This window comes from Malaclemys terrapin, chromosome 12, assembly GCF_027887155.1.
Source record: "Malaclemys terrapin pileata isolate rMalTer1 chromosome 12, rMalTer1.hap1, whole genome shotgun sequence".
NCBI classification, from domain to species: Eukaryota; Metazoa; Chordata; order Testudines; family Emydidae; genus Malaclemys; species Malaclemys terrapin.
This window is the reverse complement of record NC_071516.1, coordinates 44,481,451-44,623,742: the sequence shown is the minus strand read 5'-3', so window position 1 is coordinate 44,623,742 and position 142,292 is coordinate 44,481,451. Positions and strand designations below refer to the sequence as shown.

The 142,292-nt window shown below is 50.7% G+C and overlaps 4 protein-coding genes and 1 pseudogene across 5 annotated transcripts; 2 read left to right on the top strand and 3 right to left on the bottom strand.

Moving 5' to 3' along the window:
• Positions 1–14,838: 14,838 nt before the first annotated feature.
• On the bottom strand, positions 14,839–23,549 carry LOC128847031 (mast cell protease 3-like). Of its 2 annotated transcripts, XM_054046355.1 has the most exons (6): positions 23,467–23,549; positions 22,457–22,613; positions 22,092–22,227; positions 21,764–21,850; positions 18,747–19,007; positions 14,839–17,988 (listed from the first exon to the last, which is right to left on the bottom strand). In XM_054046355.1, exons 1-6 carry the CDS (start codon positions 23,519–23,521, stop codon positions 17,839–17,841), a joined length of 846 nt encoding a protein of 281 aa, XP_053902330.1. In that variant the 5' UTR covers positions 23,522–23,549; the 3' UTR covers positions 14,839–17,838. The 2 variants fall into 2 exon arrangements, with proteins under 2 accessions (XP_053902330.1, XP_053902331.1); XM_054046356.1 differs by lacking the exon at positions 21,764–21,850.
• A 15,534-nt stretch (positions 23,550–39,083) lies between these two features.
• On the bottom strand, positions 39,084–81,426 carry LOC128846123 (mast cell protease 1A-like). The gene is made up of 5 exons (XM_054045188.1): positions 81,417–81,426; positions 70,481–70,637; positions 56,112–56,240; positions 55,324–55,603; positions 39,084–39,347 (listed from the first exon to the last, which is right to left on the bottom strand). Exons 1-5 carry the CDS (start codon positions 81,424–81,426, stop codon positions 39,084–39,086), a joined length of 840 nt encoding a protein of 279 aa, XP_053901163.1.
• A 16,694-nt stretch (positions 81,427–98,120) lies between these two features.
• Positions 98,121–106,074, top strand: LOC128846122 (duodenase-1-like; annotated as a pseudogene).
• A 7,424-nt stretch (positions 106,075–113,498) lies between these two features.
• Positions 113,499–119,850, top strand: LOC128847032 (duodenase-1-like). The gene is made up of 5 exons (XM_054046357.1): positions 113,499–113,580; positions 114,770–114,914; positions 116,241–116,376; positions 116,579–116,833; positions 119,520–119,850. Exons 1-5 carry the CDS (start codon positions 113,505–113,507, stop codon positions 119,664–119,666), a joined length of 759 nt encoding a protein of 252 aa, XP_053902332.1. The 5' UTR covers positions 113,499–113,504; the 3' UTR covers positions 119,667–119,850.
• A 4,260-nt stretch (positions 119,851–124,110) lies between these two features.
• On the bottom strand, positions 124,111–129,128 carry LOC128846631 (mast cell protease 1A-like). The gene is made up of 5 exons (XM_054045864.1): positions 129,040–129,128; positions 127,208–127,355; positions 126,005–126,140; positions 125,660–125,923; positions 124,111–124,374 (listed from the first exon to the last, which is right to left on the bottom strand). The coding sequence occupies exons 1-5, from the start codon at positions 129,113–129,115 to the stop codon at positions 124,189–124,191; spliced, it is 810 nt and encodes a 269-aa protein (XP_053901839.1). The 5' UTR covers positions 129,116–129,128; the 3' UTR covers positions 124,111–124,188.
• Between the last annotated feature and the right edge of the window lie 13,164 nt (positions 129,129–142,292).

The following is a 142,292-nucleotide window of genomic DNA, read 5'->3' as shown; positions in this document are numbered from 1 at the left end:
AAGAAGGGCTAACAATGTTGTATATTTACAAAGAGATGGTTGCTAGTAACCCAGAGAAGGCACACTGGCTAACTTTTGAGCTCATTAGACTGATCCACAAAGGGTTAAAAGGTACACCAAAGTTTGCAAGAGCTCATGTGGTTAACACGACAATGTTTAGCAACACTTGGGAGTTGCATGGTCAAAACCGGAAAAGGATCTGGGGCCCACTTCCTCCACATTAGTCAGTGCCTAACACTCCTGCAGTAAACTAAGTGGGGAGGTGTGACACTCTGTACTTCAAAGTAGCACCTGGAACCTCCATATTCACCACTGTCAACAATTATGATAGTTTTGTACAAAGGGTGCCTTGCGAAGTATCATTTTAAGTCTTCATCTGCTAAACATTAATATTCTGTTGATTTGTACGTTGCGAAGGAGTCACAGGTCCGATGCTCTGGAACTGCTCTGTATGAAGCCAGCCAGGACTCTGGGTAGCGTGACTCCCTTTGGGGCAGGCTGTCCAGGGCAAAAAGCCTCCTTGGCTACAGCCTTCCTGGTCTGATCTTGGAGCATTCAGCATCCCTGTTCACACCTCACACTGCCCTTTGGCAGATCCACCTGGACAGGATCCCTGGGAGAGCCAGAGGGCTCTGCACCCCAACTCCGCAGTCAGTTGTAAAACAGAAGTTTTGTTAGTCGACAGGAACACACCGTAGAACAGAGCTTGTTAGCACAGAAATCAGTGACTTTTAGCAAAGTCCATCTTGGGGCGACCCCAGGCCGGATACCCTGGACTCCCCCCTCTGAGTCCCAAACAGGAGACTGCCCAGCTTCCAGTGACCCGACTTTCAACACGCCCATTGCCTCTCCTCCTGGTCTTTGTCTCACTTCCCAGGCAAAGTGTCACTTGGTTGCATCCCCCTCCTGTGTCTCAGGTTACGAAGGGCACTGGAGTCGTCTCACCTGCCCCTGAGGGTCTTAGCAAAATCACACAACCTTATTTCCACCACCTAGGCATTGGTGCAATACACAGGGGAACTGCGGCATTCACAGTATTCATGCATAACAATAAGACTCATATAGGCTCACATACAATATAATAAGGGGGGGAAATCCACTTTGTCACATATGTGCTAGTGTTGTATGTGGAGTTATGAAGTATTCTGTATGTGTTACTGAAATACCTTGTGAGGTTGGGAACACGCACAGTGAGCCTTTTCAGTCACAACAAAGGAGTAGTCATCAATAGCCAGATGGTGTTAATGGCTCATCAACACCCAATCCACTATCCCTGAGGCTTCTAGGAGAAGGCACATACACCATGGGGGCCGACTAACCCACATCACAGCAAAGATCTTTCCAGCACGCTGGAAATAAAGTATAAAAGAGGGGAAGTGACATCATGACTTGGCCTCTAGGCCCCAATCTCAACACCTGTAAGAACATCCGGAAAACAAAGACTTTGAACTGGGGACGGGTGGTCCTAGGCTGGAAAAGAGTCCCAGTCTGTGTATTGAGGATGTGTGACCTGTTTGTACCCTCTGTCAGGGTGTGACACGGCTTGATTCAAATCCTGTTTAGTTTGTACAACTCAGACTGTGAATTTATTTTTACTTCTTAAGGAACCAACTTTAAGCTCTACACTTGCTACTTATAAGCACTTAAAAACTGTCTTTCTGTAGCTAAAAATGTTATTTTAATGTTTTATCCTTACCAGTGAGTTTGTCTAAAGTGCTGGGGAAATCTGTTCAGGTTACAAAGGCTGGTACATGTCCACTTTCATTTGAAAAAGTGGCAAACTAGGTAATGAACTTACCCTGGCCAGGCTTCTGACCAGTGCAAGATAGTACAGTTCTAGGGTACAAGGCTGGGGAGCTGGGGGAATTGGCTGGAGCCTCCCTTTTGTTAGTTCATGAGTGGCTGGGAGAGCATCCATGTACCTCAGTTGGGTATGTCCCTGCCTGTGGATGGTTGTGTCAGTGCAGTGCTTGCCAGAGGCTTGTAGCTCGACATCAGCATCACAGTGTGAGAGGCAGCCCAGGCTGGTGGGACAGAGGGCTCAGTGGTCCCACAGTCGAGGTTGCACCCCGGGGATCCTGACACAGAAGGCATTTGCCAACCTGCCACACGACTTTCGGATTGAGAAACTGTAACATCAACATGGCCCATGTGAAATAGGTTAAAAACTGGTTTGCCAACTGAGCGCAAAATGCAATGTCTTGCCCACCTCCCGCCAGATTCACCTCTACTCTGGGTCTGCACTGACCAAGGAGAACAACTGTGAGTGGGATGCAGTGACTTGGGAGTTGCATGGTCAAAACCTAAAAAGGACTTTGGGCACACTTCCTCCGCATTATTCAGTTACTAACACTCTTGTAATAAACAAAGGGGAGAGGTGTGACACTCTGTACCTCAGAATAGCACCCTGGAACTCACATAATGTCCACTGGCTTGTAATTATGATATCTTTTGTTCAAAGTGTGCCTTGAGAGGTATCATTTTAAAAGTCTGGATCTGTTGAACATTAATATCCTGTTGGATTGTATGTGCTGTCATTGTATGTGAAGTTATGAAATATTTCTGTTACTGAAATATGTTGTGATGTTGGGAACAATCAGTCTTTCAGTTACAACAGAGGAGTAGCCGTCACTGGCCAGATGCTGTTAATGGCTCATCAACACACAATCCACTGTCACAGAAGTTTTTCTGAGAAGACATGTATGCCATGGGGGTGGACTGACCCACATTGCAGTGTAGACCTTTCCAGCAAGCTGGAAAGAATGTATCAAAGAGGATAAGTGACATTGTCGCTTGCCGTCCCCCACCATCCAAACACCTGGAAAGACGTCTGAAAAACAAAGACTTTGAACTGGGTAATGGTGGTCCCAGGCTGCAAAAGAGACTCAGCCTGTGTATTGAGGACTGTAACCTGCTTGTACCATCTGTCAGGATGAGAAACTGCTTGATTCAAATCCTATTTAGTTTCCATACCAGTGAATTTGTCTAAAGTGCTTGGGGGATTTCAGCTCAGTTACAAAGGTTGGTGCATGTCCACTTTCCTACGAAGAAGTGGGGAACTAGGTAATGAACTTACCCTGGCCAGGCTTCTGACCAGTTCAAGATAGTACAGTTCTGGGGTGCAAGGCTGGAGAGCTGTAGGATAGCAACACTGTACCTCGCAACATGAGACCGCTACATCCCCTTCGCATGGTCACAGACTCACCAGGGATCTTCCTGGGCTATACTACACAGTTAGCTTGCTTACGTTGACCTAATTGTGTCAGTGAACACACTCCAACCTTGTTGTGCTGATGTTAAATGCCCTACTATGCCAACATAACTCAACCTCTATAAGAGGTATAGGGCTTATGTCGGTGTAGTTAGGGTGACACAGTGTTTGTGTAGACACTGCATTCCTTACAGTGGCTGTTGGCTCTCTTGTGAATTTCATAGCTCCACTGGATCCATGAAATGGACAAGAAAGCCTGGCTCCTGGCTCCCCACTCCCCAGAGAGGTTGCTGCCAGGTTTCTGCTCCAAGCCAGGTTTTCACAGAGGCTCCCAGCTTGGGCTACCACCTGGGCTCCCTGCTACTGGCAGGGAACAAAGCTGCACAGAGGTTCCCAGCTCCACACTCCCAGCTGGGAACCTAGCTACCCCTTCAGGATCTTGGCTCCTTGATGGGAGCATGGCAGCTGGCCAGAGGATCTCCCCACTGGAGGTGAGAATCCCTGATCCCAGCTGGCAGCAGGAATGCGAGAAGCCCAGGGAGCAGCTGGACTCCTGGTGGGGAGCTTCATGGAGCTGAGATCTCTGGCTTTCAGACTCCTCCCCCCACCCCACTGCCCCTCTTCAATCAGTGGAAGTGCTCCTGGTGTACCACCAACAGAAGGAGGGTAGTGTGGACATCAACCACCACAGTAATTACTGCAGTGGCTGTAAGTCACTTGATGGACATGTCTACACTACAATCTTAACTCAAACTAATCTAGTTTGACTTAAGATTGTAGTGTAGACATGTCCATCAAGAAACCCTCCTGCCACTGTCTCGGTGATCGGGGCCGACAGCTGGTCTGCCCAACCTGAACCTGCTCACGACTGGGTAATCATGAGAAAGATCAAAGGGCCATGTTTCCACTTGCCACTGAGATCAGCCAGCCCCCACCACAGAGACAAGGGCAGGGAGCTGGGCCTGGCTGAGTAAGAGCCCCAGATGTGCCAGCTGCCCATATGTGAACCGGCACCCTGGATCCTGATAGACACATCCCCATTGGGGTTTTCTCAGTCCAGTGGTGTGTCATCCATCCAGCTGTGCAGGGACTCAGACATGCAGTATCCAGCCACCTTTGGAGGATCCCCAGCTGTCCCGCACCTGAGCCAGATGCCTGACTGGGTGACCCTGAGGTTTTCTCCCCCTGCTACCCCCCACAAGCAGATACAGATGCACTGACTCCAAATGTGCAGGTACAGATCTTGCTCCTGCTCCCTGCAGCCTTTCTCCTGCCTCCTGGGGCTTGGGCTGGTGAGTACAGCAGGGATCAGGGCCTCCTGGATTTGGGGTGAATGGGGGGTCTCAGAGCTTGGGTTCAGTGGGTGGTATCAAGGGGCCTGTGACTGTCTGAACCCCTATCTTCACCCCTTTTACAGGGCTATGATACATTTCGTACAAAGTAGACCTTGTGAGGTTGTGACAGGATTCCCAAGGGTGCAGCCTGGGACTGTGGGACCACTGTGCCCCCCTGAACTCTCTCCAGCCTGGGCTTTCTCTCACAGGGCCTTGCTAGTGACCAGCAGCAACCCCTTCAGGTGCTGTGATCACTCAGCACAGCTACACACGGAGACCCCACACCCAGCTAGATTGCATGAGGCCAAGGGGGCTGTAGTGAACCCTGCAGCCTCTCGAGTGTGCCTGGGGCTCTCAGAGGAGCCCCCACAGGCTTCTTTGGGACCCCGCTGCCAATCTGTACCCCATACAGGGAGGCTAGCCATGGGGCTAAGGCACCCAGGCTGGGACCCAAGAAATCTGGGATCATTTCCCAGCTCAGCCCAGGCTCCCTGTGGGGACATCGGGCCTCTCCCTAGGGCTGGGATTTTCATGCAGTGCTGATGGGAACTGAGCACCCAAATCCCTTAGGAACAATCTTCCCAGGCCTCACTCTGCCCATTTGTATAATGAGAAAAATGAGTCTGCCTGTGTCTGTTTGAACTGGATGCTCTTTGGGGCAGTGATTGTGGGTCTGTGCAGTGCCTGGCACAGTGGGTACCCTGATCTCAGTCTAGGTGCCACCCTAATGTAAATGCAGTAGAAGCTCAGAGTTGCGAACACCTTGGGAACGGAGGCTGTTCATCACTTTGAAATGTTCATCACTCTGAACAAAACATGCTGGTTCTTTCAAAAGTTTACAGCTAAACATTGATGTAATACAACTTTGAAACTTCACTATGCAGAAGAAAAATGTTGCATTTAACCATCCTAATTTAAATGAAACCAGCACAGAAACAGTTTCCTTGCTTTGTCATATCTTTTTTTTTAAAAAAACTTTCCTTTTATTTTTTAGTGGTTTACATTTAACGCAGCACTGTGCTGTATTTGCTTCTTTTTTTCTTTTTTCTTTTGTTCTCTGCTGATGCCTGACTGCATTCTGCCTGTTCCAAATGAGGTGTGTGGTACACGGGTCAGTTTGTAATTCTGGTGGTTATAACGCTGCGGCATTACTGTAGCAGCAATTTGTTAAAGGTGGGAGTCTCCAACACATAGATTCATAGATTATAGGACTGGAAGGGACCTCGACAGGTCATCGAGTCCAGTCCCCTGCCCGCATGGCAGGACCAAATACTGCCTAGACCATCCCTGATAGACATTTATCTAACCTACTCTTAAATATCTCCAGAGAAGGAGATTCCACAACCTCCCTAGGCAATTTGTTCCAGTGTTTAACCACCCTGACAGTTAGGAACTTTTTCCTAATGTCCAATCTAGACCTCCCTTGCTGCAGTTTAAACCCATTGTTTCTGGTTCTATCCTTAGAGGCTAAGGTGAACAAGTTCTCTCCCTCCTCCTTATGACACCCTTTTATATACCTGAAAACTGCTATCATGTCCCCTCTCAGTCTTCTCTTTTCCAAACTAAACAAACCCAATTCTTTCAGCCTTCCTTCATAGGTCATGTTCTCAAGACCTTTAATCATTCTTGTTGCTCTTCTTTGGACCCTTTCCAGTTTCTCCACATCTTTTTTAAAATGCGGCGCCCAGAACTGGACACAATACTCCAGCTGAGGCCTAACCAGAGCAGAGTAGAGCGGAAGAATGACTTCTCGTGTCTTGCTCACAACACACCTGTTAATGCATCCCAGAATCATGTTTGCTTTTTTTGCAACAGCATCACACTGTTGACTCATATTTAACTTGTGGTCCACTATAACCCCTAGATCCCTTTCTGCCGTACTCCTTCCTAGACAGTCTTTTCCCATTCTGTATGTGTGAAATTGATTTTTCCTTCCTAAGTGGAGCACTTTGCATTTGTCTTTGTTAAACTTCATCCTGTTTACCTCAGCCCATTTCTCCAATTTGTCCAGATCATTTTGAATTATGACCCTGTCCTCCAAAGCAGTTGTAATCCCTCCCAGTTTGGTATCATCCGCAAACTTAATAAGCGTACTTTCTATGCCAATATCTAAGTCGTTGATGAAGATATTGAACAGAGCCGGTCCCAAAACAGACCCCTGCGGTACCCCACTCGTTACGCCTTTCCAGCAGGATTGGGAACCATTAATAACAACTCTCTGAGTACGATTATCCAGCCAGTTATGCACCCACCTTATAGTAGCCCCATCTAATTTGTATTTGCCTAGTTTATCGATAAGAATATCATGCGAGACCGTATCAAATGCCTTACTAAAGTCTAGGTATACCACATCCACCGCTTCACCCTTATCCACAAGGCTCGTTATCCTATCAAAGAAAGCTATCAGATTGGTTTGACATGATTTGTTCTTCACAAATCCATGCTGGCTATTCCCTATCACCTTACCACCTTCCAAGTGTTGGCAGACGATTTCCTTAATTACTTGCTCCATTATCTTCCCTGGCACAGAAGTTAAACTAACTGGTCTGTAGTTACCTGGGTTGTTTTTATTTCCCTTTTTATAGATGGGCACTATATTTGCCCTTTTCCAGTCTTCTGGAATCTCTCCCGTCTCCCATGACTTTCCAAAGATAATAGCTAGAGGCTCAGATACCTCCTCTATTAGCTCCTTGAGTATTCTAGGATGCATTTCATCAGGCCCGGGTGACTTGCAGGCATCTAACTTTTCTAAGTGATGTTTAACTTGTTCTTTTTTTATTTTATCCGCTAAACCTACCCCCTTCCCATTAGCATTCACTATGTTAGGCATTCCTTCAGACTTCTCGGTGAAGACCGAAACAAAGAAGTCATTAAGCATCTCTGCCATTTCCAAGTTTCCTGTTACTGTTTCTCCCTCTTCACTAAGCAGTGGGCCTACCCTGTCTTTGGTCTTCCTCTTGCTTCTAATGTATTGATAAAAAGTCTTCTTGTTTCCTTTTATTCCCGTAGCTAGTTTGAGCTCATTTTGTGCCTTTGCCTTTCTAATCTTGCCCCTGCATTCCTGTGTTGTTTGCCTATATTCATCCTTTGTAATCTGTCCTAGTTTCCATTTTTTATATGACTCCTTTTTATTTTTTAGATCGTGCAAGATCTCGTGGTTAAGCCAAGGTGGTCTTTTGCCACATTTTCTATCTTTCCTAACCAGCGGAATAGCTTGCTTTTGGGCCCTTAATAGTGTCCCTTTGAAAAACTGCCAACTCTCCTCAGTTGTTTTTCCCCTCAGTCTTGATTCCCATGGGACCTTACCTATCAGCTCTCTGAGCTTCCCAAAATCTGCCTTCCTGAAATCCATTGTCTCTATTTTGCTGTTCTCCCTTCTACCCTTCCTTAGAATTGCAAAGTCTATGATTTCATGATCACTTTCACCCAGGCTGCCTTCTACTTTCACATTCTCAACGAGTTCCTCCCTATTTGTTAAAATCAAGTCTAGAACAGCTTCCCCCCAGTAGCTTTTTCAACCTTCTGAAATAAAAAGTTGTCTCCAATGCAGTCCAAGAATTTGTTGGATAGTCTGTTCCCCGCTGTGTTATTTTCCCAACATATATCCGGATAGTTGAAGTCCCCCATCACCACCAAATCTTGGGCTTTGGATGATTTTGTTAGTTGCTTGAAAAAAGCCTCATCCACCTCTTCCACCTGGTTAGGTGGCCTGTAGTAGACGCCTAGCATGACATCTCCCTTGTTTTTTGCCCCTTTAAGCCTAACCCAGAGACTCTCAACACTTCCGTCTCCTATGTCCATCTCTACCTCAGTCCAAGTGTGTACATTTTTAATATATAAGGCCACACCTCCTCCCTTTTTCCCCTGTCTATCCTTCCTGAGCAAGCTGTACCCATCCACACCAACATTCCAATCATGTGTATTATCCCACCAAGTTTCAGTGATGCCAACAATGTCATAGTTGTATTTATTTATTAGCACTTCCAGTTCTTCCTGCTTATTCCCCATACTTCTCGCATTTGTATATAGGCATCTAAGATACTGGTTTGATCTTTCCTCCCAGTTTTTTCCTGACTCTCCTTTCTCTCTGCCAATATAGCCCACACTCCCTCTTGTTTCCGACTCATTTCCCCGGTCTCCATGTTCCCCACTTACCTGTGGGCTTTGCTCACCTGTCCCTGTCGAACCTAGTTTAAAGCCCTCCTCACTAGGTTAGCCAGTCTGTGTCCGAATAGGGTCTTCCCTCTCCTCGAAAGGTGAACGCCATCTCTGCCTAGCAGTCCTTCCTCGAATAGCATCCCGTGGTCTAGGAAGCCAAAGCCCTCCTGGCGACACCATCTTCGCAGCCAGGCATTCACCTCCATGATGCATCTGTCTCTGCCCGGGCCCCTACCTTTAACAGGAAGAATTGAAGAGAATACCACCTGTGCTCCAAACTCCTTCACCCGTGCTCCCAGAGCCCTGTAGTCACTCTTGATCCGCTCAGTGTCACACCGCGCAGTATCATTTGTGCCCACATGGATGAGTAGCATGGGGTAGTAGTCAGAGGGCCGGATAATCCTCGACAATGCCTCCGTAACGTCTCGGATACGGGCCCCCGGCAGGCAGCATACCTCCCGAGATGAAATGTCAGGGCGACAGATGGGCGCCTCCGTCCCCCTCAGCAGAGAGTCTCCGACCACCACTACCCTACGTTTCCTATTCGCAGTGGTGGCAGCAGACTCTCCAGCCTTAGGGGTACGAGGCTTCTCCTCCTTTACTGTAGGGAGTGATTCCTTCTTTCCTGTATCAAGAAGAGCATAACGGTTACCTATAACCACGGCAGGAGGGTTCGGAGCAAGGGTGGAGCACTGCCTGCTGCCAGAAGTAACCAGCTGCCAGCGTCCACCCTGAGCCATCTCCTCCTCCACCAGTGGTGTATCAGCAGTCCTGTGTACTGGGACAGCTACCTCAGCTGTCTCCACATGGACACTGTCGAGGAATTGCTCATGGATACGGATGCTCCTCAACCTAGCCACCTCCTCCTGTAGCTCTCCCACCTGCTGCCTGAGAGATTCCACCAGCAGGCACCTTTCACATTGGATGGTCCCCCCAGCCTGGATATCAGTAAGTGGAAATTGCAAGTTACAGTCTTTGCAAAACCACACCAGGATCTGGGTAGAAGCATCCATGCTTAGGCACTCTGTCTGGCTACAGGCACAGGTGGAGGAGACAGCAGCAGTGCTGGCACAGGTGTTGCGGGTCTTCCTAACCATCGTAAGCCTCCCTCTGTCAAACTCCCGTCTGCAGCCCCCTGTCAGCTGAAAGGGTTGTTTAAGCAAACAGTTAGAATGTAGTTGCTTTATAGGTATTAAGGGGAATCAAGAGAAAACAGATGGAACCGGCAAGGGACCCTCGCCCCCTTCCTGCTCCCTTCTAAACTCCCTTGCGAAACTCCCTGTTAGCAGCCCCTGGTCGCAAAGCTGGGTGGAGACTTGTTGAGAGCTGATCATAAAAGGTTTATTATTTTTCCATGGGAAACCCCCCCAAAAAAGTTTCTTTTACAGTGAACAAAATCTGAAAATTTTCCCTTAAAAATTACCAAAACCTGGAGGGGAGAGGGCTGAGGGGGAATCAGTTTCACCACAATAATTCAGACAGGTTCAAGATGAGGTTTTCTGGGGGGAAAATGTCTTTAGTAAAAACCACAATTTTCCACCAGACCAAATGTTTGGCAGGTCATGCTTGGAGCAGCTCTTGCTGGTCACTGTGGGTTGATGAAGAAGGAGAAGCCTCCACATTGCACCTGTCAGTACCCTTCTGGGGGCTGTCTGGCCTAATCTGGGGTCACTTTGGCCCCCAAAGCTGTTAACTCAAGGCAGTGCAATTACTGACCCCCCTCCTGGTGCAATGGCATCAATTCTCCACCCAACAATGTCTGAGCTTTAGATTTACCCTCTGGCCCCATGGGGTGTCCAGCCTGGGGCAGAGCTGAGGAGGGGCAGGGTTCCAGGCACAGGGATCCCCCAGGGAGAGCATCACAGAGGGTTGGTTTTGACTGTGGGGACTCCTCTTTGGGATGGGGAGCTCGGTCCCAGCCTGGCCCAGGGAGACGATGGACCTCTTTGTATGAACTTGGTCTCTCCCCAGGTGAGATCATCGGGGGCCGGGAAGCCCAGCCCCACTCCAGACCCTACATGGCCTATCTGGATATACAACGCAGAAACAAGAATTACAGCTGCGGAGGGTTCCTGGTGGCGGAGAACTTCGTGCCGACGGCCGCTCACTCCAATGGAGAGTAAGCCCCTCTGTGCTGGGGATGTCGGGGTAGGTCGGGGTTAGCAGGTGATGGGGGAGTCAGGAATTCTGACGCCATCATAGGTTGCAGGGAAGGAGCCGTTAGTAGGACAGGCTGGGAGAGCAGAGCCCAGGAGTCTGATCTGCTCCAGGGGTGTCGGCGTGTTCTCTAAGGGCCTCTGCAAACCATGGTCCAGATCCAACGCTGGGTAAATCAATGGAGCTATGGCTGTTAACAGCAGCTGGGGTCTGGCCCATTACCCAGATCGGAGAGGGAGGGGCTCACAGCCCCAGGACAGCTCTACAGGACTCTGGGCTGAGGAGAGCTGGGCATAGAAACCTGTCTGGATCTAGCCAGGGAAGGGCCACTGGAGTGGAGAGGAGCTGAGACCCGGGGGGGGGAAGCAGCTCAAGGGAACAGCACAAGGGGTGGTGATGACACAGGCTGGGACCCCAATGCCACTGGGCAGGTGCTATGTGGTGCAGCCAGTGCCCCCGAGAGGGAAAAGGTCCCTTGTGTCATTTCCCACCCTCCTGAGCCAGCCAGGCCCCAGCCCTGGTGCTCGATGGGAGCTGGCAATGTGTACAGTGGTTTCTATGTTTTTCTGAGCCAGAAGCTGAGTTGTCTCTCCCCCATATCACTGTTCATGAGTCAGACTCACATGTGCCCATCCCCGACCTCATGTATGCTCCTGCCCCCAATGCCCCATGGATTGCATTTGGCTCTTACAGCGAGATCATTGTCACACTGGGAGCCCATATCATTAGAGAAGAGAGACAACAGACAATCTCCATGCGCCACCGGATCCCCCACCCACAATACAACAATGAGACCTGTAACAATGACATCATGCTGCTGCAGGTACCACCCCCACCCCATGACTCCACCCCCACTGAACTCACACTGCTGCAGGTACCATCCCATCCCATCACCCAACCCCCAGTGACCTCACACTGCTGCAGGTACTACCCCATCCCATCACCCCATCCCCAGTGACCTCACACTGCTGCAGGTACCGCCCCCATCCCATCACCCCGCCCCCACTGATGTCACACTGCTGGAGGCAGTGCTTCAGGTGGCACATAGCATGACAGTGTTGCACGGTTGTCATGAGGATTCCCCATTTGGTCTCATCTGGCCCCCTCCCTCCAGGGCTTATCTATCCCTCAAGAGGAGTTTGATTTCCCTTCTCTCTCTCCCCCATCACAGCTGAGTCACAAGACCAGGCTGACCCATGATGTGGGCACCATTCACCTGCCCAAGTGAGAGGTGAAGTAGGGGGCTGTGTGCAGCGTGGCCAGCTGGGGCCAAACTAATACCAAGGCAAACACCCGGCCCTCCCTGACACTGCAGGAGGTGGAACTGAAGGTAATGGGCAAGGACGTCTGTCTATCTCAGCCCTATATGCACTGCAGCCCATCTAGGATACTGTGCATGGGGGAATCCTAGGAGAGGAAGGCATCATTCCAGGTGAGTGTGGAACAGGGGCACGCAGTGCCTGGGGCAAGGTGCTGCTAGAACAGGAGACTGGCAGGGCTGGGCAGAATGGGGAGAGTCAGGATTCATGGTGAGCCAGGCAGATCCTGGAAAACAGGGACCAGAACCTCTGGACTTTCTCTTCTTTTCATGTCCTGCTAACCTTTAATCTCTGTATCTGGGTGTTCTCCTGTTGACTCTGCTCTCGGCCTAGTTGGACCTCAAGGATTTTAACTAAGTCAGGCTCTATGAGTGTTTCTCCTTCGTCCATCTAAATCAAGGGCCTAAGAGAACCTCCAACGATAACTTGAGGTGACTGCTTTTGATCCTTTAATATAGTGCTCCCCCAAACTAGAATTAGTAGAGACCACATGCGTAGCACACCTTAAGGGAAAGTACATCTTAGTGCCCAGAGAATTAATGATGTGCAGTGTGAGAAATGTACTAAAGACCTGAAATAATTGATGGTTCATGAACATAAATGAACATAGTAGGACATCCGGGGGACTGGATCATTCTCTGGTGGAACAGCTGAGCCCCAGCCCTTATCTATGTCAATTACTGACAAAGTTGTTCTGTTCAGTAAGGTTCAGATCACCAAAGGCAATTAGGGGATTTCTTGATTGGTTAAGAAGAACTTAGCGTCTGGGTTTGTGAGGTGACGGCCATGGGAAAAGACCTGAGAAGAAGCTAGGGGGCCCAATGCATATTCGGTGCTTGTGAAAATCTCCCCACATCCCTCCACTGGGAGATGCTGGGTGCTGAACTTCCATGGAATTGAACCCCAGTACTTGGCAGGATGGGTTGAGAATTTCAAAGGGGTGTTAGGGGCCCAATACCCACTGAAAGTCAATGGGATTTTGGCTACGACTATACTACCCGCCGGATCGGCAGGTAGTGATCGATCTATCGGGGATCGATTTATCACGTCTAGTGTAGATGCGATCAAATCGATCCCCAATCGCTCTGCCATCGACTCCGGAACTCCACCTCCACCGCAGCGAGAGGCGGAAGCGGACTCGACGGGGGAGCGGCAGCAGTCGACTCGCCGCTGTCCTCATGGCCAGGTAAATCGACTTAAGATACCCTCTCTTCTGGACTTCAGCATCTTATCTGATGCACTCAGCAACTTCATATATCCCAAATACTGACCTTTGTCTCCAGGGTCATTTGCCAGGGCAGATCTGAGCTTCCTGCTATTTCCATCCGTACCCAGTAAATGTTGTCGGTGCATAAAAAACTCTTTAACCCTTTTCTTATTTGTATGTTTCATTCATTCCAGCAACCTTTTTTCTGTCTCAGCCCAGCCTAGGCACCTGGGATTCCCCCTTTTCAGCAAATTCTTATAATATTTCAAAGTTACGCCCTAGATAGGGCCTTACCCCTTTCCGTGGGTGTTTTCCTCCCTCTGCTGTACAGCACAATGATTCATAGATAGATTCCAAGATCATTGTGATCTTGTGTGACCTCCTGTATAACACAGGCCAGAGAATGTCCCCCAGATAATTCCTTCTGATCTACAGCAAAACTTTTAAAAATCCAGTCTTGATTAAAAATGGCCAGTGATGGAGAATCCACTGTGACCTTTGGTAAATGATTACACTGGTTAACACTGGTTAGTTACAGTCCCTGTTAAAAACTCATACCATGAAACACTCATTAAGAAAGAAAAACAAACAGAATCCTTTATAGTCCCTCTGAATTTGAAACCAGTTGATCTTGAGCAGTGGTTCTCAAACTTTCGTAGTGGTGACCCCTTTCACACAGCAAGCCTCTGAGTGTGACTCCCTTATAACTGAAAAAAACTTTTTAATATATTTAATACCATTATAAATTCTGGAGGCAAAGCAGGATTTGGGGTGGAGGCTGACAGCTCGCAATCCCCCATGTAATAACCTCATGACCCCCTGAGGGGTCCCGACGCCCAGTTTGAGAACCCTGATCTTGATTTTCTCAGTGTAAGGGGGGGTTCTCCAAAATATTTTGATAATTCCTGTGGCTCTTCTCTGACCCCTCTCCAGTTTATCAACGTCTTTCTTGAACCATGCACACAAGAGCTGGACAATGGGTCACCCTGCATAGGAGAGCAGTGCGTTGGTCAGTCTTTTGGTGACTCTTTAGCTAACCAGAGGGGAGAAGGAGGAAGTCCATTCATATGTAGGTGCATAAGATGATCTCTGTGTTACTCAGAGTTCTTGCACAACTGTAAGAAAAAATCTAAACAGGCTAGGAGCAGGGCTGGTGTCCCTTCCCGAGGGGCTGTGATGGCCCCATCCCACTATCCAAAAGGCACTAATGCCCCCATATTCTCCCCTTGACTCAGGGATAATCCGTGCCTGTGTTTTCTTTAGCAGGGGTCCTTTAATATTTTTTCTAAATCACGCCATTACACTCCCTCTGGAGAGAGCTTGGAAAAACCCAGCTGTTGATATTAGCTGAACATGAAACTTCAATTTCTTAATTCTTCTTAGTAGCTGGTTGTGCGATCTTAAACACATTCACACAGAACCTCCACCTTCTAGGACACAGGAGTTAGATCATGATCTTAAAAGAGTGATTTTTATTAAACGAAAAGAAAACAGGTCTGGCAGAACATTGCTTGGTTGCTAGGTGTTATAGAGCAACTAAAAAAAGGGTTTAAAACCACAGAGCACAGCTTCCCCAGCCAATAGGAAAGAGGAAGGGCTGCTGTTCCCAATTCAAAAGCCCACACTCTGTTTTCATTGGCTCTCCTGCCAACTCACTTCCTGCTTCCCTAAGCATTCCTGGGACTGGGATAGAGTCCCTCTCTTCCTGGGATCTCTCTCTGATTCACTGTCTATGGTTTTAACCCTTGTAGGCAAGGCAATTAGGGTTAGGTTAAAGAGTTAACACTACTGAGAAAAGATTTTAGCTAGCTGAATGGCTGGAATGTCCAGAGAAATGGTGTCCTCCCACCTCATTCACCACATAAGGTATTATTGAAAAAGTTATAATCTACTGAATAAACAACAGGAGTACTTGTGGCACCTTAGAGACTAACAAATTTATTTGAGCATAAGCTTTCGTGGGCTACAGCCCACTTCATCAGATGCATAGAATTGAACATATAGTACGGAGATATGTATACACATACAGAGAACATAAAAGCTTATGCTCAAATAAATTTGTTAGTCTCTAAGGTGCCACAAGTACTCCTGTTCTTTTTGCGGATACAGACTAACATGGCTGCTACTCTGAAATCTACTGACTGTGTTCATCCTATTTGTATGCATGTATCATTCTTATATTTAAAGTTAGGAATATGAAGTATAAACTTGTGTTACTGATGTAGTCATACTAGGTGAGGGTCATTAGTACGTTAGCAACTTGATTGCCCCATTTACCAAAACAATAGGCTGTGGATGGTTTTGTTTTCCTGTACGTCTATGGAATGCCTGTAAGAAGGGGCCGGGGGGGGGGGGGGCTGCAAAGACCTCTGTCTGTGTCGCCTGATGCTGGAATCCATCTTGGATGTGGTATTTTGCCACCAGAGACATGGAAAAGGTTTAAACTCAAACAAAGAATTCCCACCTTCTGCAAAAGCTGTATAAGGGAGGGAAACCTAACAAGAAGGCGGCCAGTCATGAAGATGCCCCTGCTTATCACTTAAGATGTCTGCTGGAACTAAGAGAGACTGAACAGGAGGAAGGATTGGACCTGGGTTAGAAGTGACTCTAGTCTGTGAAAGAAGCTTATTGGAACATCTTGGAGGCTGAGATATTACATGTAACGAGTTTCTTAGTGTGTTAAGCTTAGCCTCACGTGTTTGTTTTATTTTGCTTAGTAACTTACTTTGTTCTGTGTTATCTCTTATGACCACTTAAATCCTCTCTTTTATACTTAATAAAATCACTTCTGTTTATTAATAAACCCAGTGTAAGTAATTGCTACCTGGAGGGCAAAACAGTCTGTGTATATCTCTCCTTACTTCGAAAAAGAGGGCGAACAATACGAACTTAGACTGTATTAAACTTTATACAGTGTAAGGCAGATCTTTCTGGGGTGCAGGGCCCATTGGGGCTGTACAATTGGGTGCTGAGAAAAGTCCCTATTAACTGAACCTTCCCAGAGCTGAGCTAAACTTAGTATCTGTATTCTGCAGAGGGGTGTGGCCCAGTCTCTGTGTCTGTGCTGGAGGAGGCCTGGAGTGTCTGGCTCAGCAAGACAGAGACAAGGGGTGCCCAGCCTGGGAGAAAAGTTAGACTCAGTGATATCTCAGCGCATCAAGTGACAGTCCCAAGCGGGTCCTGATGAGGGAACCCATCACAGTGTTTAACTTTTATTGGGGTGTTCAGGCACGATCCTTCTGGAATGTGTTTGTGTGAATACTTATTGCCTAGGTGTGCTTGTGTTTTTGCCAAGCCAGCCCTGTCCTTGGCAAGTTCATGTATCCGATAGTGATCCTGAAGCAGGCATCTGCTTAGTCACAGGGCTTCCCTTTTGCTTGTAGCCTGAATCTTGCTAAATTTACTTTGTATCAGCAGAGTCTGATTTTATTTCAGGCCTTAGACTTTACTCCAGGCCTCTTATAGCAGTGTGTCTCAGGATTTAGTTGGGGATTGGTTCTGCTTTGAGCAGGGGGTTGGACTAGATGACCTCCTGAGGTCCCTTCTAACCCTGATATTCTATGATTCTAGATCTCTGTTTCTCCTACATCCTCCATGTCCATTCACCCCTTCTATCTATCCATCCTGCCTTCTATCCCTCCTGCTCTCCCTACATATATGCAAGTCTCCATCATTCCCTCCTTCCCCACCTATCCCCTCCTTCCCTCCACCCATCCCCTGACTGTGTTACCCATTGCTGTAGTATCTCAGCTCTGTTGGCGCCTTCATCTCCGCCATGTTTGCTTGTTAATTTCACTCCCTGTCCTCTAGCTGCCGGCATCAATGGAGGGGTGGCTCCTGCTGGGGTATCCAATAGGGAGCTCAGTTTTCCTAATCTGGGCACCCTCTTTTTATAACGCGATTCCAACTATTCCTCATTAGCATTTCCACACATAGTACACCTTGCGGTTAGGACATGCGGTAGAAAGATCCGACTATTGGATATTTTATAAGCAAAAACTACTCTTACTGTTAATTTTTACAATATCCCCCATGGGTACATCTTTTCCCATTATCTTGGGGCATAGGGTCATTCTTTGGTCACTTACTGATGTCAAGCATTGCTTAAGCCTATGGCCTAATATGGCTAAGCTAAAATCTTACAGGCCTCAGCATGTAGGCCTTGCGTTTGAGACCTCCTTATTTAGATACCTAATACCTAATTATCACTTCGACGACTGATCAATCTTATACTTCTATAATGCTACAACTTAACTCTACTGAGCATAGAAAGATTATGTACGGCATAACACGTTAATTAATCATAACATCACACAAGAAATGAGCAAAAAACTAAAATCATTGGCTACACATCTATCCATCCATCCATCCATCTGCAATAGGCAGCCAGCCAGCCATCGCTCTGCAATACCCATCTATCTCTCCACTCACACTAGAGAGGGACACTCCCCTCTAAGGCTTCAGCTTGCGCAGAGTTTTCTTGATCCAGCATACGTATTTGGAGAGCTTGGTAAACACACTGGGAGTTGACCCGTCACCAGTGCCATGGGAGACAATACCAGTAGCCTTCCCATTACAGACAAGCGGGCCCCCGGAGTCACCCTGAAAAGCAAACACCAGGTGCAGGGTTACCGATGACCAAGCAAAGGGCCAGCTGCATTCTGTATCCAGGGTCCTGAAATTCAGCTCTGTATCCCCTTTCCTGGGGACTCACAATCAAGTTACTCCCAGGACCCACCTAAGGCTTCCACCCCAGGGAGCCAGCCAGCCCCATACCTGATTTCTAGGATCTGGCCAGTTCCGGTGTCTGATTTCTAGAATCCATCCCCAATGTCTTTAACCTGCTCAGTTCCCTCCCCTGATTCCAAATCTTGATATCCAGCATCTGGCTGACTCCTGCCCTTGATTTCTGTATTTTCTGCTGATTTCTCAGATCGAATCCTGGGTTCTTTATTCAGCAATTCCCCTCTCTGACTCCTAGGATCCATCTGATTCCCAACCCTGATTTCTGGGATCTATCTCTCACCATTAAGATCCATCCCTGATTTCTAGGATGTGGTTGATTCTTGTCCTTGATTTCTAGAACCTGTTGAACATCAGATGATTTCTGTCCCTGATTTCTGGGATCTAGCCAGTTCCCAAATTATTAGGATACATTCCTCATTTGAAAGATCTGCCTGGTTCTTGTCCCTGATTTCTAGCCTCCATTCCTGATTCCTAGATCTGGCCAATTCTGACTCTTGGTTCTCAGGATCTGCCTGGCTCACCATGGATCCTGACTCTCCCCATTCTGCTGAGCCCTGTCGGTCTCCTGTTCTAGCAGCACCTTGGGGCACCACGTGTCCCTGTCCCACACTCACCAGGAATGGTGCCTTTCTCTCCTGGGGGTCCCCCACGCACAGCATTCTGGACGGGACATAGTGCAGATAGGGCCGAGACAGACACATACATTTCCCCATGACCATCAGTTCCACTTCTTGCAGGGTTCGCGAGGGCTGGGCATTTGTCTTCATACTGGTCTGGCCCCAGCCAGCCACGCTGCACACTGTCCCCTTCTTCACCGTCTCCTGGGACAGGGAGATGGTGCCCACAGTCTGGGTCATCTTGGCCTTATTCCTCAGCTGTGATGCAGGGGAGAGACAGAAGGGAAAGCAAACTCCTGTTTGGGGATCGATCAGTCATGGGGGGATGGGGTTAGATGGGACCGGGTGGGGCATCCCTGTGAGAACTGTGCAAATCTGTGATGCCCACTCGGAGCTTGGTGCTGGAATGGGGGAGGTACCTGCAGCAGTGTGAGGTCACTGGGGGTGAGGTGATGGGATATGGGTGGTACATGCAGCAGTGGGAATTCACTGGGGGTGGGGGTGGCATTATGCCCCATATTATTCATAGTAATATTATGATATTAGTATGGCACAATTATGAAGTATCTTGTGCAAGATAAGGCATGTGAGATATCATTGGAAAGGTTATGATTTACTAAACATGGTTATCATATTTGTATGCAGGTATCATTTTTGTATCTGAAGTTAGAAATATTGTCTATGCACCTATTACAAATGCGTTTACACCTGGGGAACACCCATTAGACAGAATGCAATCAGTCTACATTGCTGGCTGGTAAATTCTTAGAAGAAGCTAATCTCTCACCAGGAAGCCTTCCTAGGCAAGCCTTCCTGGGAACACTGCAAAGAGTCTTTATGTTATGGCTGCAGGATCATGTGATCAAGCCACCTGGTACTGGACTCCATGATAATATCAGTATTTTTCCACTGTCCAGGGGTGGGAATCACACTGGAAGACAAAGGATTCCCGCCATATGTAAAACCTATTGAACGTAGGGAAGTGACGTAATCATGGTTCTTTCTTCACTGAATCCCCGTCCAGGATGACTGCTGTAAACATCTGAGAAACATAGACTGCATGAGGACTGAGCTCAGGCTGGAAGTCTGTGTAGCCTCTGAATGAAATATCTGAAGTTTTAAGCTGCAGGCAAATGCAACTGGCCTTCAAGAATCTCTGCAATATGCCTAAAACAACATTTAGGCTTGGAATTTGCTACTTGTAACCAGTTTCTTTAGTATATTAAGCTTAGATTGTGTATTTGTCTTATTTGCTAGATAATCTTCTTTGATCTGTTTGCTATACCTTATAATCACCTAAAATCTATCTTTTGTATTTTATAAATTAGTTTTGTTTTGTCTAAAACCAGTGTGTGTGGGGAAATTATAACTTGGGTCCGAAAGCCGTGCATGTCCCGCTCCACATTGAGGGAGGGGGTGGATTTCATGAGCTCACATCAGTGTTCTTCACTGCAAGGCCCTGCAAGCCAGTGGCCACTCCCATGGATCCAAAGTGTGGCTCCCTGATCTCTGGCGGGCGGGGTTGCCACTAAGGCACTGGCAGGATCTCTGCCTGCCCCAGCCCCACGCCACTCCCAGAAGCAGCCAGCACCCCCCTGCGGCCCCGCTGGGGGGAGAAGAGGTCCTCATACGCTGCTACTGTCTGCAAGCACCGCCCTCGAGCTCCCATTGGCCGGGAATGGGGAACTGTGGCCAATGGGAGTTGCGGGAATGAGGCTTTGCAGAGAGGGGCATCTGGGTTGCATTGGCCCCTTCTGGAAGTGGCGCTGGGCCGGGGGGCCCTGAAGTAAGTGCTGCCCCCTCCTGGCCCCAACACGTCATATCCCCTCCTGCACCCCAAACCCATGCCCCAGCACTTAGTCTGTACCCCATACCCCTCCTGGAGCCAGCTCCTCATACCCCATCCTGCACCCCGTCCCCCCCCGAGCCAGCACCCCATACCCCCTCTTGCACCCCAACACTGTCCCCTAGTCTGGAGTTTCCTCCTGCACCTAAACTTCCTCCAGAGCTTGAACCCTCCCCCTCCTCCACCCCAACCCCCTGCCCCAGCTCAACCCAGAGCCCCCTCCCACATTGTGAACCCCTCAGCCCCAGCCAAAGCCCACATCCCCTCCTACATCCTAATACACTGCCCCAGCCTTGAGCCCGCTCCTGCACTCCAACCTTCTTGGCTTCAGCTCAAAGCTCCCTCCTGCACCCCAAAGCCCTCAGCCCTGGCCCCACCCTGGAACCCTGCTCCCATACCCCATACCCCTGCCCCAGCCCAGTGAAAGTGAGTGAGGGTGGGGGAGCGGGAGGGAGTGGGTGGAGTGAGCTGGGTGGGGCTTTGGTGGTGGCTCTCACATTGAAGGTTTTTTGCTAAAGTGGCCCCCTTCCCATACTGGGGCTGATCTCAGCATCGGTGTCAAGCTGCAGCTGGATGGGTCCCTACCAGTATCTATGATGGAGGGGGCGTGAGAGCCGGTTGCAGCAGTACAGTGTAAAGGGAGCCCAGGCTGGTGGTCAGGAAGGCTCAGTGGTAACCCAGATCGAAGTAGGGATGAAAATATCAGTTAGAAAAGTTAACCAGTTAAATGATTAAAATTATATCGGTTAACCGGTTAACCATTAACCTAAGTCAATGAATGGGCTGGGGTCCTGCTGGAGCTGTGGGGCTGGGGTCCTGCCGGCATGGTCGGAGCTCCTCCAACCCGCCCAGGCCACTGCAGACGGAGTCCCACCGGCCAGCTCGCCAGGGCTGGGGCCACTCCAGCCCGAGCGGCCCGAGGTCCCACCAGCCCACCCGCCCTGCCCGGGGGATTGCTCTGACCCACCATGGCTGGGGGCTGGCCAGGGTCCCACCTGCCTGCGAGGGCTGGGGTCCTGCCTGCTGGCTGGGGTCCCACCCACTGTGGCCGGGACCTCTCCGGCCTGTCATGGCCGGGGATGCTCAAGCCCAGCCACCCAGCTTGGCCAAAATTGGAGTTGCTGTCCTGCCCACCCGCCTGCCGCAGTCGGGGTCCCATAGCTGGTACCGTGCCGGGGCTGAGGTCTTCTGTCTGGCCCACCCACTGTGGCCTGGGCTCCACCTGCCCAGCAGGGCTGCAGTCCTTCTGGCCAGCCTGCCAAATATGACAAATATGACAGGGGCTGCTAGGGGTTAATGATTAAGGTCTGGTTAACCAGTAAGCCTAATGCTAATGTTAACTGATTAACGAGTTAACCGATTAACCAGTTAACCTTTTACATCCCTAGTTTCAAGCGGCATCCCAGGAGGAACCCATCACAGTGGGCTGATGGGATGGGGGCAGTACCTGCAGCAGTGTGAGGTCAGTGGGGGTCGGGGTGAGATGAGGGCAGTACCTGCAGCAGCATGATGTCATTTTCAAATGTCTCGTCATTGAATTCAGGGTGGGGGATTCGGCGACGTACCGAAATCTTCTGCCTCCCCAGTTCATCTATTGCAAAGTTGTGGGCCCCCAGCAGCACAGAGATGTTACTGTGAAATACAAGGGGATGCAGGTGCTCAGACAGGACAATACTCTGGATTCAGTCATGGGTCACTAACTGTGTTAAAGTCGGTGTGTGTAGATGCTGCCTGGCACTCAGGTCAATGTTCAGAAGCCAGCACTCCAGGGCCTTTCCCCTACTGGGTGGGGGGCAGCTTTGATGTGGCCCAAGGTTAGGAGAGTGGCTGGCTCCTGGACAGGGGATCTTGTATTTCTTACCCCAGGTTGCAGTTACAATGAGCTGCCGTCACCACCACGTCCTCCCTGATCAGGAACCCTCCACACATGCTTCCTCCTTTTCCTTCTCTCTCTATTTTCACAAAGGCCATGTAGGGTCTGGAGTGAGGCCGGGCTTCCTGTCCCCCAATGATCTCCCCTGGCAGAGATACCAAGAGAAGGAGTTAGTTCAGGCCCCCAGCCAGCCAGCTGGTGTACCCGTCTGCTAACTGAGATCAGGGCCTCGATTGTCCTCAGCGTGCACAGACCCCATTGAGATCAGGGCCCCTGTTGTGCCGAGTGTTGTGCAAAAACCAACTGAGATCAGGCCCCCATCCTGCCCAGGCACTGTAGAGAAACAGAGTGAGAATCCCTGCTCCAGAGAGTTTACGCAGACACAGGACGGATCCTCATCCCCATTTCACACACTGGGAAATCCAGGCACAATGAGGAAAAGCGACTCACTCCAGATAACTGGTGCAGTGTGCAGTAGAATTGGAAAAAGAACCCAGGAGTCCCGGCTCCCAACCACCTCTGCTCTAACCACACAGGCTGCACACAGCTCTACATTTCCTGTCTAGGAGCTGACCGTCCACATCCGCCCTTATTGAGTTTCTGTGTGCCAACTCCCTTTCAGGGGATTTATTACGGTAGCGTCAACCCCCCCCCTCCCTCTCCCCCTCCTCCTTTAGCTCCATGCCCATCTGTTCCCAGACCCCACAGCCCCCCAGCTGGGTCCTGGGCACCAATACCAGGTCTGGGGCACCTCAGCTTTGTCCTGGACACACGCAAACTGATAACTGCCCCCAGACCCCACAATCCTGAGGCTCACCAATTGGGCCCTGGGCAAACACTGATAGCCCCCCCAGATCCCACAACACTCCCGCTGGGTGCTGGGGACTCACTGATGGAAGCATCTGACTCTGGGGAGGAGCCTGGGTTTGCAGACAGCTCCGATAGCACCAGGCTCTGCTCCCTATTAGGCTGAATGGCCTATCCCCTCCTGTACTCACCAGCCTGAGCCCCAGGGGGCAAGAAAAAGGCCATGGGGAACAGCAGCAGCAGCATCCTCAGAGGGAGTCTGGGGAAGGAGACGGATGCGTCTGCCTCTGGGGTCACTTATAAGACTGGCCAGGAGAAAAGGAGAGGGAGGGGCTGGGCTCCCCCAAGTGACATTTGGCTCAGAGCAAACCGCAACCTCTGGATCCTGCCAGGGAGGAGTTCATACTTAGGGTAAGGCAGTCACCAGCCACCCTGCAGAGCTAGCAGACAGCCACCCTTGGAATGTGCATATCTGGGGCCTTGCACCCCTTTGGGCTGCGCACATGTGGCCCTGCACACCCTGGCGGCTGAGTAGATATAGGGTCTTGCATCCCTGGGGGGCTGTGCACACCTGGGGCCCTTCAGCCCTTGGGGCTGTGCACATGTGACTTTCTGCTCTCCTGGGACTGTTCACATCTGGGGCCCTGCACCCTCAGGCTATTCATACCTGGGGCCCTGCACCCCTGAGGCTGTGCACATCTGGGCCCCTTACCCCTCGGGCTATTCATATCTGGGGCCCTGCACCCCTGGAGGCTGTGCACATCTGGGGCCCCTTACCCCTCGGGCTATTCATATCTGGGGCCCTGCACCCCTGAGGCTCTGCACATCTGGGGCCCCTTACCCCTCGGGCTATTCATATCTGGGGCCCTGCACCCCTGGAGGCTGTGCACATCTGGGGCCCCTTACCCCTCAGGCTATTCATATCTGGGGCCCTGCACCCCTGGAGGCTGTGCACATCTGGGCCCCTTACCCCTCGAGCTATTCATATCTGGGGCCCTGCACCCCTGGAGGCTGTGCACATCTGGGGCCCCTTACCCCTTGGACTATTCATACCTGGGGCCCTGCACCCCTGAGGCTGTGCACATCTGGGCCCCTTACCCCTCGAGCTATTCATATCTGGGGCCCTGCACCCCTGGAGGCTGTGCACATCTGGGGCCCCTTACCCCTTGGACTATTCATACCTGGGGCCCTGCACCCCTGAGGCTGTGCACATCTGGGCCCCTTACCCCTCAGGCTATTCATACCTGGGGCCCTGCACCCCTGGAGGCTGTGCACATCTGGGGCCCCTTACCCCTCAGGCTATTCATATCTGGGGCCCTGCACCCCTGGAGGCTGTGCACATCTGGGCCCCTTACCCCTCGAGCTATTCATATCTGGGGCCCTGCACCCCTGGAGGCTGTGCACATCTGGGGCCCCTTACCCCTTGGACTATTCATACCTGGGGCCCTGCACCCCTGAGGCTGTGCACATCTGGGCCCCTTACCCCTCGGGCTATTCATACCTGGGGCCCTGCACCCCTGGAGGCTGTGCACATCTGGGGCCCCTTACCCCTCAGGCTATTCATACCTGGGGCCCTGCACCCCTGAGGCTGTGCACATCTGGGCCCCTTACCCCTCAGGCTATTCATACCTGGGGCCCTGCACCCCTGGAGGCTGTGCACATCTGGGGCCCCTTACCCCTCAGGCTATTCATACCTGGGGTCCTGCACCCCTGGAGGCTGTGCACATCTGGGCCCCTTACCCCGCGGGCTATTCATACCTGGGGCTCTGCACCCCTGGAGGCTGTGCACATCTGGGCCCCTTACCCCTCGAGCTATTCATACCTGGGGCCCTGCACCCCTGGAGGCTGTGCACATCTGGGGCCCCTTACCCCTCAGGCTATTCATACCTGGGGCCCTGCACCCCTGGAGGCTGTGCACATCTGGGGCCCCTTACCCCTCAGGCTATTCATACCTGGGGCCCTGCACCCCTGAGGCTGTGCACATCTGGGGCCCCTTACCCCTCGGGCTATTCATATCTGGGGCCCTGCACCCCTGGAGGCTGTGCACATCTGGGGCCCCTTACCCCTCAGGCTATTCATACCTGGGGCCCTGCACCCCTGGAGGCTGTGCACATCTGGGGCCCCTTACCCCTCGGGCTATTCATATCTGGGGCCCTGCACCCCTGGAGGCTGTGCACATCTGGGGCCCCTTACCCCTCAGGCTATTCATATCTGTGGCCCTGCACCCCTGGAGGCTGTGCACATCTGGGCCCCTTACCCCTCGAGCTATTCATATCTGGGGCCCTGCACCCCTGGAGGCTGTGCACATCTGGGGCCCCTTACTCCTTGGACTATTCATACCTGGGGCCCTGCACCCCTGAGGCTGTGCACATCTGGGCCCCTTACCCCTCGGGCTATTCATACCTGGGGCCCTGCACCCCTGGAGGCTGTGCACATCTGGGGCCCCTTACCCCTTGGACTATTCATACCTGGGGCCCTGCACCCCTGAGGCTGTGCACATCTGGGCCCCTTACCCCTCAGGCTATTCATACCTGGGGCCCTGCACCCCTGGAGGCTGTGCACATCTGGGGCCCCTTACCCCTCAGGCTATTCATATCTGGGGCCCTGCACCCCTGGAGGCTGTGCACATCTGGGGCCCCTTACCCCTCGAGCTATTCATATCTGGGGCCCTGCACCCCTGGAGGCTGTGCACATCTGGGGCCCCTTACCCCTTGGACTATTCATACCTGGGGCCCTGCACCCCTGAGGCTGTGCACATCTGGGCCCCTTACCCCTCGGGCTATTCATACCTGGGGCCCTGCACCCCTGGAGGCTGTTCACATGTGGGGTCCCTTACCCCTCGGGCTATTCATATCTGGGGCCCTGCACCCCTGGAGGCTGTGCACATCTGGGTCCCTTACCCCTCGGGCTATTCATATCTGGGGCCCTGCACCTCTGGAGGCTGTGCACATCTGGGGCCACTATGCCCCCTCCCCTCATCAACTTGAGCCCTGTGAAGCAGGAGTAGGAGCAGCACTATCATGGCCCAGTTTGGGAGGGGGCATCTGCCTGGGAGGTGGGTTATAGGCCTGGAGGGGCAGCGCGGATGCAAGACAGGGAACTTCAGGGCCATGCGCTCCAGGTGTGGGTGGGGGACCTGCTGTCTTAGCGCTTGGACTAAGGATGTAAAAATTGCTGTAAAAAGTTAACCAGTCAAACGATTAAAATTATATCGTTTAACTGGTTAATCGTTAACTGAGGTGGGCTGGGGAGAAAGGGAATGGGGACCCACCGGGGTGGCTGGAACTGGAGCTGCTCCAGCCCGCCGGGGTCAGGGCTGGGGTCCCGCCAGGGCTGCTCCAGCCCCCTGCCGCGGCTGGGACCGGGGTCCCACTGGCCCAGTGTGGCTGGAGCTGCAGCCGCTCCAGACCTCTGCAGTAAAGGTCCCGCTGGCCCACCCTGCCTCAGCCAGAGCTGCTCCAAGCAGACCATCCCACCGCGGCCGAGCCTGGTCTCCCACTGGCCCAGTGCAGCTGAGGACGCTCCAGCCTGCTGGGGTCCCACTGGCCTGGCAAGGTCCACTCCAGTCCACCGGGGTCCTGCTGGCCCAGCTGGGCCTGCTCCAGCCCGCTGCAGCCGGGACTCGGGTTCCCTGGCTCAATGCAGCTGGATCTGAGGCTGCTCCAGCCCGCCGCAGCCAGGGTCCCGTCGGCCTGGCCGGTGCCGCTCCAGCCTGCCATGGCTGGAGTCCTGCTGGCCCGTCCTGCTGCGGTGCCCCACCCCACCCGGCCTGCTGGGGCTGGCGTCCTGTAAACGGTTACAGTCCCGGTTAATGGTAAGCCTAATGCTTACCAGTTAACCGGTTACATCCCTAGCTTGGACCCCCCACCACAGCAACTGGGGTGGGGAGGGTGGAAAAGGGGAGGTGAGTCCATTCTGGTGGGGCAATGGGTATTGCAGGGCTGCGCACACCCTGGGCAGTGCCCTGCAGCCCTGCTGAGCAGGAGGGAAGTGGCTCAGCTGCTAAGAGGAAAGGCCTAGTCCGAGGCCGAATGTTGTGGTTAACCCAGCATCATCTCTGTAAAAAGAACAGGAGTACTTGTGGCACCTTAGAGACTAACACATTTATTTGAGCATAAGCTTTCGTGGGCTACAGCCCACTTCTTCGGTGTCTCTCTGCAACAGGAAGGCAAACTCATAGCCTCACTTGCCTGCTGTCTTGCAAAGCAACACCACCCGCTCCCTCCTTGCGTCCCGGTGAAGGAGCTGGAGGAAGGTTCCTCAGCGGCCTGGTGCCCTCCACAACTGGAGATGCGGCACATCTGGGCACTGGATCAGCCTGGAGCCATACACATCTGGGGCGGAGCTGAGTCCTGATGCAGCTTGCACTGACACCCTCCCTCCCCTGGTCTGTGCATGCTCCGAGTGGGGCATGTGGCGAGGGCTGAGACATCCACAGACACAGCTTTTCTGGCCTCTTCCTCCAGGTGCCTGCGTCGGCGCAGAGATGTGTGTGGGGGGAACACCTCAGGGTCAGGTTTCCACCTGCCCGGCCTCAGCCATCTCCATTCCTGGAAATGCCACCACACATGCTGCAGGAAAGATCAGGCCCAGCTGGGTCACACCCCCTCCTCATAGCTGAGCCCTTGGAGCTGGGGGCTGCCCGTCCTGGTGCCAGGCACAGCTGTGGTCACACCTAGCCGTGCCCCCGACCCCCAGCAGCCGTGCACCACTGGAAACTGTGCACATCTGCAGCGGAGCTGGGGGAGGTGCTCAGCAGCTAACAGCAGAGTCTGAGCTCTCACCCCGGCTCAGTGCTACTGTGGTGGGAGCCGCTGTTTGACCAAGACTCAGCTCAGCTTCTGGTGGAAATCCGACCCCTTGATCCTGCCCAGCTGCCCCCTCCCCTGCAGAGGAGATGTGAGTTGGGGGGAGGGCCGTGAGTCAGAGAGACCAGATATTTCCGTCTGTCACAGCACCACTTCTCAGTAAACACCTGGATTGGGGTCAGGGAGCGAAATGGTGAATCTGATTCTCCACCCCCTCTCAAGTCAGCACTGGATGGGAGTTGGTGCACCCAGGATGGGAAAGGCCTTGTGTTCCATTTCCCATCCCCCGGAGTCACCCATTCCCTGTCCTGGGGCTGGATTGGAGCCAAAGCCCCCTGGAGAGGAAAGGCCCCATGTCCATTCCCACCCACCCTCACATGAAGGGTCGCTGTGCAGTGTGAGGCTGGATCCCATAAGGACCTGCTCCCATTGCACTGGGGGAGGGGCTGAGTGGACTCCAGTATGTACCTGCTTCTGGCCATACGTATTACAGGGGCTCATTGCATGTTTGGTGCTTCTGAAAATCTCCCCATATCCCCCACTGGGAGATGCTGGGCGCTGAGCTTCCATGGGATTGATCCCCAGCACTTGATAGGATGGACTGGGGTTTGTAAAAGGGGGTCCGGGTGTTAGGGGCCCAACTTCCACTGAAAGTCAATGGGATTTTGATACCTCACTCTGCAGAAGGCTTTGAACATCCCAGCCTGGCTGTGTGTGATAGCCGTTCTTTCAGGTAAAATGGGACCAGGTGGGGCATCCCCATGAGTACTGTGCAATTCTCTGATGACATATGCCCACTAGGGCAGGATGATGGGAATGATGCTGTACCTGGAACAATGTGAGGTTTGGGTGGGGATATGGAGTGGGGATGGTACCTGCAGCAGTGTGAGATCACTGGGGGCAGGGTGATGGGATGGGAGCAGTACCTGTAGCAGTGTGAGATCACTGGGGGCAGGGTGATGGGATGGGAGCAGTACCTGTAGCAGTGTGAGATCACTGGGGGCAGGGTGATGGGATGGGAGCAGTACCTGTAGCAGTGTGAGATCACTGGGGGCAGGGTGATGGGATGGGAGCAGTACCTGTAGCAGTGTGATGTCACTAGGGGCTGGGTGATATGGTGGGGGTGGTACCTACAGCAGTGTGAGGTCACAGGGGATGGGGGGGATGGGAGGGGGCGGTACCTGCAGCAGTGTGAGGTCAGTGGGGGTGGGGTAATGAGATAAGAGTGGTACCTGCTATAGTGTGAGGTCACAGGGGCAGGGTGATGGGACGGGGAGTGGTACCTGCAGCAGCATGATGTCATTTTCATTTGTCTTGTCATTGTATTCTGGGTGGGGGATTCAGCGATGTACCCAGATCTTCTGCATCCCCGGTTCATCTATTTCTATGTTGTGGTCCCCCAGTAGCTCGCTGATGTTGCTGTGAAATACAAGGGGATGCAGGTGCAGCAGACAGTCTATGGATTCAATTCAGGGTTGTTAACCTTGTTAAAGTGGGTGTGTGTAGACGCTGCCTTGGATTCAGGATGAATGTACAGAAGCCAGTGCTCAGAGGGAGTCGGGGGAGGCAGCTTTGAAATGGCCCAGGACAGGGACTGGCTGGCTCAGAGACAGGGGATCTTGCATTTCTTACCGCAGGTTGCAGTTACAATGAGCTGTCGCCACCACCACATCCTCCCAGATCAGGAATCCCCCACAACCTTTTGCTCTTTTTCCTTTTGTCTCTGTCTTCATGAAGGCCATGTAGCGTCTGGAGTGAGGCCGACCTTCCTGTCCCCCAATGATCTCCCCTGGCAGAGCCCCCAAAAGAAAAAGTTAGTTCAGGCCCCGAATTCTGCAAGCTGGTGACCCCCTCCCCTGACTGAGACCAGGGCTCTGTTGTGCCAGGCACTGCAGAGACTCTGACTGAGATCAGGGCCCCCACTGTGCCAAGCGCCACGAGGGCGATCAGGGCCCCATTGCATCAGGTGCTGCACAGAATCCCTGCCCCAGGGCATTTAAAGGAAGCAGCTTTATCCCCATTTCACAGACTGGGAAGTCCAGGCACAAAGAGATAAAGTGACTCACTCCAAATGACTGCCATCGTGTGCGGTGGAACTACAAAATGAACTCAGGAGTCCCCCCCTGCTCTAACCACAGGCTGTACAGATCTTCCTTTCCTGTCCTGGCACTGGCTTTCACACACTGATACCACCCTGAGACCTTATGGTCCTGGGGCTCTCCAGTTGTGTCCTGGGCATCCCCCTCCTCCCAATCCCCTAGCACCCCAGCTGGGTGCTGGGGACACACTAATGGCTCTGGGGGAAGCATCTGACTCTGGGGAGGAGACAGGCTTTGTAGACAGATCCGATAGCATCAGCACCTATGAAGCTGGGGATCTTATTCCCCATGTATTCACCAGCCTCAGCCTCAGCCCCAGGGCAGTAGGGAACAGGAGCCCTGGGAAACAGGAGGAGCAGCAGCATTGTCAGAGGGAGTCCGGGGAAAGGGGCGATGCCTCTGCCTGTGGGGTCAGTTATAGACCTGGCTGGGGGAGAAGGAAAGGGAGGGTGTCATAAACAGATAGTTAAGGGTTAATGCCTCTTTTACCTGTAAAGGGTTAAGAAGTTCACCTAGCCTAGCTGACACCTGACCAGAGGAAGCAATGGGAGGACAAGATGGTTCAAAGGGAAGGAGGAAAGTTCCCTTTGTCTGTTGAGTTTCACTTTTGAGCAGAGCAGGAAAGCTCCAGAATTCAGCCCCTTATCAAGTAGTGAGTATTAGTGAAGGGAATAAATAGGTTTATGTTTATTTCTTTGTAACTTGTCTTGTGCAATTAGAGGAATCATCAAATTGGGTATTTTTTGTTTACTAAGTTTTTGCCCAGGGGAACATTCTCTGTGTTTGGAATGGGAATCGGTTGTCTGTGAGAGTAGCTGGTATGCTAATCTCTCCAAGAGGGTTTTCTTTTACCTTTCTTTTCTTTAATTAAAAGCCTTTTTTTATATACCTGATTGATTTTCCCTTGTTTTTTAGATCCAAGGGGGTTGGATCTGGATCCACCAGGAGTTGGTGGGAGAAAGGAGGGGGATGGTTAATTTCTCCTTGTTTTAAGATCTAAGGGGTTTGGATTTGTGTTCACCAGGAAATTGGTGAAGAGTCTCTCAAGGCTACCCAGGGAAGGGAATTAGTGCTTGGGAGTGGTGGCAGCCAGACCAGATCTAAGCTGTTAATTGAGCTTAGAGCTTCTCATGCAGGTCCCCTACATCTGTACCCTAAAGTTCAGAGCGGGGAAGGAACCTTGACAGAGGGGCTGCCCCCTCAGGTGATGTTTGACTCAGGGCAAACCACAGCCCCTGGGAGGGGTTCACATGTTGGGTAAGTCAATCAGCAGCTGCCCTGCAGAGCTAGCATAAAGCATCTGGCCAGGGGGGTGCATATCTGGGCTGGAAACATCTAGGACCCTGCATCCCTGGGGGCTGTGCATATCTGGGACCCTGTACCCAGTACCGGATTAACGCAGGGGCTTTAGGTGCTGCAGCCCAGGCTCTGGGCGAAGGGGGGACCTGGGAACATATATCTAGGCCGCCAAAAGTCCAGAACTTTTTGCAGGGCTCTCCTTAGCCCGGGCCCTGGGCTGCAACCACTGAAGTCTCTGCTGCATTATCAGGCCCTGCCTGACAGGGGAAGGGGAGGTGGCTCTGTGCGCTGCCATTCCTCCCCGCTGGGCTGCGATCAGGGACGGTCCGTCCACACATTGCCCTCACCTACAGGCGCTGCCCCTGCAGCTCCCATTGGCCGTGATTCCTGGCCAATGGGAGCTGCAGGATCGGTGCCTGGAGGCGAGGACAGTGCGCGGAGCCACCTGTCCCACCACCGGGCCTCAGCCAAGGACATGCCAGTAGCTTCCGGCAGTGGCGTGGGGCCAGGGCAGGCAAGGAGACTGCCTGAGCCCAGCTGTACCCCTAATGGGAGCTGTCCCAGGTAAGCTCCCCACACCCCAGCCCTGAGCCCCCTCTCGCACCCTAACTCTCACCCAAACCCTGCATCATAGCCATGAGCCCCCTCCTGCACCCCAAATCCCTCATCCCCAGGCCCATCCCAAAACCTGCACCCCTAGTCGGAGCCTTCACACCCTCCTGCACTCCAACCCTTGGCCCAGCCTGGAGCCCCCTCCTGCACTCTGAACCCCTGATTTTTGGCCCCACCCCAGAGCTTAGGGGAAGCCCCGAGCCTCTGCCCCCCCATGTGATCATTTTGTTTTAAATTAGGAAAAATACTTTTATACAGGGGCCCCACCAAATCTAATAGCCCCGGACCCACAGAAGAATTAATCTGGCCCTGCCTGTACGCCTTGGAGGAGGTGCACATCTGGCGCCCTGATGCCCCCCCCCCCACCAACCTGAGCCCCAGGGAGCAGCCATAGGAGCAGCACTGTCCAGTGGGGGGGCATCTGCATGGGAGGTGTGTTCTCTGGCTGAATGGATGCAAGGCAGGAAACCTCATGGTCATGTGATAAGGGCCTTGAGTGGGAGTCTTGCTGTCTCTGCGCTTGAATCCCCTATCACTCCAACTGGGGAATCCCCCTCTGCAGCCACTCAGCTGCTGAGTTCATTCTGGTGGGGCCATGGGCATTGCAGGCTGCGCTTACCCTGGGCAGTGCCCTGCAGCCCTGCTGAGCTGGGGGAGGGGCGAGGGAAGTGGTTCAGTTGCTAAGAAGAGGGGCCCAGTTTGAGGTGCAGGCTGTGGTTAACCCGGCCTGATCTCAGCATCTCTGTGCACCAGGAAAGCTCCTGTGTCTGTCTGGGACCTTTAGAAGCTGCAGGCTCACAGACTCGCTGGCCTGGTGACTTGCAAAGCAGCCCCCCTCCACCCCCCCACCCCCCACCTCTGCTCCATGCATGCACCGAGTGGGGCATGTGGCGAGGGCTGAGACATCCGCTGACACGGCTTTGCTGGCCTCTTCCTCCAGGCGCCCGGGTCGGAGCAGAGATGTGGGGGAGGGGGAGACCCCAGTGTGATGTTTCCACCTACCGGGGGGGCCTTGGCTGTCTCTGTTCCCGGAAACCCCACCACACAGGCTGGGGGGAAGATCAGACCCAGCTGGGTCACACCCCCACATAGCTGAGCACGTGGAGTCCTGCCCAGTGGGGGCTGCCTGTTCCGGTGCCAGGCACAGCTGGAGCCACACCTAGTTAGGACCCCGCTCTGCCCCCCAGTAGCCGTGCACCACTGGGTACTGTGCACATCTGGAGCGGAGCTGGGGGAGGTGACTTAGCAGCTAATAACAGCATCTGAGCTCTCGCCCCGGCTTGGTGCTACTGCAGTGGGAGCCGTGGTTTTATCAAGATGCAGCTCAGCTTCCGGTGGGGGCCCCTTGATCCTTCTTAACAGCCCCCCTCCCCTGCAGAGGGGATGTGAGCTGGGGGGAGGGTCATCGGTCAAGGAGACGAAATCCCCTCCTCTGTAACAGCGCTGCCTCCAGATTTGGGGGAGGAGGACCTTCAATACTGAATCTGATTCTCAACCTCGCTAAGCCAGCCAGTCTTCGATGGGAGCTGGTGCCCCCTAGAAGAGAGAGGCTCCATGTCCCACCCCCTGAGCCAGCCAGTCCCCACTCTGGAGCTGGATTGGAGCCAGCACTCCCTGGAGCAGAAAGGCTCCTGTCCCATTCCCCACCCACCCTCACCTGAAGGGTCGCTGTGTAGAGAGAGGCTGGATCCCAAGAGAAGCTGTTCCCATTTGCACTGAGTGAGGGGCTGAGTGGACTCCAGTGTGTACCTGCTCCTGGCCATATGTTCTAGGAAGCCCATTGCATGTTCGGTCCTTGTAAAAATCTCCCCATATCCCCTCAATGGGAGATGCTGGGCACTGAGCTTCCATGGGGTTGAGCCCCAGCATGTGACAGGATGGGCTGGGGCTTGTAAAGAAGAATCAGGATGTTGGGGCCCAGGGCCCACCGAAGGTTAATGGGATTTCGACACCTCACTCCTGCAGGTGGCTTTGAACATCCCAGCCTGGCTGTGTGTGATAGCGGTGGTCAGCTGTAAAGGTCCTGGAAGGAATTAAACACTCACGAAGGCATGTAATGAACATTTCCAGAGGCAGGTATAAATATGCATGAAACCTGTCTCTGGAAATTTCCATTACATGCGTCTGACGAAGTGGGCATTCACCCACGAAAGCTTATGCTCCAATACATCTATTAGTCTTAAAGGTGCCACAGGACTCTCTGTTGCTTTTTACAGATCCAGACTAACACGGCTACCCCTCTGATACAAGACAGGAAGTGAAATTAAGAAGTAATATGGTGAAGGAGCTGAGGGACTGGGGGCTAGGATCACCTGACTGAGGTGCTATGAGTTGGGGAGCAGTGTGGCCTAGTAGCTAGAACAGCAGCCTGCACCTCACAACACATGGGTTCTGTTCTCAGCTCTGCAGTTGGGTGACCTTCTGCAAGTCATGGTCCCTCTCTGTGCCTCAGTTTCCCCATCTGAAGCTAATGATCTCAACTGCCTTGTAGATCTGCTGAAGAGAAGAGCTAGAGGCCCAGATCCCCAAAGGTATCTAGGCTCCCAGTGATTTCAATGGGAGTTTTGCACCCAAACACTTCTGGGGATCTGGGACTAGACATTCTGATTCTGCACTAATTTTGTTCATGACTCAACCCAGCTTCCCTTCACCCCACCCGCACCCCAATATCCTCCCACAACGCTGGATCATTTGCACATGCAGCATCCTCTCAACAGATCAGTGAAGGAAAAGGAAGCGCACATTGTTTAAACAAGATGGTTTTTGTTCAAGAAATGGCTCCCCCCCCCAAGTTACATTTGTTTTTCAAACAGGTGTCCGTTTTCAATATTTTCCAAATATCTGGAAATACACAATTCTTCATTTTGTCCCAGTATATCTCAGCGATGCTTTCCAGGTTTCTTTCATTTGGGTTTTTCTGACCACCAGTCAGTATCAAAATAATAACTAATAAATAACACATAATTAAATACTTGTGGGTGAGGAAAGGAAAGAGGAAAAGAAAAGAAAAGAAAATACTGAAAACAAACAAAAGTTGAGTCCAGTTCAAAAAAGAAAATATTCAAAATTTCGATGTTCGTTACACAATCATTTCAGTTTTCAATGTGCTGTTGTCATGGGCTGTTTAATTCGACTAGCCACACTATATGGTGATAGGTTGGGCATCTGAGCCACATGACCCCATTCCTGCTCTCTGATTTGGTGAAGGATCTTTTTTTTAAGACAGCCATTGAAACTCTGGAGCTAGGAATTTTAATGGTAGCAAACCCTCGAAGAAGGTAATGGACATAAAATGATCCACATTTGTAGCAGGCCTATGGAATTCCAGAGAAAATTCTATGCTTGTGTAAGAGGGAGAGTGATCCTGCTCTGACATTCTGTACCTTGGGGGAGTGCCCTGTAACCCCCATATCTCTCATTTACATATAATTGTGATCTTGCATATAAAGCATGTCATGTGAGATATCAGGGGAAAGGTTATGATCTGGTGAAAGTCCTTTTTCTCTCTAATTATGTATATCATTAATGCGTATGAAGTTATGAGATTGTGTAGTATGACTTTCAGTAAAACATGCTGTAACTTGGGGTATCGGCCAGATATTAGCTCCCCAGAGACATCAGCAAGGAAAGTAGCCAATGCCTGGGCGGGATGTCAAACAACCCATCAACAGCCATTGTCCAGCAAGGAAGCAACAATGCAATGATTCACCTGCATGGGGCCACATCAGGGGAACTGTTCAACCTTGCCTGGGAACTCAGCAAGGCCCCCAGACATGCCTGGACTTGTGCTCCCCAAGCACATGGGACTGAGGGTATAAAATAGAACAGCTAGCTCCAGCCAGCTCCAGTGGGGAGAGATTTAGCTCCTGGGCTGAGGCTAGAACTCAATGGGATCGGGGGGGGGGGGGTTCTCTGACATGTTCTACGCAGGCTCAGACTGGTCATACTAGTTCCTTCTGGCCGTAACATCTGTGCATCTATCACAGACACTCAGGGTCTAGTCCATGTCCCAGCCTGTTCCCTGTCTCCTAGCAGTGACTCCCTGAGCGTGCTGGACCTCAAGGACCCATCCAACTTCACAGGGGCAAGCCTGTGGCCTCCACAACTCTGAGATTGGCCTTGGGGAAGCAGTGACCCATGTCTCTCTCCATAGCTCCCTGCCGTGAGGGCAGCCAAGCCAGATTCCTAAGGGAGTCGTTATTCCCCCCATAGGGTACAGTTCTCTGCTGTGACATCTGGCTGCCTGTTCAAAACAAGGGAACCATCAATCAGGCACAGAGCATCTGCAAGTGCTTGGGTCAGCACAGAGAGACAAAACCCACGCCGTCCTGTTCCTTCTTGCTCCCTGTCCCTTCATCTCTCTGTCCCCACATGGGCTCCCCTGTGTCTGTGAATCCTGCTTATCTTAGCACAGACCCCAGACCCCTCTGCTCTTTGTTGTCTTGACACAATCCCATGCTCAGCTGCCTCTTCTTGGTGGTATTCTGTCTCAGCAGGGTTGGCCATTCCTGGCCAGACAGTCTTAGTGGCTCTATGTCTCGAATACCTGGCCTGATCACCCATGTCCCATGGAGCAAATCAGTTCCACCCGCAAGGGGGAGTGATGTCAAGGGGACTGGGTCACGCAGAGACAGACCGTCCAACAGTTCCACAGCTCCTGTCCTCCGGGGCTGGCTGGGCTTGGATCCCCACTCTTGGCATAGCCTCCTGGCACATGGGGTCACAGCGCCACGCACTCAAATTTGGCCTGGTCCTCCCCATCAGCAATGCAGCAGCTACTCTGGATTTCGAGGCTTGGGGAGTTCATTCATTTCCCAGGAAGGCAACCCTTGGAGTTTGTTACCTTCATTTTTATTCATTGCAGGGTGTGGTAAATGAGGGGGTGGGGGTGGGGAAGGTAGCACCCTTTTATGGACACCCAACCAGTCAGTTAGCTATAAAAATCCTTCTTAGCAGCTGTTCTCTACTTGCCCTACCTGTAAAGGGTTAAGAAGTCTCACTGACATGCTTAGGTAAGAGGAAGTGAGTTGGCACTTGGCCAAAAGAGCCAATGGGAAGACTAGAAACTTTTAAAATTGGGAAAAAAACTTCCCCTCTGGGGCTGTTTGTTGTTCTCTCGGCTGGAGAGACAGAGCAGCAGCTATGCTGTAAGAAGCTTGGGCCTGGTATGAAAATTCATCAATATTCATACCTAAAATTACTCATTTGGAACTGCAGATATATAAGTAGAACAGGAAATGGTTAGTTAGACGCGATCTGGTTTATCTCTTTATTTTGGGTTTGTGGATTCCTCTTTGCTAAAACAGGTACTTTTGTTTTCTTTTGTAACCTTTATGCAGGACCCCAAGAAAGTCATTCTTGGCGTTTTATCCTTTTCAGTTGCTCTTTTAATATCTAGCAACAGCCTGATTTTCCCGATGTGTTTTCTTTCTTTTTTTAATAAAATTTACCTTTTTTAAGAACATGATTGGATTCCTGAGCCTTAGGAGTTAAGAGGTCTGTGCATGTTATTCATTAGCTACTAAGAGGAACAAAGTGTTCCAGGGTAAGCTGGTGGCAACAGCTGATTTCTTTTTCTTTTCCTTTTCTCGGCTCTTCCCCGGAGGGGGGGTGAAAGGTCTTGAGGGTACCCACAGGAAGGAATTCCCAAGGGTGGCTTCCTGGGCTCTCAAATGCGTTCTGCACGTGGGTGATGGCAGCACTACGACCCAAGGCCAGGGGCATATGTACCCTTGGGAGTATAACAGAAGCCCGGAGTGGCAAGTATTATTTTTTAAGTCCTTGTGGGCCCCCACCTTCTGCACTCAAAGTGCCAGAGCGGGGAATCAGCCCAGACACCAGGGGTACAAAGCAAAGAGCAAAAAGAACCAGCAGGCATAGTGTGGTGGGGGAGGGGATGGAAAGAACGAGGGCCTAGTGATCGATCATTTCACTTTCAGGTGGTTCGGGGGCAAACACGCTCCCCAGCTCAATATGAGTTAAACTAAGATCTTTGGGGCAGGGAGAGTCTTTCTGTTCTATGCATGTACAGTGCCTGCTGCACTGGGGTCCTGGGATAAGACTCAGGCTCCCACAACAGAAATAACCAATGCTAGTAATAATAACACAGCCCCACATCAGTTTAAAAGTGGTGTAATTGGTCTATACAGCACTCGGGAGGCCTTCTCTACATGGGAAAGTGGCCACAACTTGACTTTAATCAGTTTTAAACCCACGGTGCGGGTGCTTGCATGCTGGGGAAGTTGTGTGTGGGGGCCGGGGGGAGGAGGATCAGCAAGTCAGACTGAATGAGGACAACAGTCCCTTCATGGAGTTCATGGAGGATAGTTCCATCAATGGCTATTAGCCAAGATGGCCAAGGTTGCAACCCCATGCTGTGGGAGTCCCTAAACCTCTCACTATCAGAAACTGGAATGGATAACTGGGGATGGATCACTTGATAATTGTCCTGTTCTGTTCATTTGCTCTGAAGCATCTGGCACTGTTGGAAGGCAGTACACTGGGCTAGATGGACCACTGGTCTGACCCAGTTTGGCCACTGTTATGTTCTGGCTTTAAAAGCTATGGATCTGTGAATTTTGGTTTCCAAGTGGCTTCTTTTGGTTTAGCTGAAACCTGTTTGCTAATCATTTAGCTAAACCAAAATCAGAATGTCCACATGAGGATCTGCACCAATTTAACGAAACCAGCTTAAATTCACACCTTAGGTTACACAGAAGCAACTTGCTCATTTGGACAGCACAAAGTAAATGGAGACAAATCAATGGTCCATCTACATGGGATTTTGCACTGGTTTAACTAATTGACAGAAAAAGATGATTTAACCAATGCTGCCAATCCCAAGTATCCAGAAATCATGAAACTATGAGATTTTCTTTAAAAAGGTTGAGTTATAATCTATTTACCTTCGGGTGGAGGAGCTTTTGGGATTCATCATTTGAAGATTTTCTCGTGCACCAGTGCAAGAGGATGTCAATAGCCACTAAAGGTCTAAATCATCTTTATCCTGGAGCCAACCACAGCATGAGGGGCAGGCCAATGGGGAATGGAGCCCAGTGTCCCTGAAAAGTAGCAGAAGTTGTAGAGGAGCTGGGAAGCTCTCCTTGAATGCGATAGCTTTTTCATCACTTTCTCTATCCAGGGGACGAAGTGGGAGACACTTGTGTAGACTTCAGGAGGGGACATAGCATGAAAATTCCAAGAGGAAATGCCTTGGGCCACCCCATCACACACCAGGGGCCCCCCATAATCATCCTTCAAAAGAAAACAAGGAACAGGGTGAGGAACATCTGACGGAGCACTTTCCCCATGTCTTTATAGTGAGACACAATGGAGGTGACTCCCCTGGGCCGAGCTATTAGGAGATGTGCCCACTCACTCCCATTATGTACTTCTCCAGCAAATGTCCCCCCAGGCCCAGGCCCAAACCCAGCCCCATCACAGCTCCCTGAGAATTAGAACCATCCAAGGCCAAAGGAGATTTACCTCTAAGGTTCCTTCAAGGACTCCCATATCCCCAGGACAGAGCATTGACTTATAGTTATACTCCCTGCCAAAGTAAAGCCTACAGAAGTTGTCCCCCTTCACTGGCAACTCCACCTCCATCAGCACATCTGAAGCCTTCTCAGTATCTGAGCTAGTAAGTCCTTGTGCCTGTCTCGACTTTCTGGTTTGCCTTTGGCAGCTTAATGGGTCTCACCCAGCCATTCATCTGTGCCAGGTGTTCAAGCTTCTAAGGGGAAAGTGGGAAAGGACACAAGGATCAGGGGAGGGGGAAAGAGAGAGAGGAGTGATGAGGAGGCCATAGAGGGTATGGCCGTGTGACAGCTGCAGCCCTCAAAGCAGTGTGAGGTCACTGAGGGTTGGATGATGGGAGGGGGCGGTACCTGCAGCAGTGTGAGGTCACTGGAGGCAGGGTGATAGGGGCAGTGCCTGCAGCAGTGTGAAGTCATTGGGGATAGGGAGATGGGATGGGGGTGGTACCTGCAACAGCATGATGTCATTTTCACCTGTCTCCTCTTTGTATTTTGGGTGGAGGATTCATTGACATACTTGGATATGCTTCCTCCCTGGTTCATCTATTGAAATGTTGTGGGCCCCCAGCAGCATGGTGATGATGCTGTGAAATAGAAGGGGATGCAGGTGCTGCAGACAGGCCAATACTGTGGGTACAGTCATGGGTCATTAACATCGTTAAAGTGGGTGGGTGGAGATACTGCCTGGCCCTCAGGATGAAGGTACACAAGCCAGTAGTCCAGGGCTTTTCCCCTGCTGTGTGTGTGGGGGGGCGCAGTTTTGAACTGGCCCCCGGGCAGGGGACTGGCTGGCTCAGAGTGAGGGATCTTATATTTCTTACCCAGGGTTGCAGTTACAAAGAGCTGCCGTCACCACCACGTCCTCCCGGAGCAGGAACCCTCCACACCTGTTTACTTCTTTTCCTCCTATCTATATCTTCACGAAGGCCGTGTAGGGTTTGGAGTGAGGCCAGGCTTCCCATCCCCCGATGATCTGCCCTGGTAGAGATGCCAAGAGAGGGAATTAGTTCAGGCCCCCAATCCAGCCAACTGGTGTACCTCTCCCCTGACCGAGATCAGAGTCCCCATTGTGGTGGGCGCTGCACAGACCCCAACTCATATCAGGGCCCCCATTGTGCCAGGCACTACAGAGAAATCCTGATCCACAGAGTTTTCCTAGACACAGGATGGATCCTCATCCCCGTTTCACACACACGGCTATCCAGGCACAATGGGAAAATGACTCAATCCAGATCACTGGTGCAGAGTGGGGCAGAATTGGAAAAAGAACCCAGGAGTCCTGATGCTCAGCCCCTGTCCCCACCCTCTAACCACTAGAACCCACTCCCTTCCCAGAGCCAGAAACTGAATCCAGGCGTCCTGGCTCCCAGCTGCTCCTGCTCTAACCACGCAGGTTGCACAAGTCTGCTTTTCCTGTCTAGGAGTTAAGAACATAAGAGCGTCCATACGAGGTTAGAACAATGATTCCATCTAGCCCAGTATCTTGTCTTCCAACAATGGCCAATACCAGGTGCTTCAGAGGGAATGAACAGAACAGGTAATCATCAAGTGATCCATCCCCTGTCACCCATTTCCAGTTCCTGGCAAACAGAGACTAGGGACACCATCCCTGCCCATCCTGGCTAACAGCCATTGATGAACCTATACTTCATGAATTTATCTAGTTATTTTTTGACCCCCCCTTTGTAGTCTTGGTCTTCACAACATCCTCTGACAAAGAGTTCCACAGGTTGACTGTATGGTGTGTGAAGAAATACTTCCTTTTGTTTGTTTTAAATCTGCTGCCTATTAATTTCATTTGGTGACCCCTAGTTCTTTATTTACTTTCTCTACACTACTCATGATTTTATAGACCTCACATCTATCATATCCCCCATTAGTCATTTCTTTTCCAAACTGAAATGATGCAGTCTTATTAATCTCTCCTCTTATGAAAGCAGTTCCATACCCCAATCATTTTTCTTGCCCTTTTCTGTACCTTTTCCAATTCCGATATATCTTTTTTGAGATGGGGTGACCACATCTGCATGCAGTATTGAAGATGTGGGTGTACCATGGATTTATATAGAAGTAATATGATATTTTCTATCTTATTATCTATCCCTTTCCTAATGATTTCCAGTATTCTGTTAGCTTTTTTGTCTGCCACTGCACATTGAGTGGATGTTTTCAGAGTTATCCACAATGACTCCAAGATCTCTTTCTTAAGTTGACTGTTCACATCAGCCCTTATTGAGTTTCTGTGTGTCAGTTCCCTCTCAGAGGATTTATTATAGTAGCATCAACCCCCCCTCACCCTCACCCTTTAGCTCCCTGCCCCCAGGCCCCACAATTCCCCAGCTGTGTCCTGGGCACAAACCGATGCCCCCAAACCCTATGGCTTTGGGGCATCTCAGCTTTGTCCTGGGCACACAATGATAAACACCTGCAGACCGCACAGCCCTGAGGCTCGCCAGTTGCATCCTGGGCAAACACTGATAGCCCCCCAGGTCCCATGGCACCCCGTCTGGGTGATGGGGACACACTGATAGCGCTGGTGGAAGTATTTGACTCTGGGGAGGAGCCTGGGTTTGCAGACAGCTCCGATAGTGCCAGGCTCTGCTCCCTATGGGGCTGGGGAGCCTATTCCCCATATACTCCACAGCCTGAGCCCGGGGGGGGGGGGGGGTGTTGGAGGAGGGAAACACCATGGGGAACAGGAGCAGCAGCAGCATCCTCAGAGGGAGTCTGGGGAAGGAGACAATGCGTCTGCCTCTGGGGTCACGTATAGACCTGGCCAAGGGAGAAGGAAGGGGAGGGGCTGGGTCCCCCCAGGTGACGCTCTGCTCAGGGTAAACCCAGGGCTGGTTCCAGCATTTCTGCCGCCCCAAACAAAAACAAACAAACAAAAAAAGCCGCGATCACGATCGGAGGCGGCACTTCGAAGAAAAGAAAAAAAAGCCACAATCGCGATCAGCGGCGGCAGGTCCTTCACTGCTAGAGGGAGCGAGAGACCTGCCGCCGCCGAATTGCCGCACGTGCCGCCCTTCTCCCTTGGCCGCCCCAAGCACCTGCTTGTTAAGCTGGTGCCTGGAGCCAGCTCTGGGTAAACCACAGCCCCTGGATCCTTCCAGGGAGGAGTTCACACGTGGATTGTCTCTCACCAGCCACTCTGCAGAGCTAGCAGAGAGCAACCTGCTGGGGCTGTGCAGATCTGGGGCCCTGAACCCCAAGTGCTCTGCACATGGGGGCCACTATGCCCCCCCCCCACTCACCAGCCGGAGCCTCAGGGAACAGGAGGAGGAGCAGCATTGTCAGGGCCCAGCTGGGGCGCATCTACCTGGGAGATGGGTTACAGGCCTGGCTGAGCAGCAGGGATGCAAGGCAGGAAACCTCAAGACCATGTGCTCTGGGGGTGTTAGTGGGTCTCAGCGTTTGGACATCACCCCCCCCCCCAAACACACCAGCTGGGGTGCAGAAGGTGGAAAAGGGGAGTCACTATCTGGGGTGTCTCAGCCTGAGTCCATTGCGGTGGGGCCATGGGCATTGCAGGGCTGCGCTCACCCTGGGCAGTGCCCTGCAGCCCTGCTGAGCGGGGGGAAGTAGCTCTGCAGCTAGGAGGAGGGGCCAGGCTGTGGTTAACCTGGCCTTATCTCAGCCTCTCTCTGCACCAGGCAGGCTGCTGTGTCCAGCTGGGACCAACACAAGCTGCAAGCTCACAGACTCGCTTGCCTGGTGTCTTACAAAGCAACGCCCCACCCCCAGCCCCCAACCAGCATCCAGGTGAAGGAGTTGGAGGAAGGTTCCTCTGCGGCCTGGTGCCTTCCACATTTGGGCACTGGCCCAGCCTGGAACCTTGCACATCTGGGGTGGAGCTGAGCCTTGATGCACCTTGCACAGGAAGCCCTCCCTCCCCCGCCCTAGGCTCTGTGCATGTGCCTGGTAGAGTATGTGGCTAGGGCTGAGACATTCATTGACACAGCTTTGCTGGCCTCTCCCTCCACGTGCCTGGATCAGAGCAGAGATGGGAGTCGGGGGGACACCTAAGGATGATGTTATCAACTGCCAGATGGGGCCTCGGCCGTCTCCATTCCTAGAAACTGCACCACACAGGCTTGGGTTGAGGTGAGATCAGGCCCAACTGCGCCATCCTCTCCCCCCTCAGCTCTGCCCCAAAAGCCCTGCCCAGCTGGGGGCTGCCTGTCCTTGTGCTAGGCTCAGCTGTGGCCACACCTAGCTGGGACCCTGCTCTGCCCCTTGGCAGCTGTGTACCACGGGGTACCGCGCACATCTGGAGCGGAGCTGGGGCAGGTGGCTCAGCAGTTAATAACGGCGTCTGAGCTTTCACCCCGACTTGTTGCTATTGTGGTGGGAGCTGTGTTTGACCAAGACTCAGCTCAGCTTCTGACGCAAACCTGGCCCCTTGATCTGGCTCAGCTCCTCACCCTCCCTCGCAGCGTGGGTGTGAGCTGGGGAGAGAGACGTGGGTCAGGGAGATCAGATCCCTCCCGTCTGTGACAGCACCACTTCCCACAGACACCCGAATTGGGGATGGGGACAGAAACAATGAAGCTGATTCTCAGCCCACCTGAGCCAGCCAGTCTTGGATGGGAGCTAGAGGAGAAAGGCCCATGTCCCATCCCCCACCCCCTGAGCCAGTCCCTCACCATGGGTCTAGGTTGCAGCCAGTGCCCCCTAGAGGGGAAAGGCCTCGTGTTTAATCCCTCCCCTCCACCCGGAGCCAGCCATTCCTCGTCCTGGGGCTGGTTTGGAGCCAACACCCCAAGAGGGGAAAGACCCAGCATTTCCCACCCACCCTCATATCAAGGGTCGCTATGTAGTGTGAGGCTGGATCCCATGAGGAGCTGCTCCCATTGCACTGAGAGAGGAGCCGAGTGGACTCCAGTATTTACCTGCTCCTGGCCATACGTCCTGGGGGGGCCCATTGCTTGTTCAGTGCATCTGAAAATATCCCCATATCCCCCCATTGGGAGATGCTGAGCGCTGAGCTTCCATGTGATTGAGCCCCAGCACTTGACAGGATGGGCTGAGGATTGTAACAGGGGGGTCAGGTGGTTAGGGGCCCAACTCCCACTGAAAGTCCATGGGATTTAGACACCTCACTCTGCAGGTGGCTTTGAACATCCCAGCCTGGCTGTGTGCGATAGGGGTGGATGGACATGGAGGGTGTAATAGAAGGAAGGATCCTGAGACATGAGACCTACTATAAGGGGCCTGGTATAAGGCCTAAGGCCTGAGCGAGAGTCAGGCCCTGCTGAGGTAAATATAAAGTTAGCATGAGTCAGGCTACAGGCAAAAGTGAAGCCCTGTAACCAAGCAGATGTCTGCTTGCAGTTTCCCTATCTGATACGTGAACTTGCCAAGCACAGGGCTGGCATGTCAAAAACACAAACACTCCTAGGCACTAATATCCACATAAATACATTCCAGAAGGATCATGCCGGAACATCCCAAATACAAGGTAAACACCCCCAATACATGTTAAACACACTCCCTGAAGATGATACACGGACACAGCAATCTCTCCTATAGATAAGGTCAGGATGACAGGGTGATGGATAGAGATGTTTTGAGCAAACCAACAGGGACACAACAAAGGGGGGTAACTAACCACAGCAGAGGGGCAATACGTAACTTGTTTGTATCAGTGTATAAAAGAGGGGTCACAGAGGGGGTGTCCTTGTTCAGCTGAGGGGGGAGCAGAAAGTTCCTCACTGATCTGAGTCCTTTGTCTCGGGCATACACGTGTTAGTGTACATGTAACACATATACGGCATTAATCCGTGCTTTGTCGGCAATAAACCTGGCTGAGCGCCTTCGCCACTGAACCGAGTCTGTGATCTTCTTGGACAGTTTGATAGAAGTCTGCTGTATGGACTACTTGTCTAGAGCTGATGCAGGACACACAAAAAACACACACACAGCCAACAACTGACAACACTGGTGACCCCGACTGCTGATCTGGTAAGTAGGTGAGCTGCCCTCTGTAGGAATTGTGATAAAACATGGTAGAAAGTTACGAACTAGGGAACCCCCTTATCCGCTCCATGCAAATCCTCACAGAGTTTGATGCCTTTGTTTCCTGGGGGTCCCCCACGCACAGCATTCTGGGTGGGGTGTACTGCAGATATGGCTGAGACAAACACACACCCTTGCTCATGACCCTCAGTTTCACCTCCTGCAGTGTCGGGTATGATCGGGTATTTGTCTTGCTACTAATCTGGCCACAGCAGGCCACGCTGCAAACAGCCTCCTCCTTCACCTCTCGCTGTGGCAGGGGGGTGGTGACCACAGTCTGGGTCAGCCTGGCCTTGTGCCTCAACTGTGATGGGGGAGAGAGAGACGGGAAATCAAACTCCTCTTGTGGGATGGATCCTGTCTTAGAGGGATGGGGCTAGATGGAACCAGGTGGGGCATCCCCATGACAACTGTGCAACACTGTGATGTCATGTGCCCACTGGGGGTGTGGTGATAGGATGGGGCAGTACCTGCAGCAGTGTGAGGTCACTGGGGGTCAGCTGATGGGATGGGGATAGTACCTGCAGCAGTGTGAGGCCACTGGAGTCGGGGTGATGTGATGGGGGTGGTACCTGCAGCAACATGATGTCATTTTCATATGTCTCATGGGAGATTCGGTGACATTCCCAGATCTTCTGCCTCCCCAGTTCATCTATTTCAACATTGTGGGCTCCCAGCAGCACAGTGATGGTACTGTGAAATACAAGGGGATGCAGGTGCTGCAGATAGGCCAATACTTGGAGTCCTATGCTCCCCAAAATATCCCCCCAAGCCCCTTCACCCCCTTTCCTGGGGAGGCTTGAGAATAATATACCAACCAATAGGTTAATAAAATGAGCACAGACCAATCCCTGGTTTTTAGGACACTGAAAATCAATCAGGTTCTTAAAAGAAGAATTTTATTTAAAAAATGTAAAAGAATCACACCTGCAAAATAAGGATGGAAGGTAACTTTACAGGGAAAATAAAAATATTTAAACACAGAGGATTCCCCTCTGACTCTGCTTCCCAGTTGCAAAACAGGAATAAAATTACCTCTTAGCATAGGGAAAATTCACAAGCTAAAACAAAAGATAATCTAACGCATTTCCTTGCTATTACTTACAATTTCTGTAATTTTAGATGTATCATTTCAGGATCTTTTTAGGAGCTGGTTTACCTGCTTGGTCTCTCTCTTTGTCCCGAGAGGGAACCAACAAAGAGAGCACAAACAAAACCTTTCCCCATTGGTCCTTCTGGTCAGGTGACAACTAGGTTAATTGTACTGATTAACCCCTTTCACGTAAGTGATTCTGTACCCCCTGGCCAGGAGGGATTTTAGGTTACTGCATACATAAGGGTTGTTACCCTTCCCTTTATATTTAGGTCAGCTCCCCTCTTGGGGTAGTGGAGCATGGGAGTGGCATGGCCGTGGTGGTTTCCACCACCTTCTTCCCCTGGAAAAATGGGTTGTACCCCCGGCAGCTGCGGGCAGGGGGAAATTTACCTGGAACACTGATTTCTTCGTGTGAATGCTGTCAGCGCACAGAGGTGGGGTCATAATGCTGGTACCGCTCTTTGCAGAGGCCATTTGACACCACCTCCTGCTCCACCTCCTGCAGCGTGTCAGTGGTGGTGTTTACTCCGGTCCGACCCCACCCAGCCACGCTGGACTCGGAGCCTGGGCTGACATGGTGACCAGTCTCTGGCAGGTGGACAGATTCAAACCCACACGGTCAGCTCCGTGCTGTGTGACAGCTTCCATGGGCAAGAGAGAGAGAGAATGGACCCAGATCAATGCAGGTATCAGAGCTGGAAAGGGGCAACACTACCCTGCTAGACCATGGATGTGAGTCCAGGAGGTGAGTGTGAGGTCACTGGGGTGGGGTGATGGGATGAGGGCAGAACCTGCAGCAGTGTGAGGGCATTGGGGTTGTGGTGATGAGAAGGGGTGTTACCTGCAGAAGTGTGAGGTCACTGGGGGTGGGGTGATGGGGTGGGGGCGGTACCTGCAGCAGCATGATGTCATTGTCAAAGTTCTCATTGTTGAAGTTGAGATGCTGGACCCAGAAACGGGCCCAGATCCATTGCCAGTTCTGTCCCAGCTCCATAAAGTCTTGGACTCCAAGGTAGACAAAGTTGTTGCTGGAAAAGCCACGGGGAGAATATGGGGGCGTTAGTGGCCATTGGACAGTCGGGTGGGTCCGTCACACCCCCTCAGGAAGAGACACAAGCCCTGCTCCTGGTCTGTGCAGATTTCTACCTAAAATTGTGAGACTGAGCAATACAGAGACCATCTTATGCATCCATGTATTGGTGGACTTTCTCCTTCTCCCCTCTGGTTGGCTTAAGAGACACCAAAAGACTGACTCCGTTAACATCTGGTGCTGAGCTGGGGGACATGAGTTCCCTGCTAACACTAGAGACACTACAGTCTCTTCCCGCTTATTGTAGTGGGGGCTGTGGTTAACCTGAACTCATCTCAGCTGCAGATGGTAACCCAGCCCTTTGATCCTTCTCACGTCCCACCACCACCATGAGAGAGACAGGGGGAGGGGCTGAGGTCAGAGAGACCAAACACTGCACTTCAAGGCATCGGTGATAGCAGGGCCTCTCCCACGTACTGTGCTAAGGCTGGGAAAATACAGCCCACTGAGCCAGCCTGTTCTCTTCCCTGCGGTCAGATGGGAGCTGGTGGCCTCGAGAGGGGAAAGGCCCTATCTTCCATTCCCTGCCCCTTCACCAAGCTAGGGCCAAAGGGCCATAGCTTCATTGGTGTCAATGGGGCCAGATCCCCAGCTGGGGTGAATGGGGCATAGCAGAGCAATAACCCGCAGTGTAATGGTCAGCCGTTAGGGGTCTCCCCTCCCAAGCGGTGGGAGAACCCCACGACGCTTGTTAAGTGGCTGGAAGCAGATGAGTTGGGGGGAAGTGGTGTGGGTTAGTGGTGCGATCACAGGCCTGCACCTCAGGATGGCTGGGTTCTGTTCCCAGCTCTGCTGCTGGGTGACCTTGGAGAAGTCATGGCCCCTCTCCATGCCTCCATTTCCCTATCGGGGGCTAATGATTCTAACTACCTTTGTAAACAGGGCCGGCTCTAGGTTTTTTGCCACCGCAAGCAAAGAATTTTTGGCCGCCCCCACCCACCCTCCTTTTTTTTTTGGCTTTTACACATGTTTGCACAGCCCCTGATTTGCGTTGTTTTCCACTCTGCTCACCAATGGCTGATGATGGCTCTTTAACCTCATTCCAAGAGCATCTCTTCGAGTCAAAAGAAAGATGGGGCTTATATTCCTTACTTGGCTTACTGGGGGCAACTTGTCTTATGAAAGGAGAATCTCTTCTGCATTTGCTCTTCTTTCAGCGCATGCCCCTCCAACTTCACTTCCCACCCAGACTGGAAGCAAGATCAGAGAGTTTCACTCCTTAAAGTCTAAAACCCACGAGTGTTTCTTTCCCCCGCTTCTCTCTCCTTCCGGTAAAAGGCTCCAGGTGTCTTTCCCTTTCACCTTAATTGGAAGGAAGGTCCCCTGACCCTCCCCAGTTCCCGGTTTCCCATCACCACCCTCCTTCCAGTGACCTGCTCCTGTAGCGAATGCCTCACATGTCTAGGGTTGGAAAACATCCTACAAATCGAAAGAGAAGTGGTGGGGTTGGACAACAGGGTCTGGGGGTGCCACTGTGGAGGTTCGATTAGATGTTCACAATGATCCATTCTGGCCTTGGAATCCATGAATCCATGATTCAATGAGCAACCAGTCATCTGGATATTGGTGCTGACCTCCCTGTAAAGCCCATTCCCCCGACTCCCCCAATCGGGCCCCTCGCCTAAGAGGGCCCTGAGCCCAGCCAGAGTGTGGCAAGCCCTGCGGACCCGCAACTCCGGCCGGAGCATGGCAAGTCCCATGGCCCTGCTACCACGGGCGGAGCACAGCAAGTCCCGTGGCCCCGCTACTCCGGGTGGAGTGCGGCACGTCCCACGGCCCTGCTACCCCAGCCGGAGCGCGTCAAGTCCTGCAGCACCGCTACCCCGGCCGGAGCATGGCAAGTCCCATGGCTCTGCTACCGCGGGCAGAGCACAGCAAGTCCCGGGGCCCCGCTACCCCTGGCAGGAGCGTGGCAAGTCCCATGGCCCCGCTACCCCAGCAGGAGGCAGCCTGGTCTATGTGATAGGATGCTACTGAAGCAGAACATCATCGTGCACAAGTCCATGGGGCCGGATGCGCTGCATCCGAGGGTGCTAAAGGAGTTGGCGGGTGAGATTGCAGAGCCATTAGCCATTATTTTTGAAAACTCATGGCAATCGGGGGAGGTCCCAGATGACTGGAAAAAGGCTAATGTAGTGCCCATCTTTAAAAAAGGGAAGAAGGAGGATCCGGGGAACTACAGGCCAGTCAGCCTCACCTCAGTCCCTGGAAAAATCATGGAGCAGGTCCTCAAGGAATCAATTATGAAACATTTAGAGGCGAGGAAAGTGATCAGGAACAGTCAGCATGGATTCACGAAGGGGAAGTCGTGCCTGACTAACCTAATTGCCTTCTATGATGAGATAACTGGCTCTGTGGATGAGGGGAAAGCAGTGGATGTGTTATTTCTTGACTTTAGCAAAGCTTTTGATACTGTCTCCCACAGTATTCTTGCCACCAAGTTAAAGAAGTATGGGCTGGATGAATGGACTGTAAGGTGGATAGAAAGCTGGCTAGATCATCGGGCTCAACGGGGAGTGATCAATGGCTCCATGTCTAGTTGGCAGCCGGTTTCAAGTGGAGTGCCCCAAGGGTCGGTCCTGGGGCCGGTTTTGTTTAATATCTTTATTAATGATCTGGAGGATGGTGTGGACTGCACTCTCAGCAAGTTTGCAGATGACACTAAACTACGAGGCGTGGTAGATACACTAGAGGGTAGGGATCGGATACAGAGGGACCTAGACAAATTAGAGGATTGGGCAGAAAAAAACCTGATGAGGTTCAACAAGGACAAGTGCAGAGTCCTGCACTTAGGACGGAAGAATCCCATGCACTGCTACAGACTAGGGACCGAATGGCTAGGTAGCAGTTCTGCTGAAAAGGACCTAGGGGTCACAGTGGACGAGAAGCTGGATATGAGTCAACAGTGTGCTCTTGTTGCCAAGAAGGCTAACGGCATTTTGGGCTGTATAAGTAGGGGCATTGCCAGCAGATCGAGGAACGTGATCGTTCCCCTTTATTCGACATTGGTGAGGCCTCATCTGGAATACTGTGTCCAGTTTTGGGCCCCACACTACAAGAAGGATGTGGAAAAATTGGAAAGAGTCCAGCGGAGGGCAACAAAAATGATTAGGGGTCTGGAGCACATGACTTATGAGGAGAGGCTGAGAGAACTGGGATTGTTTAGTCTCCAGAAGAGAAGAATGAGGGGGGATTTGATAGCAGCCTTCAACTACCTGAAGGGGGGTTCCAAAGAGGATGGAGCTCGGCTGTTCTCAGTGGTGGCAGATGACAGAACAAGGAGCAATGGTCTCAAGTTGCAGTGGGGGAGGTCCAGGTTGGATATCAGGAAAAACTATTTCACTAGGAGGGTGGTGAAACACTGGAATGTGTTACCTAGGGAGGTGGTGGAGTCTCCTTCCTTGGAGGTTTTTAAGGCCCGGCTTGACAAAGCCCTGGCTGGGATGATTTAGCTGGGAATTGGTCCTGCTTTGAGCAGGGGGTTGGACTAGATGACCTCTTGAGGTCCCTTCCAACTCTGATATTCTATGATTCTATGATTCTATGATCATCGCATTTCTCCTTTGAGGGGTGGAGGGGGGCTGATGGGGTGCAACAGTGTGTCGGGAAGTGGAGGTGGAAGGAGTGTTTATAAACCTATTAATGTCTGTGATTAAACATCTGGATTCTTATTTGGCCTGCTGGGCAATTCACCGTGAGAAAGAACATGACATTAAACCCCTGATTTCTTTGTTCACTTTCCTTTGTCCTCACCGGGCTCATTGTAACTCGCAGACCTTGAGTGCCACCAAGAGCACCAGCCACATGCCATTGCTGAGGAAGGGTTTTTGTGTCAGCTCAGACTGGTTTTCACTCACTGTGACGCTGCACAGTAATACCGGGCGGTGTCCTCTGGCTCCAGGCTGCTCATGTCTAAATAGGCCAGGTTTGGGGAGTTGTCCCTGGAGGTGGGGAATCGCCCTTTGACAGAAGCGGTGTAATATTCCTTACTCCCATGAAAGAAAATCACAGAGACCCACTCCAGTCCCTTCCCGGGAGCTTGTCGGAACCAGTGTAAACCAGCCTGGCTGAAATCAAATCTGGAGCCTTTAGAGGTGAGGCGCAGAGATTGTCTCGGCTTCTTAACGTCTCCTCCGGACTCCACCAGCCGAGCTGAGCCCCAGCCCCTGAGGATAGAAAAGCTCATTAACAGTCCAGATAACAGTGCTGATGCCAAAAATAATATTTACTAACTGTGCTGCTGCTAATAAAATTGTTGCTTCTTTTACGATTGCTGCTGGTAATAATTCTGATTCGAATACTACCACAGAGCATTTAAAACCAAGGCTATCTCTGTTTTCCCCCCAAAGAAATACATACCTTGGAAATCTATCATAATGAAAAGGAAATGCAGCCAAAACGTCCTGTGTATTTGCAGGCAAAAGATCTCTAGTGGGTTGGGCCGGTCACTCACAGGCACTGGGAGCTGCAGGTTCTCCACACAAAGGGGAACCGCAGGGTTTAAGCAGGGAATGCAAATACTCAATTTGCATATCCGTGCTCTTAAAATGGAGCCCCGGGGGCTGGGATTTCATTTCTCGCTGAGGTCCCTTGTCCGGCCCATGGGAGATAGCATGATATGCTGTGAGACCCTGAGTGAGCAGAAGCATATCCAAACTAATCTAAAACACTGCACTGATCCATGCTGTCAGTGTTCTAGCCACCGCACTACACTGTCTGACACCGATTAATGCAGCATTTAAATAATTATTCGAGCACAGGGATTTGAAGATGGGCCTCCCTTGATCCCAGAAGAATACCCTGAACACCGGGCTATTGCTCTCTTGTCACAGGACTCTTTAAGTATCTGTACGAAGTGGAACAACTTCAAATGCAGCTCTGTGGAGATGAGTCCCCCGGAAAACCTTCTAGCCTGGTCCCTGGGCCCTCTCCTGGGAGGTACAAATTCTACCTTGAAGTCCAGTCTCTGGCTCAGGCAGAGTGGGGTAGAGAGTCAGGGTGCTTCATTCGAGGCTGTAATTTCCACTGGGAGCCAGGCAACTATAGGCAGGTGTTATAATAATGAGCCTTAGACCCTTATATGATGCGTAGCCCCAGGACTCCCTAGCTTATTGATCCAGCCAGTGGCCCCAGTGGAGCGGGTCTGGTGTTTAAATGTTGTCTGTCTCTCTTCCCATATTTCCACAGACGTTCAAACCTCGAGCGCCCCAACCAGCCAACTCCAGAGCATGGCTATAAGACAGAGCTTGGTTTATGTCCTAGGTCCCTGGCGGTTTGTGTCCTCTGCTCTCAGGCTGCTGATTTGCAAATGCTCCAGGCTGTTGGTGTTGTCTTTGGAGATGGTGAATCGCCCTTGTCTCTGAGACTGGTTGTTTTGGGCATCATGGGACTCACATGAATCAGTGCATTTTGGGAGATGTAGGCCAGGCAGGGGCTATGTAAGGGAAAATAGAGGCCTGAACTAAGCTCCCAGAAGGCAATGTGCTGATAAAGAACAGCTTAATGTTGAACTGGCTTGAAATGAAGCATTTTGGGCGAGCTTAACAACCAAAATCCTAGATTCATAGAAATGTTGGGCTGGAAGGAACCTCCAGATGCCATCTAGTCTCACCCTCCGCTTGGAAGCCAAATCAAATAAATCTAGACCATCCCTGACAGGTGTTTGTCCAACCTGGTCTTAAAAACCACCAATGACGGGAATTCCTTAATCTCCCCAGTTAACCTGCTCCAGAGCTTAAGGACCCTCAGAGTTAGAGAGTTTTTTTCTGATATTCAACATGAATCTCCCTTGCTGCAGATTAAGTCCATTACTTCTTGTCCTATCTTCAGTGGACATGGAGAACATTTGGCCACTGTCCTCTTTATAGCAGCCCTTTACATATTTGAAGATATGTTATCACATCCCCTCCCCCTCTCCTGCCTGATCTTCTCCTGCCTAAACATGCCCAATTCTTTCAGCCTTTCCTCCTAGGCCAGCTGTTCTAAACCTTGGATCATTTTTTATTGTTGTTTCTTTCTTCTGGACTCTCTCCATTTTGTACTCATGGAAGGAAGCATTTCAATCTGTTCACATCTCAGCATATTGCATTTCGATTGAAAATGTTGCAATAAAACATTTCAATATTTCTGAGTCAACATTTCTCCTTTTGGAATTTCCACTCTGCCAACTTTTCTTGGAAAACAAAGATTGGAATGTTGCCATTTCCTGTGAGATGGGAACACTGATTCTCCCTCGGCTCCAATGCCAACCTGGCCCTATGGACATCAACGGCAAAGCTCCCATCCACATCCATGGGACTAGGATTTCACCCAGTTTCCTGTCTGTTGAGTAGCCTCAGGGTTGAGTTCACGGTAGCCCCCCAAGTGATGGTGAAGACTAGAGAGGGTCAGAACATGTGGTGGGAATGCGGGGGAAGGAGGGAGAAGGGGGGCTTTTCATCAGCATTTTTCCTGGAATATTTTGCTAAAAAATGGAAGCCCAAAAATGTATAATCATGGTGAATCATGGGAGTTGTATTTCAGGTGCCTCATGCCCTTATGGGAACACAGGACTGTGTCATGGAGTCAAGTCCCCACTATCCCAGACAGCCCCATTGTATCATCCCATCCATAAACATGTCAAGGTCCATTGGCATCCTGGTTAGGCTGTTCCCCCCCAACTGCTCCCTTTGGAGGTTGTTCCAGAACCTTCCCCCTCTGATGGTTAGAAACTTCTCCTCACCTCCAGCCTCCATTGATCCCCACCCCTGATTTGTCCTTTAGCTTCAATGGTCATCTCGCTCCTTTGTGTTCCCCCCATCCCGATGTATTTATAGAGCAATCAGACCCCACTCAACCTGTGTTTTAGGCTAATTTGCCCAGGTACTTTATTCTCCTCTTCTCAGACAGTCTCTGCATTCCCCTGATCATCCCACCAGCCCTTCTCGGCACCTGCTCCAGCCGGGATCCCTCTCACTCCGACAGGGCTGCCCAGAATTGGGCACTAGATTCCAGCTGAGCTCTGCCCAGAGCCTTCTCCACTGGCATTAAACCCTCCCTCTCTACTGGAGACACCTCGGCTGCTCCATCCCAGGATCGCATTTGCCTTTCTCCTGCCCGTGGCCTGATGGTGCCCCATAGTCATCCTGCGATTGACCGACACACCCAGGATTCCCTCCCCCTCTGTTGCTTCCAGCTGATGAGCCCCTGGCTCAGAACAGCAATTCTTGTTACTTGTCCCTAAGTGCGTGAGCCCATGTTAAATTTAAGCCTGTTTCCACCAGCACCTTGCACAAGGACACTATACTGAAGATACATCCCTGGAGATGTCCTAGGGGCTTGGCTCCCTACCTGGGCTGCGTCTCCCATGATGCATCATGGACTCCCCTTTTGGGGCAGTGGAGAAAGGGGGATACGGACATATAGGTTTCCACCAGCTCCTTGCCCTGGAGCAGCTTGCTGCACCTCCATTGTCTCTGGGCGGGTGTGTGTGTGTGGGGGGGGAATATTTACCTGAAACGGTGATTTCTTAACATCTGGGCTGCCGGCGCAGAGCATGGTGGTGGGGTCATAATGACGATACTGCTCTTTGCACAGGCCGCGCAACACCACCTCCTGCTCCGGCTCCTGCAGCCTGTCGGTGGTGGTGTTCACTTCAGTCTGACCCCACCTGGCCATGCTGCACTCGGGGCCTGGGCTGACATGGTGATTGGTCTCTGGCAGGGGGATGGGCACCACCCACTCCGTCAGCTCTGCGCTGTGTGACAGCTGCCAGGGGCGAGAGAGAGAGAGACTGGACCCGAATCAGCGCAGGGATCGGAACTGCTGTGGGGCAGCACCACCCAGCCAGAGCACAGATGTGTATCCAGGGAGTGAGTGTGAGGTCACTGGCAGCAGGGTGATGGGATGGAGGCAGTACACTAGCAGTGTGAGGTCACTGGGGCAGGGTGATGGGATGGAGATAGTACACTAGCAGTGTGAGGTCACTGGGGCAGGGTGATGGGATGGAGACAGTACACTAGCAGTGTGAGGTCACTGGGGCGGGGTGATGGGATGGAGGCAGTACACTAGCAGTGTGAGGTCACTGGGGCAGGGTGATGGGATGGAGGTAGTACACTAGCAGTGTGAGGTCACTGGGGGCAGGGTGATGGGATGGAGGCAGTACACTAGCAGTGTGAGGTCACTGGGGGCAGGGTGATGGGATGGAGACAGTACACTAGCAGTGTGAGGTCACTGGGGCGGGGTGATGGGATGGAGGCAGTACACTAGCAGTGTGAGGTCACTGGGGGCAGTACCTTCACAGCATTATGTCATTGTGAAAATCCTCATCGTTGAAGCCAGGGTGCTGGACCCAGTGATGGGCCTGGATCTGTTGCCAGTTCTGTCCTGGCTTCATGAAGTCTTGGACTCGCAGGTAGACAAAGATGTTGCTGGAAAAGCCAAGGGGAGAATATGAAGGCATTAAACGGTGGGGTGGTATTATCACAGCTGTGCTCCTGGCCCATGCAGATTTCTACCTAAACTTGTGCGACTGAGTAACACAGAGATCATCTTATGCACCTACATATGGATGAACTTCCTCCTTCACCTTTTGGTTGGCCAAAGAGACCCCAAAGACTGACCAATGGACTGGTGTCCTATTCAGGGTGACCTATCATCTAGTTCTGGTGTCCATGGTTCCAGAAAGACGTTGATAAATTAGAGCGGGGTCAGAGAAGAGCCATGAGAATGATCAAAAGATTGGAAAACACACCTTATACTGAGAAAGTCAAAATCAATTGTTTTCAAATTCAAATTCAGAGGGACATTAAAGGATTTTGTTTGTTTTTCTTTCTAAAGAATTATTTCATGGTATGAATTTTTAACAGGGTAATGGTGGATTCTGCATTACTGGCAATTTTTAATGAAGATTGCATTTGGTAAAAGATCTGCTATAGATCAAAAGGAATTATCTGGGGGATGTTCTCTGGCCTGTCTTATACAGGAGGTCACACAAGATGATCGCAATGATCTTGGAATTTCTGAATCATTGAACTGCACGACAGAAGAAGGAAAACACAAAACACACATGGAAAGGTGTAAAGCCCTAACCTGAGTGTAACTTTGAAATATGAAAAGAAATTGTTTAAAGCGGGGGAATCCCAGATGCCTAGGCTGGGCCGACACAGAAATAAGGTGGCTGGAGTGAATGAAACATACCTAAAAGAAAAGGATCAAAGAGCTTTTTATGCAGCATCGCCATCTACTGGGTAGAATTGGAAGTAGCAAGAAGCCCATATCTGCCTGTGCAAATGACCCTGGAGACAGAGGTCAGTATGTGGGATAAGAGAGCTTGCTGATTGCATCAGAGAATGTTGAATTCCAGAAGGGTTCCCGGTTGCTTGGTCCAGCACCTATGCACAGACCCTTCCCTCCTTCAGGGTTAGAAGGACAAGAGGAGAAGTGGTGAGACTTCATGGCAGAGATTGTATCTCCTTGTCTTTCTTTAATCTCAGTATCCAGGTGTTTCCATGTTGACTCTGTTCTCAGTCTAGTGAGACCTCAAGGAACCATAACTTAGATTTTAACTAAGCCAGGCTCTCTGCTCTCTCCTTCATCAGGATTGAAAGAAGCACCTGAAAGCAAATGAAAAAGAAAAAAAAAATGGGTTGAGGATCAACTTTTTGCTTCAGACTTGTATTTTGGTTCAAAACTCAGCTAATTAAAGAAAATAAAAGGGAAAAACACTTGAACAGGCCCCAAAATGAAACCCAAAACAAAAAAAGAAAATTTTGTTTCAGGTCAAAGGTAACTCTCCAAAGAAAATGGAAAAAATGAAAAAAATATTTGCTTTGAAGTAATGTCTTATTAGGATTTTCATTTTAGTGAGAAAAAAATCAATTTGGGGAGGAACCCCACTTTTGCCTGGATATTGGGCCCCTGAACCAAAAACTCAGCGTTTCACTCAGCCCCACTCTGACTGTGAGCCCCCTGGGGCTGGGACGTAAACTAGTTTCTCACCTCCACTCACTCCTATGAGGTCTCGGGGGCAGGACAAAGGCTGCGGTGAGTGGGAGAAAGGCCATGGAGAGCAGCAGCAGCACCCTTGATGCAAATCCAGGGGCTAGGGCTGGTGGGTCTGTCTCAGCCCCAGGATTTACATAGAGTGGAGGCAGGGAGGGGACCTTGGAAGAGGTGATCCGGGGAGCTCAGGGTCATGTTCCCACCCACCAAGAAATTCCCCAGCAGCGATGTTTCAGGGGTGGAGATTCCCGGAGAGGAAGCCTCATGCCATGTCCCGCCGGCATCGTGGGGGTTTCCTTCCTGCGCTGGTGCCCTCTGTGCCGCCGGCAGGGGACATGGCCAGCGCTGAGGCCTCCCAGCTGTAGATGGAAGAATCCCTCATGTCTGTTCTGCCCCTGTGTAAGGGGACTGTTGCCCCCTTACTAACACTCAGTGGGGTGTTTTGGTTGCTAGCTCCCAGCACTAAAAGGGGAAGGGTCGATGGGAAATCAGGACCCTGAGACTGACTGTCCCCAGGAACAATGGAGAGAGGCCAATGCTCCAGGTCAGCCTGATTGACAGGCGGGCAGGTTAATCAGGGAGTCAGGAGGCCAGGGGGGGTCCCGTTCTCCCTGTGAACTGGAATTGCCTGGGTCAGACTGAGTGGGGCCGAGCTAAGGAGAGAGCAGGGGCCCAAGCTGAGCTGGAGAGCAGAACCGGGCCAGATCCAGAGCCAGAGACGCAGCCCAGGGGGAGCAGATCCTGTGCTGGGAGCAGAGCTGCAGCCACAGAGCCAGAGACGCAGCCCAGGGGGAGCAGATCCTGTGCTAGGAGCAGAGGTGCAGCCACAGAGTCAGAGATGCAGCCCAGGGAGAGCAGATCCTGTGCTGGGAGCAGAGCTGCAGCCACAGAGCCAGGTGTGGTGAGCAAGTGGGGCCAGCCAAGGGGGGACCTGGGCAAAGGGCCCAGCACAGAAAGACACCCCCAGACAAGGGCCCTTGCAGGCCAGACTGGGAGGGGGATCTTAACCCGACTGGGGGCTGACGCTGGGAAGAAGGGTCCCACCACTCAAAGCCTGGAGGTGTGTGGCCACCACCATTGCAAGTGTCCAACCCGCAGCGTCTCTGCAGCACGGCCAGGGCCTGAGAAGGAGGCCTGGGACCTACAAGGAGCAGACTGTGACCTGCCCTGACGTTCCAGAGACACTGTTTGTGATGTTCCCTGCCACAGAGCGGGGTGATGTGTTTTCCTTTAACCTTTCCCATTTTTCCTTGTTCTTTTCTTTAGATTAATTGTTAATTAAACAACTTGTATTTGCTTTAAATTGTATGGAATAATCAGTGGGTCAGGGAGGTGCCAAGTGCAGAGAGAGTACCCTGGAGTGGGGACACCCTAGCCCCTGTCCTAGGTGACCACAGCAGGGTTGGGGGTCGAGCCCCCCAGGAATCCTGGGCCCAGCCTTGTCAGGGTTACGAGGACTCAGCCAGACAGGAGAGTGGAAGGGGAGCCCTCAAGGGCAGGGAGGCCTCTGGGTAAAGGAAGTGGGAGCGGGGACTCAGATCCTTTCGCTAGCCCACCTCACCGGGGTAGTGCAGAAGTCATGAAAGTTCCCCACAATAGCGGGACCATTCCCCCGCTTACACCTGCATACCTGGATCCCCAGATGTTCAGTCCAGCAGGGTCCGTTCAACCGACCCGTCTGCCCTGAGTGACCCTGGCTGGAGAACCTCACCCAGCTCCCCCGGACTGAGCCCGGTCACTGGAGTTCTGTGAACGCCTCTTCCAGCAAGGCAGCCAGGCTGGATCTGACACCAGCCAGAGACGGAGAAACCCCCCTGCCCAGGGAGCTGGTTCCCTGGTTAATCCCCCTCCCTGTCCCACACTGGGGCCTCCCTTCCCGTTGGATTTGGTCAGGCTTCAGTTTCCCCCATGGATCTTGCTCTGCCTTTCCCTACTGGACTGAAGAGCCCCCAGCACCTGGCTCTGTCTCCCTGTGAAGGTCCTCGTACCCATGTGTAGAGATGCCTTCCCCATGATGTGTGAAGAAGCCAAACAGAGCGAGCGCTTTCAGTCTCTCCCTGCCAGGAGCTTTCTCCAGCCCCCCAGTCATTGCCCTGGCCCCATCCTGCCCCCGTGTGCTGGGGCGGCAAGCCGTGGGGGGTGGCCTGCCGGTCGCTGTGAGGGCGGCAGTCAGGCAGCCTTCGGTGGCATGCCTGCGGAAGGTCCACTGGTCCCGCGACTTTGGCGGCAATTCGGAGGCAGGTACGCGGAAGGTGCGGGACCGGCAGATCACCCGCAGAAACCCCGCAGAATCCGCGTGACCAGCGGACCGCCTGCAGGCGTGCAGCCAAAGGCCACCTCACATCCGTGCTTGAGGCGGCAAAAAACATAGAGCCGCCCCGTCTCCAGTTTGTCACCATTCCCGTTCAAGTGCGCACCCCAGAACTGGTGCAGGATCCCAGTATCCCCAGGGAAACAGCACTCCCTGCTCCTGCTCACCACGGCCCTGTTTACATGGCCAAGGAGGGCACTAGCCCTTTTGCCGCTGCCTCGCACGGGGAGCTCATGGGGCTTGCCAGGTCGAAATAATGTTTTGCTGGAGAATTCCGCACCAGCTGGGATGGGAGAGAAGCTGCTTTAGGAAGGATCTTGGTTCTCTTTGGTTTGGGTGTGGGGCACCCCGGGGTTGCAGAAGGCAGCATTAAAATCCCTCAGCAATCTCTGCATCCGAGAGAAACGGTAAATACAGGGCTTAAATTATGCTTAGCTCCCAAAGGCCGACAGGGATCTCAGCAGCAGTGCAAGTCCACAGTCAGTCTATCTATCTATCTATCTATCTATCTATCTATCTATCTATCTATCCATCCCCATAAACCCCATCTCTCTCTCTCTGTCTCTCTCTCTTTCAGCCATTAGTGATTATCTTTGAGAACTCTTGGATGACAGGAGGGATCCCAGAAGACTGGAAAAGGGCAAAGACAGTACCTGTCTATAAAAAAGGGAATAAGGGAACCCAGGTAACGAAAGACCAGTCATCTTTATTTTGGTACTTGGAAAGAGAATGGAGCAAATAATCCAACACTCAGATTGTAAGCAACCTAGCATCCTTTGACAGGGTAACAAGCCTAGTGGATGGGGAGGAAGCAGTAGATGGGATTTATCTCAACATTAGTATAGCTTTTGATACTGTCTCGTATGACCTTCTTATACATAAACTAGAGAAATATAGCCTAGATGAACCTACTATAAGGGGGCTGAACAACTGGTTAGAAAACTGTTCCCAGAGAGTTGTTGTCAGTGGTTCACAGCCAAGCAGGAAGGGCATATCGAGTGGGGTCCCACAGGAATCTGTCCCGGGTCAGGTTCTATTCAATAATTTCATAAATGATTTAGATAATGGCATAGTGAGTACACTTAAAAAGTTTGTGGATGATATCAAGCTGGGAGGGGTTGGGAGTGCTTTTGAGGACAGGATTAGAATTCAAAGTGATCTTAAACTGGAGAGATGGTATGAAATAAACATGGCACAATTCAATAAGGGGAAATGCAAATCTCTGTATTTAGGAAGGAACAATCCGTTGCACACATGCAAAATGGGATATGACTGCCTGGGAAGGAGTACTGCAGAAAAGTATCTGGGGGTCATAGTGGACCACAAACTAAATATGAGCCAACAATGGAATCCTGTTGCAAAACAAGCAAACATCATTCTGGGATGTATTAGCAGGAGTGTTGTAAACAAGACATAAGAAGTAATGCTTCCGCTCTACTCAGCACTGATTAGGCCTCAACTGGAATGTTGTGTCCAGTTGAGGGCACCGCACTTCAGGAAAGATGTGGAGAAATTGTAGAAATTCCAGAGAAGAGCAACAAAAATGATTACCAGACTAGAAAACATCATCTATGAGGAAAGATTGAAAAAAATGGGTTTGTTTAGTCTGGAGAAGAGAAGGCTGAGAGGGGACAGACATGATAACAGTCTTCAAATACCTAAATGACTGCTATGAATAGGAGGGTGATAAATTGTTCTCCTTAATCACTGAGGACAGGACAGGAAGTAATTGGCTTAAATTGCAGCAAAGAAGATTTAGGCTGGACATTAGGAAAAAAAATTCCTGACTTTTAGGGTGGTTAAGCACTGGAATAAATTGCCCAGGGAGGTTGTGGAATCTCCATCATTGGAGTTTATTAAGAGCAGATTAGACAAACTCATGGCAGATCAATCACAAACGCTGATCGCTTCCTTCCCACCTCCTCTCCCTGCCCTGCTGCGTGGCCTGTTGCATTTCTCTCACTGCTTTGTAGCCAGCAATGAATAAAAATAAAGTTACCAAAAAAGTGATTCTGGGAATGAGGGATCAACCCGAGCTGTGAAATCCAGAGCAGCTGCTGCATCTGCCAGAGCTGAGGAGGGAATTAGCCGCTATGGGGAAGTCTGGGCTTGTGGTTAATGCAGGAGGCTGGGACCTAGGACAGATCACATGGATTTTTTCCTACACATTATAGACAGGTGCTCAAGTAGCCAGGCATCCTCCTCTTAAGTGTTATGTGCTAGTCTATAGCTAACACCAATTTATACCCTCTCTTGTGCTTTACCTGGGAGCACATTGCTCCATAAGCATCCAGGATCATTTTCTTCTGAGTTATTAGTGACTTGGCAACAGGTGGTGCCATTTTTGACTCTGAGTGCACGTCCCCTCCCCTTTTGTTGACTTGACCCTTCCTGACTAGGTGGTAATCATGGATTTTAATCATCCATTCAGGAGAATCATCCCACCAGCTTCCAGTCATACCAACTAGAGCAAAATAATGCTCCTAGAGGAGCAGTTCCAATTCCTCATGTTTGTTCCCCAGACTCCTCGCTCTGGTGAGAGGCAAGTCAAGAATTTCTTCTCTTCACATCTTTTGGTTTCTTGATTAATTTATTTCTCAGTTTTGTGCTGAGAGCCCATGTCTTCCCTCTTTTTACCCTCCCCTTTGGTTATTAGTTTAACCCCCTGCTCACTCCTCTAGCCAGCCTGTCCCCATGGAGATTGGTCCCCCTTCTCCTGAGGTGAAGGCCATCCAAACTCTACAGCCTCTTTTCCCCATAGAAGGTGGAATGATATTCCACACACATCCCACCCTCCACACGACTAATGTCGAGATTAATCAGACCCCAACTCAGCCTGCGTCTTAGGCTAATCCAGACCAGCTTTTTCACTCTCCTCTCCTCAGTCCTCCTCTTCTGTCAGGGCAGATCAGGCATTAGCATGTGATGGGGGAGCCAGGAGCTCTGACGCCATCCTAGGTTACAGGGAAAGAGCAATTCGGGGGTCTGATCTGCCCAAGAGCATCAGCGTGTCTCTAGGGGCCTGTGCAAACCATGGTCGAGGTCCAGCACTGGGTAAACAAATGGAGTTACGGCCATTGACAGCAACTGGGAGTCTGGCCCCATTGACCTCATGGAGCTACGGCCATTCACAGAAGCTGGGGATCTGGCCCAGTGCCCAAATCAGGGCAGGGAGGGGCTCAAAGTCCCAGGGATGGGGGGAGCTGGGCACAGACCCCTGTCTGGATCTAGCTGGGGAGAGATTACTGGAGTGCAGGGGAGCTGAGCGCCAGGGTCTGGGAGGACAATGGGGAGTGAAGCAGCTCAGGGGAACTGCACCAGGGGCTGGTGGAGACACCAGCTGGGACCCTAAAGCCTCTGGACAAGTGTTTTGTGCTGCAGCCAGCGCTGCCTGGAGGGGAAAGGCCCTTTATGCCATTTCCCACCCTCCACCCCCAGCCAGCCAGTCTCCAGCCCTGGGGCGGGATTGGAGTCGGCAACGTGCACAGAGGTATATACATTTTTGCAGATCAGAAGTTGAATCCGAGATCTCAGCCTGAGAGCCCGAGGCTGCCCTGTCCCCTCCATATCACGCCAATGCTCCTGAGCAGACCAGAGCCCTTGGCTCTCTTCTCCCGGCCTCTCGTACTAACGGCTCCTTCCCTGTAACCTACGACGGCGCCAGAGCTCCTGGCTCCCCCATCACCCGCTAACCCCGACCTGCACTGACAGAAGAAGAAAATGTTCCTGGATGCTTATGGAGCAATGTGCTACCAGATAAAGCTCAAGGGAGGGTATTAATTGGTGTCTGCTATAGACCATCACATCACACTTGGGAAGAGGATGCCTGGCTCCTTGCGCACCTATCTATAATGTGTAGGAAATAATTCCTATGATCTGTCCTAGGTGCCAGCCCACTGAATTGACTACAAGGGGCTTGGTGATGGGATGGAGTGATACCCGCAGTAGTGTGATGGCACTGGGGGCAGGGTGATGGGATGGGGTGGTATCTGCCGCAGTGTGTGGTAACTTGGGGTGGTCGGATGGAATGAAAGTGGTACCTGCAGCAGTGTGAGGTCACTGGGGGCGGGGCGATGTGATGGGGGCAGTTCCTGAAGCAGTGTGAGGTCACTGGGAGTGGGGTGATGGGATGGGGGCAGTACCTGCAGCAGTGGGAATTCACAGGGGGTGGGGTGGCATTACGCCCCATATTCTTCATAATAGTATTATGATATGAGTATGGCATAATTAGAATATATTTTGTGCAAGATAAGGTATGTGAGATATCATTGGAAAGGTTATGATTTACTGAACATGATTATTATATTTGTATGCATGTATCATTTTTGTATCTGAAGCTAGAAATATTGTCTATGCACCTATTACAATTGTGTTTACACCTGGGGAACACCCACAAGACAGAATGCAATCAGTCTAGATTGCTGGTGGGTAGGGGCCATTAGGAAGAACACTAGATCTTAGAAGATATTAATCTCTCCCTGAGGAGCATTCCAAGTGAAGCCTTCCTGGGGATGCTGCAAACAGCCTTTATGTTATGACTGCAGGATCATGTGATCAAGCCACCTGCTACTGGACTCCATGATAATATCAGTATTTTCCCACTGTCCAGGGGTGGGAATCACACTGGAAGACAAAGGATTCCCGCCATATGTAAAACCTACTTAAGGCAGGTGACATAGTCATAGTTTGTTCTTCACTGAATCCCCTCCCAGGATGACTGCTGTAAACATCTAAGAAACAAAGACTGAATGGGGGAATGGGGGAGAGGAGGATTGAGCCCAGGAAAGAAGTTGTCTAGCCGGTGAATGAAATATCTGAAGGTTTAAGCTGCAGGCAAGTGCAACTGGCCTTCAAGAATCTCTGCAATCTGTCTAAAACATTTACAGTGGGAATTTTCTACTTGTAACCAGTTTCTTAAGTATATTAAGCATAGATTGCATATTTGTCTTACTTGCTAGGTAATCTGCTTTGATCTGTTTGCTATCCCCTATAATCAATTCAAATCTATCTTTTGTAGTTAATAAGCGTGTTTTGTTTTGTCTAAAACCAGTGTGTGTGTGTGGAAATTATAACTTGGGGCAGAAAGCTGTGCATATCCCTCTCCACATTGAGGGAGGGGGTGAATTTCATGAGCTTACGCTGTAGAGTTTTCTGGACAGCGCAAGACGGTACAATTTTGGGTTTAGCCTCTAGAGGGGAAGGTACACTTGAGTATGGGGAAATTCCTTAGCTGAGCCTTCCCATGCAGAGCTGATCTCAGCATGTGTGTGTAGCTGTAGCTGGGTGTGTCACTACCTGTATGTGTGCTGGAGGGGGCTTGGGAGCAGTACAGTACAGTATAAAGGGAGCCCAGGCTGGTGGGTCAGGCTGGCTCAGTGGTACCCCAGTTCGAAGTGGCACCCGGGGGGAAGCTGTCACAGTGGGGTGATGGGATGGGGGTGGTACCTGCAGCAACATGAGGTCACTGGGGGTGGGGTGATGCAAATGGGGCTTTACCTGCAGCAGCATCAGGTGATTGAATTCTGGGTGGGGGATTCGGTGATGTACCCAAATCTTCTGCCTCCCCAGTTCATCTATTGCAACTTTGTGGGCCCCCAGCAGCATGCTGATGTTGCTGTGAAATACAAGGGGATGCAGGTGCTGGAGACAGGCCAATACTGTAGATACCGTCTTGGGTCAATAACCTCGCTCACATGGGTGTGTATAGATGCTGCCTTGCACTCAGGCTCAATGTTCAGAAGTCAGCGCTCCAGGGCCTCTCCCCAGCAGGGGCGCCGGCTTTGATCTGGCCACTGGGAAGGGTACTGGGTTGCTCAGGGGCTCTTGCATTCCTTACCCCAGGTGGCAGTTACAATGAGCCGCCATCACCACCACGTCCTCCCAGATGAGGAACCCTCCACACAGGATTTCTCCTTTTCCTTCTCTCTCTGTTTCACAAAGGCCATGTAGGGTCTGGAGTGAGGCCGGGCTTCCTGTCCTCCAATGATCTCCCCTGGCAGAGATGCCAAGAGGAGTTAGTTCAGGCCCCCAGCCAGCTGTTATAACCCTCCAGTAATTGAGATCAGGGTCTCAATTGTCTTCAGCGTGCACAGACCCCATCGAGATCAGGGCCCCTGTTGTGCCGAGTGCTGTGCTGACACCGACTGAGATCAGGCCCCCATTGTGCTAGGCGCTGCAGAGAAATAGAGTGAGAATCCCTGCTCCAGAGAGTTTATGCAGACACAGGACGGATCTTCATCCTCATTTCAAACACTGGGAAATCCAGGTACAATGAGGAAAAGTGACTCACTCCAGATAACTGGTGCAGTGTGCAGTGGAATTGGAAAAAGAACCCAGGAGTCCCAGCTCCCAACCCCACTGCTCTAACCACACAGCCTGCACAAATGCAGGCTGCATTTCCTGGCTAGGAGTTCACCGTTCATATCAGCCCTTATTGAGTTTCTGTGTGCCAACTCCCTCTCAGGGGATTTATTAAGGTAGCATCAACCCCCTCCTCTTCCCCTCCCCCTTTAGGTCCCTGCTCATCTGTTCCCAGACCCTCCAGCTAGGTCCTGGGCACATACCTTTTCCCCTAGATCCTATGGCTGTGGGGCACTTCAGCTTTCTCCTGGACACACACACACCGATAACCGTACCCAGACAACATGGCCCTGAAGGTAGCCAGTTGGGTCCTTGGCAAAAACCAAGAGCCCCCCAGGCTCTAGGGCACTCCAGCTGGGTGCTGGGGACACACCAATGGCCCTGGTGGAAGCATCTGACTCTGGGGAGGAGCCTGACTTTGCAGACACATCCGATACTCCCTATGAGGCTGGCGTGGTCTAGCCTCTCCTGTACTCACAAGCCTGAGCCCCTGGGAGGGGGCAGGGGAAAGACTAGGGGGGCAGCAGCAGAATCTTCAGAGGCTGTCTGCGGAAAGAGATGATATGTCTGCCTCTGGGTTCACTTATAGAACTGGCCAGGGGAAAAGGAAAGGGAGGGGCTGGGCCCCCAGAGGTGGTGTTTGACTCAGATTAAACCAGAGCCCTGGATCCTGCCGGGGAGAAGTTCTCATGTAGTGTAAGGAACTCACCAGCCACCCTGCAGAGCTGGCAGAGAGCAAACACTTTGGATGTGCACATCTGTGGCCCTGTACCCCTGGGGCTGTGCACATCTGGAGCCCTGCAACCCCTGGGAGTTGTGCATATCTAGCACCCTGCTCCCCAGAACTGTGCTCTTCTGGAGTCCTACATCCCTTGGAGCTCTGCACTTGTCCTTGTTGAACCTCATCAGATTTCTTTTGGCCCAATCCTCCAATTTGTCTAGGTCCCTCTGTATCCTGTCCCTACCCTCCAGCATATCTACCACTCCTCCCAGTTTAGTATCATCTGTGAACTTGCTAATTGTGCAGTCCACGCCATTCTCCAGATCATTAATGAAGATACTGAACAAAATCGGCCCCAGGACCGACCCTTGGGGCACTCCACTTGATACCGCCTGCCAACTAGACATGGAGCCATTAATCACTACCCGTTGAGCTCGTCAATCTAGCCAGTTTTCTATCCACCTTGTAGTCCATTCATCCAGCCCATACTTCTTTAACGTGCCGGCAAGAATATTGTGGGAGACTATAACAAAAGCTTTGTTAAAGTCAAGAAATAACACATCCACCGCTTTTCCCTCATCCATTGAGCCAGTTATCTCCTCATAGACAGCAATTAGGTTAGTCAGGCATGACTTCCCCTTCGTGAACCCATGTTGACTATTTCTGATCACCTTCCTCTCCTCCAAGTGTTTCAAAATGGATTCCTTGAGGGCCTGCTCTATGATTTTTCCAGGGACTTAGGTGATGCTGACTGGCCTTTAGTTCTCCAGATCTTTCTTCTTCCCTTTTTTAGAGATAGGCACTACATTAGCCTTTTTCCAGTCATCCGGGACCTTCCCCAATCGCCATGAGTTTTCAAAGATAATGGCCAATGGTTCTGCAATCACATCCACCAACTACTTTAGCACCCTCGGATGCAGTGCATCCGGCCCCATGAACTTGTGCTCGTCCAGCTTTTCTAAATAGTCCTGAACCACTTCTTTCTCTTTCTGGTCACCTCCTCCCCATGCTGTGCTGCCCAGTGCAGTAGTCTGGGAGCTGGCCTTCTTCATGAAGACAGAAGCAAAAAAAGCATTGAGTACATTAGCTTTTTCCACATCCTCTGTCGCTAGGTTGTCTCCCCCATTCAGTAAGGGGGCCACACTTTCCTTGACCTTCTTTTTTTTTCTAACATACCTGTAGAAACCCTTCTTGTTACTCTTAACATCCTTTGCTAGCTGCAACTCCAGCTGATAGTCAACTGACAATCATTTGGCTAGGCAGCCATCACAGTACCCTGCATTTGCACTGGGGGCTGGGCTGATGCTGGGCTGATACAGGCTTATAAGAAGGCCAGGGCAGCCAGAAGCTGAGCAGCCTCGCTCTGACTGGAAAGAGAGACAGGCCTGGCTGCTGGGGAAGTCACCCAGGGGACCTAGAGTGAGGCAGGGCTGGAGAAAGGCCTTAGGGGCTGGGAAGCCCTAGGCCAGCAACTCCCCAGGCTGCAGGGCCTGGTCCTAGGCCCACATAGGTATTGGGGTTGCAGAGGGGCAGCCTGAGGGTGGGTAAAAGCAGACAGTCTAAACCCCTTGTTGCCTGTTATGATTGACTGATAGACTGCAGGGTGCGGGGGCTAGATGGTGACTGGCAGTAGCCATGACTGAGGTGATGTGGGAATGGGGGTTCCCCTGGGTGGGGAGACTCAGAGAGAGTGGGGTACTGTCAGGGGGGCAGCACCAAGACAAGGGCATCAAGGTCTGGGAGGAACAAAGGGGCCAGCGACAGGCAGGACACCGGCCTGCAGAGGGCACTCTGATGGCTGGTGAGCTAATTCCTGAAACGACCAGCAGGAGGCACCGCAGGGGTGATTCATAGAATATCAGGGTTGGAAGGGACCTCAGGAGGTAATCTAGTCCAACCCCCTGCTCAAAGCAGGACCAATCCCCAGACATATTTTTGCCCCAGATCCCTAAGTGGCCCCCTCAAGGATTGAACTCACAACCCTGGGTTTAGCAGGCCAATGCTCAAACCACTGAGCTATCCCTCCCCCATGCTTACACATGGGTAGCCTGACCCTGTGCTAAGCCTGGGGAAAGAGCTTTTGGGCAGAGTGCTGGCTGAAATAGGCTTGGGACTGGGAGTAAAGAAACAGTCACTTGTTGGTTCTGTGAGGAAAAAGAACTGTGGGGCCTTCCTTTTAATGACCAAAGTGACACCGAAGGCCCAAAATCAGACCCTCTGACAGAGGTCTGTTATGCTGACTGCCCTTACAAAAGGCAGTACAGGCCAGGGCCTGAACAAGACTAAACCGCACAGTTCTCTGCCAAATTCAGTCAAGGGTTGTGGCCAGAGGAGGGAGGGGGAGTAAACAATGAAAGAGACCTCTGCACATAATAACCGCTTTAGCAACATAATAACCGCTTGTTTATGAAATATAATAACTGCTTAATATGAAGAAATTGCTTTACAAAGGCCAACTCCTCCTGTAGTTCCAGCTATCTGCAAAGTCAGCCAATCATGTATCTTCTTTGGGCGTCCTGTGTTAACCCTCTATGCCCATAACCGTAAAAACCCGGAAAAATGATATGTGCTTTGATGAGAAATACCCCTAAATTGATGCCAAGTAACACCCATTAAGGAAAAACACCAAGAGACCCCTTACCTATATGTACCCAATTCTCGTAAATAATAAGGAAGGTGCCAGGAATAAGGGGGCTGACCCCAACTTTAATTTCTCGCAAATGATGTATGATTTGTACTGTGCTTGCGGTTTAACGAAATAAAGGCAGTCTGCGCGCTGACCTAGGGGTGGTAATCTTCGGATTGCTACCACCAAGGCGTTGGTATGTATTGCAATAAAGGCCTCAGGCTTGAGTCTGTGAACTAAAATCAATGTGTGGGTGTCTTTGACCACGACAGTGCATTCTGATTGCATTCAGAGAAACAGGACTTTGAACATGCTTTGTAAATAAACAAGGAATAATAGACCTAACACCACCATCCATTTCTTCTCCTAAGGGAACACCCTGCAACACCCCATTCGCTACTCAGGCCAAGGGGTCAACAACACTATTCCTGGAGCAGCAGATCAGGGATCTGTTACTGATGCCTTCTGTACCCAGCACAATATTAGTGGCCCAAAAGGATAAGGGGCAAGCCTCAGGAGAGGGGCTGGCTGGCTGGCTCAGGGGAAGGGAATGGGACATGGCACCTTTCCCCTCTAGGAGAACTGGCTCTGATCTGGCCCCAGAACAGGGGCTGGCTGGGTCAGGGACGGCAGATGGTATGTTTCTTACCCCGGGTTGCAATTACAATAAGCCGCTGTCACTAAAACGTCCTCCCAGATCAGTAACCCTCCACAGCATCCTTTCCCATCTCCTCCTGTCTCTATATTCAAGAAGGCCACGTAGGGTCTGGAGTGACACCCAGCTTCCCATCCCCCAATGATCTCCCCTGGCAGAGAGATGGAGAGGGGTAAAACTCACTTGCTTTGGGACCACATGAGGTTGGACAGTTTAACTAAGAACCCCAGTCCCATCCCCACCATCATCCTCAACCTCTGCTGCCCCAGATCGGGCCCTCAACCCAGCCAGACCAGTTTCCCTGCCCCCTCCTCCTAGATCGTCCCCTTGACCCAGATAACTTGGAGATCACTGACAATCCCTTCCCACCACATTGAGTTCACTAGAGAATCCCTTTGAGGCTGGTGGTTGTGGAGCACTGTGCAAACCATGCCCCAGTTGTCCCAAGTCAGATCTGCCCCCCTGCCATGGGGGTTTTGGTTTTTCCAGACCCACCATGCCCTTGCAACACCCGCCCCATAAATCAGCTGTAATGCCTCTGGCAGACCCCCGGCAGCCTAGAACTTGGAGGAGCAGATCTATGCCAGTCCATGGAGGTGCCCAGCTCTGCCAAGCTACCAGAATAGCCCCTTGGGGCACAGACAGGTTAGGGCAGCCCCAAGGTCGCTGTGCCCTGCACAGATGGCCAGAGGAGTCAGCTGCATTCGGAGCACTCCTGTGCTGGCTATTGGTGCAGGAAGAGCTGGTCTCCACCCGGGGCTGGAAATCTGGGTGGGCTCCCAAAGGTGCTGATGCAATGGCCTCCCAGCTCTGTGGTTGACCCCAGCCCTGGAGCACAGTCCTTGAGTTAAGGGGGCAAGGCTGTTAGCTGGCAGCACTAGGAGGTTGTTACCCTGTGTGTGGCCTCCAGGGCATGTCACACCCACAATCAATGGCTGATGTTCTTTGGTGGGAAGCTTCCCTAACGCAGACAGGATCCCCACGGATCTGTGGAAACAGCTTCTCTCCCTCTGCTCCCCATCCTACTGGCCCGCAGATTCCTCGGCTATGGGGCACCCCACACGGGGGCAGGGGAGATGGTGAGGAGAAGCTGCCTCCTTTCAGAGCTCCCCAAGATTCCAGTATTGGGGAAGCAGCCTCAGGGGAAGGCTCTGCTCCTTATGCCCCCCCCGCCCATACTCAGCAGCTCGAGCCCTGGGGGGAGGAGAATGGCCATGGGGAGCAGGAGTAGCAGCAACCCCTCTCCACCAGTGCAGGGAAGGAGAAGGTATTTCACACACAGCCCCGGAGGTTTTATAGAAACAGCTGGAGGGAACAGGAAACTTCAGCGTAAAATTCTCTGCCATGTGGCTCTCTGGAGAAGTCCCCGCGTGGGCTGGGGGGAGGGTCATGCCCTGCTGAGTCTGCACAGCTAGGCATCTTCTGGGGATGCTCAGTGCCTGGAGCCCTGCACATCTGGGGCTGAGCCATGCCCCTTTGTGCCCAGCTGGGGCCCTGTAGCCTCTGTCTCCATGCACATCTGGTGCTGAGCTGGGGGACGTGAATTTGTTGCTAACACTGGAGACACTAGAGTCTCTCCCCGCTTACTGTAGTGGGGGCTGTGGTTAACCTGATCTCATCTCAGCTGCAGATGGGAACCCGGTCGTTTGATCTTTCTCACGTCTCTCCCCACCCTGAGAGAGACGGGGGAGCGGCTGAGGTCAGAGAGACCAAACGCTGCATTTCAAGGCGTCAGTGATAGCAGGGCCTCTGACATGTACCGTGCTGAGGCCGGGAAAATACAACCCACTGAGCCAGCTAGTTCTCTTCCCTGGGACCACATGGGAGCCAGTGTCCCCTAGAGGGGAAAGGCCCTATGTCCCATTCCCTACCCACTCACTGCAGCTACACTGGAGTAAATGGGGCAGATCATAGAATCATAGAATATCAGGGTTGGAAGGGACCTCAGGAGATCATCTAGTCCAACCCCCTGCTCAAAGCAGGACCAAATCCATCCCCGATTAAATCATTCCAGCCAGGGCTTTGTCAAGCCTGATCTTAAAAACCTCTAAGGAAGGAGATTCCACCATCTCCCTAGGTAACCCATTCCAGTGCCTCACCACCCTCTTAGTGAAAAAGTTTTTCCTAATATCCAACCTAAACCACCCCGACCAACTTGAGACCATTACTCCTTGTCCTATCATCTGCCATCATTAAGAACAGACTAGATCCATCCTCTTTGGAACACCCTTTCAGGTAGTTGAAAGCAGCTATCAAATCCCTCCTTATTCTTCTCTTCTGCAGACTAAGGTACATCTATACTTACCTGCTGGTTCGGCGGGAAGCAATCGATCTTCTGGGATCAATTTATCGCGTCTTGTCTAAGGGATAAATCGATCCCGGAAGTGCTCACCGTTGACGCCGGTACTCCTGCTCCACGAGAGGAGTAGGCGGAGTCGACGGCGGAGCCTGCTTGCCGCATGTGGACCCGCGGTAAGTACCTTTAAGTTCCAACTAAGATACTTGGACTTCAGCTATGTTATACACATAGCTGAAGTTGCGTATCTTAGTTCGAACTGGGGGCTTAGTGTGGACCAGCCCTAAATAATCCCAGTTCCCTCAGCCTCTCCTCAAACTTCATGTGCTCCAGCCCCCTACTCATTTTTGTTGCCCTCTGCTGGACTCTATCCAATTTTTCCACATCCTTCTTGTAGTGTGGGGCCCAAAACTGGACACAGTACTCCAGATGAGGCCTCACCAATGCCAAATAGAGGGGAATGATCACTTCCCTCGATCTGCTGGCAATGCCCCTACTTATACAGCCCAAAATGCCATTAGCCTTCTTGGCAACAGGGGCACACTGTTAACTCATATCCAGCTTCTCATCCACTCTAACCTCTAGGTCCTTTTCTGCAGAGCTGCTGCCTAGACACTCGGTCCCTAATCTGTAGCAGTGCATGGGATTCTTCTGTCCTAAGTGCAGGACTCTGCACTTGTCCTTGTTGATCCTCATTAGATTTCTTTTGGCCCAATCCTCCAATTTGTCTAGGTCCCTCTGCATCCTATCTCTACCCTCGAGCATATCTATCACTCCTCCTACCACAGTTTAGTGTCATCTGCAAAGTTGCTGAGGGTGCAGTCCACGCCATCCTCCAGATCATTAATGAAGATATTGAAGAAAACCGGCCCCAGGACCGACCCTTGGGGCACTCCGCTTTATTCCGCCTGCCAACTAGACGTGGAGCCATTGATCACTACCCGTTGAGCCCGATGAGCTAACCAGATTGCTATCCACTTTATAGTCCATTCATCCAGCCCATACTTCTATAACTTGCCTGCAAGAATACTGTGGGAGACCGTATCAAAAGCTTTGCTAAAGTCAAGGAATAACACATCCACTGCTTTCCCCTCATCCACAGAGCCAGTTATCTCATCATAGAACGTAATTAGGTTAGTCACGCATGACTTGCCCTTGGTGAATCTATGCTGACTGTTCCTGATCACTTTCCTCTCCTTGGAGTACTTCAACAAGGATCTGCTCCATGATTTTTCCAGGGAATGAGGTGAGGCTGACTGGCCTATAATTCCCTGGATCCTCCTTCTTCCTTTTTTTAAAGATGGGCACTGCATTAGCCTTTCTTCCAGTCATCCAGAACCTCCCCTGATCACCATGAGTTTTCAAAGATAATGGCCAATGGCTCTGCAATCTCACCCGCCAACTCCTTTAGCACCCTCGGATGCATTGCATCCGGCCCCATGAACTTGTGCTCGTCCGGCTTTTCTAAATAGTTCTGAATCACTTCTTTCTCGACAGAGGGCTGGTCACCTCCCCATGCTGTGCTGCCAAGTGCAGGTGTCTGGGAGCTGAGCTTGTTCGTGAAGACAGAGGCAAACAAAGCATTGAGTATGTAACCCTTCTGCCCATCTAAGTTGGCAGCAACAAGGGCCGGGTTCTGTATCTAGGGGTTCCGTTTCAATAACGCAATGCAAAACCGGCTCGAGCCCCCACCCAGTGACCTGGGACAATTACATACCACCTCTTGGGTGCCTCTAAGAGGCAATCCTTCCCCTCTCACAAGCACGGAGTCTGAGTGTAGCAGAAAATGTTTAATAACATGAGGTAAACGACATCAGCATTAAATTGGAAAAAACACCACAAACAGCAAATTGGGCTGTGTCCTTTCCCTTTGGTTCTTGAATCCAGCAACCCAAAAATCACCCAGAGTCCCCAAAGTCCAACACCCCCAAAGTCTCTTGGATCCAGCAACCACCCAAAGTCCCAAAAGTCCAACAACCCCCAAAATCTCTGTCCCTGGTCAGTGCAGCCCCAGAGTAAAAGGGGGGCACTCAGGGTGTTAAGGGGCACCTTACGTGATCCAAGGCCTACCAGCTGTTTCTCCGTGGGATTCCGCCGCAGCCTTCACCACGAGCCAGTCCACTTCCTGCCATCCCACAAACTGCTCTGCTGTACGAGCTGCTCCGCTCCGCTCCGCTCACCAACCTGTTAGCCGCTCCAGCCGTCCCCACAAACGGCTCCGCTCGCCGTTCCTTGGGCCGCTCCAACTGTCCCCACAAGGCTCCACGCTGCTCGCTGCTCCTCCAGCCGTCCCCACAAACTGCTCCGCCAGTCACTTAGCAAATATAGCTTCAGGCTCCCCCACTAGTTAACACAGCACTCAGTGATCTCAGCTCTTAATAACTTTAGCTCTTTTGTGATTTCAGCTCATAGTAGGGGAGCCCCAGTGCTGGTGCACCATTGGCCCAAAGTGAATTCAGCTCAGCGGCCTGTAACTAGACTCTTAATAAAATCAAAGTTAGCTCTGACATTCAACAGTGGAGAGAGATGGTACAATTAGTGTTTCAATCCCCCAAAGGGGGCCCATACCATCACATACAAATACCTGTCCCTGTCATCGTCATCATCTCTCTCAATTCACTGGGTTGTGGAACCCATGTCCCTTGTCTAGCGAGTGCTACTTAGGTGATGGTGAGACACTCTGTCATAAAACAGTTTCATTGTCCCTGATTCACATAATCAGGGTAACAACACTTTATTCCTCCTGCCCCAATAACAGAGAAACTGGGGATTCCACCCCATCCAAAGTAACCACTATCAGTTGCTGTTGTCTCATGCCAGGCGGGTGAGTGTGCCTATGCAAACAAGATCAGCCCCTGGAGTTCTTGTCCACACTCGCCATAATTCACCACCAGATGTCAGGGTAGAGCTCATCCTGACTGCTTACAAGTACATTAGCTTTTTCCACATCCTCTGTCACTAGGTTGCCCCCCCCCCCCCATTCAGCCCCCAAATAGTTAACTGCAGCAAAAAAAAGGCACTCCTGTAATCCCTTTGGCATGCACATAAAAGGAGCATGCGCTGGGAAACTAATTCAGGTTTTACAAGAGCAGGTAATGTCTCCTCTCAGAGCCAGGATAAAACCCAGGGGTGGGGGTTCCCAACTGCTTTAGCCCACAGAGCCACACTCCTCGCTCAGAACTAAAACTAGAACCTTCTTCCTCAAATATTTTTACATGCCAGTTAAGTTTTCCTTTATATCCTTTGTCAGTTTGCTAAACTTGCTGCTCCTGCCTGTACTTTAGGATATATTGATACAGTTAATCTCTGTTGGCTCAGATCTTCCTGTATTCCTAGGTTGTTCTTCCCCCACCTTTTCCTTTGCCTCTCCACACTTCTGCTCTCTCTCTTTGTTTTAAAAGTTAAAAGTTTATAAAAAATTACAGAAACCTCCAAAAGATAAAGCAACTGAAAACAAAACAAGGTAAAAACTTTACTTTAACTAAATCCACTAAATTAATTATTTTAACCCTTCAGGAATACAACAGCTGGAATTACTCCTAGGTGTCTTGAAGATATGGTTGCCAAGCAACAGAAATGGAGATTCTGCTTCTAATCCTAACCACTGGATTACTTGAAACATAGGGTTTCCTTTTTTCCATATAGCAGAGTTTTAAAATAAAGTTAATACGAAGTAATGGAAAATGCCTTACATTATTAAATTAATACAACAAATTTGACAAATAATTTAATATTAATATGAATTTTTATATTTTTATTTATCATTTATGTATTTTGTTGCAACAAAAGTCAATTTTATACCTTTTAAATATAAGTAGTCCCACACTATTTTAATATCATTGTTGGTGTAACTATCATAATATTATTAATACCAATTTTTTGGAACGTTCAAAAAAGTCTTAGTAATAAATATGTGAACATATGTTTCTGCCTCAAAAAATAATGCAACTTTTCTCTTTTACTAATCACAGTTTTGTTGTTTTTAATTTTTTATTCAAAGAAAAAAATATAAGGGGAAACCTCATCATTAAGGTAAAGGTAATATTAATACAATGTCAGTTTCTTGTTTGGGCTTTTATAAACTTGTTTATACCTTTATTAAGTATTAAATATATAATTATAAGAATGTCATAGCAAAAATGTTTAACGATAACAATTTAAGCATAAAGCTAACAAAACAATTTCTACAGATTTCCACCTTTTCAACAGGTTTCCACTTTTGCCTCCCAAACACAACAAAGTGTCACAAAAATGCAATATCCTCAAAGTGTTTGCATCGACTTGCATTTAAAGTTTATTTTGGTTTAATTTTATACATTCTTCTTTTATGTTATGTTAAAGGGAAGCAGTGGTTGTTATCGTTTGTGCTTCAAACAATTAACAGAAGTGGAATTGGTATCACAAGCAAATGAACTCTAAAAAGCTTGGTAAACATTATGTTACTAATGCTTTTGCTAAAACAGAGTGCTCAGCAGAGGAAAGCAATACCCCTTCTGATAGGTAATGCTGTGAGTTTTTCATGGCGGTCACAGAAGTCTGTGACATTCCAGGACCTCTGTGACTGCTGCAGTGGCCGGTGCAGACCGGGGGCTGCCTGAGCAGGTCGGGCAGCCTATGGGCCAGCCGCACCAGCCACTGCTGGTGCAGTCTCAGACCCCCACTCCTCCAGCAGCAGCACTTTGGGTGTGGGAGGGGCTCAGTGCTGGGGGTTGGGGCATGGGAGGGCGTGAGGGTTCTGGGTGGCACTTACCTTGGGGGGCTTCCTGAAAGCAGCGACATGTCCCTTCCTCAGATCCTAGCTCCACACGCAGCCTCCATCCTCAGGCATCACCTCTGCAGCTCCCATTTCCCACAGTTCCCTGCCAATTGAAGCTGTGGAGCTGGTGCTCGGGGGTGGAGGCAGCGCGCAGAATTAGGACCTAAGGGAGGGACATGTTGCCGATTCTGGGGAGCCGGATAGAGAGCCTGTGAGACCCGCCAATTTCCCGCCCAGCAGCAGCGGGTGTCCCAGGACATGGGCAACATGTTGTCCCCCCCGAGCACCAGTAGGGGTCCCAGGCTGCTCCCCCTAAGCACCCACGGCACCCTTGGACTCAGGGGCAGTGCTATGTTTTTTGCCACCCCATGCATGGCAGTCAGGCCGCCTTCGGTGGCGTTTCTGCGGGAGGCCCGCCCCGGTCACGTGGATTCGGTGGCGTTTCTGCGGGAGGCCCGCCCCGGTCACGTGGATTCGGTGGCAGTTCTGCGGGTGATCTGCTGGTCTTGCGCCAGCGCACCAGCTGCCAAATTGCTGCCGAAACTGTGGGACCAGTGGACCTCCCGCAGAAATGCCGCCGAAGGCAGCCTGACTGCCACCCTCACAGCGACCGGCAGGCTGCCCCCTGCGGTTTGCCACCCCAGGCACGCGCTTGCTGCGCTGGTGCCTGGAGCCACCCCTGCTTGGACCACCTTCTTGAGCACCCACAGCACCCCGACCCTCCTCAGCATCCATGGCACCCCTGGGCCGCCCCCCAAGCACTCATGGTGTCCCCCAGGCTGCCCTCCACAAGAACACATGGCACCCCCTGGCTGCCCCCCACCCCTGAGATAAGGTCAGGGATATATAGTTCAAGTCATGGACAGGTCATGGGCCATGAATTTTTGTTTACTGTCCATGACTTTTAGTAAAAATACCTGTGATTAAAACATAGTTTTATTTATAGAATATAGTAAGCATCTATTTTATCAATTAAGTATTATATTTAGTATAAAATATTAGTAATGCAGATCAGGTAAAAGTGAACGTCTACACAACAGTTGGTGTAGTAGAGCTTGAGTTATAAAAGACTTGGTCCCTATTACATTGTAAACACACTAAGTTAATCTGTGTATTAAATGTGGTTACTGAAAACAAGAAGAAATGTAAAACAAACAAACAACTTGATTATATTAACTAACTTAAGCTATTTAAGACCGCATCCCACAGACCAAAGACATCAGGAGATATCACACTACAAAGACACCAGAAGATATCCATACACAGTGAAGAAACTCCCAAGAATCAAGAACAAAAAATGAAGTGCTTTATAAATAACAGACTGGTCAACTACACCTCAGTCTACCATATATGGACAATTGAGCTGGCAGTCAGCTAGAAACTACTGTCAGTTCATTTGAATTTGGCTACCATGTAAAAGCAACCATATTATTGCTCTATTACTGTGTTATTGCTGTATTGTTGTATTATTGCTGTACAACATATACCCTATGCATAAGGAAAGTGTTTCACCAATTCATAGGTAAAAATCAACAAATGAATGGCAGCAAACAACATGAAGGCAAGGGAAAAAAACAAATCGATAAAGAAATTAAATTACACAGTAGCTACAAATTAGGTAGACAAAATCCTTGTTGGTACTAGTCCCAATTTGGGATCAGTGACTCTGCATCCTAACTGAGGCACATGTTATTCAAAAAAATCTTGTTCAGTGTCTGGGTACCAATACTACATCCTGACACAGCAATATTTGTTAATTTGGTTACTGTCCATTCCGTAGGTTATCTGGAAGAAGGCTTCCATCAGAAACAATGGGATTTATGTCAACTACTGATGTATCAGAGAGCAATGCAACCAATGGAACAGAGAAGCCAGCCGCTCCTGTCTCCTGCCCAGCAAAGCCTGCCACAGGATAACAACCAGCAATATGGGTAACCTATCATATGGATGGACAATACTGTGTAGTAACTAATTACAAAATATTTACATATAAAGGCCTCATTTGTAATGTCACTACTCCTAATTTCTTCTACTTCTCATACACATAGCACTGTAATAATGCCTATCCTCGTATTTAAAAAAACTCAGCCTACTAGTAATAATAATAATATGGGTGGTAACTGTAATTGCCCTAATAGGAATGTGTTGCTTTCTATGTCACCAAAGTAAAAGGGCCAGACTACACGACACTGGAAAAGGATTGTTATGCTTAGATATAAGGTGGTGTCATATGTACACTTACAGACTACACATATATACTACAAATATGAATGCCATATCCATATTACCCATATATATTAATGATCTGGGAGTGCCCCCAAGGCTCAATCACAAAACTACATTCCTCAAAGTCCTGGGCCTAACATTCCCACCATAAGGGACTAGACACAATTGGAAAATAAAATCTGTCCATCAGTCATATCAGGAAATGTGCAAACCAAGGGACAGATGGGCATGAATGTATGAATGGTAAAGCAAGGTAATCACATAACAGTGTTTAGCCCACTGGGTCATCTTCAGTCCATGTATTATGCTTTTCTGGGAAAATGGGTAAATATCTTCCCCATAAAACACAAAAAACTGGGGAGGAATGTAGTAGGAAGAGAGCCTGAGACATAAGCCCTTGTATCAGAGGCCAGGTGTGAGTCCTGAGGCGTGAACTAAAGTATTGATCAAGCTTTGTTAATATAAAGCAAAGAAGCAAAGTTAGCAGAAGTCAGGCTCTGCCTGCGGGCAAGCTCACAGAGCCTGGCAAGAACAGGGCTGATATTGCAAACACACATTCCTGGGAAGTGCTAGGCACAGGACACCCACACAAACACATTCCAGAGAGGTGGTATTAGAATGCCCCAATACCAAGTATGGTAGAAACACACCCCAAAGCTAATGAGAACAAACTGACACTTCCTAGAGACAAGGTCAGGATTACAGTGTGATAAATAGAGGTGTTTTGATCAAACCAATATGTACAAGATAATGGGCTGTAACAGACCACATCAGAGGGCAGTCACTAACCATGTCAGACGGGCAATACGTAGCTTGTTTGTACTGATGTATAAAATGAAGTCTCAAAGGGAGTGTCTCTCTCTGGCCTGGGGTTGGATGGAAAGTCCCACCGTTCACTGAGTTGGTCCATTGCAATGGGTATACATGTGTCAGTGAACCTGTAACCATTGAGCCAGGGCATTAGGAGCGTGCTTCATGGACAATACACTTAACCAAGTTCCTTAGCTACTTACAAGTCTGTGGTTACTGGGCAGTTCAATTGAGGTCTGATGTGCCAGCTGTCTGTGCAGAGATGGTACAGCACACAGAACGGACACACACAGCCAAACAGCTGACCACACATATTTTACCAGGACAATATGATCAGCAAATTATGAGCTTTCAAGGCATACTTTGTATGAACTTTATCATAGCCCTGTAAAAGGGGTAAACATAGGGGTACAGACTGTCCCAGGCCCCTAGATACCACCCACTGAGTCCCCATCCCTGAGACTCCCACATTCACCCCAAAGACCATGGGGATCCCAATCCCAGCCTTACTCACTGGACTAAGCCCCGGGAGAAAGAAAGTCTGTGGGGAGCAGGAGCAAGATCTGTGCCTGCATGTTTAAAGTCAGGGCAGGGATGGTGTATCTGCTCGCAGGGTTTGGGGGAGAGGAGACTTCAGGGTCACACACACACTCATCCAAATGCAGGATGAGTACCCAGAAGCTGGGTATCCTTCAAAGCTGACTGGATATGCATGGCTGGGTCTGTGCACAGCTGGCTGGATGGTGCACTACTGGATGGAGAAGATCTTGGTGGGGACGTGTCTAGCAGGATCCAGGGCTGCCACGTTTGGGCAGCTGGGCATACCTAGAGGTGTTACTCACCTCGCCCCATCCTTACCCAGCAACCTGCCAATGTCTCTGTGGTGGAGGCTATCGTTGACACTGACTGATCTCGGTGGTGGGAAACGTGGCCCTTTCATCTTTCTCATGGTGGCCCAGCCCTGAGCAGGGTTTGGCTCGGTAGACCAGCTATTGGCCCCAATCACAGTGACAGTGGCGGGAGTGTTTCTTGATGGGCATGTCTACGTTAGAATCTTATGTCAAACTAAGTTAGGTTAACTTACAGCCACTGCAGAAATTACTGCACTGGCTGAGGGCTACACTACCCTCTTTCTGTCTGTGGTGTGTGTCCTCACCAGGAGCGTTTCCACTGATTGAAAAGGGCAGTGTGAGGAACTGAAAGCTAGGCATCTCAGCTCCACACAGCTTCCCTCTGGGACCCTAGCTGTTCCCTCATCTTCTCTCATTCCTGCTCCCAGCTGGGAGCAAGATGAAAGCCAATCAGGGCTTCTCGCCTCCGGTGGGGAGATGCACTCCCATAGTCTAGTTGGCTACTGTGCTCCCAGCAGGGAAATGAAAGCAGTGGAGCCGGGAACATCAGTGCAGCCAGGCTCCTTACCATAGCCAGGAGACAGGACCTGGGCGGCAGGGGGGCAGCAGGGCTCCCAGTGGGCAGCGGGGATCCCAGATAGCAGCCCAAGCTGGGAGCCTAGGTGAAAGCCTGGCTTGGAGTGAAAACCTGGCAGCAAATTCATTCTAAATTCAAAGTGGGCTGTAGTCCACGAAAGCTTATGCTCTAATAAATTTGTTAGTCTCTAAGGTGCCACAAGTACTCCTGTTCTTCTTAATTCAGTTGATGCTATTCCTTTCTAGATCTATTCACATCCATATAAGTACATGTGGATCAATTATAGATCCTACCAGATCCATAGACGTCTATTCTAGATTCCTTTAGAGCCCCATATATCCATTCTAGACTCATCTCCCCAACCCTGCCAGTGCTCGACCCACATAACCTCGTTCCAAGTCCTTTTGGACGTCCCCTGGGGGAGGCGGTATGTATGAATGTCTGAACCAGTGATGCTCCTAGCTCTGTATGTGTGAATCCCCCCAGGGTGATGACACTTCCCTTGACTGGACAGGGGATGAGGCTGAGACCCCTTTGTAGGGTGATAGACCCAATGAAGCAGCAGAAACAGAGGAGGCAACTGGCTCTAAAAATGTACTTTGGAGGGGAGAAGGTCAGCGACACTCTGGGCATAATGTACACTATCCCAGAGGGCTAATATCAGAGTGATCAGCCCCATCCCTCATCTATCTCACATATGGGGAGGATCAGGGTGTGTTGTGTCACCTGGGATCAGTGTTACCCCCCACCCATGTAATGAAGAGCCAGGGAAGGGCAAAAATAATCCTTTGGAACTGTGACAGCAGCACCCCTGCAGGGGAAATACCCCATGTCCCATTCCCCACCCCTGAGCCAGCCAGTCCCCCTCTCTGAGGCCAGATCAAAGCCTGCACTCCCAGAGGGGAAAGGTTCCAGAATTTGAGCCACCAAATATTGGAAACAGGAAGCCCAGTTGTGTTGGGCTCCAGATATTGCACAGCTGTTACCATGGGGCTTTCCAAAGCATGGACTTTCCCCATCACTGACGGAGGTGGGGGCCTGTCCACTAAATCCCAGGGGATCTATTCTTCCCTTGATCTCCCAGTGCTATCCTCAGGGGTTCTCACTGGCTGCCTAACTGTGGGTTGTGGTGACAAATGTCTAAAGGCCGAGACTGTCGTAGCTGCTAGGGCGATGTGGCTTCCCCATCCCCATTCCTTTGAAACCAGGGGGTCCAGCTCCTAGGGAGGAGATGGGTAAATGCTATTGTTGGGGATTGGGTTAAACCTTGTTCTGAGGTGTGGGCTCCCCCTCTGCCTTTGTTATACGATCACTGTAAAAAAGCCATTGTAGCCATTGTAGTTGTAGCTCCCAATACAAAGGCACATGGGAAAGCTGGAGTAGATGCCAGACCACATGGCTCCCTAGATTTCCCAGGGCATGCCTAGCAAAGGTGGGGGTTGGGGCTTTGCTTGGAGAGACAGCTGTTTTCCTTGTGCAAGAGAGAGGAGCAGCGAGAAGTGGTGAGATGGCCGAGCAGACAGTAGCAGAAGTGCTCGCAATGTGGCTATAGATGCTGCAGTTTGATGGCTGTCATCTTAGCTGATCCATCAGGGATCAAACCGGGGAATTTCAGAGCTAAAAGCATGAGGTGCTCTAGAGTCCCTAGCCCAGAACAGGTCTCTGTGGGACCTCCCTAGAAACCATCATTGATTCCCCAATCCAGATTATATTTTGCACTCAGTTGGTGAGCCACTGATTAGCCCATTGCACATGGGCAATGTTGATGTTACAGTTTCACAATCCAAAAAGTCATGTGGCACTTTGGCAAATGCCTTCTGTGCTGTGGTCCCCAGGGTGAAACCTGGACTGTGGAACCACTGAGCCCTCTGTCCCACCAATCTAGGCTGCCTCTCACACTGTGATGCTGATGTTTAACTGGAAGCCTCTGACAGGCACAGCACTTACACAGCTATCCACGGGCAGGGACACACCCAACTGAGTTACATGAATGATCTCCCAGCCATTCATGAGCCATCAATAGGGAGGCTCCAGCCAGTTCCACCCAGCTCCCAAGCCTGGCACCCCAGGATTGTACCATCTTGCATTAGTCAGAAGCGTGGTGAATGTAAGTTCATTACCTAGTTCATCACTTCTTCATAGGAAAGTGGACATGCACCAGCTATTTTAACCTGAGCTGAGAATTCCCAAGCACTTTAGAAAAACTCACTGGTAAGGATAAAACATTAAAATAAGTTTATTAACTACAGAAAGATAAATTTTAAGTGATTATAAGTAGCAAGCATAGAGATCAAAGTTGAATCCTTAAGAAATAAAATAAATTTGCAGTGTAAGTTCTACCAATTAAACAGGATTTGAATCTAGCAGTGTCTCACCCTGACACAGGGTACAAGAAGGTTACAGATCCTCAATACACAGACTGGGACTCTTTTCCAGTCAGGACCACCCTTCCCCAGTTCAAAGTCTTTGTTTTCCAGACATCTTTCCAGGTCTTGAGATGGGGTAGGGAAGGGAGAGAAGCCAAGTGATGATGTCACTTCCCCTCTTTTATACTTTCTTTCCAGCTGGCTGGAAAGGTCTATGCTGCGATGTGGGTTGGTCAGAGCCCATGGCATACATGCCTTCTCAGAGAGGCCTCTGTGATAGTGGATTGTGTGTTGATGAGCCATTAACTCCATCTGGCCAGTGACGGCTACTCCTCTGTTGTAGCTATAGCTGAAAGGCTGATTGTTCCCAACATCACAACATATTTCAGTAACTCATACAGCAATACTTCATAACTTCACATACAATTATAGCACATACAATCCAACAGGATATTAATGGTTAACAGATCCAGACTTTTAAAATGATACTGTGACATTATTGACATGAACTGTGACCGTATAGATCATTGTTGCAACCAGGACCTATGGTTGCACCAGGTCTTGTACAGAGGAGATCAAGTGGGGTGTCTATGGAAAGGTTGTAGTTTGCTAGTTATGATTATGTCTGTATGTGTGTATCATTTTTGTATTTGAAGTTATGAATATTGGCTCTGTACTTGTATCTCTATGTGTTTGATTCTAAGTAGCCTCAGCGAAACATTTGGTCAGCTTCTTGAGAAAAGACTATTCTCAGTAAGTGCCCAATTAAGAAACACTTAACTGACAGTGGACTTTGGGAGGCACTAATCCACATCTGAACTTTCCTGGGAACATTCAAATTAACATGTAAACAATGGCTTTGGCCTGCACAAAGCTGAATCATTCATGGACTGTGACGTGCCCAGGTGGCTACAAACTCCGCCTTGTTGCTGTGACTTTGCACGGAAGTACAAAGGGGTTTCTGTCCACAAGAGAGAGAATATAAAAGGCCCTGGAAGCCTCTCCATTTTGTCTTCAGCTGGCTCAAGAGATGGCCTCTCCACTCCCAAGAGATGCCTGAAAGAAACTGGAATAAAGGACAGTAACTACAGGGTGTGGGTGATTGCTGGACCCAGACTAGGAAGGAGTCCAATCTGTGAAAGAAGCTTATAGGAACATCTCTGGGGAATTCATTTGTAATCAGTTTCTTAATGTATTAGGCTTAGACTTGCATGTTTTGTTTTATTTTGCTGGGTAACTTACTTTGTTCTGTCTGTTACTATTTGGAACCACTTAAATCCTACTATTTATATTTAATAAAATCACTTTTGCTTATTAATTAATCCAGAATCAGTAATTAATACCTGGGAGAGCAAACAGCTGTGAATATCTCTCTATCAGTGTTATAGAGGGCTGACAATTTATGAGTTTACCCTGTATAAGCTTTATATAGAGTAATATGGATTTATTTGTAGTTTGGATCCCATTGGGAGTTGGCTGTCTGGGTGCTGGAGACAGGAGCACTTCTTAAGCTGTTTTCAATTAAGTCTGCAGCTTTGAGGCACGTGTTTCAGACCCTGGGTCTGTGTTGAAGCCGACTGGCGTGTCTGGTTCAAGAAGGCAGGGTTCTGAAGGCCCAAACTGACAGAGAAAACAGGCTCAGAGGTAGTCTCAGCACATCAGGTGACAGTCACAAGAGGATCTCTGTAACCGAACCTGTCACAGATATCTCACAAACTTTGTACAAAACATATCATAATCGTACATCAGTGATGAATAGGTGAGTACCAAGGTGCTACTTTGTGGTAGAGAGTGTCACACGTCCCCCCTCAGTTTACTGCAAGGCTGTTAGTCACTGACTAATGCAGAGTCATTAGGCCCAGGGTCCTCTTTAGGTTTTGACCATATAAGTCCCAAGTGTTGTTAAACATTGTAGTGTTACCCACATGAGCTCTTGCAAAGTTCTGTGTACCTTTTAACACTTGTGGATCCGTCTAGTGATCTAAAAGTTAGTCAGTGTGCCTTTTCTGGGTATCTAGAAAGCATCTCTTTGTGTATATGCAGCAGTGTTAACCCTTCTGCTATTCCAGGGATGGTGTCCCTAGCCTCTGTTGCCAGAAGCTGGAAATGAGCGACAAGGGGTGGATCACTTGATGATTACCTATTCTGTTCATTCTCCCTGGGGCACCTGGCACTGGCCAATGTCGGAAGACAGGATACTGGGCCAGATGGTCTGACCTAGTATGGCAGTTCTTAAAGTGCAGGTATCTTGGTATTTAATCATCAATGGCATAATGTAATGTGCCTCAGTTTCCCCTTCCACTCAGCAGACCAGGTCCATTATGGTTTCTCTGCTGTGCGAAGCTTCAAGCCTGGTTACAGGTATTAGCTGAGAAGCAGCATTCCCAAAAGGCTTCTTAACATAGATTGTGTTCTTATTTACTACTCCTAGCATGTCCATGGGATTTGCCATCAGTAACAAATTCTCTGCATAAGGTTTACCATTAGCATCAAACCTTTTATCGTGATATTTAGCCGTAACACCTAACACTTCTCCACAGGTTGGCATTTCCAAGTGTTTTTATCATATCACAACTTCTGATTAGAGAGTCTGGTTTGTTCAATCCCCATTGTGTCTTCCAACTGCTTCTTGAACCTGAGCATGTGTTCAGTTACTGGTTTTTATTTCCCTTCTGTGTTCCCTTCAGTGTCCCCTTCAGTGTGGGTCCTCAATCCAACCATGTCTTTGGGGCTCTGGTACTCCAGAATCTGGTATGGTCAATATGTAGGGGGATTCTACATATACGTTAGTACTCTATGGTGTGTCCTGACGCCAGGGTTATGTATGTTCAAAAAAATCCACCTCCCATTTTAGGGTTACCCTTTGATCTCCCCTCTCAACACTGGGACCTTCCCCATCCCCTTTTCTTAGAGAGTTATGATCTGTGCTCTCTGGGTTAAGAGTGTCTACTCTTTAGTCAAATGCACCTTGTCTCAGCCTGGGGAAAGCCCTCCTCCCCTCTGCCAGCTGGGTCATTTGCAATCTCACAGACAACCATTTCTTCAGTAGAATCTGCCTCTTGTCTTAAAGACACACAGTTGATTCTACAAGCATGTCAGGCCCTGTGTCCTGAATAACTGGGACCTGGATTGGGGTACCCTCTGTCACCCCTTTTTCCATCCCTGAGTGGTCTGCTCCCCTCTGGGAGAGCAGTTACACAGTTCCCTCTCAAAACCTGGATCATGGGTTGAGTGCTGGGTGTTCAGATGCTGACTCAGTCATTCTGTCCTGGGCATCCTCTCCCAAGTGACCAGTGAGGAGACATTCATGTACTCCCACTATTCCTTCCCCAGTTTTGTTCTCCCCATCTAGGACACCTCTCTATGCTTCTAGCATGGGATCTGTCCCTTGTTCAGATGCAATGTGCTGGCAGCTAACAACCTGGACAGTTCTCTCACTGACAGGCACCCCACCCAATTTCCTTCCTGAAGAGGTGTTGCTTTCAGCTGCAGTGCAGGAGCTGGTCTCAACCTCCCCCACACCTGGGAGCATGCCGCTTCTCCTTGCTGCAGAGGAATCAAAGAGAGTTTCTCTCTTTCCCTCCACAGTTCCTGGGACTTTACCCTTTCCCTCAGGGGTCCCAGAATAATACTCCTTTTTGCTGCGGGTAAACACCTTAACAACCCAAACTACTAAGCATGACACTGGGAATATGTTCTACTATTACCACTCTTGATACACTTTCAAACCATCAGTTTCTATTAGCATTTTGGCTAAAGGCACAAGAATCCTGAAACCTACTACTACTAAAAGCTCTGCCCTTTGTCTGTATCTCTCCCCCGCACCCCAAGTATTCCATGCCATTATCATCACAACCTCTATGTGCTCCATGCCTGGTTCTGCATAGGTTCTCTTGGAAAACCCAACCCATTCCCCAAGGCTTCCTGTTCACTAGGGAAACAGCTGGTTTGTTTCCCCTGGAGAAGAGGACATGAGCCAAACCCTTGTCATTACCTTACCTGTTAAATTGTGTTAAAACCGCAGCTTGCCCTGTCCTCACTGGGCTTTCCCAACGTTAATTACCCAGATGGGGCCATCTCCCCTTCCAAACACATCTGTTCGCAGTGCTGGCAAGGACAGCAGAAGTTTGTTCATGGGAAGGCCAATTAGCAAATTATGCACTGAACTGTTTTCAGATGAAATGGCTGCTCTGAGCTTCTCCTTATAACTTCCCCTCCCCTGCCCTGCTGTGTGGCCTGGTGCATTTCGCTCACTGCTTCTTAGCCAGCAATGAATAAAAATGAAGTTGCGAAACAAGGAAGTGGCACCTTCCTGAGAATTGACTGAATGACCCCAGCCTCAGACTCCCAGATAATTGTTATACCTAGCAGGTGTAACCAGGTTCTGGTTGGGGCCCCATGGGGAATTCACCCCCTGGGTTTTGAGTAATTCATACTGATTCTGCTAAAAACACAAGGAAAATCATGAGTGAAAAAGCAAAGCACTGCATGTGTTGTCAGTTCTCCTGACTCCAGTATCCCACCACTGACACCTGGGCCAGCTCCCTGCCAACAGGAGTGCACTTTAGGCCCATTGGAGGAGAAATCAGTACCAGGGTATTCTTCTTTTCCCTTGTACATCATTCCTCTTCCACTCTGTGCACCTATACCGGGACAGAGAGGTCACAAACAGTGGGCAGGCCTGTCCCCTCCATCAGGCATCTCAGCCCAGACGTAAAGGCCTGATCCTAAAGTGTGTGTGTGTGTGTGTGTGTGTGTGTGTGTGTTGCCTGACTCTAGCCAGGGGCTATTCAGGCAGAGGGTAAACTCTGTTGCTGTTCACAACAGCCCCGCTGCGAAGAAAATACATCACAAACCTAGCCCAGTGTAGCAGGATCCATGGACCGGATGCGGCTCTGCTGCTCAGGGAAGGGACGTCTCAGACTGGGACATGGCAAGAGCTGCCAGTGCCTATTAGCATCATCTCATAGTTCCCTAGTTCTTGCCTGTCAGCCTGTCTGTAACCACCTGTTGTCTCCTGTCTTATACCTAGACTGTGAGTGAGCAACTGGGGACAGGAGCCATCGCTGTGTTCTGTGTTTGTACAGCACCTGGCATTATGGGGTCCTGAGCAATGGCTGGGAGTGCACATAGGTGCTACCGTAGCACACGTAATAAATAAAGTCCTGGGCCAGGCACAATGGGATCCTTTGCTGTGACGGGTCTTCTAGGCGCTACCATAATACACCGAATAAACACTATACAGCGCCCAGCACAATGAGGGCCTGGCTCTCTGACAGTCCCAGCCATGCAGGGTGTCTCAGGTCAGACACCCGCAATGAGAGTCACCCCAGTATCCAAACACAAGCTGCCATCTTATCTGCAGGTGTCACAGCACGAGGCAGAACGTTAAATGTCTACCAGGCCAGGGCTGGCACAGGGAGCGAGCTGAGGCCCTTGGTGAGCTGGGCCCAGTCACACACCAGAGGTGTGAACCCAGCCAGTGCAGAATTCTCCATCCCAGCCCAGGGGACGTGGCCACCTCCTAAGAGCAGGGACTGAGTCCTGGAGAACTGGGGCTCCACAAAGGATCTAGGGGGGCTTACAGTGAACAAGCAATGCCATGAGCTCCCCACACCCCGCTGGGGCAAAACTGGCCAGAGCCTGGGCTGTAAAAAACGGGGACAAAGGAGCAGGGAGGGGATTTTGCCTCTCTATGCAGCATTGGTGAGACTGATACCGGCCCCATGGAAGGGGACAGACAGGCTCAGGGGGGTGGGGAATGGACATGGGGCCTTTCCCCTATGAGGGGGGCAGCTCTGATCCAGCCCCATGGCAGGGGTCTGGATGGCTCATGGGGTGCAGAATGGCACGTGGGGCATTTTCCCTTTGGGGCATCTCTGTGCTGCTGTCACTGTTCCAAGCACCAAGTTCTGCTCTTCCCCAGCTCTCCTGTGTACGTGGGCTGTGGGTAACACTGATCGGTATCAGTGCTGGGTGAGAAAACACACCCGTCCCCCAGTGTGTGAGATAGAGGCCGGTGGCTCTGATCACCCTGATACCAGCTCCCCACCCCAGACATTGTGTACGTGACACGCAAAGTGTCTCTGACCCCCCCCAACAGATTGTCAGGGACAGACAACTGCCCTGCTTTCGCTGCCCCAATGAGTTTATCAAACCCCAAAGGGGATCATTCCCCTCCCCTCCCCAAGGGGTCCCTGACCTGTTGGAGAGGTGCGGCCTGCCTACAGGGATTCACAAACACAGAGCCAGGAGCATCACTGGTCCAGCCATTCCTGCATCCCACCTCCCCAGAGACCAGACATGGATGCTCCCACCCAACGCCCCTGCTGCCCTGAGTCAGGTTGGTAACCCCTACTGTAGCCACTAGCACTAAATTAGCCTCATTCCACCAAGTTTCTGTGATGCCCATTATACCAATATCCTCATTTAACACGAGGCACTCTAGTTCACCCATTCCATTATTTAGACTCCTACCATTGGTATATAATCATTTTAAAAACTTGTCTCCCTTTAGCTGTCTGCAATTACACGATGTAATTGAATGGGACTCTTTTTTTATTTTACTCTTTCTGATCAGACCCTGCCTGTATTTTATCATTTTCCATCCTCTCGTCCTCATTGGGACATAAAGATTCTCTATTAATAGATCCTCCCCTAAGGGATGTCTGAACCACGTGCTCCTCCGCACCTGTCGGCTTTCCCCCAGCCCTTAGTTTAAAAACTGCTCTACAACCTTTTTAATGTTAAGTGCCAGCAATCTGGTTCCAGTTTGGTTTAGGTGGAGCCCATCCTTCCTGTATAGGCTCCCCCTTTCCCAAAAGTTTCCCCAGTTCTTAATAAATCTAAACCCCTCCTCCCTACACCATCGTCTCATCCACATATGGAGACCCTGCAGTTCTGTCTGTCTAACCTGCGCGTGGAACCAGCAGCATCTCAGAGAATGCTAACATGGAGGTCCTGCACGTCAATCTCTTATGTAACAGTCTAAATTTGGCCTCCAGGACCTCTCTCCTATCCTTCCCTGGATGGTATGAGGTGCGGGCTCAGGGTGGGGGTGGGGACTTGTGGTACAGGAGGGGTTCTGGGGGTGCTGGCTCCAGGAGGAGGTACGAGGAACTGGAGGGGGCGGCAATTACTTTAGCAGCCCTGGCCCCATGCCACTCCCGGAAGGGACCAACATGCCCCGGCGGCCCCTGGGTAGACATGTGACTCTGAGCGCTGCTCCTTTCTGCAGACACCAATCCTGCAATCCCATTGGCCACAGTTCCCCATTCCCAGCCAATGTGAGCTGTGGGGAGTGGTGCTTGCAGGCAGGAGCAGTGCGTGGACACCTCTGCTCCCCACCGCCCTTGAGGGTGCAAGGGCAGGGAGAGGAGGTGGGAAGGAGGCGATCAGCGTTGGTGATTGATCTGCCATGAGTTTGTCTAACCTGCTCTTAATAAACTCCAATGATGGAGATTCCACAACCTCCCTGGGCAATTTATTCCACCCTGCTTAACCACCCTAAAAGTCAGGAATTTTTTTTCCTAATGTCCAGCCTAAATCTTCTTTGCTGCAATTTAAGCCAATTACTTCCTGTCCTGTCCTCAGTGATTAAGGAGAACAATTTATCACCCTCCTATTCATAGCAGTCGTTTAGGTATTTGAAGACTGTTATCATGTCCCCTCTCAGCCTTCTCTTCTCCAGACTAAACAAACCCAGTTTTTTCAATCTTTCCTCATAGATGATGTTTTCTAGTCCTGTAATCATTTTTGTTGCTCTTCTCTGGAATTTCTACAATTTCCCCACATCTTTCCTGAAGTGCGGTGCCCTCAACTGGACACAACATTCCAGTTGAGGCCTAATCAGTGCTGAGTAGAGCGGAAGCGTTACTTCTTATGTCTTGTTTACAACACTCTTGCTAATACATCCCAGAATGATGTTTGCTTCTTTTGCAACAAAATTCCATTGTTGGCTTATATTTAGTTTGTGGTCCACTATGACCCCCAGATACTTTTCTGCAGTATTCCTTGCCAGGCAGTCATTTCCCATTTTGCATGTGTGCAACTGATTGTTCCTTCCTAAATACAGAGATTTGCATTTGCCCTTATTGAATTGTGCCATGTTTATTTCATGCCATCTCTCCAGTTTAAGATCATTTTGAATTCTAATCCTGTCCTCAAAAGCACTCCCAACCCCTCCCAGCTTGATATCATCCACATACTTTATAAGTGTACTCACTATGCCATTATCTAAATCATTTATGAAATTATTGAATAGAACCTGACCCGGGACAGATGCCTGTGGGACCCCACTCGATATGCCCTTCCTGCTTGGCTGTGAACCACTGACAACAACTCTCTGGGAACAGTTTTCTAACCAGTTGTTCAGCCCCCTTATAGTAGGTTCATCTAGGCTATATTTCTCTAGTTTATGTATAAGAAGGTCATATGAGACAGTATCAAAAGCTATACTAATGTTGAGATAAATCCCATCTACTGCTTCCTCCCCATCCACTAGGCTTGTTACCCTGTCAAAGGATGATAGGTTGCTTACAATCTGAGTGTTGGATTATTTGCTCCATTCTCTTTCCAAGTACCAAAATAAAGATGACTGGTCTTTCGTTACCTGGGTTCCCTTATTCCCTTTTTTATAGACAGGTACTGTCTTTGCCCTTTTCCAGTCTTCTGGGATCCCTCCTGTCATCCAAGAGTTCTCAAAGATAATCACTAATGGCTGAAAGAGAGAGAGACAGAGAGAGAGAGATGGGGTTTATGGGGATAGATAGATAGATAGATAGATAGATAGACTGACTGTGGACTTGCACTGCTGCTGAGATCCCTGTCGGCCTTTGGGAGCTAAGCATAATTTAAGCCCTGTATTTACTGTTTCTCTCGGATGCAGAGGTTGCTGAGGGATTTTAATGCTGCCTTCTGCATCCCCGGGGTGCCCCACACCAAACCCAAGAGAACCAAGATCCTTCCTAAAGCAGCTTCTCTCCCATCCCAGCTGGTGCGGAATTCTCCAGCAAAACATTATTTCGACCTGGCAAGCCCCATGAGCTCCCTGTGCGAGGCCGTGGCAAAAGGGCTAGTGCCCTCCTTGGCCATGTAAACAGGGCCGTGGTGAGCAGGAGCAGGGAGTGCTGGTTCCCTGGGGATACTGGGATCCTGCACCAGTTCTGGGGTGCGCACTTGAACGGGGATGGTGACAAACTGGAGACGGGGCGGCTCTATGTTTTTTGCCGCCCCAAGCACGGATGTCAGGTGGCCTTTGGCTGCACACCTGCAGACAGTCCACTGGTCACGCCGATTCAACGGGGTTTCTGCGGGTGATCTGCCGGTCCCGCACCTTCGGCGTACCTACCTCCGAATTGCCGCGGGACCAGTGGACCTTCCGCAGGCATGCAACCGAAGGCTGCCTGACTGCCGCCCTCACAGCGACCGGCAGGCCACCCCCCACGGCTTGCCGCCCCAGGCACATGGGGGCAGGATGGGGCCAGGGCAATGACTGCGGGGCTGGAGAAAGCTCCTGGCCGGGAGAGACTGAAAGCGCTCGCTCTGTTTGGCTTCTTCACACATCATGGGGAAGGCATCTCTACACATGGGTACAAGGACCTTCACAGGGAGACAGAGCCAGGTGCTGGGGGCTCTGCAATCCAGTAGGGAAAGGCAGAGCAAGATCCATGGGGGAAACTGAAGCCTGACCAAATCCAACGGGAAGGGAGGCCCCAGTGTGGGACAGGGAGGGGGATTAACCAGGGAACCAGCTCCCTGGGCAGGGGGGTTTCTCCGTCTCTGGCTGGTGTCAGATCCAGCTTGGCTGCCTTGCTGGAAGAGGCGTTCACAGAACACCAGTGACTGGGCTCAGTCCGGGGGAGCTGGGTGAGGTTCTCCAGCCAGGGTCACTCAGGAGGGCAGACAGGTCGGTTGAACGGACCCTGCTGGACTGAACATCTGGGGATCCAGGTATGCAGGGGCAGAACAGACATGAGGGATTCTTCCATCTACAGCTGGGAGGCCTCAGCCATGTCCCCTGCCAGCTGCACAGAGGGCACCAGCGCAGGAAGGAAACCCCCACGATGCCGGCGGGACATGGCATGAGGCTTCCTCTCCAGGAATCTCCACCCCTGAAACATCGCTGCTGGGGAATTTCTTGGTGGGTGGGAACATGACCCTGAGCTCCCCGGATCACCTCTTCCAAGGTCCCCTCCCTGCCTCCGCTCTATATAAACCCCAGGGCTGAGACAGACCCACCAGCCCTAGCCCCTGGATTTGCATCAAGGGTGCTGCTGCTGCTCTCCATGGCCTTTCTCCCACTCACCGCAGCCTTTGTCCTGCCCCCGAGACCTCATAGGAGTGAGTGGAGGTGAGAAACTAGTTTACGTCCCAGCCCCAGGGGGCTCACAGTCAGAGTGGGGCTGGGTGAAACGCTGAGTTTTTGGTTCAGAGGCCCAATATCCAGGCAAAAGTGGGGTTCCTCCCCAAATTGATTTTTTTCTCACTAAAATGAAAACCCTAAAAAGACATTACTTCAAAGCAAATATTTTTTTCATTTTTTCCATTTTCTTTGGAGTGTTACCTTTGACCTGAAACAAATTATTTTTGTTGTTTTGGGTTTCATTTTGGGGCCTGTTCAAGTGTTTTTCCCTTTTATTTCCTTTAATTAGCTGAGTTTTGAACCAAAATACAAGTCTGAAGCCAAAAGTTGATCCTGAACCCATTTTTTATTCTTTTTCATTTGCTTTCAGGTGCTTCCTTCAATCCCCCCCAAAATTTTGGGGTGTTTTTGAGGGTTTTTTTTTTCACTGTCTTAAACATTTATTTTGAAGAAATACGTCACTCTGTTTCTAAACAAAACAACATTTCAAAACAAAAAACGGTGAGATGTTCTGTTTCCTGGTTCCCAGAATGAAAACTGCCTACTTTTTCCAGAAAAAAAAAATCCTTTTTTTAGCCAAAATAATCCTCAGAATTCCACTAGAATTTTCAGGTTCTTTTGATGCCCCAAAGTTGTATTTTTTTTTTTTTTTTTTTTTTGCAAATTTGCCAATTCCTTAAAAACTTTTGCCCAGCTCTAGTGGTGAGATTGGGGAGATTGTGGCCCATGGGCAGTGCAGCCCACACTAGGGACAGAGGGATAGAATTAACCATCAGGCTCAGGCGAGTATCAGGAGACAGGCTATGGGGGCCGGGGGGTGAGAGGAATCCCTGGCCTAGTTCTTTGAGTTCAGACTGATGAAGGAGAGAGCAGAGAGCCTGGTTTAGTTAAAATCTAAGTTATGGTTCCTTGAGGTCTCACTAGGCTGAGAACAGAGTCAACACGGAAACACCCGGATACCGAGATTAAAGAAAGACAAGGAGATACAATCTCTGCCATGAAGTCTCACCACTTCTCCTCTTGTCCTTCTAACCCTGAAGGAGGGAAGGGTCTGTGCATAGGTGCTGGGCCAAGCAACCGGGAACCCTTCTGGAATTCAACATTCTCTGATGCAATCAGCAAGCTCTCTTATCCCACATACTGACCTCTGTCTCCAGGGTCATTTGCACAGGCAGATATGGGCTTCTTGCTACTTCCAATTCTACCCAGTAGATGGCGATGTTGCATAAAAAACTCTTTGATCCTTTTCTTTTAGGTATGTTTCATTCACTCCAGCCACCTTATTTCTGTGTCGGCCCAGCCTAGGCATCTGGGATTCCCCCGCTTTAAACAATTTCTTTTCATATTTAAAAGTTACACTCAGGTTAGGGCTTTATATCTTTCCATGTGTGTTTTGTGTTTTCCTTCTTCTGTCGTGCAGTTCAATGATTCAGAGATTCCAAGATCATTGTGATCATCTTGTGTGACCTCCTGTATAAGACAGGCCAGAGAACATCCCCCAGATAATTCCTTTTGATCTATAGCAGATCTTTTACAAAATGCAATCTTCATTAAAAATTGCCAGTAATGCAGAATCCACCATTATCCTGTTAAAAATTCGTACCATGAAACAATTCATTAGAAAGAAAAACAAACAAAATCCTTTAATGTCCCTCTGAATTTGAATTTGAAAACAATTGATCTTGACTTTCTCAGTATAAGGTGTGTTTTCCAATCTTTTGATCATTCTCATGGCTCTTCTCTGACCCCGCTCTAATTTATCAACGTCTTTCTTGAACCATGGACACCAGAACTAGATGATAGGTCACCCTGAATAGGACACCAGTCCATTGGTCAGTCTTTGGGGGTCTCTTTGGCCAGCCAAATGGTGAAGGAGGAAGTTCATCCATATGTAGGTGCATAAGATGATCTCTGTGTTACTCAGTCGCACAAGTTTAGGTAGAAATCTGCATGGGCCAGGAGCACAGCTCTGATAATACCACCCCACCGTTTAATGCCCTCATATTCTCCCCTTGGCTTTTCCAGCAACATCTTTGTCTACCTGGGAGTCCAAGACTTCATGAAGCCAGGACAGAACTGGCAACAGATCCAGGCCCATCACTGGGTCCAGCACACTGGCTTCAACGATGAGGATTTTCACAATGACATAATGCTGTGAAGGTACTGCCCCCATCCCATCACCCCACCCCCAGTGACCTCACACTGCTAGTGTACTGCCTCCATCCCATCACCCTGTCCCCAGTGACCTCACACTGCTAGTGTACTGCCTCCATCCCATCACCCTGCCCCAGTGACCTCACACTGCTAGTGTACTGCCTCCATCCCATCACCCTGCCCCCAGTGACCTCACACTGCTAGTGTACTGCCCCCATCCCATCACCCCACCCCCAGTGACCTCACACTGCTAGTGTACTGCCTCCATCCCATCACCCTGTCCCCAGTGACCTCACACTGCTAGTGTACTGCCTCCATCCCATCACCCTGCCCCAGTGACCTCACACTGCTAGTGTACTGCCTCCATCCCATCACCCTGCCGCCAGAGACCTCACACTGCTAGTGTACTGCCTCCATCCCATCACCCTGCCCCAGTGACCTCACACTGCTAGTGTACTGCCTCCATCCCATCACCCTGCCCCCAGTGACCTCACACTGCTAGTGTACTGCCTCCATCCCATCACCCTGCCCCAGTGACCTCACACTGCTAGTGTACTGCCTCCATCCTATCACCCTGCCTCAGTGACCTCACACTGCTAGTGTACTGCCTCCATCCCATCACCCTGCCCCCAGTGACCTCACACTGCTAGTGTACTGCCTCCATCCCATCACCCTGCCTCAGTGACCTCACACTGCTAGTGTACTGCCTCCATCCCATCACCCTGCCGCCAGTGACCTCACACTGCTAGTGTACTGCCTCCATCCCATCACCCTGCCCCAGTGACCTCACACTGCTAGTGTACTGCCTCCATCCTATCACCCTGCCTCAGTGACCTCACACTGCTAGTGTACTGCCTCCATCCCATCACCCTGCCCCAGTGACCTCACACTGCTAGTGTACTGCCTCCATCCCATCACCCTGCCCCCAGTGATCTCACACTGCTAGTGTACTGCTTCCATCCCATCATCCTGCCCCAGTGACCTCACACTGCTAGTGTACTGTCTCCATCCCATCACCCTGCCCCCAGTGACCTCACACTCATTCTCTGGATACACATCTTTGATCTGGCTGGGTGGTGCTGCCCCACAGCAGCTCTGATCCCTGCGCTGATTCGGGTCCAGTCTCTCTCTCTCGCCCATGGCAGCTGTCACACAGCGCAGAGCTGATGGAGTGGGTGGTGCCCATCCCCCTGCCAGAGACCAATCACCACATCAGCTCAGGCTCCGAGTGCAGCATGGCCGGGTGGGGTCAGACCGGAGTGAACACAACCACCGACAGGCTGCAGGAGCCGGAGCAGGAGGTGGTGTTGCACGGCCTGTGCAAAGAGCAGTACCGTCATTATGACCCCACCACCACGCTGTGCGCTGGCAGCCCCCATGTTAAGAAATCACCGTTCCAGGTAAATATTCCCCCCACACACCCGCCCAGAGACAATGGAGGTGCAGCAAGCTGCTCCAGGACAAGGAGCTGGTGGAAACCTATATGTCCGTATCCCCCTTTCTCCACTGCCCCAAAAGGGGAGTCCATGATGCATCATGGGAAATGCAGCCCAGGTAGGGAGCCAAGCCCCTAGGACGTCTCCAGGGATGAATCTTCAGTATAGTGTCCTTGTGCAAGGTGCTGGTGGAAACAGGCTTAAATTTAACATGGGCTCACGCACTTAGGGACAAGTAACAAGAAATGCTGTTCTGAGCCAGGGGCTCATCAGCTGGAAGCAACAGTGGGGGAGGGAATCCTGGTGTGTCGGTCAATCGCAGGATGACTATGGGCCACCATCAGGCCACGGGCAGGAGAAAGATAAATACGATCCTGGGATATAGCAGCTGAGCTGTCTCCAGTAGAAAGAGGGAGGGTTTAATGCCAGTGGAGAAGGCTCTGGGCAGAGCTCAGCTAGAATCTGGTGGCCAATTCTGGGCAGCCCTGTCAGAGTGAGAGGGATCACGGATGGAGCAGGTGCCGAGAAGGGCTGGTGGGATGATCAGGGGAATGGAGAGTTGGTCTGAAAAGAGGGGAATAAAATACCTGGGCTAGTGAAGCCTAAAAAACAGGCTGAGCGGGGTCTGATTGCTCTACAAATACATCGGGATGGGGGGAACACAAAGGAGCGAGATGACCATTGAACGTAAAGGACAAATCAGGGGTGGGGATCAACGGAGGCTGGAGGTGAGGAGAAGTTTCTAACCATCAGAGGGGGAAGGTTCTGGAACAACCTTCAGTGGGAACAGTTGGGTGGGGGGGGAACAATCTAACCAGGATGCCAATGGAGCTTGACAAGTTTATGGATGGGATGATATAATGGGGCTGTCTGGGATAGCGGGGACTTGACTCCATGACACAGTCCTGTGTTCCCATAAGGGCATGCGGCACCTGAACTCCCATGATGCACCATGATTAGACATTTTTGGGCTTCAATTTTTTAGCAAAATGTTCCAGGAAAAATGCTGATGAAAAGAGCCACCCGCCCTCCCAACCCCGCCGCATCCCCACCAAATGTTCTGACTCTCTCTAGTCTTCACCATCAACTGGGGGGCTACTGGTGAACTCAACCCTGAAGCTACTCAACAGATGGGACACTGGGTGAAATCCTAGTCCCATGGATGTGGATGGGAGCTTTGCCGTTGATGTCCATAGGGCCAGGATGGCATTGGAGCTGAGGGAGAATCAGTGTTCCCATCTCACAGGAAATGGCAACATTCCAATCTTTGTTTTCCAAGAAAAGTTGGCAGAGTGGAAATTCCAAAAGGAGAAATGTTGACTCAGAAATGTTGCAATGTTTTATTGCAACATTTTCAATTGAAGTGCAATATGTTGAGATGTGAACAGATTGAAATGCTTCCTTCCATATGAACAAACTGGAGAGAGTCCAGAGGAGAGAAACAAGAAATAATAAACAATCAGAGGTTTAGAACAGCTGGCCTAGGAGGAAAGGCTGAAAGAATTGGGCATGTTTAGGCTGGAGAAGATGAGGCAGGAGGCGGGGATGTGATAACATATCTTCAAATATGTAAAGGGCTGCTATAAAGAGGACAGTGACCAAATGTTCTCCGTGTCCACTGAAAATAGGAGAAGAAGTAATGGACTTAATCTTTAGCAAGGGAGATTCATGTTGGATATCAGAAAAAAACTCTCTAACTCTGAGGGTCCTTAAGCTCTGGAGCTGGTTAACTGGGGAGGTTAAGAAATTCTCTGGTTTTTAAGACCAGGTTGGACAAACACCTGTCAGGGATGATCTAGATTTATTTGGTCTGGCTTCCAAGTGGAGGGTTAGAATAGATGGCATCTCGAGGTTCCTACCAGCCCAACATTTCTATGAATCTAGGATTTTGGTTGTTGAGCTCGCCCATAATACTTCATTTCAAGTCAGTTCAACATTAAGCTGCAGTCCTTTATTAGCACATTACCTTCTGGGAGCTTAGTTCAGGCCTCTATTTTCCCTTACATAGCCCCTGCCTGGCCTACATCTCCCACAATGTACTGACTCATATGATTCCCATGATGCCATGCATGCATCTGACGAAGTGGGCATTCACCCACGAAAGCTCATGCTCCAATACATCTGTTAGTCTTTAACGTGCCACAGGACTCTTTGTTGCTTTTTACAGATCCAGACTAACACAGCTACCCCTCTGATACTTGTTTTAACAATTCTCTCTACCTTTTCCAATACTGGCCTGCAGATTGGAGATTGTCTGTGTGAATGATCCAGGGCTGGGGGCGGATAATGGGTGGCGGGCAGTATGCAAGTATGCTGGGTTGAGCCATAAACAAATAAATGAGACTGTCTAAGTCTGGATCCTCAGAGGTGTTTGGGTGCCTAAGTCCCATTGAAACCAGCAGGAGCCTGAATACCTGTGAGGATCTGGGCCCCTAGTTCTTCCTATCAGGGGATCTCAAAGTGCTTTACAAAGGCAGTTGGGATCATTAGCCCCAGATGGGGAAATGGAGGCATGGAGAGGGGCCATGACTTCTCCAAGGTCACCCAGCAGCAAAGCTGGGAATAGAACCCAGCCATTCTGAGGTGCAGATGACCACTGGGCCACACTGCTTCCCCCCCAAATCATTAGCACTTCAGTCAGGCAGTCCCAGGTGGTGCAGCTCCACAGCCTCTCCACCACACTGCTTGTTAATTTCACTTCCTGTCTCGTATCCTCTGCAATCAGTACAGACCTGATACAAACGTCTCCAGCCCTGAATTCCCGCTTGACTCGTGGTATCTGGGGCAGGTGTTGGGTCCCCAAGCGCAGGTCTCTGGTTACAGGGTGTGGGGCTGTAACTCCTACAAGACTGGAATTATGCGCAACCCCACCCTGACACCCAAATCCAGTAGCTGAGGAGCAGATACAGACAGAATCGATCTGTGAGTCTTCACCCTCCCCTCCATCTGGCTCTCTCTGTCTGGTAACAGGAGCAGTGCTGGCCAGCGCTCCCCAGTACCGGGAGATGCCATGTTGCTGACTCTTGTCTGGCTAAAGGCCAGATTTGTCTGACCCAGAGGCACAAGAGGGATTCCCAAAGCTGCCCTCAGATGCCCTGGGTCCCTCCACTCTGACCCGCTGCAATAAGAGATCAACATTCCTTAGACAGATTCATCCATTCCCATGCCCAGAAGGGGCCACGATGTTCATCTCATCTGAGCGCTGCGTATCTCCGGCCCTGAGATGTCCCCGAGTTTATCTCGACTTGAACTAGAGCAGAGCCGTTGCAGAATGTCCCAGCTTGAGTTACACGTCACCAGGGATGGAGAATCCAGCCTGGCCCTTGGCAGCAGCATCTCCGAGCCTGACGCTGGCCCAGCCACCGAAGAGATTTGAATGGGCAATTCCCAGGCAACGTCATTCAGATCCCCTGGGCTGGGTGCTCTGGCCCGCACAGTACGGGAGGGCAGAGGAGATGGTCTAATGGTCCCCTCTGGCTGTCACTTCTCTGGCTCTACAAACAGCTCAGCATCGACATTATAGAAACCTTTTCACCCTCACAGTGTTTCCGTCTCTGTATTCAAGGCAATTCCTGTTAAACAGAGTCTGTCTGCGGCCGTGTAACAAACACTGTGGGGTTCTCCCACCGCTTGGGAAGGGAGACCCCTAACCACTGACAATTACACTGTGGGTTATTGCACTGCTACGCCCCACTGACCCCAGCTGGGATCTGGCCCCATTGACCCCAATGGAGCTATGTCCCATTGACACCAGCTGGGATCTGGCCCCATTGACACCAATGGAGCTATGTCCCATTGACACTAGCTGGGATCTGGCCCTATTGACCCCAATGGAGCTATGTCCCACTGACCCCAGCTGGGATCTGGCCCCATTGACCCCAATGGAGCTATGTCCCACTGACCCCAGCTGGGATCTGGCCCCATTGACCCCAATGGAGCTATGTCCCATTGACACCAGCTGGGATCTGACCCCATTGACACCAACTAGGGATATAAGCCACTAGGTTGGTGATGGGACAAGTTTAGGGACATGTGGCTTTTCCTGTCCAGGCACTGCTGTCGCTGATCTGGCCCCATGGTGGGGGACTGGCTGGCTGGCTGAGGAGGGTGGTGAATTGGACTTGGGGCCCCTTCCCTCTAGGCCCCTTCATCTGGCCTCAGGGATGAGAACTAGCTAGCTCAGTGGGTTGTATTTTCCCAGACTCAGCAAGGTGGGTGGGAGAGGCCCTGCTATCACCAATGCCTTGAAGTGCAGTGCTTGGTCTCTCTGACTTCAGCCCCTCCCCCGTCTCTCTTGTGATGGCGGGAGATGTGAGAAGGATCAAAGGGCCAGGTTCCCATTCACAGCTGAAATGAGTTCAGGTTAACCACAGCCCCCACTACAATAAGCAGGGAGAGACTCTAGTGTCTCTAGTGTTAGCAGTGAACTCACGTCCCCCAGCTCAGCACCAGATGTGCATGGAGACAGAGGCTGCAGGACCCCAGATGGGCAAAATGGGGCATGGGCCAGCCCCAGCTGTGCCAGGCTCCAGGCACTGAGCATCCCCAGAAGATGTCCAGCTGTGCAGACTCAGCAGGACCTGACCCTCCCCCCAGCCCATGCAGGGAAGTCTCCAGAGAGCCAGTTGGCAGAGAGTTTGATGTGAGGTTTCCTGTCCCCCCCCAGCCGTGTCTATAAACCCCAGGGCTGTGTGCGAAGCACCTTCTCCTTCTGGAGCAGAGGATGCTGCTGCTAGTTCTTCTCCCCAGGGCCATTCTCCTGCCCCCCAAGGGTTTGAGCTGGTAAGGGGGGCGGGCATAGGGAGCAGAGCCTGCACATGGCTCAGTGGAAGGGCCTGGGGCTGCTTCCCCAATACAGCAATCCTTGGGGGGCTGTGAAAGGAGGCATGTTCTCCTCACCATCTCCTCACCATTGTGGGGTGTCCCAGAGCTGAGGCATCTGCGGACCAGTGAGGTGGGGAGTAGGGGGGGGAGCTGTTTCCACAGATCCGTGGGTATCCTGTCTCCATTAGGGAAGCTTCCTACGAATGAACATCAGCCTCTGATCGTGGGTGTGTGATGTCCCCTGGAGTCCACATGCAGGGTAACAACCTCCTACGGCTGCTGGCTAACTGCCTCGGCCCTTTAGCTCAAGGGCTGTGCCCCATGGCTCTGGTCAACCACAGAGCTGGGAGGCCATTGCATCAGCACATTTGGGAGCCCACCCAATTTTCCAGCCCTGGGTGGAGACCAGCTCTTCCTGCACCAGTAGCCAGCACAAGAGACCTCGGGGCTGGCCTAACCTGTTTGTGCCCTAAGGGGCCATTCTGGTAGCTGGGCAGAGCTGGGAACCTCCAGGGCTTGACACTAATATGCTGCCCCCCATTTCTAGGCTACCCAGGGCCCCGCCAGAGCGATTGCACTTACAGCTGATTAATGGGGCGGGTGTTGCAAGGGCAGGGTGGGTCTGGAAAGATCAAAACACTCATGGCTAGTAGGCATGTGTGTCAGGGTTACAACAGTGCTCCAGAACTACTGACCTCAATGGGATTCTCTAGTGAACTCAGTGGGGTGGGAGGGGATTGTCAGTGATCTCCTCCTTAGCTGGGTCGAGGGGCCAATCCAGGAGGAGGGGGCAGGGAAATTGGGCTGGCTGGAGTGAGGGGCCAATCTGGGGCAGCAGAAGGCTGGGTTGAGGATGAGGGGAGGGATAGGACAGGAGTCCTTTGTTAAACACTCCAGCCTCATGTTGTCCCAAAGCAGGTGAGTTTTACCCCTCCCCATCTCTCTGCCACGGGAGATCATCCGGGGAAAGAAAGCCGGGCTTCACTCCAGACCTTACATGGTCTTCCTGAAGATAGGGACGGGCGGAGATGGAGAAAGACGCTGTGGAGAGATCTTGATTTTGGAGGATGTGGTGATGACAGCAGCTCATTGTAACTGCAACCTGGTGTAAGAAAGATGCCATCCCCCATCCATGAGCCAGTCAGGCCCTGTCCTGGGGCTGGATCAGAGCCAGCATCCCTAGAAGGGAAAGGAGCCATGTCCCATTCCCTGCCCCCTGAGTAGAGGTGAAAGTTGGCTGGTATGGGCCAGTACGGTGTACTGGTAAGAAGTGGTCACTGGTAATGGACCTTACACAGCCAATGTACAAGATTGCTATCCCTTTTGTCCCCCCCCCCCCGGGTCACTGAGGGGGGGGCAAAAGGGGCAGCAACTTTAAGGAACTTCACTTTAAGGACCCAACCAGCAAGACCACTGATGGGGCAGCTGCCCCAGGGTCTGGTGATTGCAAAGGCCCCGCGGCTCCTGGCCACCGCCACTGCTACTGTGGCAGTGGCCAGAGCCCTGGGCCCTTTAAATCACTGTCGGAGCCCTGGCCAGCACCGGCCAGGCAGCGCAGAAAGTCTGGCTGGGAGAGGCTGACCCTCAGCCTCCCCCTTCCACCTGCGGCACAACACCTTCCCTTAGGAAGGCCAAAAAATAATTTGAAGAACAGCTAGCCAAAGACTCAAAAAGTAATGGCAAAAAAATGTTTAAGTACTTCAGAACCTGGGAGCCTGCTAAACAACCAGTGGAGCCACATGCTAAACGCACACTCAAGGATGATAAGAAACTAAATGAATTCTTTGAATCCGTCTTCACGGTTGAGGATCTGAGGGAAATTCCCAACCTGAGCCATTCTTTTTAGATGACAAATCTGAGGAACTGTCCCAGACTGAGGTGTCATTCGAAGAGGTTTTGGAACAAATTGATACACTCAACAGTAATACGTCACCAGGACCAGATGGGCTTCACCCAAGAGCTCTGAAGAAACTCATATATGAAATTGCAAAGCTGCTAATTGTGTTATGTAACCTATCATTTAAATCGGCTTCTGCACCAAATGACTGGAGGAGAGCTAATGTGCCACCAATTTTTAAACAAAGGTTCCAGAGGTGATCCTGGCAAATACAGGCCAGCAAGCCTGACTTCAGTACTGGGCAAACTGGTGGAAACTCTAGTAAAGTACAGAATTGTCAGTGTGACTCTCACATTGATCATCACGGTTGGCCAAGAGAGCGAAGCTCAACAGATGGGTGGATACCATTACCCTGCCCCGCGCCAGCGAGAGAGTAGAGCCCGGGGCCCTGTACAGAGTCACCAGCTGTGGCAGGTCTAGCCCAGAGAGTGAATCGACCCCGGCCAGGCTCCGGGAGGTGGATGTGGTGGTGATGCAGGATTCCACATGTCCAAGGAAACGTAATGGGCAATAGCATCACTATAAGGCCTCCAGCATGATGTGTGAGGGGGATCCAGAGAAGGGCAAAGGCTCTGAGAAGGTAAATCTGCTCCTGGCTTCAAGCATCCTTGATAAATCGTTATTATTAATGAAGCTGTTGGTGTTACAGATCAGGCCCCGCTGTGGTAGGTGCTGTATAAGTGAGTGGGGAAATAACTGGTCTTCTCTGGGGAGAGGCTGAGACCAACTGCACTGGGGTGGGGAGCTGCCACTGAGCTGTGCATCATCGGGAAATGACTCACTGAGCTGTTCTCCATCTGTGGCTTGTTTTACTTCTCAGGGCGACTCCAAGGCCCCCTGGTGTGCAAGAAAACAGCCAAGGGCATCGTCTCTTGGGGGCCTCCTATGTCCCCGGGGGTGTACACGAGAGTCTCCATCTTTATCCCCTGGATATGGGTAACGATGAAGAGGCTGCAGCCCTGCGCTGCACTGGGAATCGCTGCACGGGCCAGAGCTGCGCCGCTTCTGTGCTTTGGAGAGGCCCAGATGTAGGGTCTGCTTCGCAGAGGGGCTGAGCTTCCCGCCTTCCCCCCCACAAGGCTGAGTCTCTCCCAGCCATCACTTTGCTCAGGCAGAGTCCAACCCATGAACATCAAGACAGGGAGCCTAGGGGAGTTAGGAGCCAGGTTCAGGCTCCCTTGGGAATCCCAACCCAGACTCTTAGGCTTCCTCTTCACTAGGGAAACAGCTGGTTTATATCCCCCGGGGTAACGAACACGGGCCAAATCCTAGGGCAGTTGTGGTGGTTTGTAGCTCTCCCCCCGTGTCAGCCAGTCGAGTGACCAGTTCTGGCGGATCCTCATCATTATCTGACTTGCTAATTCCTGTTAAAACTGCAGCCTGCCTCACTGGGGCTTTCCCATGGGTTAGTTCCCCCCGGAGTGGCCACCTCCTGTACCAAACGCACCTGTTCCCAGTGCCAAGGCCAGCGGGAAGGGAGCTCAGCAAAGGCCATGCTGAACTGATTGCAGATCCATCCCCTACGCTAATCGCCTCCTTCCCACTTCCCCTGCCACTGCTTCCCGCAGCTCCCATTGGCCAGGAAAGGCAAACCGCAGGCACTGGGAGCTGCGAGCGGCCGTACCTGTGGATGCTCAGGTAAACAATGCATCTCGCGGCCCGCCAGGGGCTTACCCTGAACATGCCACGGCCCAAGGTTTAGAATGTAGATTACCTTCATTACTCTTAGAAAAATGCTGTGAATTGATTGGTCGCAAAACAGATTGTGGGTAGGGGAAGCAGTTCGTAGATGTTAGAATAAAACCTGTGTGTGTCTCTGGGAGTTTTCGGACTGTCCTATGGCATTCTAGGGCAGGGATCAGATTCTCTCTATTAAACCCTATAGGATGGTGCCAAAAAAAAGAAAAACTATAGAAAGGCTGGTATTTTGGAGCCGGCACCCCCTAGAGGGGAAAGCCCTGATGTCCCATTCCCCCGTCCCCAAGCCAGCGAGTCTCCACTCCCTGGGGTCCGATCACAGCTGGTACCATCTACAGGGGGCAGGTTCCATATCTGACCTTTTCAATTCCTACTGATCCTGATCCGGACCATGATTCTGCCCTGAGCATGAACCTTCGCTCAGTTCACGCTGGTTCCGAGACACTCCTGAGAAAGCTGTTGTGAAACTCTGCTTTCCACCTGGCACATGCCACTTGTGGTGCAATAAAAGGCCTGATGCAGCATCCTCTGTGTGTGTGTCTGGATTCCTGTCTGTGTCTGACTGTAACTGCTCTGCCTGGCGTTCGCCCCACATCTGCCCCTCATGGCCCCTGAATGTGGACAGAGCATTTGTTGCTACCCTGTTCCCTGTCTGCTAGAGATACCGACCCAGCAGGAATTCCCCTGTTGTGGCAACAGTGCCCACTACTGTCCCAATGGGTGTACAGCTCGGCGATTGTTGAACTCGATATCTTTTTTTGATATACGCAGCTTTGTTGTAGCCGTGCAGGTCCCAGGATATTTCAGAGACAAGGTGGGTGAGGTGATATCCTACTACATCAATTTCTCTTAGAGAGAGACAAGCTTTGGAGCTTACACAGAGCATTTCTTCTGGTCTGGAAAAAGTCCTCTGTGTGTCACAGCTCAATGCAAGGTGAAACAGATTGCTCAGCACATGAAGTTAACACATATTTCAATAGAGCATTCAAGATGAAGTATCCTGTTAACATCTCTCCAGTAATAGGGGGAGAAAGAGTGTGGAAAAGGTGCGGGGAAAGGGTCACAGATTGTTGTAATAAGCAATGAATCCAGTGTCTCTATACATCTCTTCTTCTTCTTCTTCTTCTTTCTTTTTTTTACTGTCTAGTTAAGTTATGAAGTTAAGCTCCCAGGCTTATCTTTTGCAGGTGTTGTGCAGGTTTCCTTTGAGGATGAGGACCAAGAGGTTAGCTATGGAGTGATCATTTTGTGAAAAGTGTTCGCCCCTGGCTGGGTGATAAGGTCTTTTTGTCCTTCATCATTTTTCTGATTGAGTTCATTCGAGGGTGGTTGTCTCATTTCACCCACCTATTTGTTATTGGGGCATTTAGTGCACTGGATGAGGGAAGCCACATGGTGTGATGAGTATGTGTAGGACCCATGGGCCTTGAAATGTAAATTGTGGGAGGGGGTGTTGATCATCATAGCAGTGGAGATATATCTGCAAGTTTTGTATCTTGTCCTGGCAGGATCTGATGCTACTTTGAGTTGGTGGGTCCTGGTCTGTGCGGAGCTTGCTTTTGATGTTGAGCTTGGATAGAAATATGCGCTCACTACTTAGGCTAAAAAAAGTGTTCCACCTTGTACTTAGCTGTCACACCCCGAGAATCTTTCCCAGACCTGAAAAAGAGCTCTGTGTAGGCTCGAAAGCTTGTCTCTCTCACCAACACAAGTTGGTCCAATAAAGGATATCACCTCACAGACCTTATCTCCTTTTGATCAGATTACAACTTTGGTTGATAAAGGTAATGGTGTTGATGTTATACACTTATAATTCTTGAAGGCATTTCACTTGGTACCGCAGATGTTGATTAAAAAACTAGAATGATATAAACTAACCTCGTTATCTCCACACTGATATATACCTGCCTCTGGAGATTTCCATTACTTGCATCTGAAGAAGTGAGGTTCTTACCCACGAAAGCTTATGCTCCCAGTACTTCTGTTAGTCTCAAAGGTGCCACAGGACCCTCTGTTGCTTTTTACAGATTCAGACTAACACGGCTACCCCTCTGATACTAGAATGATATAAGATTACCATGGCACACATGACGTGGATTAAAACCTGGCTAAATGGTAGGTCTCAAAATGTATCTGTAAATGGGCAATCAACATCAAATGGGTGTGTTTCTTGTGAGCTCAGGGATCTGTTCTTGTCATATGCAATTTACCATTTTTATCAATACTCTGGAAGAAAACATAAAATCATCACTGATAATGTTTGCAGATGACTCAAAACTTGGGGGAGTGATAAATAATGCAGAGGACAGGACAGAGTGATCTGGATTGTTTGATAACTGGGTGCAAGCAAACAATACACATTTTAACATACCTAAATGTCAATATATACATCTAGGAACAAAGACTGGGACACTGTAGCCTGGGAAGCAGGGACTCTATGAAAGATTTGGGGGTCAAGATGGATAGTGAGCTCCCAGTGCACAACTGTGGCCAAAAGGGCTAGTTTGATCCTAGGGATGCATAAACAGGAGAATCATGAGTAGGAGAAGAGAGATTATTTTGGCCTGGATTTGGTCTTGGTGCAACCGCTGCTGGAATCCCATGTCTAGATCTGGGACCCACAATTAAAGAAGTATTTTGATAAATTGGGGAGGGGTCAGAGAAGAGCCGTGAAAATGATCAAAGAATTAGAAAACCTGCCTTACAATGATAGACTCAAAGAGCTCCATCTGTTTTGCTTAACTACATGGGGAACAAATATTTACTAACGGGCTCTTCAGCCTAGCCGAGGAAGGGCTAACCTGGTCAAAAGGCAGGAAGCTGAAGCTACACAAATTCAGACTGGAAATCATAGGCGCCGACTCCGTGGGTGCTCTGGGGCTGTAGCACCCACACAGAAAAATTAACCCACCAGCAGCCATGCTCCCCCCCACCTCGCCACCTTCTCCCTCCCTGAGCATGCCACGTCCCCACTCCTCCCCCTCCCTCCCAGCACTTCCTGCCCCCCCCACCTAACAGCTGTTTGGCAGCACTTAGGATTTTCCAGGAGGGAGCAGGAAGAGTGAGGACATGGCGCACATAGAGAGGTGGAGAAGAGGCAGAGCAGGGGTGGAAAGGGGGTGGGAAGGGGTGGGGCTCAGGTGGGAAAAGGCGGGGTGGGTCGGGGACTTTGGGGAAGGAGTGGAATGGGGATGGGGTGAGGGTGGGGCAGGCGCGGGCCAGGGGCGGGTGGGTCGAACACCCACCAGGCAGAGGGGAAGTCGGCGCCTCTGCTGGAAATAAGGTATAAATTTTTAACAGTGGGGGTCATTAACCACTGGAACAACTAGCCAAGGGGCAAAGTGCATTCTTCATCACTGACAATTTTTATATCAAGACCGGATGATTTTTTTCTAAATAATCTGCTCCAGGAATTATTTTGTGGAAATTCTCTGGTTTGTGTTATACATGAGGTCAGACTAGATGATCACTGGTGGTACCTTCTTGCCTTAGAATCAATGAATTTAGATGGATGGACGGATGGATGGATAGAAGTTTATGGGGATGGATGAATGTACAGATGACTGGGATGCAAGGATGGATGAATGAACAGATGGATGCAGGGATGAATGGATGGATAGGAGGGGATCAGTGCATGGATGGATTTGCATGGGCATTGGAGGACGTACAGGTGGCTCGGATGGATGCATGGATGGGTGGATGGAGGGATAGTCTTTTCCACCGTAAGAATTACACTTGCAACATTGATGCACCCTCCTTATTAAGCCCAACCTAACCTGAAATAATTACCCAGAATTAAATCAACCTCAACAAACAAATTTTACTAAACAAATAAGATCTGAACAATCAAAATTCAGAAGAAAGAAAGAAATGTAGGACTGGATGGGACCTCGATACATCATCTGGTCCAGTCCCCTGCAATGAGGCAGGTCTAAGTATTAAATAGATTATCCCTGACAGGTGTTTGTGGAACCTGCTCTTAAAAATCTTCGAAGAAGGCAATTCCACAACCTCCCTGAGCAATTTGTTCTAGTGCTTAACCACCCTGACAGGAATTTTTTCCTAATGTCCCACCTAAATCTCCCTTGCTGCAATTTAAGCCCATTGCTTCCTGTCCTGTCCTCAGTAGTTAAGGAAAACAATTTATCACCCTCTTATGCATAACAATCTTTTACGCATTTGAAGACTGTTATCATGTCCCCTTCAGCCTTCTCTTCTCCAAACTAAACAAACCCAATTTTTTCAATCTTTCCGCAGAGGTCATGTGTCCTAGTCCTTTAACCATTTTTGTTGCTCTCCTCTGGACTTTCTCCAGTTTCTCCATATCATTCCTGAAGTGGCGTGCCCTCAGATGGATACAGTATTCCAGTTGAGGCCTAATCAGTGCTGAGTACAGCCAAAGAATGACTTCTCGTATCTTGCTTACAACACTCCTGCTAATATATCCCAGAATGACGTTCGCTTGTTTTGCAACAGGATTACACTGTTGACTCTTATTTAGTTTTTGATACACTATGACCCCAGATACTTTTCTGCAGTACTTCTTCCCAGGCAGTCATTTCCCATTTCATATGTGTGCAACTGATTGTTCCTTCCTAAATACAGAGATTTGCATTTGTCCTTATTGAATTGTGTCCTGTTTATTTCATACCATCTCTCCAGTTTGTCAAGATCAGTTTGAATTCTAATCCTGTCCTCTAAAGTGCTCGCAACCACTCCTAGCTTGGTATCATCCGCATACTATATAAGTGTCCTCTCTATGCTATTATCTAATCATTTATGAAGTTATTGATTAGAACCTGACCCAGGACAGATCCCTGCAGGACTCGTCTCATTATGCCCTTCCTGCTTGGCTGTGAACCACTGATAATGACTTTCTGGGAATGGTTTTCCAAGCAATTGAGTACCCACCTTATAATAGGTTCATCTAGGTTACATTTCCCTAGCTTGTTAATGAGACGGTCTTGCGAGACAGTATCAAAAGCCTTACTAAAGTCAAAATAAATCACATCTGCTGCTTCCTCCCCATCCACTAGGCTTGTTACCCTGTCAAAGGATGCTAGGTTGGTTAGACATGATTTTTTCTTGACAAATCCATGTTAACTATTAGTTATCACCTTTTCTTTTACGTGCTTACAATCTGAGTGTTGGATTATTTGCTCCATTCTCTTTCCAGGTACCAAAATACAGATGACTGGTCTATAATTCCCTGGGTTGCCCTTGTTCGCCTTTTTATAGAGAGGCACTGTCTTTGCCCTTTTCCCATCCTCTGGGATTCCTCCCGTTGTCCATGAGTTCTCTAAGATAACCACTAATGGCTCAGAGATACAGATAGAGACATAGATAGAGGGGGCGGGGGAGAGAGAGAGACAGACTCTGGACTTGCACTTCTGCTGAGATCCCTATCGGCCTTTGGGAGCTGAGCATAATTTAAGACCTGGCCCCACAGTTTCTCTTGGATGCAGAAGTTGCTGAAGGATTTTAATCCTGCCTTCGGCATCCCCGGGTGCCCCACACCCAAAGCCAAGAGAACCAAGATCTTTTCTAAAGCAGCTTCTCTCCCATCCCAGCTGGTGCGGAATTCTCCAGCAAAATGTTATTTTGACCTGACAAGCCCCATGACCTCCCCGTGCGAGGCAGCAGCACAAGGGGTAGTGCCCTCCTTGGCCGTGTAAACAGGGCCGTGATGATCAGGAGCTGGGAGGGGTGTTTCCTTGGGGATCCTGGGATCGTGCACCAGTTATGGGGAGTGCATTTTAAAAGGGATGGTGACAAACTGAAGATGGGGCAGGACGGGGCCAGGCAGGGCCGTCTCTAGGTTTTTTGCCGCCCCAAGAAAAAAAAAAAGGCCGGAGTGCCGCTGCCGAAGCAAAAAAAAAAAAAAACAAAAACAAAGAAAAAGGGCCGGAGTGCCGCCCCAAGCGCTTGAATGCCGCCCCTTGAAAAGTGCCCCCCCAAGCACATGCTTGGAGCGCTGGTGCCTAGAGCCGGCCCTGGGGCCAGGCCAATGGTTCGGGGGCTGGAGAAAGCACCTGGCAGTGAGAGACTGAAAGAGCTCAGCTCACTTTGTTTGGCTTCTCCACAAGTTCCTGGGGAGGTGCCTGTGCTCGGGGCACAAGGACCTCCACAGGGAGATGAAGCTGAGTACCAGGAATCTCTTCAGTTGAGCAGGGAAAGGCAGAGCAAGCGCCTATAAGGATTGGTGAAGCCCAACCAAATCAAACAGGAAAGGAAACCCCAATGTGCGACAGGGAGGGGGATTAACCAGGGAATTAGCTCCCCGGGGCATCAGACCCAGCCCAGCTGCCTTGCTGGAAGAGGCATTCGCCGGACACCAGTGACCGGGCTCAGTCCGGGGGAGCTGGGCGAGGTTCTCCAGCCAGGGTCACTCAGGAGGGCAGAATGGACCCTGCTGACCTGAACATATAGGGATCCAAGCATCCAGGGGCAGAACAGACCAGTGGGGAGTTTGCCATCTGCAGCTGGGAGGCGTCAGTGCTGGCCACGGCCCCAGCCAGGGGCAGGGAGGGCATGAGAGCAGGAAGGAAACTCCCCCAATGCAGATGGGGATGTGGCTGAAAATTTCCTTTCAGGGAATCTCCACCCCTGACACATCACTTCAGGGGAATTTTTTTGTAGCCGGGTACGTGACCCTGCACTTCCCAGCTCACCTCTACCCAGGGGCCCCTCCCCGCCACCCGCTCTATATAAACCCCGGGGCTGAGACCGACCCACCAGTCCCAGCCCCTGGATTTGAACCAAGGATGCTGCTGCTGCTGCTCTCCACGTCCTTGCTCCCGTTCACCGCGGCCTTTCTCATGCCCCCGAGTCTTCACACTGGTGAGTGGAGCTGAGAAACTGGACGCTGTCCCAGCCCCAGGGGGCTCACGATCAGAGTGGGGCTGAGCGAGTCACTGAGTTTTTGGTTTAGGGTCCGAAACTCTGGGCAAAATTGGGGTTCCTCCCAAAATAATTTTTTTCTTCCCGAACGAAAACCCTGAAAAGGTATTATTTCAAAGCAAATATTTTTTCATTTTTTTTCCATTTCCTTTGGGGTGCTTCCTTTGACCTGAAACAATTTTATTTTTTTTTTGGCTTTTGGTTTCATTTGGGGGCCTGTTCAGGTGTTTTTCACCCTTATTTTCTTTAATTAGCTGAGTTTTGAACCAAAATGCAATTGTGAAACAAAACATTGATCCAGAACCAATTTTGTTTTCTTTTTTATTTGCTCTCAGGTGCTTCCTTCAATCCCCCCAAAAATTTTGGGGGTGTTTTTTCATTTGATTTCAGCTCACTTTAAAGGGTTTTTTCCCTACTGTTTTAATCATTTATTTTTTTTAAAAATCACGCCATTTCTAAACAAAACAACATTTCAAAACAAAAAAGTGAGTTGCCTAGAATGAAAATTGCCTACTTTTTCCAGAAAAGAAATCCTTTTTTTACAGCCAAAATAATCTTCAGAATTTGGTTCTTTTGATGCCCCAAAGTTGCATTTTTTGGCAAATATACCAATTGCTTAAAAACTTTTACCTGGCTCTAGTGGTGAGATGTGGGAGATCAGGGCCCAAGGGCAGCACAGCCCACACCAGGGGCAGGGGGATATAATTAACCATCAGGCTCAGGCGGGTATCAGGAGATGGGACATGGGGCCCGGTGGTGAGAGGAATCCCTGGCCTTATTCAGAGACTGATGATAGCCGGGGGGTGGCCTCACAGACAGACAAATTGATGGGCATGTAGGGGATAAGGAATGGATGGATGGATGGAAGGATGGATGGATGGATGGATGGATGGATGGATGGATGGACAGGTCCATGTGGGAATAGGTAGATGTACAGCGGGTACATGTATGGGTAGGGACCAGGCTGGTTGGGATGAGGGGATAATCCAGAGGGAGGCTGGGCTGGGGGGACCAAGGGGCTGCCCCAGGCAAGCTAGGGGATAGGCTGAGGGATTAGGGTCTGGGTTGCACTGGGGTCTTGGTCTCACTCTCCAGACTCCCTTTTGAACCCCTCCCTGTCTCTCTCCAGACTGGGTCCTCGGGGGCGAGGAAGCCCTGCTCAGCTCCAGACCCTACATGGCCTATGTGCAAATTGGGTCAAAAGAAAGCTGTGGAGGATTCCTGATCCAGGAGGACGTGGTGGTGACGGCAGCTCATTGTAACTGCAACCTAGGGTAAGACACACGCCTTCCACCAGCCCTGAGCCAGCCAATCTCCGCCCGGAGTCTGGATTGGGGCTGGTGCCCCTGGAAAGGCTGAGGGCGAAAAGCTCCCTGAGCCAGCCAGTCCCCCACCCTGGGGCTGGATCGGAGCTGGAAATATATTGGCCCAAAGACTAGAAGTGTTTACGGGATGTGAAAATTACAAATTTCCCTGCGTGCCTATTACATTTTAAAGCCTAAACCCACGCAAACTAGATACAATCTTTGCCGTGAATTCTCACCACTTTTTCTCATGTCCTGCTAACCTTGGAGGAGGGAAGGGGCTGTCCAAAGGTGCTGAGCCAAACATCTGGGCACCATTCTGGACTTCAACATCTTTTGTGATGCACTCAGCAACCTCTCATATCCCACATACTGACCTCTGTCTCCAGGGTCATTTCCAGGGTCAGATCTGGGCTTTCTGCTACTTTTGTCCATAACCAGTAGATGGCGACGGTGCATAAAAATTTCTTTGATCCTTTTCTTATTTGTATGTTTCATTGATTCCAGCGATCTTATTTCTGTGTTGGCCAGCCTAGGCATCTGGATTCCCCCCCTTTTCTTTTACTATTTCAAAGTTACAACCAGGTTAGGGCCTTACACGTTTCCAGGTGTGTTTTCCTTCTTCTGCAATGTAGTTCAAAGATTCATAGAATGCAAAATCATTGTGATCATCTCGCATGACTTCCTGTATAACACAGACGACAGAACATCTCCCAAATAATTTTGATCTACAGCAAATCTTTAAAAAAAATCCAGTCTTGATTAAAAGTGGCCAATGATGAAGAATCCACCATGACCTTTGGTAAATTGTTCCATTCGTAAGTTACAGTCCCTTTTAAAAAATCATACCATGAAACAATCACTGAAAAGAAAAACAAACAGAATCCTTTATAGTGCCTCTGAACTTGAAATCAAATGACCTCGAGTTTCTTAGTATAGGACAGGTTTTCCAATTGTTTGATCACTCTCATGGCTGTTCTATGACCTTTCCCCAATTTATCAATGTCTTTCTTGAATCATGGACACCAGAACTGGACAATGGGTCACTCTGAATAGCAGAGTAGTGCTTAGGTCAATCTTTGGGGGTCTCTTTGGCCAACCAGAGGGAAGAAGGAGGAAGTCCATCCTTATGTAGGTGCATGAGATGGTCCCTGTGTTATTCAGTCGCACAACTTTAGGTAGAAATCTGCACAGGGCAGGAGCAGGGCTGATGTCCCTTCCCGAGGGCCCGTGATGGACCCATCCTACCATACAATGGGCACTAAATCCCCCATATTCTCCCCTTGGCTTTTCCAGCAACATCTTTGTCTACCTGGGAGTCCAAGACTTCAAGGAGCCGGGACAGAACTGGCAACGGATCCGGGCCCGTCGCTGGGTCCAGCACCCTGACTTCAACAATGAGAACTTTCACAATGACATCATGCTGCTGAAGGTACTGCCCCCATCCCATCACCCCACCCCCAGTGACCTCACACTGCTGCAGGCACTGCCCTTATTTTACCACCTGGCCCCCCAATGACCTCACACTTGCTCCCTGGACACACATCCATCCTCCACCCAGGTGGTGTTGCCCCACAGCAGTTCCGATACTGTGCTGATCCTGGTCCATTCTCTCTCTCTCTCATCCATGGCAGCTGTGGCACAGTGCAGAGCTGACCGAGTGGGTGGTGCCCATCCCCCTGCCGGAGGCCAATCACCATGTCAGCCCAGGCACCGAGTGCAGTGTGGCAGGTTGGGGTCAGACTGGAATGAACACCAACACCGACAGTTTGCAGGAGGTGGAGCAGGAGGTGGTTTCGGACAGCCTGTGCAAAGATCAGTATCGGCATTACGATCCCATCACAATGCTGTGTGCCGGCAGCCCCGATGTCAAGAAATCACCATTCCATGTAAATATCCCCCCGCCCGCTCGGAGCCACTAAGGGTACAGCAAGCTGCTTGAGGGAAAGTAACTGATGGAAACCAATATGGCCATGCCCCTTCCGTGCTCCAGTGCCCCAAGAAGGGAGCCAATGGTGCAACATGGGAGATGCAGCCCAGCCAGGGAGATCAGCACTTAGGATGTCTCCAGAGAGGTATCTCCACTGTTAGTGCCCTTGTGCAAGGCGCTGGTGGAAACAGGATGAAATTTAACATGGGCTCATGTCTATAAGGACAAGTAACAAGAAAATTGCTGCTCTGGGTTGGGGGCTCATGAGCTTGAAACAACTGAGGGGGATGGGGAGGGTGTGTTAGTTGATTGCAGGATGACTATGGGCAGCCAGTGGGTGATGGCGAGGAGAAAGGTTAATACGATCCTGGGATGGTGCAGACGAGGTATCTCAATAGAGAGAGAGGTTTTAATGTCAGAGGAGAAGGCTCTGGGCAGACCTCAGCTAGAATCTGGTGCACAATTCTGGGCAACCCTGTCCCAGAAAGAGGGATTCCGGCAGGAGCAGGTGCTGAGAAGGGCCGGAGGGATGATCAGGGGAATGGAGAGCTGGTCTGACGAGAGGGGAGTAAAATACCTGGGCTAGCTTAGCCTAAAACACAGGCTGAGTGGGGTCTGATTGCTCTACAAATACATTGGGATGGGGGAACACAAAGGAGCGAGATGACCATTGAAGCTAAAGGACAAATCAGGGGTCGGGATCAATGGAGACTGGAGATGAGAAGAAAGTTTCTAACCATCAGAAGGGGAAGGTTCTGGAACAACCTCCAACAGGAGCATTTCGGGGGGAACAGCCTAACCAGAATGCCAATGGAACTTGATACGTTTATGGATGAGATGGGACAATGGGGCTGTCTGGGATAGTGAGGACTTGACTCCATGACTCAGTAGGGCCTGTCCAGTCCTGTGTTCCCATAAGGGCATGAGGCACCTGAAATACAACTCCCATGATGCACCATAACTAGAAATTGTTGGGCTTCGATTTTTTAGTAAAATGTTCCAGGAACAATGTAGATGAAAACGGGGAACACCCACGCCCCTGCATCACCACATGTTCTGACCCTTTCTACTCTTCACTATCAATGGAGGATCTACTGGTGAACTCAACCCTGAGGCTACCCAACAGACAGGATCCTGGGTGAAATCCTGGCCCAATAGATGTGGATGGGAGCTTTGCTGTTGACGTCTATGGGGCCAGGAAGGAATTGGAGCTGAGGGAGAGTCGGTGTTCCCATATCACGGGAATTGGCAACATTTCAATCTTTGTTTTTGAAGAAAAGTTGAGATGTCAACATTTTTGGCAGAATGGAAATTCCAAAAACAGGGTTGACTCAAAAAGAAGAACAGGAGTACTTGTGGCACCTTAGAGACTAACAAATTTATTAGAGCATAAGCTTTCGTGGACTACAGCCCACTTCAGAAATTGACTCAGAAATTTTGAAATGTTTCATTGCAACATTTTTAATCAAAATGGAACATGCTGAAATGTGAACAGATTGAAACTTTTCCTTCTGTGTGAACAAACTGGAGAGAGTCCAGAGGAGATAAACAAGAACAAATAAATGATCAGAGGTTTAGAACAGCTGACCTAGGAGGAAGGCTGAAAGAATTGAGCATATTTAGGCTAGAGAAGAAGAGGCTGGAGAGGGGACATGATAACCATTTTCAAATATATTAAGGGCTGCTACCAAGAGGACAGTTAGCAAATGTTCCCCATGTCCACTGAAGGTGGGATAAGAACTAATGGGCTTAATCTGCAGCAAGGGAGATTCATGTTGGATATAAGGAAAAACTTTCTAACTCTGAGGGTACTTAAGCTCTCGAACAGGTTAACTGGGGAGGTTGAGGTTTTTAAGACCAGGTTGGACAAACACCCGTCAGGGATGGTCTAGGTTTATTTGGTCCGGCCTCCATGCAGAGGATTGTACTAGACGACGTCTCAAGGTTCCTTTCAGCCTGACATTTCTATGAATCTAGGATTTTGGTTGTTGAGCTCACTCAAAATGCTTCATTTCAAGCCAGTTCAACATTAAGCTGCAGTTCCTTATCAGTGCATTGCCTTCTGGAAGCTTAATTCAGGCCTGTATTTTCCCTTAAGTAGCTTTTGCCTGGACCACATCTCCCACAATGTACTGAGTCATGTGATTCCATGCTGCCCCAAACAGCTCAGTCAGAAGCAAATCTGAATTTCATTATGGGAGATGAAGTCCTCCATGTAACGAAGCCCTTAGGAGAGAATGAAGACCTGAACTACTATACCCATAAGCCATTGCATGGATAGGAAAAAGCAGTTTAACATTTTGTTGAACTGATTCCTAACTATGGAATATTCTGATTTGGGTGGAACTGGCTTGAAAAGAAATATTTAATTTCAATTTTCCTGATGCAAAAATGGAAAATTCTCAGGGAAAAAAAAATATATGGAAAATTTCAGTGTTGTGGAAACTGCCTTTTCCACAGGTATATCATTCTGCCCAACTCTAGGTTTCTCTCTCTGCCCACCCATTTCTAGGCCAGTTCTGTTTTTTGACCAGGCCTGGGCCTTCAACTGCAGAGAACACCTGCCCCACACGCAATCTGAGATCTCCAGAGGACAGGCCGGGCTGGGTAATGTCAGTCACTGATGTTATTCTCCTTATTGGCAGGGCGATTCCGGCGGGCCCCTGGTGTGCAACGGGGTGGTCCAGGGCATCGTCTCCAATGGAGATCCGGATGGGCGACCCCCCACTATATACACGAGAATCTCCAAATTCATCCCCTGGATCAACGAAACTCTGCAGAAACTGAGTTAAAGGTGACGCTCCCTTTTAAAGGGTGAATTTAGCCATACTGGGTTCTGTGCCTGTGTGTAACTCCTGAGGTGGTTTATATTAGAGGGATTTTTTTTTTCACTCTTAAAGAAATGCTACAAATGGCTCAGTCCTGAAATCCTTTTCTGGCTACAAATGCCCCTTCGATGTTTGAAATTTTGTTCTATTTTATTTCAGAGTAACAGCCGTGTTAGTCTGTATCCGCAAAAAGAAGAACAGGAGTACTTGTGGCACCTTAGAGACTAACTAATTTATTAGAGCATAAGCTTTCGTGGACTACAGCCCACTTCTTCGGATGAAGAAGCTATATGCATCCGAAGAAGTGGGCTGTAGTCCACGAAAGCTTATGCTCTAATAAATTAGTTAGTCTCTAAGGTGCCACAAGTACTCCTGTTCTTCTTCTATTTTATTGTCACTCCAAGCGGCTAGTCAATGTTTGGGGCTCTGCGGGTGCTCTGGTTCAGAGCGAAAATTCACAATAGGGCCTGGTATTTACTTGATGAAATCTGGTTTATTTACAAGTCCTGTTTCTCTGAACACAGTCAGAATCAAACAGCAGCAGACAGCTTCTCTGTTCACTGTCCCAAGCCTGCCTCTCCAGAAAAGACTCTGTGCCCAAAAAGCTACTTCTCTTACCTGTTTCTCAGGGCCACATTCCTTTGCTTCCAGGTTATGTCTGCCTGGCTTTTTACTCTCTGTCTGTCGCTCTTCTGTCCCCAGGTCTCTCTGTATTATATCTGTCCCAGTCACATGCTTCATTACCCCAGAACAATATTCGGTGACAACCTTTCCTCCTGATTCATTAGAATCCCCACGTGTGCACAGGGTTTTACCATCAGCCTAGGGGATTCTGGAGTAAGGGTACAATTTTCATTGTTGAATTGTATACGCCCTCTACAAATGCTGATCATTTTTATATCTATTGCAGTCTTCAACGGTTTTCTACCATCAAAATTCCTAGCTGCAGTATGTCATTGGTGTCTTAAAAACTTTCTTTCATCAAACCAGAGAGCAGGAACGGTGCTTTGCAGTTCTGATGGCCAACCTATCACCAGGAAGCATGGCTAGCCGAATTAAACAGCACATGACAATAGGACACTGACATGGTTGTGTGAAAAAATTGAAATTTTGAATGTTTTGTTTTGTGCATTTTGAGCTGGACCCAACTTTTATTTATTTTCAGTATTTTCTTTTCTTTTCTTTTTCCATCTCCCATCCCACAAATATTTAATTATTTATTATTATTGTGATACTGAATGAAGGTTGGAAAAACCCAAAGGAAGGGAACCTGGAAAGCATTGCTGAGATACATTGGGACAAAAGAAAGAATTGTGTATTTCCAACTATTTGGAAGATATTGAAAATGGACATTTGTTTGAATGACCAATGGCAATTAAGGGGAAAAAAATCCATTTAAAAAAAAAATTAAAAAATAGTCTTGTTTGAACAATTCGCTCTCCCTTTTCCAGTACTGGGCTCTCGATCCAGGGCTGGGGGAGGATAATGGGGCAGGATTCAGGGAACCTGGGTTGAGCCATAAACAAAATTTGAGCTAAATAAGACCAACTATGCCTGGAACCTCAGAGGGGTTTGGATGCATAACACCCATTGAAATCACCAGGAGCCTAAATGCCTTTGTGGATCTGGGCCTGTAGCTCTTCCTGTGAGCAGATCTCAAAGCGCTTTACAAAGGCGGTTGGGATCATTAACCCCAGATGGGGAAACTGAGGCATGGAGAGAGGCCATGACTTGTCCAAGGTCACCCAGCAGCAGAGCTGGGAACAGAACAGAACCCAGGTATCCTGAAGCGGAGGCCTGTGGTCTTGCTACTACACCACACTGCTTTGCCACAGCTCACAGCAACTCAGTCAGGCACTCCCAGGGCCCGCGGCCCTGCAGTCCCTCCATCGCAGAGCTTGTTAATTTCACTTCCTGTCTTGTATCCCCCAGAATCAGTACAGAGCTGATACAAACATCTCCAGCACTGAGTTCTCTCCTGACCCTTATCATATGGGGCAGTCACTGTGTCCTCCAGGGCAGGGAAGGTCTCTGGTTGCAGGGGGTGGGGCTGTAGCAACTATAGGGCTGGAATTACACCCAGACCCACCCTGACACCCAAATCCAATAGTTGTGGGGCAGATACAGATCCAATCGATCTGTGTGACTCCACACTCCCCTCCATCTGGCTCTCTCTGTCTGGTAACAGGGCAGTGCTGGCCAGCTCTCCCCATAGCGGGAGATGCCATGTTGCTGATCCCTGTCTGGCCAGATTTGTCTGAGCCAGAGGCATGAGAGAGATTCCCAGAGCTGCCCTTGGATGCCCTGGGTCCCTCCACTCCGACCTGCTGCAATAACATTCCTTCAATAGACTCCTCCATTCCAAGTCCAAAAGGGATCACGGTGCTCCTCCCGTCTGACCCCTGTGTAGCCCCGGCCCTAGCACAAATCCCGGCTCAAATTAGAGCAGAGATGTTAGAGAAACATCTTGGCTTGAGTCACATGTCATCAGGGATGGAGAATTCAGCCCAGCCCTTGGCAGCAGCGTCTCCGAGCCTGATCCAGACCCAGCCAACGGAGAGATTTGAATGGCCAATTCCCAAACTCATTCAGATTCCCGAGGCTAGAAGCTCTGGCCCATGCAGTATGGGAGGGCAGAGGAGATGGTCTGATGCTTCCCTCTGACTGTCACCTCTCCGGCTCTAGGAACAGCTCAGGATTGACATGATAGAAACCTTTTGACCCTCACAGTGTTTCCTTCTCTGTATTCAGGGCAATTCCTGTTAAACAGAATCTGTCTCCGGCCGTGTAACAAACACTGTGGGGTTCTCCCACCGCTTGGGAGGGGAGACCCCTAACCGCGACAGTTACACTGCAGGTTATTGCATTGCTATGCCCCATTAACCCCAGATGGGAGCTGACCCCATTGACCACAATGGAGCTATGTCCCATTGACACCAGCTGGGGTCTGGCCTCACCGATTCCAGTTCAGGATCTGGCCCATTGATTCCTAGACCTGTGCACATCTGGGGCTCTGCACCCTGTGGTGGCCGTGCACAACTGCAGCCCAGCACTTGCCTTTGTTGCCAGGCTTCTCCCTGCTGGGGGCTCTGCCTCCCTCTCTGAGGCTACCACCATCGGCCTGTGCATCTCTGCACTGACACATTATTTCCTCTCCACCCCGACAGGATCTCAGCTGCACCCTGGCTTTTCAGATGTGTGCCAGCTCCCAGGGGTCCCACTCTGCCTACGGGAGGTCGGGGGGGGGGGAGGGGCATGTGGCCTCACAACCTCTGAGACTGAGCCCCTGGACTCCAGCCCCCCTGTTGCACCCCGTGAGCTCTGCCCGGTGATGCCAACTGAGAGACTCCTTCTCAGAGATGTCTACACTCTCCTGGGACCCCTGCACCTCAGCCGGGATTGGCAGTGACACCCAGCTGCCTTTTCCAAAGCGAACAGGGTTTACTGGTTACCTGGACTGAACACAGACTGGGAACGTCCTCGGCTTAGCCCAGAGAAGCCCAGGTTTAGACATGTCCATCTGGCCCGGCTGGGTGCACCCCATTTCTGCTCCTTCTCCTTGTCCTTGTTTCTGTACCTGTCCCAAGGGAGAGGCCCTGTGTCTCTGTAAAGGCCGGCTCTCACCCCAGACTCCTATTATCTCCAGGCCATTGTCCTCCTGCCCGCGATTCCCATGGTGAGTGTGTGTAGTTCCCATCTGCTTTCTGACTCCTCCAATGGTCTGGGTCGGGTTCAGCCAGTTAATGACCCATTCATGCTACTCTCATATGGTGACATGTCCCAGCACCTCCTGTCTCCTGCTGTATCCCAAAAGCAGCTTTTTAATCCTTTAACCTCCTTGCCCAGCAATGCAAAGCACAGAGGGGAAACTGAGGCTCACCAGGCCACATAAAACATGACTGAAATTCCCACATTCATCACACCTGGCACCCAGCTTGCCCTGCGGTTCATGTGGCTGAGGCCGAGTCAGTGCTGCCCTTTATGAACCTTTATGTGTGGGGGAAGGGGAGCAGATATGCAGGGAGATAAAATTGGGTCCTGCCTTTTTAAATTGGTGTCAGGCAGGAGAGGCAGTGTGGATGGTGTAATTTAAAGGTTGTACAGAGACTGGGACCCAGGTGTCTGGGATGGCAATGCAGGAGCTCATCTCTAGGGGGCCCCAGAATGCCCATCCCTAGTGGCTGAAACTGGGACATGGGATAGGACCCAGGCATTGGTGGGTGTTTGCCTCCAGGGGGTCCCACAGCTCCTAAGAGGAGAGAGCAGGCTGGGAACGAGACCCAGGTGTCCAGGATGGTAATGCAGGACGCTCAGCCCTAGGGGGCAGCACAATACAGAAAGACAAATCTCCCCCAAAAAGTCTCACACAGGATTTTATTACATGGGGTGAGTATGAAGCTGGGTTTTATTCAAGCACCCATTGGGCTCACCACCACTGCTCTGGGGAGGGACTCCTTCCACAAACACAAACCCAACTCTGCCCCCTTCAGTGTAGGGGCCCCGGCCTTTCAACATGGGGCCCATGGCTGCTGAGACCCCTCATTGTTCTCTCGATCCAGGGGACGTATGCGGAGACCCTGGTGAACACCCTCGGGGGAGACCTGTTCTTCTTGCCGAAGGAGACGATGCCCTGGGCCGTCCCGTTACACACCAGGGGGCCCCCAGAGTCGCCCTGAGAAATCAAAGGAGGTAGAGGGTGAATAGAGGCTCATAGCACAGCATCCACCTGTCCTTTTTGAGCTGTTCATTGCGCAGTCCCTAGATAGATAGATAGATAGATAGATAGATAGATAGATAGATAGATAGATAGATAGATAGATAGACGGGGTGTATGGGGATAGATTAGGGGCAGGCAAACTTTTTGGCCTAAGGGCCGCATCGGGTTTGGTAAATTGTATGGAGGGCCGGTTAGGGGAGGGGGTCATGGCCTGGCCCCCACCTCCTATCTCTCCCCCAGGACTTCTGCCCAATCCAACCCCCCCTGTTCCCTGATGGCCCCCCGGGAGCCTTGCCCCATCCACACACCCCTGCTCCCTGTCCCCTGACCGCCCCCAGACTTCCGCTGCCCCATCCAACCCCTCCTCATTCCTGATGCCCCCCCAACCCCCCCGGGACCTCTGCCACATCCAACCACCCCTTCTCCCTGTCCTCTGACTGCTCCTGGAACCCTTGCCCCTGACTGCCCCCCGCCACCCAATCCAACCCAGCCTCCTTCCTGACTGCCCCCCGGGACCCTTGCCCCCATTCAACTCCCTATTCCCCCCCCAACCACCCCGACCACTATCCACACCCCCACTCCCTGACCACTACCCCGAACTCCCCTGCCCTCTACTCAACCCCCTCTGCTCCCTGCCCCCTTACCGTGCTGCCTGGAGCACCGGTAGCTGGCGGTGCTACAGTCATGCCACCCATCTGGAGCCGGGTCATACTGCCACCGCCACCACTAGGCACAGAGCACCGGGTCAGGCCGGGCTCTGCAGCTGCACTGCCCCAGGAGCTCACAGCCCCACCGCCCAGAGCATTGCGCCGGCAGTGGAGTGAGCGAGCTGAGGCTGCGGGGGAGGGGAGACAGCGGAGGAGGGGCCGGGGGCTAGCCACCCAAGCCAGGAACTTGGGGGCCGGGCAGGATGGTCCCACGAGCTGGATGTGGCCCGCAGGGTGTAGTTTGCCCACCTCTGGGATAGATGGGGTGTATGGGATAGATGGATAGATGGGTGTGTATAGGTGGGATGTATGGGGATAGATGGGTGTGTATAGGTGGGATGTATGGGGATAGATGGGTGTGTATAGATTGGGTGTACAGATATAGATGGGTGTGTATAGATGGGATGTGCGGACAGATAGACAGATCCCAGTCTCAGTGTTGCCCGTTGAATGTCACCCTAACTGATCCCCTAACTCCCTTGGCTCATGGGGAAGCTCCCAGCCCGGCAGCCCCCCAGGGACTGGGTGTTTACCGAGAACGAGGCCTTGTCCTCGGCAGGGTCCCCCACACACATCAACCTCGAGGGCTTGTAGTAGCGTTGGAGCAGCCTGTCCTCTTGGCAGGTCTCGTCTGACATCACGTCCAGCTCCACCTCATGGAGGATACTGATGGTTGCATTGAGGCTGGTCCTGCCCCATCCTGCCACGCTACACACGGCGCCTGACTCCACGGCTTGGCCAGCTTGCGGCAGCGGAATGGTGCCCACGGCATCAGTCAGCTCCGCCGGCTCCACCAGCTGCAATGGGGAGAGAGCAGAGGGGTCAGCCCCGCACCGAGATGGGGGTGGGGCCAGGGTGGGGGCTGAGGGGGCAGGTACCTGCAGCAGCATCAGGTCGTTCTCAAAGCTCATCTTGTTGTATCCAGGGTGGGGGATCTTGTGCTTCACAGAGACTCGTTGTTGGGTCTCCTCATCCCGACGGAGGTTGTGGGCTCCAAGGAGCACGGTGATGTCCCTGGAAGCCAGATGGAGACCAGGTTGGAACTGGAGCGGGGCAGAGAGATGTCAGCTGGGCCCTTGGAGGCAGTTCTCACCCCTGCGTAGTGCTAGAGGGCGCCATGTTGCAGTGATGGGGCTGGAAAGCTCAATAGGGGGCAACATGGTACAGGGAGTGGGGTGAGGGAGTTGGTAGGGGGTTCTGGGCTGTGAGGAGCAGGGCTGGAGGGCTCGCTGGAGGGAGCAGGGCGGGGGGGGTTAGTAGGTGTGCTCCCCCCAGAATGATTGTTTCTCTTACTCTTCAATCACTGATCTCAGTTGGGGTCTGGTATCTAATGAATTAAATGAGGCATAACGTGTTAAATTATGAATATGAAAGTTCCAATTGCAGCAGCATTATGCAATTGTTCAGGGTCTCTTTGTTTTATTGCGCATGGCGGGATCTGGCATCGCACGGGGATTTTCTGTCACCCCCATTCCTGTTTTCTAATAATATGAGCTCCCTGAAACACAGTGGTCTTGCTCTAAAGCCAAGTGGAATATAAGGGGTGTTAGGGGCAGGAGCGTAGTGCAGTGGGGGACGGGCATATGTGGGTCTGACTCATAAATACTGATCTTGTGGGGACAGGGCAGATTTCAGTCTCAGGCAGAGATCTCGTCCTCAGCTTCCAGCCTGATATAATATATAGACCACTTCATACATTGGCTGCCTGCAGGTAAACCTCCTATCCCCCCGCTGCAGCACAAACACCTGCCCAGTGGTGTTGGGGTCTCAGCCTGTGTCTCCCGAGCCCCGTGAGCTGTTCCCATGAGCTGCTTCACTTCCCATTGTCCTCCCAGCCCCTGGGTGTCAGCTCCCCTGCACCCCGGTGACCCCTCCTCAGCTAGATGCAAACAGGGATCTATGCCCAGCCCCCCCCAGCCCACATCCCTGCAGAGCTGTCCTGGGGTTGTGAGACCCTCCCTGCCCCGATCTAGGCAATGGAGCCAGACCCCAGCAGGAGTCAATGGTTGTAGCTCCAGTGTTGGATCTGGACCATGCTTTGCAGTTGCCTGCCCCGACATCCCCAGCACGGCGGCACTTACTCTCCATTGCAGTGAGCGGCCGTCAGCACGAAGTTCTTTGCCACCAGGAACCCTCCACAGTGAGACCTCCTGTTTCTGCATCGTATATTCAGAAAAGCCATGTAGGGTCTGGAGTGGGGCTGGGTTTCCTGGCCCCTGATCATCTCACCTGTGGGGGAAGGGGGCAGATTCATACAAAAAGCCGCATTGTCTCCCTGGGCCGGGCTGGGACTGAGCTCCTCATCCCGAAGGGGAGTCCCCACAGCCTCAACCCACCCCTATGATGCTCTCCCTGGGGGATCCCTGTGCCTGGATCCCTTCCCCCTGCTCAGCTCTGCCCCAGACTGGACACCCCATGGGGCCGGAGGGTAAATCTAAAGCTCTGACCTCGCTGTGTGGACAATCGGTGCCAAAGGCACCAGGAGTGTGTCAGTAATCGCACTGCTCTGAGTTAACGGCTTTGGGGGCCATCACCCCAGATTTGGCCAGGCAGCCCCCAGAAGGGCACAAACAGGTCCCTTGTGGATGCTTCTCCTTCTTCATTAGACCCCAGTGTCTGGCCAGGGCTGCTCCAAGACTGACATGCCAAACATTTGGTCCAATGGAAAACTGTGGTTTTTACTAAGGGTATTTTTTTCTCACAAAGCCTCGCTTGAACCTGTCTGAATTATTGTGGTGAAACTGATTCTTTCCCCCGGTTTTTGGTAATATTTTGGTGAACGTTTTCAATTCTTGCTCACTGTAAAAGAAACACTTTTGGGTTTTTTCTCATGGAAAAATAATCAACTTTTTGTGATCAGCTCCAAACAAGTCTCCACCTAGGTGGGCGAATGTGTGGGAAAATCCCACCTTTAACAAATTGCTGTTTCAATATAGCCTTAAAGTTATGAACACCAGAGTTAGGAACTGACCAGGAACTGAGATCAGCCCCCCCCCCCCCCCATTGTGCTGGGCGCTGCCCAGACCCCAATTGATCACCCACACACCTAATTTGGAACCAGACATACCTGATCAGGCAGCAGGAGAGAGAAAAGAAAAAACACAATAAAAAAAAAACCTTAGCAAATCCAGTACAGTATTGTGTTAAATGTAAATTACTAAAAAAAATAAAGGGAAAGTTTAATTTTTTTTTTTTTTGCCAAGGTAAGGAAACTGTTTCTGTGTTTATTTCATTTGAATTAGGATGGTTAAAAGCAGCATTTTTATTTTGCACAGTAAAGTTTCAAAACTGTATGAAGTCATGAAGTCACTGTTCAGTTGTAAACTTTTGAAGAACCAGAACATTTTGTTCAGAGTTATGAACCACCTCCACTCCTGAGATGAGACCAAGACAAGGGCCCCCATTGTGCCAGGCCCTGCACTGACCCACAATCCCTACCTCACAGAGGTTCAAACAGACACGGGAAGAAACATTTTTCTCATTGTAAAGATGGGGAAATGGAGGCCCAGGGAGATTGTTCCTAAACCTGCCTAGTTCCCATCAGCACTCCATGAAAATCCCAGGGACCGGCCCAAGGTCCCCACAGGGAGTCTGGGCTGAGCTGGGAACTGGTCCCAAATTTCTTGGGTCCCAGCCCTGTGCCTTCGCCCTGCAATCAGCTCCCCTGTCTGGGGCACAGCTTGGCAGTGGGCTCCCAAAGGAGCCTCTGGAGACTGGGCCACCCAACTGCTCGGCTGCTCTGAGAAGCCCAACCTCACTCAGGAGAGGCTGCAGGTTTTGCTACACCCCTTTGACCCCAGGAGGATCAGGGGGAGACCCTCACTGCTCCCCACAGCTCCCTTTGCCTGGCAAGGGCCCCGCTTCCCACAGAACCCAACCCCCTCCCCGCCAAAAGAAAAAAACAACAACTCACCAGCCTCAGCCCTGGGGGACAGGAGAAAGGCCATGAGTAGCAGGACCAAGATCAAAATCTGCATCATCTGAGCCATCCAGGCACAGAGCCTCTTCCTCAGCCCTGGAGTTATATGGGCCAGATGCGGGAGTGGGGCAGGGACTGGGAACCACAGGGGCACAGACGCTCCTGCTCAGAAACCCCACCCCGGATGGGCCAGGAGCAGAGGGGAAGCTTCAGGTCACAGCTACACCCACATTGGGGTCGGGGTGGGGGTGTTCTTCTTTTCTCGGGTGTGCACCAGGCCTTGCTGAGGATGTGGCTAACACTTCTCAGCCCTACTATAGGTGTAAGAAACACCCCTGAGCTTTTCTGCACCGAGATACCCAGACCCATCGATTTCAGGGCCAAAGGGGACCATGGTGACCTTCCAGCTTGACCCCTTTGGCAGCCCAGAGCCAGAACCCATCCAGTGATGTCTGCCTCCACCACAGCCCCAGGTCAGTTGCTCCCCTAACTCATTGTTCCCCATTTCCACCATAACACATTGCTCTTATTTGCATTAGAGTGGCACCGTGACGGAGATCCAGGTCCCACAATCGTGCTGGGTGATGCACTGACCCACAATCTGTTCCCCAGAGAGCGTCCAGTTCAAACAGACACAGGCAGAATCATTCTTCTTATTGTACAGATGGGGAAACTGAGGACTAGGGAGATTGTTCCTAAACCTGCCTAGGGGATTTGGTTGCTCAGTTCCCATCAGCACTGCATGGAAATAACAGCACCAGGGACTGGCCCAAGGTCTCTGCAAGGAACCTGGACTATTCTGGGAACTGGTCCCATATTTCTTGAATCTCAACCCTGTGTCTTCACAGCTTCATTAAGTGGGGCATGCATTGGCAGTGGGGTCCCACAGGAGCCTCCATCAATGGGGGTGGGGAATGGGACATGGGATCTTTCCTCTCAAGGGCAACTGGGTGCTGCTGCCACTGATTCAAGGGATTATTTTTGCCCTTCTCCACCTCTTCCTTACATGGGCTGTGAGTGACGCTGATCAGTATCGGTGCCAGGTGAGACAACACACTCCAATCCCCTACGATAGTCTGCACCCCGGTGTTCAACCCTTTGCAGGATGGCGATACATTTCATACAGAGTATGCCTTGTGAGGTCTCTCACCACCTGTTTCTCCAGCCTAACTGGCTGAATTGCTTTCAGTCAGGATCCCTCCCCCAGTCCAATGCTGCTGCCTTTGTATTTCCAGTGTTGTGGGTAGAGAGAAAGGGAGAGATCATTTGGGGTGTCTGCTCCCCCATCTTGTAGTTCTTTTTCTTCTTTGAGAATCATCTCCAGCTGAAGTTTAGGAGGCAAAATGTCTGAGTCGACAGGCACCACAAGCTGTTTCATTGTCAAGATGTAGATTTTATGTGCACACCCTCTTTCTCACCCACTTAGCCAGGTTATGATCCATTTGATTTTGTTGATACCTGGTTGAGACATCAGATAGCCTTTTGTCTCTAGGGAACTGTTTTTTGGCTGCTCTCCAGACTTGGAACATGTCTTAGTAACACCATGTAATAGAATCTTATAACTTTACATGCCACACAAATTTTACCAGGTGTGACGGACTCAGACCAGAATGATATAAAAGAGTAATCCTGCTGGGATCCTGGAAGTGGGTGGGCAGAAGCGGGCGGACCTCCCCCAGCCTAAGGGGAGGATCCACAAGGTCCGGGATCTCAATTAAATACAGGGCACAACTAAAGATCTAACAGGGATGGGAGCGAGGTCACAGGACTAAACGAAGGGAACCTGACAAGGACACAGAGCAGAGAACTCCGGACAGTGCCCACTACTCCGCGAAGGTGTCAAGGGAGCCAGTGGACACAGCCCAGAGGAACTCCGCCTGGATGCGTGAGTGACCAGAGGATCGGAAATAGGCCCCACAGTCGCAGGAAACCCCATCAGCCAACCTCCTCATCCTGGTCTTGTATATGGCCATTTTGGCCAGTGCTAGGAGGAGGTAGAAAAGGTTCAGAGAAGGGCAACTAAATGATTAGGGGCTTGGAACGGGTCCCATATGAGGAGAGATTAAAGAGGCTAGGACTTTTCATCTTGGAAAAGAGGAGGCTAAGGGGAGTGTAGCGGGGTGAACACCCACTCCAGCCCGGAAAGGGTTGGAAAAGCCCTGCAGAGAGCTGGGGCTGGGGAAAGGAGCAAACCCCTTGTTGCTTGTGATGACTGGCTGATAGACTGCAGTCTGCCCCAGGGCACAGGGGCTAGATGGTGACTGGCAGTAGCCACGACTGAGGCGACGTGGGCATAGGGGGTGGGGGTTCCCTTGGGTGGGGAGACCCAGAGAGAGAGTGGGGTACTGCCAGGGGGGGCAGCACCCAAGCCAAGGGCACCAGGGTCTGGGAGGGACACGGGGGGGGCAACGACAGGCAGGACACCTGGCCTGCAGAGGGCGCTCCAACGACTGGTGAGCTAATTCCCGAGACGACCAGCAGGAGGCACCGCATGGGTGAGTCTGTGGCTGATTACAGGGAGATATGATAGAGGTATATAAAATCATGAGTGATGTGGAGAAAGTGAATAAGGAAAAGTTATTTACTTGTTCCCATAATATAAGAACAAGGGGCTATGAAATGAAATTAATGGGAAGCAGGTTTAAAACAAATAAAAGGAAGTTCTTCTTCACGCAGCGCACAGTCAACTTGTGAAATTCCTTGCCAGAGGAGGTTGTGAAGGCTAGGACTATAATAGCTGTGGGGGAATAGGCCTGCTGGCGAAGACTCGTCATATAGGCCCGCCCTGCAGGCCACAAGCCTGAACTAGGCTAAGTGACACAGCCTCCTGCCAAACTCGGTCAAGAGTCATGACCAGAGGAGGGAGGCCCTGGTGACTTGCAAGCATCTAACTTTTCTAAGTGATTTTTAACTTGTTCTTTTTTTATTTTATCTTCTAAACCTACCCCCTTCCCATTAGCATTCACTATGTTAGTCATTCCTTCAGACTTCTCGGTGAAGACCAAAACAAAGAAGTCATTAAGCATCTCTGCCATTTCCAAGTTTCCTGTTACTGTTTCTCCCTCCTCACTGAGCAGTGGGCCTACCCTGTCCTTGGTCTTCCTCTTGCTTCTAATGTATTGTGGAAGCAGAGAAAGAACGGACAGGAAGGGGATTGCAATGCATGACAGTTTGTTAGCAAGAGTTAGGCTAACTGTAACCCTAATAATGCGAGATTTGTAGAAGCGAGGATTGTGTGAGGTGAGTAGGAAAGAACTGTGTGAGAAGTTGTTGCGACATTGTGTAGATAATATTGTATGTAGACTAGAGTCTAAACAAGTGAGGAAAATAAGATATCAGGATGACCTATGTATAAACAAAATGCAGCTCTTGCTCATTATTGTCTATAACAAAAGGTATAAATGCTTCTGTAATTGTTTACCTGGGAGAGACCTGCCTAGGAGGGGGAGACCCTGTGTCCTAGTGCACTCTCTCCCTCTATGCAATTGATAGAGAGAGAATAAAGTATCTGACTTTGCTGTACCCAACTAAAGAGTGAGAACTGTGTTTTTCTCCGACAGTATTGATAAAAAGGCTTCTTGTTTCCCTTTATTCCCGTAGCCAGTTTGAGCTCATTTTGTGCCTTTGCCTTTCGAATCTTGCCCCCGCATTCCTGTGTTGTTTGCCTATATTTATACTTTGTAATCTGTCCTAGTTTCCATTTTTTATATGATTCCTTTTATTTTTTAGATCATGCAAGATCTCGTGGTTAAGCCAAGGAGGTCTTTTGCCACATTTCCTATCTTTCCTACTCAGCGGAATAGCTTGCTTTTGCGCCCCTAATAGTGTCCCTTTGAAAAACTGCCAACTCTCCTCAGTTGTTTTTCCCCTCAGTCTTGATTCCCATGGGACCTTACCTATCAGCTCTCTGAGCTTACCAAAATCCGCCTTCCTGAAATCCATTGTCTCTATTTTGCTGTACTCCCTTCTACCCTTCCTTAGAACTGTGAACTCTATGATTTCCTGACCCTCCCCCTCTACAACAACCCTCCCCAGCAACTCCCCCAAAATCTCCTACCTGAGCTGGATCCACCACAGCCATTACCTGCCCCAGCCCCTAGGAAGATGGGACAGTCTGGAGCAAAACGGGGTCGTTATTCTGTAGCCTGTCAGGGTGAGAAGGGAAGTTTGGGAGGTTTCTGAATGAGTGTTAGTCCATTTCACACCCCGATTCCCCCAGGCTCTGTCCCTGTAGACAGATACTCTAGACTCTGCCATGCTGGGAGAAGCCTCAGTGATGCTATTACAGCACAGACCCGACCTCTCCCCTGGGATTGAACCCACCAGACGCTATTACACTCTCCCAGGAAAAGAGTCCCTGAGCCAAACGCCAGAAAAGAGCAGAATCAAAGGAGCCACTTTGGGGGATCCCCCGACACTGTCCCCAGAACAGCCCATTCCCTCAGCAGCGCAGGGACCAGGCAGAGGCAGGAACTGGCTTTTCCTCTCTCTGCCCCTCCCCTCTCCCAGGAAAGTCACTGCCCCGGGGGGCTGCAGGGAATGGAGCTGGGCAAGGCTGGGTGCCCGGAACCGCCCTCCCCACTGATTGCTCCAGCTGCCCCGTCCAGTCTCTCCCCTCTCCCTCCTGCACGAAGAGCTGGTCACTGTCCTGCATTCCCGTGGGTGTTTCCTCGCCAATAGCTACAGCCACTGCTAACGGGGTGAGCCTGAGGGCGCTGGGGCAGCAGCTCTGCGCCGCACAGACACTCGGGGCAGAGCTGGGTCGAGCAGGAGCCATTTTTGCAGAGACACTTTCCAGCCAGGCCCCAGCACTTACCCCAGATCTCTCGTATGACCTGCAGTCTCTGGCTCAGGAGCTGATACCAGCAGAGCCCAGGGGGATGGGGTGGAGGGTGTAAACTATTTCCCTGAATCAAGTCTCCTTCGGCAGCTCAGTCACCATTTCAGCTAGAGCAGAGCTGCGGTACCTGGGCACTGGGCCACCCGGGGCCTTTAACACCACAGCCCTGGGGAGGGGGTGCTGAGATGGACTATCCAATGAGGAACACAAGTCCTTCTACCCTCCACCACACCCTAGTTTGGAACTCCTGCTGACGGCTCCCCCGACCCGTTGTAACTTTTATCCCCTCTGCCTCCTTCTATCTGGGGGTTTTCCCTTCTGCACCTACCTGGCAGGGCAGCCCCACCCCAGTCTGAACCCCTGAGCTTGTCCCAGATTTCTCCCTCTGCCCATCCCTCCCCTCCGATTTCCGGATATTCCCTGCCTTTGATTGCAGGGAGCAGATTCTGATGGCGCGTGAGGGCAGCAACTTACAGATGTTACTGAGCATGTGAGAAGTACATTAGAAGATAAGGACGGCCAGACTGGGTCAGACCAAAGGTCCATCTAGCCCAGTGTCCTGTCTGCCAACAGTGGCCAGTGCCAGGTGCCCCAGAGGGAATGAACAGACAGGAATCATCCAGTGACCCATCCCCTGTCCCCCATTCCCAGCTTCTGACAGACAGAGGGTAGGGACACATCCCTGCCCATCCCAGCTAACAGCCATTGATGGACCTGTCCTCCATAAACCCATCTAGTTCCCCTTTGATCACAGGACCCTGCTCAGGAACAGTGAAGTTGCAAGTTGTAATAGGAAACAGCTTCTGATACAAGGGCAGCTCCTCTTCCTCCTCCCCTCCCATGGGGATGAGCAGCCCCCACAACTACCACTCTGCCCCAGCCTCCTTCAACCCATTGCCCCCGTCAGCCTCCCCCCAAATGTCCCCTTCCCCCATCTTCCCCTTCAGCCACATCCAACTGCCCCCCATCGCACTGTTCAGCCTCCCCAAACTGTTCCCTTCCCTGCACCGTACCTGGTCACCTTCAGCCCCCCGTTGCCCTCTTCAGCCTCCGGCAACTTCCCCCCACTGCCCTGGCTCCACCACTCTCAGGTTCCCTTCCCCACAACCATTTGCTTCCTTACCATAGGAAACAGGGGCAGAAAATGCTTTTGAAAAAACCTTTTGCAAAGTAAAAATAAAACAAGCCAAACAACCCCCTCCCTTGCTTTGTGCTGCACACCCAGCTGTGGGCTTGTGTGTGTGTGTGGGGGGAGTGTTGTTCTGAGCACACTCTGTTCAGGGAAGGGGTGGAGTTGGCCAAAGGGGCAGGTTGAATCTTTAGCAGAGAATTCCTTTCTCCATTCTGTTAGCTAAGCATTGCTGTTAAATGCCAGCCGACGAATGCGGCATTTGAAGCAATCTGACTCTAAATCCCCTGCCCTCTCGGTTTCTGCAGTTCTCACACCCTCTGCTCTTGTGATGTCACCACATGACATGGTGTCTTATTCCCATAGCGTCTTATATATTAGACAGGACCAAAGTTTATACGGTAAAAACTGAACCATAACTCCTTCCCTTCCCCGTTTTGACTTAGGAAAAATAAATCCTGTCCCCTCCCCCAGCCCCAGCCCAGCCCCACCAGAGCTGCTGCGGCCAGGAGACAGGTGCTCGCTCACCAGGCCCTGAGCTGCTGTGGTGAGAGAGGGCTGGGGGGAGTCCTCTCTCCCTCGGGCAACCTGCTCCCCAAACCCCTCATTCCCAGCCCCACCCCAGAGCCCACACCCCAAACCTCTGCCCCACTTCAGCCCCCTCCCACACTCCGAACACTTCAGCCTCACCCCTGCCACACACCGTCCATGTGCAGAATGAATTTTGTGATGTGCAGCAATGTACAGGTGATGTGTCACATAACAAAATTGCACATATTGGTGCACATCACAAAATTCATTCCGCACACGGACATAAAAAATATGAGGAAACACTGCTCCTGACTTTCAACCTATCTGTGACATCTTGACTTTCATACAGTGACTGATCAGAATAAAGTGCTCTCAAGTGAGCTACAGACCAACAGTGGTTCATAGTAATTATTCAGCCAGTATTTTAGAAGACCTCGACCACTAGAGGAAATCCTGACCTGCTAAGAGACAATTAATGGAGAGAAGCAGCAAGATTAATCCCATATATTGGATTGGTTGTGACTTATTTGCCTGATTTGAAAAGAAACCAAAAGCAACCTGAGTCTTCTCGCTGTTGATAGCCCCCTGCTGGGCCAATCAGCACTGAGATTCTGAGGGGCGGGAGGCTGAGAGGTCTCACCAGATGTCCCAAAGGACGGCCCAGGTCACCATCAGAGGGGATCACTCTCAAATCCAGCCCCACCTTTTTGTGAGGACTTCCCGGAAGGAGAGCACCCCCCACCCCATCCACACTCCACACACACCCCTCCTTGGTAGAGGGAGGGAAGCCGGGGAAAGGGGAAAAAGAAGCAAGAGAAGAGGAGAAAGGAGGGAGGAGAGAGGAAAAGGGAAACCAAAAAGGATAAACCCCAATGTCCCCAGGGATTCCAAGCATCAAAGTCCTAGGCAGGAAATCAAATTTGGCCACCTTAAGCCAGTGTTTTCTGGGCCTAGAATGCTGCCTGCACCAGAGGGATCAGACTGAACAGGTTCCAGACCTCTCTGGGCCTCTTACCTTGTAAAAGGGAAGTTTGTTTTTGGCACAATCAATGGTAGGAAAGGAGAAAACTCCACAGAGGTTCCTCCTCATGCTCACATCCGTGAATCCTAATTCTCTCTCAGTCCTCGAGGAGAGACCTCGCGAAGGAGACTTGTGGCAGCAAAGCCGGGGGGGTCTCAGAGACTGGCCTGGCCCTGCACCTCTGTCCTGCCCGGCTGATGTCAGGGCCTCTCTGTGAGGTCACCCCCTCCCCACCACCTTTGCCCAATAGGCCGAGTTCCTGCAACAGGCCTTTGTGATGTCACTGCCACCCCCACCCCTCCCCTCCAAGCTGATGTCCTGCCCCTGGCCAGCCTCGTTGGGTGTTTGTTTCCCCTGGATCTAGGGTTGCCAACTTTCTGACCCAACAAAACTGACCACCCTTGTCCCGCCCCATCAAGGACGGAATGCAAGGATGAGTTCACTCACCAACCCCCTGAAACATGTCAGTGCCTCCCAACTGTCCCCCAGGACCCTACCCCCTCCCTGTACCCTGACTGCCCAAAACCTTATCCACACCCCCACCCCCAGAAAGCCCCCCCGAACTGCCGACGCCCCCGTCTCTTGACTGCCCCCTCCAGAACCTCCCTGCTCCTTCTCCGACCCCCTGCCCCCCTTGTTGTTGGCCTTTCTTCACCTAATGTCTGGTGAACTTGCTCAGAAACTGGGCAGCAGCGGGGGAGGAGCTCCAAACTGCCGGAGCCGATCTGCGATGCAGGGAAGGAGGGAGGGAGGAGGAGGACATGCTCTCTCTGGCTGAGTGTCGGAGCCCCAAGTAAGTGACACCGGCTGGCAGCACTGTTAGCCGCGCGTGATCTGCATGGGGGGGAAGTCCGGACATTTACAAATCCCCCCCAGATGCTATTTTTAGCTTAAAAAGCCGGACATGTCCGGGGGAATCCGGACAAATGGTAACCCTAAGCAGTTTCATTGTTCTGCAGCCAGCTTCCCATTAGAAATGCTGTTGTGGGACATTCCCAGACCTGGACATTTACCAAGGACAGAATTTGAAGAGCAAACCTGGCTCCTCCCACCGGGAGGAATTGGAGTGTTTTGTCCCTTGTGACGGGTTGGATCACAGAAAGCCACTTGGGAGCTGCCAACCGATGTGCCAAGACTACTTCTGCCCCACTTTCTTGCCCTGGCAGCTTGGGACCCCAGGACCCTGTCTTGTTGAGCCAGACACGCCCGTCTGCTCCAACACAGACCCGGGGTCTGAATTACTTGCTCAAAGCTGCAGGCTTAACCTGAAAGCAGCTCACAGAAGTTCAGGTTCAGCTGTTTGTCCTCTATGACCCTAAATCCTTTTCATTGTCCCTGCTTTCCAGGCTACGGTTCCCTAGGCTCTAGGTGTGGCCACCAGCCTCCATTCCCAGCTATAGGGCCTGGCTTTTGGCGGTATTAAACTGCATTTGTTTTACTAATCCCAGTTTACCAAACCATCCTGGCTGCTCTGTACAACAGCCCCATCATTAGCATTATTTACCACTCCTCCAAGCTGTGCTAGCCACAGACTTTATCAGCAGTGATTTTATATTTACTTCCAGATGGTTAATTACAAAGTTGAATAGTGAGGGGGCTACCGCCAATCCCTGTGGTGCCTCGTTAACTGCTCCCCCATTCAGTGATGATGCCCCATGGACAGGTACAAGTTCAGACTTGGGGTCACCCATCAGGAGAAGGGGAGCAGGGGGATTATTTTACTGTTTTATAATGCACCTAATTCTTTTTATTCACAGTCTCCACCTACAGTGTCTGTCACTCTTGTACCTGGGCCCTTCTGGGACAATTCTCGTCTCATTTACACTGGAGCCAATCCAAAGTGAATCCAGGCCATCCCACCCAGCCTGCCCATGACTGCTGTCTGTGGAGATCTAGCCCAGGGAACAGCCTCACTCCACCATGGTTGGGCTGGTTTCCCGATTTCTTTGCTTCTGCGGAAACACTCCCAATGGCCTTTCCCCTTCACCATCCTGCACATGCTGCGCTGGTTGGGCAGATCCCATCTGTCCAGGGCTTGCCCCGTCACCTGCCACCTGTGCACTCAGGGGATTCAGAGCTCGCCAGTAATCCAACAAATCCCCTTCTTTTATTAGCATTGGGTATAGGCCCCACTCAGGGCCCAGCCCCATTGTGCCAGGTGCTGTCCACATCCAGAATAAACAGACACTCTCTGTCCCACAGAGCTGCCATCTGCCTGCTTCCCGTCTCCCGGCAGGAACCGCTCTTTGCTACGGCTTGGGCCTGCTTCCACTGCTCCCGGGGGTATTGGCCGTTTCACTGCCTCTGGCTGCGCTGCCCCTTGCTGCTCATCCGAGCCAGCTCAGACACTGCCTGGGGCTCTTCTGAAAGGTCTTTGTGTAAAATCCCAACGATTAGATGTGTCGCTTTGTTCCCGCCCCCCCCCCCCCCACTGTTATTTGTTTGTCCTGCCACTGGCTGCACAGCGTCAGTCTGAGCCCGGGGCCCCATTCTGCTAGGCCCTGCCCAGCCACACAAAGCTCTCCCTGCCCCAAAGAGCTTCCACTGAGTCATCGGATCGACCCCACAGGCCCAACGCTCTGCTCCTTCCCACAGGGCCTTCGGACATTTTCAACGTGTTTCTGGGCCTCCGAACCTTTTCATAAAATCACGTCTCTGGGTGAGTTACGGCTTTGCTCCTCCCCCACCCACTGGGAGCGTCCTGAATGCCGCCAAACAGCTGTGTGTTGTGGCAGGCAGAAGGCCCTGGGAGGGAGGGGGCGGAGTTGGTTAGCAGGAGATGGGCTGGGGGGAGGGTAGAGCTTGGCTGCCAGTGGGTGCTAAGCACCCGCTAATTTTTCCCCGTGGGTGCTCCAGCCCTGGAGCACCCATGCAGTCAGCACCTATGATCCCCTCCCCCAAATCAAAATTCCTAGAGATTTTGGGAGCATCTCTCAATGTTGTAAATGTTACTAGCTTCTGTGGGTGCGTGTCTCTCTGGGTGGGTGTCCAGGTGTGTTTCTGTATACGTTTATTGTGATGTCACGTATCCCAACAGCAAAGTATGTTCTGCTTCAGCATTCTTGCCCTGCCTTCAGTCTGCCAACTGGCTTGATTGACAGCGGCTGGTGCCCCAAGGAGCTGCTGATAGACGCGTACTATCCATCTGTCAACAACTTCTTGAATCAGCTATTTCCACATGTTTTCGAAAGAAGATGAGTTTTTACAGAAGGTAATTCCCAAATTCCGAGGCGCTGATTGGTGGGGCTGCTGGTGGGCGGGAGGTGCTTGGGGCTGGAGGGGGGTAGTGGATGGGGGGCTGCTGACATATTCCTGTGGCTCTTTGGCAATGTTCATTGGTAAATTCTGGCTCCTTCTTAGGCTCAGGTTGGCCACCCCTGTCCTAGGGACTGGTGGGGGCCAGCATTGCAACAGTCAGTTCTCAACATCCCATTTTGATTTGAATGTGGGTATCTTTCAGTTCCCCGTCTGCATCAGCCTTCCACGTTCTCTGGAGGCAGATTTCCATGATTTGATCTTTCAGCAGACGAGTATGGGTGAATTTCCATGGATAGAACCTAAAGGGAAGATAATAAAACTCATGTAAAATTTAGATTGATATCTCCATAAATAGTATTTCCCTTGGAGTTGCCCCTAAAGTAATGCACATTGGAAAAAATAACCCCAACTATACATACAATATGATGAGGGCTAATTTAGCTACAACAAGTCAGGAAAAAGATCTTGGAGTCATTGTGGATAGTTCTTTGAAGATGTCCACGCAGTGTGCAGAAGCAGTCAAAAAAGCAAACAGGATGTTAGGAATCATTAAAAAGGGGATAGAGAATAAGACGGAGAATATATTATTGCCCTTACATAAATCAATGGTACGCCCACATCTCGAATACTGCATACAGATGTGGTCTCCTCAACTGAAAAAAGATATACTGGCACTGGAAAAGGTTCAGAGAAGGGCAACTAAAATGATTAGGGGTTTGGAACGGGTCCCATATGAGGAGAGATTAAAGACTCTTCAGCTTGGAAAAGAGGAGACTAAGGGGGGATATGATAGAGCTATATAAAATCATGAGTGATGTGGAGAAAGTGGATAAGGAAAAGTTATTTACTTATTCCCATAATACAAGAACTAGGGATCACCAAATGAAATGAATAGGCAGCAGCTTTAAAACAAATAAAAGGAAATTCTTCTTCACACAGCGCACAGTCAACTTGTGGAACTCCTTACTTGAGGAGGTTGTGAAGGCTAGGACTATAACAGCGTTTAAAAGAGAACTGGATCAATTCATGGTGGTTAAGTCCATTAATGGCTATTAGCCAGCATGGGTAAGGAATGGTGTCCCTAGCCTCTGTTTGTCAGAGGGTGGAGATGGATGGCAGGAGAGAGATCACTTGCTCATTGCCTGTTAGGTTCACTCCCTCTGGGGCACCTGGCATTGGCCACTGTCGGTAGAAAGGATACTGGACTAGATGGACCTTTGCCTTCACTCATTGCCTTCAAACTGTGAATCTAAACCTTTTGTCTCATGTAATGGTTGGCTAATGTATGTGTATTAAGACAATATCTATCTGTTTACATGATTGAAACACACATAAATGAGAACAAATAATGCAGAAGAAAGAAATCTTAAGCTATTGAAAGTGATACAGCTCCACTCCCATCCCCTCGCTGTCATCTTGGCAGTTCTCTCAGAAATAATCTCATGGAGATAGACTTCAAAACTCTCTACAAATTCTACTATACCCCCATTGGGCTATATACAATAGATGTGTAAATTCCCCCCTACAATTCCTTTCCAGGAACGGGTTTTAAATAAACTGTAGCCTACATTGGTCATGGGTCTCGGTGTGATTTCTTTGGTATTGTGTTGGTGGCCCAACTTCTGACTTGATGTTATAAATAGTATGGGAAATTCTTCATTTAAAGTTTACTTGATTATTTTCCCCATGCTAATAAATTCCAGATATTGAAATAGTTGAGAATAAGGCAACATATTTGCAGCTGCAAATCCATTCTTCCAGACCCTCAAACCTTCTCAATGACAATCTTTTGTTCCTTTTCCTGGGTTCTCTGGGAACAGAGGTTTATTGGTTTTCAGCTTGGCCCCATCTGTTCCCAGAGTCCCAACATTCTGTGCACAAAGGAGTGGGGTTAATAATGAAGCAGTTTTGCAACTAGACCCAGGCAATGACCAAAGAAAATAGAAATTGACCTTTGCTGTTTCCATGTCTGCCCAATGGCAGAGGAGGCGTGAGATCCATGGGGTGAGAGTCAGGCTAGGAAATGTAGCCAGGGAGTGTGTGAGAATGGGAGGAATTACAGATCTGGTGGATGGAGGTTTCCTGTTAGAGAACAAAATGGAAGAACCTGTGATGTGCTCTGTCCAAGGAAGGTTATGAGAAAGAGGGAACAGGGATCCTGGTGCCTCTCCCCAAGGAAACCTCAGACAAAGCATCTCCTCTTGGACAGGAGCAGCAACCTTCACACTAGCAGTTACAGCCATCTTTAGGTTCATAAATTCATAGTTTCAAAGGCTCTAAGGCCAGCCCTGATCATCTAGTCTGACCCCCTGCATAACACAGGGTTATGAGTTCAATCCTTGAGGGGGCCATTTAGGGATCTGGGGCAAAAATCTGTCAGGAACGGTACTTGGTCCTGCTGTGAAGGTAGGGGACTGGACTCGATGACCTTTCAAGGTCCCTTCCAGCTCTGTGAACTAGGTATATTT

Coding starts and splice junctions, on each gene's coding strand:
- LOC128847031 (XM_054046355.1), bottom strand. CDS start 23,521: ATGCTGCTGCTGCTGTTCCCCATGGCCTTTTTCTTGCCCCCTGGGGCT. Junction 22,228..22,456: donor CATTGTAACTGCAACCTGGG/GTAAGAAATACA, acceptor TGTATTTCACAG/TAACATCTCTGTGCTGCTGG. Junction 21,851..22,091: donor ATGACATCATGCTGCTGCAG/GTACTGCCCTCA, acceptor CATATTTGGCAG/GCTGGCCAGAAGGACTGCAG.
- LOC128846123 (XM_054045188.1), bottom strand. Junction 56,241..70,480: donor TATTGTAATTGCAACCCGGG/GTAAGAAACATA, acceptor TGGCTTTTCCAG/CAACATCTTTGTCTACCTGC. Junction 39,348..55,323: donor TTAAGAAATCACCGTTTCAG/GTAAATATTCCC, acceptor TTTCTTTTGAAG/GATGATTATGGGGGGCCCCT.
- LOC128847032 (XM_054046357.1), top strand. CDS start 113,505: ATGCTGCTGCTGCTGCTCTCCACGTCCTTGCTCCCGTTCACCGCGGCC. Junction 113,581..114,769: donor GCCCCCGAGTCTTCACACTG/GTGAGTGGAGCT, acceptor GTCTCTCTCCAG/ACTGGGTCCTCGGGGGCGAG. Junction 114,915..116,240: donor CATTGTAACTGCAACCTAGG/GTAAGACACACG, acceptor TGGCTTTTCCAG/CAACATCTTTGTCTACCTGG.
- LOC128846631 (XM_054045864.1), bottom strand. CDS start 129,115: ATGGCTCAGATGATGCAGATTTTGATCTTGGTCCTGCTACTCATGGCC. Junction 125,924..126,004: donor ACGACCTGATGCTGCTGCAG/GTACCTGCCCCC, acceptor TCCCCATTGCAG/CTGGTGGAGCCGGCGGAGCT. Junction 124,375..125,659: donor AGGACAAGGCCTCGTTCTCG/GTAAACACCCAG, acceptor TTGATTTCTCAG/GGCGACTCTGGGGGCCCCCT.